This window comes from Leuciscus leuciscus (assembly GCF_965113295.1).
Source record: "Leuciscus leuciscus genome assembly, chromosome: 6".
Taxonomy (NCBI): domain Eukaryota; kingdom Metazoa; phylum Chordata; class Actinopteri; order Cypriniformes; family Leuciscidae; genus Leuciscus; species Leuciscus leuciscus.
This window is the reverse complement of record NC_138730.1, coordinates 9,433,047-9,554,942: the sequence shown is the minus strand read 5'-3', so window position 1 is coordinate 9,554,942 and position 121,896 is coordinate 9,433,047. Positions and strand designations below refer to the sequence as shown.

The window sequence follows — 121,896 nt, the reverse complement described above, 5'->3', positions numbered from 1 at the left end:
CACCACAGAAGTTAGCTCCTGCACCACAGAAGATGGCTCCTGCACTACAGATGATGGCTCCTGCACCACAGAAGTTAGCTCCTGCACCACAGATGATAGCTCCTGCACCACAGAAGATGGCTCCTGCACTACAGATGATGGCTCCTGCACCACAGAAGTTAGCTCCTGCACCACAGATGATAGCTCCTGCACCACAGAAGATGGCTCCTGCACTACAGATGATGGCTCCTGCACCACAGAAGATGGCTCCTGCACCACAGATGATAGCTCCTGCACCACCGATGATAGCTCCTGCACCACAGATGATGGCTCCTGCACCACTGCATTTGCCTCCAGATCCTACACCACTTAATTTGTCTGTTGCTGGACCATCACCTTCCTGTGCTCCAAAGTGGGCATCAGTGTCAGACCACCAACATGTGCCAAAAGGTACATAAAGTTCATTACTTGCACAACTTTTCCAATGATATATTGTCTGTGACTTATCTATTTAAATGTGGGCTTTAGATTCAAAGCCATGGACACACAATGCAACATTGCTTTTAATTTCTCTGGCAAAGCAAATGGCTGAAGATTTTCAATCTCCTGTATTAAAGAAAGTAGAAGTGTGGAAAAAGGTAGCTGCACAAATGCAGGCAAAAGGCTATGACTTTGGAGCAGAGGCATGTGACAATAAGTTCAGGCAGTTAAAACACAGGTTTGTTTTGATACTGGCATTTGCATTATTTTGGGAGTTTGGCCACTTGAAGACATTTGCTATGTCTGGGTTTCTCTTAATAGATACAAAACAATAGTGGACAGTAAGAAGAAGACTGGGAGTGGTGCCAGCAGCTGGGTCTTTTTTTTCTCATCAATGGAGGACCTTCTGGCTGATGATCCCAGTGTGGAGCCGGTCCTGGTCATGTCATCTTTTGCTGGTGATTATCTTTTCCATGTTAATTTTTTTTGTGCCACATTAACCAGAATTAGCACACCAGGGGCCTGTACCATGAAGCCGGTTTAGGTGGCTAGCCAGCTATGTTTCAGTTTAGTTTCCGCCAACCCTGGGTTTTAGGTACTATGAAAGTAGCTTGGCTTTAATCGGTGTTCGTTGCCATGGTATCTTACGCTGCACGGCTAGCCTGCTCCGGGGCAGGTTATGTTCTGGATTCAAGATCTCAGACTGAAGTTTGACCAATCAGCTGAGAGCAAAGAAACATATAGGTGACATAACTTATTCCCAGTGTCTGTTGCAATGACTTCACCTTTTCTTCCAAATCCTGTGACATCTCAGCGCAAATTGTTTGACGAGCACTTCGTAGAGAAAGAGTTTTTAGCCAGACAAAATCCCCTGGCCTTTCCTGATAGTTACTTGTATGAAAGATAGGCCTACAGATTTTCCGCGGAAGGAATGTCTTATCTTTGCGAACTTCTTGAGCCGCACATAAAGAATTTAACACGTCGAATTCATGCACTTACTGTACCGCAAATATTGCGTTGCGTTGCGTTTTTGTTGCAAGTGGTACATTCCTGCACGGTGGGTGACGCACAGAAGCTCGGGGAAAACACGGTTTGTCGAACCATTCGTAAGGTGGTCCTCGCTCTGCAGGAGTACATGAGTAGTTTCATTAATAGTGTTCCCCGGACATTTATCGGCCATGTCCATAAAAGAGGGCTTTTATAAAATTGCCGGTAAGATATATTGATAGGGTGACATCACATGAACACATTTTATTTAATTTTTTTCAAAAAGCAAATTGCACAAATGTACTATACAATATAATACATGTTAAGAATTATTTTAAATCTTTATTATTATTCTGTTAATCTTATGATAGGATTCCCTGGCTTTCTTAGTACTACAAATACGTTCTATATTTATGTAAAATTATGTATATGTATGTGTAGCCTATGTGTAATATAGCCTATTTTTATAATATATAAAAAATGTGCATGTATCATATTATAAAAAAAGGCTATAGGCTATATTACACATATAGGCTACACATACATAATTTTACATATAGAACGTATTTGTTTAACTTACACATTAACAATCAGCAATCTTTCTCCAACCCGTATTGTTTCGAGCTTGAAATACATATTTAAATTCATCGTAATTCTGAATGATTATCTTTTGCTCCTCCGCGGGAAAATATATCGCTCACGCTCTACCCGCGATTGGTTGTTCAGTGTCGACGTCACTCTTTTATGTGCACGCGCGCGTGGAGTAATCATAGCTTGAGGATCAAAGCCTGAGTTGACAGAGAAAGTTGATGAGCTGCATCATGGTACCAATAAAGCCTGATTGCATCGGTTTGGTTTTGTCAACTCAAAACTAATCCTGTAACCCCGAGTTTGTTCAGCTACCTTCATGGTAGAGGCCCCAGATTCAAAGAAAATCGTATTCATTATTTACTAAAAATAGTATTATGTAAACATTATTGGATGTTAATTGTAGGTTTTTAACTAAATCACTCTGTGATGGTCTCACATTAGCATCCATTTTGGATACATAGTAGCTCCAATGTTCTTGTACTTTTGTTAAAGTACTTTTACTCCATAACTTGGTAGGGTTGCTAACAACTTTTATTTAAAGGATGTCTATTGTGTGGCTCAGGTAATTAGAAGCTGGGTTAAATGGATGTTTAAAGAAGCTTTGTTGGTACATGACTCAAATTTAGAGGAGATGTCCATGTGAAAAGCAAAAAATTAATTTGTTAGAGGCAAGTGATGTTTGCTGCCTTCATTACCATTTTAAGCCCACCAAGTTGAATTTTTATTTATTTTTTTCACATAGAGGCTTCTTCAGGATCATCAACTTCACAATCATCAACTTCGCAATCATCAAATTCACAACCCAAGGCATCAGCAGAATGTAGCAAAAGGAGAAGGCGCAAGTCTGAAGCACCTGAGTGGTTTGAACAGTATGTCAGTGAGCAAAGACGGCAGATGTCAGAAGTCATTAGCCTGCAAAAACAAGCAGTGGAAGTGGCAAGTGAACGTAACAACATCTTAAAAGATTTTGTTTCTGCTTTGACGAAGAAATAGCAATTTATGTTTTCTCCTTTTGCTACATTCTGCTGATGGTTAGGTTCTATTTTGTTTAATTACATGATGTACAGTATACTGTATATGCTGAGAGAAATAAATGCAATATTGATCACCTCACCTTTGTGGCTTTTTATTAATTATTTGACTTCCATTCTGTTATGAAACAAAAACTTTGGAAAACTTAGGTGTACACAATAAGAATGAGTTTAACAGAAACTTTAATCATCCCCCACCAAAAATAAAGCAAGTTCATCCCTTTTTCTTTGACCTGAAGTATTTTCAGGGTATCCTGCTTCACAATCATTGTCATTGTTGCCATCCACTTCTTCACAATCCTCCATTTGGTGGCCTTCCTCCCCCAAGAGGAAATTGTGTAAAACACACGCAGCTGTGATGACCACTGGGACTTTTTTAAGGTCTCCCATGGGCAAGTATTTTAGTCGTCTCCATTTCCCCTTTAGAAGGCCAAATGCCCTTTCTATCACAACTCTGGTGGAGCTGTGAACCGTGTTAAAGTTTTTCTGTCTTTGGGACAAGTGCCCATTATCTCTGTATGGTGTAATGAGAGATGTGCTGAGTGGGTATGCAGAGTCTCCAAGCAGGTGGTAGTCACTTCTCATCACATCCTGGAGATAGTTATTTAATGGGCAGTTTCGAAACACTCTAGCATCGTGCACAGACCCTGGCCAACCAGTGTACACATCCAGGAACCTCATCTGTGATGTACACACTGCTTGGAGTTGAATACTTGCATGTCCTTTCCTGTTTATGTAACTGTTTCTATGGAATGTGGGTGCTAGGATGGGAATGTGTGTGCCATCGATTGCTCCAATGACTCCAGGAAAGCCAGTTTTGTTCTGAAAGCCATTTGCCAGGTTTGCAAACTCATCCTCTCTGGGCCATTGAATGTATTTGTTACTCAGTGTACAAAGGACCTTGCAAATATCTGAAAAAATATAATGAAGGGTTCCCTTTGACATATCAAACCGGTCTGCAACACCCCTGAAGCTCTCTTGGTTTGCCAACAACCAAATAGAGCACAGCAATTTTTTCGGGATGTCCAAGGTTCTGTTTACAAGGAAAGGACCAACTTTCTCACAGAGAGCCTGTAGAAAATTATATGCAACATTTATATTAGAAGTTTCTACATCCCTGATGCTGTAAATAAGCTGAGACCAATCTTGCTATGGCTGTTGTATACACACTGATGCACATATTGCTTTATACAGTGGAATTTGTAAGTAAATGTAATTAACATCAAAATAAATTCACTAAGAGCAAGTATATTGTTTGCACATGTTTACTTACATTACAGGCAAAATAACAGAAATAATGAAATCACAGGTATAGATCTGGAACTTTAAGTCTGTCACAATATTATGTAGTAATTGCAATGTCTTCTGGTCCTTTCCTTAGGAAGGTTTGCTAAACTGATGAAACGCTACACATCTCTATATATTTTGCTATTGAATTGTGAAGTGACAATTTCATATACTTTTCTATACTCCTCTGATTATATAATGGTAAATATTACAATAATATAGCAAAACAACAGTGATCAACAATAATGATAAGAAATAAGAAAATAGGGTCATACATATCATAACACAGTCTCGGAGGTAAGAAGTGGATTATCATTCACCTGAAATGTTTGTCTTTTCATCCTAAAATGCAAGGCAAATGTTGCATCACAATAATTAGGAACCACAGTTTCCACAAATCCCTTCACTCGATCGAGATGTTCTCTTTTGTTCTGGGCGGCAAGTGCAGTAACTGTAACATCGGGCATATTTTGTAGCATTGAACACATATTTATACCGACTTCATCAGGCTCCGAAAATTCTTCCCAAAGAACACAAAGAATAGCCTTCTCGGCTGCCATAGTTGCAACTCTTGCGTCATCACAACAGTGTGTTCAACGCATCACCGTTTCTGTTTAAAAAACGTTGTGCAACGTTTTGTCGGGGCTGAACGCAGCCCAGGTTTTTGCGTAGTTTAGTGTGACAAATCGTACCAGCGTACTTTGAAGTCAAAATGCGTATCCGCTACGCAAAATGCGTACAGGTTGGCAGGTCGGAGCAAGAAGTCCTCGCTGCAGCCTGTAGCACGATGACGTAGTTGGATGATCCAATACGTACTGGATGGGGAAGTTCGGATCATTTTGCTGACTCTCTTGTTCGATCTCGTTCATCAAAATGAGAGAATCTTTTTACGAGTCATTTCGTTCATTTAAGGGGCTTTAAATGTTATACTTTTAACTGGCAAATTCCCCGAACACATCCACCTACGCAATCTTGATCATATTCTGAATTAAGAAATCATTATAATGCAGTCAAAAATAATTTACAGGGAACATAAATAATTACTTTACCTTCCGAGTCTTTTGTTCATTTGTCACGTTCATGAACATAATTCGCATGCGCTGGTCTTAAGTGAGATGAATGTGATGCTTTCCTAGTTTCTCTCTACATACATGCAAAATAGTTAATTTTACAACATTTTAAATCACATGATTTTAAACCTAAATGTGATGGATTTAATGCGTGTATACAGAACATTTTAAAATAAAGCCATTTTATTTTATTCAGGTCATATTTGCTGTTGAGTGAAAGCAAAAATGAGTCAAGTAATTGTCTCTGTAATTTTAATCATAGAGGTAGGCCTACAATAGCCTACAATACGGTCTGTAAACAACTTAAAATACCAGTAGGCTACACATTCAAGGGAAAACGCAAAAATAATAACAGCATCAAGAAACTAAATCTTGTTAGAAAAAAAGTGCTTAATGATATTTTGCCTGGTAAGAGTTCCTTCTTTTATGGCTATACTAATTTTTCCACAGTGCTCTGTACATAAGGTCCCTTAAAATACGAAATCGTCCCGTATTAACAAGTAAGATGATGCGTCCCGACTCCCGTATCAAATCAATAAGGGACGGGATTTTTCCCTTATTTTTCATTAGGCCCACACATAGTTGAATAAAAACATAAGGATTTTACAGTATGGATAATACTAATAGCAAATATAAAAATATCATTTTCACAATAAGTAGTTGAGAAGCTCATTGTATGATTGCATTTTAGCGTCTTTGTTTCTATAGCGACGGAGTTTTATGTACCGGTACTTAGACCTACATGCCATGATGTACATACATAAAAAAATAATAATAATAACCACACCCCCTGAATTTAAGTTTAATATACAAACTGATCACAGCAGTCAGATCACGCAGTTGTCACTCAAGTGATCATTTATATTTAACTTCAATTCAGGTTTTTTTTATATATATATTTTTTATTTGTAGCCTACAGACCAAAACGCACCACCGCGCATGCGCGTCCAGTACGTATTGGATCATCCAACTACGTCATCGTGCTACAGGCTGCAGCGAGGGGTGTCTCGGTCGGAGACCTCAAAAATTGGCACCCTGTTTCATTGCTCGGAGTTGACTACAAGATATTTTCCAAAGCTTTGACTAATAGACTTAAACTTTGTATATCTTCAGTGATTAATTCAGATCAATCTTATTTTATTCTAAATCAATCAATTCGAGACTTGATTTTCTTTGCCAAGGCGTATAAACTCGATGTAGGTTTGGTTTCTTTGGACCAGGAGAAAGCCTTTGATCAAGTTGATCATTTCTTTTTTTTTAAATGTCTTAATGCTTTTGGTTTTGGTCCATCATTTATTTATTATGTCAAGCTGTTGTACACAGATGTATATAGTATATGAAAAATAAATGGCACCCTTTTAAGACCATTTTTAGTTGGCAGAGGTATACGACAAGGGTGCGGCCTCTCAGGTATTTTATATGCTATTGTTATTGAACCACTCTTGACAGTTCTGAGACGTCAGTTAAGTGGGATTTCTACAGTGTGTCCTTTTAGTACAGATTTTGTAACAGCTAGACTAAGTGCATATGCTGATGATGTCACAGTGGTAATAAGGTCAGATGAAGATGTTAAAGGGATAGTTCGCCCAAAAATGATATTTAAGCCATGATTTACTCACCCTCAAGCCGTTCGAGATGCATATGTCAATCTTTTTTCAGACGAACACATTTTCAGTTATTTTAGAAAATGTCTTAGATCTTTCAGTGGTTATAATGTGAGGCAATGGGGTCCAGCTGCTTCAAGTCCGAGAATGTGCATGCATCCTTCACAAAAATAATCCACCCGGCTCCAGGGGGATAAACGAAGGCCTTCCGAGGGTAATCCGTGCGGTTTTGTCGTAAAAATGTACATATTTAAAACTTTATAAACGAAAATAACTGGCTTCCGGTGGCGGTTGGTGCGCGTTCATGGAGATGGATGCTGGCGTATGACGTAGGACGTAGCGTAGGAAGCGTCGTGACGTAGAACGAACGTAGAGTTTTGTTTTGCTCTGCTCTCTGGCTGCGCTGTCACGTTCGTTCTACGTCACGACGCTTCCTACGCTACGTCCTACGTCATACGCCAGCATCCATCTCCATGAACGCGCACCAACCGCCACCGGAAGCCAGTTATTTTCGTTTATAAAGTTTTAAATATGTACATTTTTACGACAAAACCGCAAGGATTACCCTCGGAAGGCCTTCGTTTATCCCCCTGGAGCCGGGTGGATTATTTTTGTGAAGGATGCATGCACATTCTCGGACTTGAAGCAGCTGGACCCCATTGCCTCACATTATAACCACTGAAAGATCTAAGACATTTTCTAAAATAACTGAAAATGTGTTCGTCTGAAAAAAGATTGACATATGCATCTCGAACGGCTTGAGGGTGAGTAAATCATGGCTTAAATATCATTTTTGGGCGAACTATCCCTTTAAGAAATTGGTAGCATCTCTGGATGTCTATTAGAGAGCATCTTCCTCAAGAATAAATTGGCAGAAGAGTGTATATGTTTTGCTGGGCAAATGGGAGAACGGAGGCCCTCCAGTACTTCCTCAGCTCTGCTCTTGGAGCTTGGAAGGGTTTAAAGTGCTTGGGCTTTTTATGGAGGTAGATCAATATATGGAGAATAATTGGGAAGGTATATTTGATAAAGTGTCTGGCCGTTTACAAAGGTGGAGGTGGATTGTTGTATAGTACTTACTTATAATTAATAACTTGATGGATTAATGGATATATGCTGTGGCATCGTTTAAATGTACTTGATCCACCAAAATTTCTATTGCAACGTTTGCAGAAGATTGGTTAAATCGAATAGAATAGAATAGAATGAGGCATTTATATAGCGCTTTCATATGTACTACTGTACACCCAAAGCGCTTTACAATCATATCAGGGGATCTCTCCTCAACCACCACCAGTGTGCAGCATCCACTTGGATGATGCGACGGCAGCCACAGTACAACGGCGCCAGTGCGCTCACCACACACCAGCTATAGGTGGAGAGAGGAAGAGAGAGTGATAGAGCCAATTCAATGTAAGGGGATTATTAGGAGGCCATGATTGGTAAGGGCCAATGGGTGGAATGTGGCCAGGACACCGGGGTTACACCCCTACTCTTTACGAGAAATGCCATGGGATTTTTAATGACCACAGAGAGTCAGGACCTCGGTTTTACGTCTCATCCGAAGGACGGTGCTCTCTGACAGTATAGTGTCCCCGTCACTACACTCGGGCGTTAGGACCCACACAGACCACAGGGTGAGCGCCCCCTGCTGGTCTCACTAACACCTCTTCCAGCAGCAACCTGGTTTTCTCAGGAGGTCTCCCATCCAGGTACTAACCAGGCTCAGCCCTGCTTAGCTTCAGTGGGCAACCAGTCTTGGGCTACAGGATGATATAGCTGCTGGCAAAAATCGAGAATCAGAGTGGAACACAAATTCTATCAAATCACAACAAACTTACTTGAATTTGATATTAAATGGTGTGTGAATGGTGCTTTATTGTCAATATGTGAAGATGGAACTATAGTGTTTAATTGGTGATGTTTTATGGTAAATTTTATTTTTTATTACATTTTTTCTTATTTTTTTCTTATTTTGAGAGTTGTTTTTCACATGTGCACATTGTAGCACTGTGTCTGCATGGGTGAAATATATTGTATTTTAGTAGTTTTAGTACGTTTTAATAAAGAGTTGTAAAAAGTCTCTCTCTATAACACACACACACACACACACACACACACACACACACACACACACACACACACACACACACACACACACACACACACTTAATACAGTTCATCATGCTTCATGCTGCAAAGGCCAACTTTAACATGTGAATGTATTTAATATAGTGACTTTTTAGTGAATTACTACATTTACAGAAATTATTTCCATTTTTCATATTTTCAACCCATCGCTCATTTGTTTTTTGTTTGGCAGCTTTTACAGATTTTTTCATATCCTGCTTTTGTCCGCAGTGTTTGCAGATTTTGCAAGCCACAGAAATGTGGACATTACTGTGTGTGGTGAGTTTGTAAATAGAATTTAAATAGACAAAAAAAAATAAAGAATAAATGTACTGATTTTTATTTAGAAAAAAACTGAAAAATCACGAGCGGAAGAAACTTACACTTTAAGTTGAAAACTGTACTAAAATACATATATACAAGTCTTTTTTGTGACATTGGGTTGCACAGTTTTCATTTAGGACACTTTTTTTCATACACGCACACACATATACAAATGCATGCATTCATAGGCGCGCACACATACACATGCACACACCACATGCTAAGATATGTGAAAGAGTAACGGCCGATAACTGGCAAAACCAGCAATGTAGGTTTGAGAGGTGGCGCCCTGACAAATCTCGCGAGACTCACGACTTGCTTTACGGCACGTCACATACATCAACAACATATGAAGCAGCCTCTATGGAAGACACTAGCACGCATTTCAGAAGTGAATCATGGCAGAGTCGATGAAGAAAACGAAGAAAGCGCGGTCGGAAGAGTGCAGAGACGGCTCGGCGTGAGTGGTATTTACGACAGTAACGTTAAATACAAGTACTTTTGAGAAAAACGGAAACTGCATAGTGTGCCTTCAAAGAAGATTAAAGAAAATAGTCCAACACCATGATACGAGCACACTCGGGCCCTTAAGAGAGCAGCCAAAAAAATGGAGCGCAACTGGAAGAAAACAAAACTAGATGTTGAAAACAAAAAAAGCTGCTAGATCTGTTTATTTTTTGACTCTCTTAGATGAAAACAAACAGCACCCAAGGTATTTATTTGATACAGTGGCAAAATTAACAATAAATAAAGCTTCTACTTCTGAAGTTTCCAAAGACCATAGCAGTAATGACTTTATGAACTTCTTTACTTACAAGATTGATAATATTAGAGAGAAAATGATAACTATGCAGCCGTCTACTACAGTATCGCATCAGGCAGTGCATTGTAGTCTCCCTGAGGAAAACATCCATTCATTTGTTGCAGAGAGGAAGAATTGTCTAAACTTGTTAAATTATTTAAATCAACAACATGTATGTTAGACCATATACCGACTAAGCTACTGAAAGAGATGCTTCCAGAGGTCATAGATCCTCCTCTTAATATCATTAATTCATCTTTGTCATTAGGATACGTACCAAAAACATTTAAGATGGCTATGATTAAACCGCCTGTTAAAACTTGATTACAGGCCGATCTCGAATCTACCTTTTCTGTCAAAGATACTAGAAAAGGCGGTATCCTCACAACTATGTTCCTTTTTAGAAAGAAATGATATCTGCAAGGATTTCCAGTCAGGATTTAGACCGTACCATAGTACTGAGACTGCTCTCATTAGAGTTATCTTATATTATCATCCGATCGTGGTTGTTTCTCTCTATTAGTGTTACTTGATCTCAAATAGATACGTATTTTCATGAGATCACATTGCAACAAAACCACAAAATCCGTGCAATCCATGGTGCATGCTTGTATGCCACGGCTCATTTATGAATTGACAAATTTGAAATAACCCTATAGTCCTTTGTTCATATTTGGCCCCCTAATCTTCTGGACCAGGTCAAATATAACCCGGAGCATAAAGTAACTTTCTTCTTTCTTTTTCGTCCAAAAATATAATTCAAAGGATTGTTTATAACATGTAATCTTAATAAGATTTAAACATGATTTTAGTGCAGTGTTTTCAGAGATTTGTACGTATTTCTTATTTTCTACCTTTAAATGTAATAGTTTTTACCAATAATTGTAATGTAAAATAATACTTAACTTTTTTCCACCAAAAAAATTAAAAATAAAAATAAAATGCATGAAAAGACTATTCATTGCAGAGAATAGATAATGCATTTTGTGTACTTTATGCATGCAGGTATGTATTTAGACATTAAAAATAAAATAAAAACTTTTGTAAGACTTTGGGAACTGTTTTAGTTTTTGATTTTGTTTAGTATTTAGTATTGAAGTGCATATTTTGCTGATTGCACATTATGGAATTGCCAAAAAAAAAAAAAAAAAAAGGGAGAATTTTGTAATAAAGACCTTTTTTTCCATCGTAACCATTTCTCCTGTCGTACAACTTTTCATGGTGCATTATGTTGTATCCTCTGGATTTATCCTCACAAAGAAGCTTTAGGCAACAGAAAGTGAATGGGATAAAAAATAAGCAGCAAAAGAATGCATCTAGGCGTCTGCAAAACCCAACGGATGCTTGCTCACCATTGTCTTTGTTACAGATAGAGAAATGTATTCACTGAAAACAAGAAGTAGAATAGTTAAACCTCTCAAAATGAAATAGGTATGTCTTCTCTTACCAAGAGTTATGAGTCTCGGCAGGGCTGGAATGTCTTTGGCTTTGTTGCATTTGCTTTTAAAACTCACAAAAAAATGCAGTAAATCTCAAATTCCATAAAGAACAATTTAACAAACTAAGCATGCTAAAACTAGAAATGTGGCTAGCCATAAAAACTTTGTTTAACTTAGCAAACATACAATGCTCATTGGCTACTACTGGCCAATGCAACCTGAACAGAATTTCACATTCGTTAATGTAAGCTAGCATTGCTCATTAAAATGATTTTAATTCGTTAATTCAATAAGCTAACAAAGTCGTTTGTAAAATGAAACATTAGAGAGAACAAAAGAGAATTTGCACTATTATACTGGGTGATATATAGGCTAGTAAATAACTGTACACATTTCAGAAATGTCTTGCAGAAGTAAACAGAAAGCTACAGGTAAATTAAACTGTTTGATTCATGATGTTCTCGCTCATTATTATAAATGTTATACATTTTGAACAAAAAAAGTTATAGAGTACCTCTTAACACACACATTTAGCATCAAAAACAAGATCATTCTTACAGCCCAGTAGGCGGCGGCAGATACTCGGTGGCAGACACTCGGTAACGCGGACCGCCAATAAACCGAAGAAGAAGAAGATCAACAACAACAACACACGCTTTAAAGTTGTTTGTACAGCGTGTCACATATCTACCACATCTAACGGGTGTATTTGAAAGTTTAACTAGTTCGGTATAAGCACTTTTACTACGTTGAAGGAGTGTGCGAGTTGAGATTCATTGCGTATCATCTCATCATTATAATAATGTGGCGAAGATGCGTTTGAAAGCGAGCAGGAGTGAGTCCATGAAGCAACGGAGATCTGTGTAGTAAAGTGTGCAGTTCAGACACTGTTATAACGATGCAGTTTATTAAAGAGGAGAGTGAAGACATGAGTTATCCTGAGCCATGCAGAGTGAAAGATGAAGACACTGAGGAACAAATAGGTTAGTGTCCATTCATTCATTAATAACTGCTGTGGAACAATAAGGTAACAAAGTTGGCTGTAGTTACACATACACATTTAAGTGATCATATTGTATCAGGTCCCACTTTATATTAACATTTAAATGGATAAATTGATACAATGCACTAATTCTGTGTTCATGTTTTTTTTTGCATTGTAAATTTATAATGTATAATTTATTCTGAAGCAATATTCTCATCAGTGTTCAATCAGCTTTGATGTATTTAAATCTGCATATTGAAATAATGTTATGAGATGGTCTTAAATCCTATACAAATAAGAATCATTTGAAAGAATTATACTTTTAAACACAACCCTAAACCGCCAGTAGATGGCGACAGGCGACCGTTTTAATGAGTGAGTCATTGATTCATTGATTCAAACGATTCGTTCAAGCGACTGATTCATTCATGAATGAGACAGTTGTTTTTGAATGGGTCATTACATCTTTGACTCAACTGATGTTCAAATCGACTTCATTTTAACTGTTAATTGAACTGTTGTTTGAAGTCAATGTCACATTTTCAATCATGATGGTATTCAGGAAAACATTACTCGTCGTGTGAGGTTGCTTAACTGCAGTATGTTAAAAATATAAAAACTCTACAATATTATAATTTTTTTTTTTGCCATTATGTATTTAACTGAGTTTCTTTTGTGTGTGCTGCGCTCATTTGTTTCGATTTCTCCTCGAGAGTCAACAGCACAACATTGTTACCGCCAGTTATACATTTATTATCCACTGTCAAACGCAACTTACAATAAATGTAATAAAATCAGAATCAAGCTTTTTACTTTTATCTGGGCTTTCAACAAAAGGAAATGCTGTCGCCGCGCCGTATATTTTCCTGCTTTTTTGTCCTTTGCCAATCACACCTATGCTTAAAATGAATTCATTTCCTTAACATACATTTATTTTAAAATTGTTTACATGTTCTCAGTAATTAAAGTGTTTAAAACAAAGTATTTGCTTTTCTTTTGAGTTTTTGTATAATGATCTCATATTTTTGTTCTGCAATTTCAGTCGCCGCCTTATCTAGATAACAGACTTATTTTTCCCTGTAAATCACATAAAACTGATAAAAGTTTAAAAAATACCATTCACTGAAGCATAATGTACCAGTGATTTATAGTTCAGCCACAGATATTAGATATTTAATTTTTTTATTTAATACAGTTAGGCTATTGCTATTTTTGGTCACACCACATGATGAGTGGTCCCTCCAAATGATACGAAGACCTTATATTGTTAAAAATCTATATAAAGAGATCCGTAAACAATACATTTCATACATAGAATAGATTTAAACCAGATTTTATAAAAATTTCACCGAATTTTTATGAACAAACATTTTATAAACATTTATGAAAATCATTGCAAACATAACTTGACGATGACATTGGAATGAATACATTTTGATCAGAACCATGTGTGATTATGTAATCATGCCTCATCACAAACAGTTAGTGGCCTTGTGAACAAACATTTAGTTGAACTTGACCGTCATCATGCTCCTGTTGCTGATGAATGACTGTGAGAAAGTGCGGCACATGGTGTTAACTGCGGGCATTTTGTTTAACCCCAGTTATTTCTGAACTTTGCCCAATCTTGGCTGCTCACTTTAGAGTAGCGGGAGGTGGCTGGATCAGGTTCTGAGATGACAGCAGGAACATCTTTCTTACAGTAGAAAATGACATCTGGAATGTGTGGCCACATGAATTTAGTCATTTTCACCCGATGTAATATAGCATAATGTCATAAGTCTATGGTGTATAGTCTGCTTTTCTTTGGACCAATGATAGATGACAGCAGAAAAAAATTCATTTCTCTTCTCCTAGCACGGTACTTCTCTCTTGCTGCAGGGTCAGAATTGATACACTGCCTATGGCGAGTGGTTTTTATTTTGCTCGGCTGTGGCATCTGGTAAAATAGATTAAAATAGTTAGAAATAAATACAGAATAAATTACTAATAAATACATAATTACCAAACTGAAATGACATGCTCTAAATATTTTTTTTTGCATTTTTCTCATACTGTACAAAGATGACCCAAATAGCATAAAAATCTATTCCAAATTATACTAAAATAAAGTATTTTATGTATATAAACCATCAATTGAATATAAAAGCACAAAAACTGCCAATCTATTCTAGGACATATGTATCATGGAAAACACTCTGCATTGGTCGCACCACATGATCTTTTCAAATTCAGTCAAAATTTACAGGCACAGAATTGGCCACCTAAACAAAATAAGCTAGCTTCCCACAAAAGGTCACTATGAAATCTATAATAAAAATATATATTTTTGTGGAAATAACTTATTATAATTTTTTTTAAAAATTTTTTTTGGGTCATACCACATGATATCCAAATGTGGTAACTACATACCAGCCATTAAAAAGGTTATTTGTTTCCAAATTTAAGAGAGAGTTACAAACCTGTAACTTGCTGCTTCCATGGGTCCTTGGCAAATTGGTATATGATGCAACTTCCTGTCTTTGAATGGCTTTCAACATAAAAGTCCCAAAGTGGTAGTTTCTTGATGGTCGCATCGCATGATATTTCATAAAATGGACATCATCGGACAAAGTTTGTATAATATTATGATGGAAATATAAATACAAAAGTTTAGCAATTTTGTAAAGGATTACCAAACATTTAGAAAATCTTGCCAAATAGTGCAGAAAATAAATAAACAATTTCAAAGACGTTTAAAAAATGGCAGCTATGGCCGGGCGGTCGCACCACATGATATTTTGACACTTTACATTACAGAAAAATTACAAATAACTAATGATTTTTGAAAAGTTAAAGTGAGTACATGCATGGGAGAGGCACTAAATATATATGGTATCTTTTAAGCATTTAAACACGTTTTTAAGCATTACGTCATTGACCCATTTAGGACTTGGGAAGTTGTGTGTGCTTGTTTTTGGTAGAGCAAGACGGTGGTGCACCTTTTCGTAATTACCTAGACAAAATACAGCATGTTTTTTAAACTCCACTTCAAGAAATCTAAGAACGTGCATCAGGTGTATTTAGCTTTTTTATGTTTTTGTTTATTTTTTAAACTCACTGCGTATCTACCATTGTACGATGCATCATTGAAGAAATTAGCTAGTCGCAAATTTGTCGTTCAGCCATGCTGGTTAATGATGTCACGCAGGTGGTGGAGTAATAAAATCATGAGGTCAAATTAATGCCAGATATTTTGCTATAATTTACGGCCTTGGCATCTGAGGACTATCGATACTGCAGAAATGATATGTGCGCGTTCTCGGTCTCTTCTCTCTGATGGCGAATTGACACACACCCGCCTCCTCTCACTCACTCGTCTCATTCGCTCCGGTTAAATAGTGCTTGTGTTGCGCACAAGCCGCCTATCAGTCTCAAGCAGTTGCAAGTACCAAATACGCACAAAATTATGTGAAAATGTCAAGGTTTTTTTATGTATTTGTCCGTTTAAGAGCAATGAGCTATTAAAAAAGAAGACAATTCGGTGCTTCCGAGCTGTTTGAGAGGCGGCTTTATGAGAGCGCCACTTGTATAGATCAGTGGTGCGGGCGCTTTTGGTGCGAGTGCGAAACCTGCGGGAATGAGTAAAATTATTCGCAAACACAAGCACTATTTAACAGGAGCGAATGAGACGAGTGAGTGAGAGGAGGCGGGTCTGTGTCACTTCGCGGTCAGAGAGAAGAGAGAGAGAACGCGCAGCTGACGTTATTGCCTGTGCCACTGGCAACAAAGCAGACCGGCTCTGAATCAGAAAGACGTGAGGATGATCGGCCAGTCACTAGCCCGAAAAATCCGGTCCCTAGCCGTTCGATCGGTGCATCTCTGAACAGAAGATTTCCACTTTAAAGAAGGCGTAGCCTCAGACCACACCTACCTATGAGTCATTGCCACGGACCAATGGTAGTTTAAAGGTGTTTCCCAGCGTGAGTAAAAAGATGAACACACTGGAGAGCTGCTTTAGTAGAAATTTAAGTTTTAATTCTAATTGAAAGTGACACTGATTGTATATATAAAGCAGACGTCTTCAACCCTGCTCCTGGAGACCCACAGTCCTGCAAAGTTTATTTCCAACCTGTAATTTTTCAAGCGACCCTAAAGACCTCTGGTATAAATTGCTAAATAAACATGACCTGACTCGACTGGATAGATGAAGTGCAGAGCTGGCACACATTTACATATTCATCTTAACATCGCTTTTAGCAGCATTGGTGACTTGATAATGATTGAGTTTATTAAAGAGGAGTGTGAAGACATGAGTTATCCTGAGCCATGCAGAGTGAAAGATGAAGATACTATAGTATGCAAGGTATTTCCAACTTCTTAGCGGAGAATAGAAAAGAGCTTTGTCAATGAGTATATCAGGGCCTTAACCCACCTGTCCTTGTCTCTGAATGAATTTTGACTTTTTGTTTGTTCTCACTTTAGGTTTAGTGGAAGTGAAAGAAGAAAATGAAGAACTGAATGACCTTGACGACAAGCACCATTGCTTCAATCAGAATTTCAATACTGAAGACGAATCTTTGAGTTGCTTACAGACTGACACCGATTTGAACCAAGAAAAGGCCAAACGAAAAGCCAAAAAGTCTTTCACCTGTTCAGAGTGTGGAAGGGTTTTCACGCAAAAAAGGTTCCTGACGAGGCACTTAAGAGTTCACACCGGAGAGAAACCCTTCACGTGCGTTCAGTGTCGGAAAAGTTTCACCCGCAAAGAAAGGCTTCATATGCACATGAGAATTCACACCGGAGTGAAGCCGTTCACATGCCCTCAGTGCGGGAAGAGTTTCAGAGAGAAAAGAATCCTTCAAAATCACATCCGAATTCACACTGGAGAAAAGCCGTTCACGTGTCGTCAGTGCGGAAAGAGTTTCACGCAGAAAGTAAACCTGAAAACTCACATGAGAATTCACACCGGAGAGAAGCCTTTCGCGTGCCATCAGTGTGGAAGGAGCTTCGCAAGCAAAGGAAACCTTAATATGCACATGCGAATTCACTCCGGAGTGAAGCCTTTCAAATGTCAGCAGTGTGGAGTGAGTTTCACAGAGAGGAAAATCCTTAGGAATCACATACGAATTCACACCGGAGAGAAGCCCTTCACGTGCCTTCAGTGTGGGAAGGCTTGCACCCAGAAAGGTAACCTGAGGATTCACATGAGAGTTCACACGCGAGAGAAGCCTTTCGTGTGCCATGAGTGTGGAAACACCTTCAAATGTAAAGGGAGCTTTAATTTGCACATCCGAATTCACACTCAGGAGAAACCGTTCACGTGCCTTCAGTGTGGAAAATGTTTTTCGCAGAAATCGCACCTGAAGATTCACATGGTCGTTCACACCGGAGAGAAGCCCTTCACGTGCCAGCACTGCGGGAGAGGTTTTAAACGTAAAGAAAGCTTTAACGTGCACATGCGAATTCACACTGGAGAGCGGCCTTACAAGTGCGATCAGTGCGGGAAGAGTTTCATTCAGGAGGTCAGTCTCAAATCTCATCTGTGCTTTAAATCGCCATCAGTCCATAAAAAACACCCGAAGATGAATGCGAATGAGAAGCACCAGGAGACGCATGACGGTGTAAACGCTCACGAGTGCCCCGAGTGCGGAGAAGCTTTCACTAGAGCTCGTGAATTGAAAATGCACCAAAGAAATCACAAAGAAGAACAAGCCTACGAGTGTCCGGGATCCCTGGAAACACTCGAGCGGGAGAAGCCGTACCACTGCCTTTCATGTGGGAAGAGTTTCAGCTCATCCAGAAATCTGCGGACTCATAGCAAAATACTCTGCTCTCTAGGCAAAGAAATGGAAACGGTGTAAATGGTATGACATTTAAAAAAAACACCAAAGACCTAAAAATGAGTGGCAGTAATAAAGTAAGCAGATTATTGGTTCATAAAATGAAAATGCTACTATTTTCTACACTCAAAAAATATTTAGGACTAAATTTAAGATGTATTTGAATGTCACATAAAATTTCCATCCATTTTGATTTTATATAATGTATATTTGTCAGTCTTATATAAATAAATAAAAATAAAAATAAATGGCATAGTTTTATTAACTATTTGTATTCAAATTGCTTAGAATCAGCATAAATCTGCTTATTGTGAAAACAGTTAAATGTATTCAGTGGAAAAGTATGAACATGTTTAAAACTAGCAATATTCAATTAGTTAAAATGTTTGATATTGAAAGAAATTGGATTTATTGATGATGAATATATATAAGCTTGGTTACTGTGTATTTAAAGCACATTTAGTTTATTAGTACCATTACAGACATTGTACCGGTTTCGTTCGTTCATGTATGACTGACAAATATGCATCACATTAAGCTTATTAGTTTAAAACTAATGTTTTATGTGCAATTGAAATACATAAATCTTAAAATTAGGGCCTAAATTGTAATGTTTTTTTTTTATATGAATATGTTTGAGGAGCAATAGTACCAATTTAATTAACAATGGCATTGAAATCTTTTTGTTGTTATTTGCAATCCATACCATTTCGTAAGTCTTAGCTGTTGACAAGGGATATATTGAGAATTAAAGAGACTATACTTTCTGTTGATATATTTAGTATATTGCTTGATTAACTAATTACTCTTAAGCCCAGGACACACCTAGCCGACGTCAAAGAGCTAGCGGTGACGAAAGCTGACTGTGTTGTTGCCTCTCGTTGGCTGCGTTTCGATGAAAAGGCTGCGCTTGAACACACCAAAAGGACTAAAGGCGACTCAACTATCACGTGCGTTCTGCGCCTGCGTGTAAGGAAATAACTCTATATCAGCAGGTTTCAATAGTCTATTTTCGTCATTCAAAAAGGGAAACGGAAACTAAGACGCTTGCTTACCGTTTTGAATATCAAACGCGCTCATCACTTTCTTCATTCTAGTCGGCTCATGTTGTTATAAAAATATTCGTGCATTCGAATGCTCAGGTACGATGACATACAATTATAACAGTCTTCTGTCTGTACCGTCTTGACTTCTTTGCTTGCTTTCATCACTTTTGCTTTTATTCTCGAGTCGTTCGCTAAGCTGAACAGCCAATCAGAGTTCTCTCTCTCACCGACGGCAATTCAACATGCTGAATCAGCCCACAAAACAGACGAACGTAACACCGAACAGACTAAGGGTAGGTTTACACGACAACGACATGCTTAAAACAGAGAAGTTTTTCATTTGAGTTTCCCGCGTACAGACGACACCATTGTCAAAACGATCCCCATTCACACGGATCCGCGAAAACGACTAAAAACGCTGTATTCTGCTGCCAGGCCAGTAGATGGCGATGAAACACTATAGACATGTGCATGACGTCATGATCTTCAGAAATTCGCATTTTTGTTGTTCACACGGAAACCGGTTTCAAAAACTTGCACTTTGAACCCAGTTTTCAGGCACCCAAAACAACGTTAGCGTTTAAACGAACGGCCAAAACACATACGTTTTACGTTTTTAGTTGAAAACGGTGTCGTGTAAACCGCCCCTAAGCCAACCGACACTCAAAAACCGTCGCCTTGGTGTGTCCCGCCCTTAATGGAAGTGAAGAGGATGTTGCAGTATTCCTGCTGTGCAACAAGCAGTCTTGTTCAGGCATGTGCTAGTTATTATAGGTGCATTACATGTCAGTAATGTTTATTATCATCATCATTTTATATCCTCTAAGCTCACTAATGTAGTAGTGTATACTGTTCAGATTCAGATTGCCTTGGAAGGACGTGGAAACATGTTTGATAAAGACTTGTGTATTTGATGTATTTTTTCATGTTAAAGATGTACAAAATTGAAGGAATAAAGATATTAGGAACTAAGAACATTGTTTAAAGATATTCAAAAGTGTGAAATATACTTTTTTTTATATTTTAATGAGAAAATTGCACACATCCACAACAAAATGGGAACTTTGTAAACCACATGACTTCTAATAGCGTAATATTAGTTTATTTTGGTCACATGGTCAGGGAGGCCTGTATCCTCTTATAGTCTCTTAGATTCATATTTGACTAAAAATGATGAATGAATGTTCAAACTTCTACTGTTTCGGGAAAAAGATAGTTAACTGCAACTTGAGGATGAGGTGTGTGTGTTTCTTCTGTCTCTTTCTCTGTCCTTCAGGATAGGATCTGGACTGGCTTAAGCAAGGTGGGAGACGAAACCACTCTGGAGGGGTCAAAAGGCCCATACTGAACTACGAATATGCTGTTGCATAACATTCGAGACCGTCTTTACATCAATTATAATTCTGTATAAGACATAAAGGCCATGTTGGAGATTTTCCAAGTTTATCTATGTGTAAACCAATCAGAATCCTGTGTGCACTTGCGTCAAACACTGATAGCTGTTTACTTTATTCAATTGTAAAACAGAAGCCGCCAACAAGCCCCTTGATGAGTGAAGCTGATTCCTGAAACAACTTTCTTTTAAATAAAACATTCTTCGATTGATTGAAACCTTGATTTGTGGTCTTCATTCATCTACTGTACTTCCCATACTATATATAATTGACTAAATAAATTACCAAGACATCTGACAGTGATATAGACATAGGTATTAACAGAGAATGTCTAATAAGGGGAGAAGTTCCACTCTCAGTAAACTTCCAGCTTCTGAACTGGTTGCAGTTCCACTCTGCTCCACATGAGGGTGCTCACAGGACGAGTGCAGGATGAATGGAGGTCTATGGTGCTATACCCATCAAAATCCACTTTTCTCAGGATATAATTTTTTGTTTAGTAATTTGAATGTTGTATTCGAAAAGAAGATGCAAAGAAATTACACATTGCTGGGTGTTAGATTTTTTAGGGTCTCTAATTTGCTTTAAAAAGTCTTTTAAAATGTCAATGACGTCATACACATCTTACGACCAGAGATACTGCTTTACGGCAATCCTTCAGTCACTTTGGTGCTTTCGCGCTCTGCACTTTCTTTTCTCTCGAGGCATCGACAACACAGTCTACACAGGTAAACACACAACACAGGTAAACACACAACACAGCTGACACAGGTAACTACACAACACAGGTAAACACACAACACAGCTGACACGGGTAAATACACAACACAGCTGACACAGGTAAACACACAACACAGCTGACACAGGTAAATACACAACACAGCTGACACAGGTAAACACACAACACAGCTGACACAGGTAAACGCACAACACAGCTGACACAGGTAAACGCACAACACAGCTGACACAGGTAACTACACAACACAGCTGACACGGGTAAATACACAACACAGCTGACACAGGTAAACACACAACACAGCTGACACAGGTAACTACACAACACAGCTGACACGGGTAAATACACAACACAGCTGACAGGTAACTACACAACACAGCTGACACAGGTAAATACACAACACAGCTGACACAGGTAAACACACAACACAGCTGACACAGGTAAACACACAACACAGCTGACACAGGTAACTACACAACACAGCTGACACAGGTAACTACACAACACAGCTGACACAGGTAACTACACAACACAGCTGACACGGGTAAATACACAACACAGCTGACACAGGTAAACACACAACACAGCTGACACAGGTAAACACAACACAGCTGACACAGGTAACTACACAACACAGCTGACACAGGTAAACACACAACACAGCTGACACAGGTAACTACACAACACAGCTGACACAGGTAAACACACAACACAGCTGACACAGGTAACTACACAACACAGCTGACACGGGTAAACACAACACAGCTGACACAGGTAAACACACAACACAGCTGACACAGGTAAACACACAACACAGCTGACACAGGTAAACACACAACACAGCTGACACGGGTAAACACAACACAGCTGACACGGGTAAACACAACACAGCTGACACAGGTAAACACACAACACAGCTGACACAGGTAAACACACAACACAGCTGACACAGGTAAACACACAACACAGCTGACACAGGTAAATACACGTGCTAGAAGAGTTTTTGTTTTGTTTGTTTCTGGTCCCGCTTCGGATGCCACGATGCCATCAAGCGGTATCTCTGGTCGTAATCAGTCCTTCACTGACCAATCAGCGTTCATTAGCAGAATGCTAGCGTGTTATGGGCAACAACAACTCAACCTGTAAGAAATCGAAAGGACATAAGTACTCGTTCATTCAACTTTCGACCTATAACCCATGTTGAACTTGCAAAACCTACAATCAAATCTGAGATTTCTCAACGGCAATCAGGTGAAAGAGACAAATTTAGCCGTCTAGCTCCATTGACTCCCATTCATTTTGCACTCATGGGCGATCGCCCCCAGTGGAACTCTGGTGGAACTACAACCAAAATTCGGTACAATAGGACTTAATAGGGAGTTCTTTAAGGTCCACCTGGAAACAAAGATCCAGTGATGCCAAACCCCCTCATGGAAGAAGCAAGCCATCGTGTATTTACAACTGTGACAATGAGAGCTTATCAGGATCAACTAAACGCTGGATTTTCAAAAGAGTGAAGTATTTAAAGGTCCCATGACATGCTACTTTTTGTAGGCTTTAATATAGTCCTTAGTGGTCCTTAGTACTGTATCTGAAATCTCTTTCCAAAAATTCAGCCTCGGTGCAGAATTATAGCCACTACAAGCCAGTCCCAGAATGAGCTTCCTTCAGACGGGCCGTTTCGGTGTCTGTAGCTTTAAATACTAATGAGGAGGAGAAAGGCAGCGCAAGGTGGAGGGTGGGTGTGGCCTTGACCATCTTGCAATGTTTGTTTATGTTGGATATATTGCAATGGCACGAAGACACGCAGTCGTTCAAGCATTTCAGTTTGACCCAGAATCTGATCCAGATGGAGAAGCAACAGATGAAGAAGTTGCAACTCAGCGGCTCCAGCAGGATGTTTCCGAATGGTTAGTTTAAAATATTATGTCTGGATACGGTACTTTATTCGGATGGTTTACAGTTATCATCATGTAGCTAACGCTAACCTACTGTTGCCTTTTCTTGAGAGATCTGTAACGTCTGTAATTTATCTTATTACAATTACATCAAGCTCTGCGATCTTGAAATGCGGATATCGCGCGCGCCATATAACCAACAGGAAAACGGTTATCCAAATAACAAAGAAATGTACAACACTCGCGTTACAGTGTGTGTAACTTGATGCTGTCTACCTTTACATTAGCGCGAGTAACTGCATAGCTGCATAGCTAATGTGACAGCCACATTCTATGTGTAAGAAGCTAGGTAACCATAAACAGTAAAGCAACACACTTATACTTTGTTGACTTTCTTGTCCGACGTTCAGCAAGCCCAGCTCTGTATTGACCATTCGATGTTCATTTGTACATCCAATTATTTAGCAATTATTATGCTTCGCTCGCTCAAAAGCCATGATATCTCTCGTGGACAAACTAAAATCGCGCGCGCGTTCTACTTCCTAGCTCATTTTCTCATGGGCGAGAAATATTCTCTGGGCGGGCAAAGCAGAGAAAGGGGAGGTAACATTTCTCCTTATGACGTCATAAGGAGGAGATTCAAGATCAGCCCGGTTGAGCTTCCATTTTCTCAAAGGCAGAGAAAAATAGCAAAAGCTCGATTTACACCGATTACAATTTTTAGAAACTTGGGGACCATATACAGGCTAGGGGAACTCATATTAATGTTAAAAAACCTCAAAAAGTGGAAATTTCATGTCATGGGACCTTTAAAGTTTGTGGCATAGACTCTTTAAAGGAACACTCCACCGTTTTTTGAAATAGGGCTTATTCACCTTCTTTCCTACATTTAGATAGGTGGGCAAATGCATTTTTGTCTCAGTGCATGCATTGTTTTAGTTTGACAGGGTCGGCGCTAGCTTAGCTTAGCATAATGAATGGAATCCTTTGTTGCCAGCTAGCATGTCCTGAGTAAAAGTGATATAAAAATTTTTTAAAACCCACCTAATTACTTCTTGTGGCCTGCGTATTCACAACAAGTACAAATAGCGATGCAGATTAACACTAGACGATTTCCTATGCAGATATTGACTTGGGACTATATTAGGGGGAAGCACAGGCGAAGCACTGCTACTTGGGCGCAGAGATATCACGCCCAAGTAGCAGTGCTTCGCCTGTGCTTCTCCCTAATATAGTCCTTAATATATAAGTCAATATCTGCCTAGGAAATCGCCTAGTGTTAATCTGCATCACTATTTGTACTTGTTGTGAATACGCAGGCCACAAATAGTAATTAGGTGGGTTTTTAAAAAATTTAATATCACTTTTACTCAGGACATGCTAGCTGGCAACAAAGGATTCCATTCATTGTGCTAAGCTAAGCTAGCGCCGACCCTGTCAAACTAAAACAATGCATGCACTGAGACAAAAATGCATTTGCCCACCTATCTAAATGTGGGAAAGAAAGTGAATAAGCCCTATTTCAAAAAACGGTGGAGTGTTCCTTTAAAATACGGGAGTTTTACAAACCGGTCTGTTATTGTAGGGACATCGGTTACGTTTTCACGCCCCTAAACATGACGTGGCCTTGACCAATGAAAGCTGCTATGGAGTCCAGACCTTCTGCCGTCAGTCTGCAGCATCGTGCAAAAATAAGGTTTACAGAAACGAATGAGACGTTTATAGTGATTCATGATAGATGTATTCCATGTGTTTCCAAGATTAGGCAGTTTGTGTGATCAACAACATACAGTTGCACTGGTGTTACACAACATTTAGTAGCACATGCAGCTTATTAAACAGCCCCTTTAATAATCTTTTCAACTAAATTGAAAGAATATTACCTTCCATTAAGTAACCATAATTTTTGTATGTTAAATACAACAAATAGGCTATAACATATATGCAGAGATGGGCATAAATACATGGAAATGTATTTAAAATAAAAATACTGTGTGAACAATATGTATTTAAATACAAAAACAGTATTTTGAATTTTGAAAATACACTAAATACATGTGAAATTGTCCATCCAGTGCATGTATAGGTCACAGTGAATGAAGAAACATAGGCCTACTGACTTTTAATTCCTAACCTCATCTCTGCCACTGTGTCATTCTTTCATTCTTTCTTTCTTGCTGGCAATTACAAATAAACTTGTGCAAAATAGCAGCAATTGATATACTTATTTTCTTTAAAAATTCATACTATATGTAAAACTGTGGGAACCTTTTCTACTATATAGCAAAGAATATGGATGGGTGATATGACCAAAATTGTAATTTTACTTCACAGTAACAATATAGGCCTATATCATGGCTTCACAATTCTCAATATCAGTTTTGATGCCACAGCAAAATCTGAATTTCAAACTCTTTTGAGTCCAATGCTTTTTAAGTGTAGTAATTTTATATGTGTCTATGTAAAGTTTATTTGTTTCTATAGGTTTATTAAAATTAGAAAGTTTATCTAAAATTTAAAATTAGAATTCATTTAGATTCATTTGAAACTATTTACCCAAAGTTTTATTTTTATTTTTATGAACAATAAAACTAAAAGCTGAAGATTTTTGTGGTGTATCATTCATCAGTGCTTCTTTTTCCATTTTTCAATCAGTGCTTTTTCCACGTTCCAATAATTCCTGCCCACTAAAAGCTGCACGGATAAATGTGCTTACCCCACAAATAGGCCCATCTATGTAAACGATTTCTAAAAAGTTCCTTCGATTCAGACTTTATATCATCGCTATGATGTGTAGTGTCATATCACCCAGCCCTAACATGCAGTAATGCTTCAAACACATTTGACAAGCTAGTTGATAAAAATCAACAACCGATCAAGACTGATTGGCTAACGCTATTTTTCCCACTTGTCTGTGCTCTTTTATTCTTTCATGTTAACTGAAGGCAAATCTGAATAATGCCCTATTTTAACTTTAATCAACAAGTAGAATTGATCATGACATCCTCACCTTATTCCAGCTCACATGCATGAATGTTGGGGTTTGGAGGAGGCAGGAGGGGGCGTGTCTGAACTAGTTGATGCACGAAATCAGTACCCTGATAAAGAAGATGACTGGCAAAAAGTATTTTGTATTTTGAAAATTCAAAAATACTCTTCTTAAATGTATTTAAATACAAATTACATTTGATTTTTTCCAAAGGCTTTAAAATACAAAATAGTATTTTGTATTTCAAACACGTATTTTAAATACGTATCTGAAATACTGCCCATCCCTGCATATGTTTGGTTTACTGATCATGTAAACACTTATGGGGGAAATGGCACTAACACGCCATTTTGTGTTATAACTTTTATATTATAGGATATTTAACATATTTCCATAATCCCACAGTTATCGCCTCATCTCAAGCGTTTTTCACGATTCATCAGTCATCAATAACACTATTACTCGCCTGTTTCATCTGTTCAATATATAGGTTACCTGTTTGGGTTTGACAATATCCCTGTCTTTGAGTCTGCTGTGTTTCTGGTGGTTATTTCATCTTCATAAATCGAGGGGGAAAACCCATCAGGCGCAATATTGGTTTCAGTGATAGCCTTCGTTTCATAGTTGAGTAAATTCTGTGACTGTGAATCATGCCCTCCTGGGACCCAGGAATAGACTTTTGTCCACTGTAGTGAACATTATATTTGAGTGAATTTCTCTGACATCATACATGTCACATGACACAACCTGGGTGTCCTGTAAAGAGCACATTCAGGACTTTGCAGAGACACCAAATGTTTGGAGGTTTCACCATGAAAACAACTTCTCCTTGGTCTTTAAAAATGTCTGACATTAATTTATTGATCAAATGTAGGAAATATGATAATATATTGTAATTATAATTTAAATCGGACTACTTTTCAAATTGTATTTCATAAACCAACATCTCAGGAAAATGTTATTGGGTTTCAAATAAAAAAATGACTTTCTGTTACAGAGCAGGGCATTGATAGAGGACATCAGGACTTACATCATGTTTATCAGGCATTTTGGGAGACACAACAAGTGAATATGGAAATAAATTATACATCAATATTCCTATGAAATATTAGATATTATTATTAAAATGTTGCCAATTATTACTCCAATTATTACACTTCTTTTTTCATTAAATGTTGCTCCAAGAACACATTAATGTGCAAATTAGATACAGCGTATAGATACATTGCATTGAATGGGAATATTAATTTATGGCCATTTTATCCACATATTGCATAAAGTAAAATGGTGTATCAATTCATTCCGTTATATCGTTCATAACATAGTAGAGAATCATCTTTATACAAATTTTGGTTAAAAAAATCCTGAAACCCCCAAATTTATTGGTGATTGAAAAAAAAAATCCCATTGTTTTTGTCTATACATATCATTTAATGTCATTTTATTTTTTTAAACAATTTAGTCCTGGTGTCCACTACAGAGGACATAGCATAACGTATGAATAAAATATAATTTGTCAAAAATGTTTTTTTTTACCATTTGTTTCTTGTGCTAAACAATGTGTAAACAATGTGATGACATGAAAAAAACCTAAATTCAAAAAAAAAAAATTTTCTGGGTCTCAGGAGGTTAAAGGTTTATAAGATAAACGATTTACAAGAAGGTAATATTTAAACTATATCGGAACAATATACATTTGCATTTTTATAATGTGTTTATAGTAAATTATTGTGTGCACCTTAAATAGCTAGTCTACTAAAATTATTTTCAATCAAGCAGATGATCATGAATGTGACATTACACATGAAACACGCAGGAGAGCGGGGCACAACCTAACACTTTGACTTTCTCAGCTTGTGTAAATCCACTTAGCGTTCAGTGGATCCAGTTCACTATCCCCGCGTTAGGTGACCGCGCCTACTATATCAGTACACAAACATCATTAACGAAGATTGACACATGCTTTAAAATACAAGATGAATGAATGACATGCGGAGAAATAAACAAGCCTGTGCAGTGAGAAGAAGAAACCCGAAATAACGCGAGAGATGCGTCACGTGAGCTGGACGATTGATCACATGATTCAGTCACTACAAACGCGGACACTGGGAGGAGTTTACGCCAAAACAACAGTAATCTAGTGAAAGGCCATAAAAGAGGGTTTCCTTGCGGATACTTTGTTTGTTTTTATGTAATACACAATTATTATTATTTTTTTTTTTTTCAATTGCATTGGACTAAGTTGTCACGTAAAAACTGACGCCCCAGTAACAACTGTCGTAAGTAGCTGACGTGCGCGCGAGCTGTTACTGTATACTTTCGGTATAACCAGAAGCGCTTTATCTTGAATAAACGCATGATTTTGCTGCTGGAAATGTCAGGAGTAAATAAAGAGGTAATTCAGTAACCGTATGACCGTATCTGCTGAATACCAAGGGTCTCAGACTTACATTTGATATTAATAAACTGACAGTATCAGACAAAGTGCACAGTAATTCTCAAACAAACCAATAAAAAGAGCAAGTCCCTGAAGAAGACACATGTATGAGTTAAAAAGTAAGTTGTTAACAATTTAGGCTAAACAAAGAAGACTGCTCACACAAAATGTCAAAATTACATTGTGATGAGATGAGATTATGAATTTAATGTTGCATGAGAAATGTCTTTATACCGATTCTGTTTTATGAACAACATGTTTCTGTTCTTACATTTACTTACACATACTTTGGTTGCACTTTATTTTAAGGTGTCATTGTTACAGTGTAATTATACATTTAAGTAATATTAACTAACTACATGTACTTACTATACTAATTTATAGTAATTTGTATTGTAAATATGTAACGTGTGACAAGAACACATTGAAATAAAGTGTTACCCATATTTTTACTTAATATTTTTGTTTTGTATAAATATTTTGTTGTATCTGTGTCTCGTTTCATTTAGTAAAGTATGTTATTAACTGTGAAGGTAAAAGGTATTGTTACTCTGTTCGTTGCTCAGACTCGCTCTCCCAGTTTAAAACTAGATTAAAGTCGCATCTCTTCAGCCAGGCATTCATATAATCCTACAGTTCAAACTACAATCCGGCCTCTAGCTCATAAATGCCAGAGGAGAACTGGCCCCCGACTGAGCCTGGGTTCTCCCAAGGTTTTTTTTCTCCATTAGGTCACCTGATGGAGTTTTAGGACACCATTAGGTCACTTGATGAAGTTTTTCGGTTCCTTGCCACTGTTGCCTTTGGCTTGCTCAGTTGGGGATATTTTGGGGATATTTAATTTAATTTTATCAATCAATAAATTCCTCTTGAAACAAACTTTGTTGTATTATTTTAATTTAATACTGTGAAGCTGCTTTGATACAATCTGTATTGTGAAAAGCGCTATACAAATAAACTTGACTTGACTTGACTTGACTCTATCGAAATAAAACCAGGTAGTGTAAATAACGGTATGCTTGCCTATTAAATTCAATAACTTCTTTTTGTGTGTTTTCCTTAGATCTGGCACCTATAGTGCAATTCACCAGTAAATGCTGAATAGTTCTACCATCCAAATGAAGAAGTGTATCCAGTCAACCAGGAAAAACTCGGTGTAACAACGGAGATCTTCATAGCATAATACTGTAAAGTTTTTGTTTATTAAAGGAAGACATGAGCGATCCAGAGCCATCGCAAATAGAAAACAAAGATGACGATGAGGAACAAAAAGGTTTGTGTCCAATCTTGATTCATTTGTAGAGGAATGCAGATGTTGTGACAGGAAAAAAAGAAATCGGTAAGAATTTACAATAAGGTTCCATTAGTTAAGTTTAGTTAATGAACAATGAGTAATACATTCTTTACAGTACTTGTTAATCTTTTTAACATTAATTATTAAAAATACATTGTTAGTTTATGTCAGTTCAGGTTCATTAACTAATGTTACAACAGATACGACTAAATGTTGAGAATAACATTAACTGAGATTTATAAATGCTTTTAAAATATTTTTCATTTTTAGTTCATGTTAACTAATGTAGTTAAAGTCTCCCTGTGGTGAAAATCCAGCTTTTAATGATTTGTATATGTCTATGTGGTGTTTTTAATATGCTATAAGACAAACCATGTGTAAATTCATAAGTCGACACCATTGCTGAGTATTTTCTCCTTAAAACTGCAGTGAACCAAAGACAGTCTCAAAAACACGCTTTGAAATCGCTGGTGTTTCTGACGTCACAAACTACCTTGTAACCAATCAGATCAACGTGTGATCGTCAACCAGTGGATCTCTGAGCTGAGTGAGTGAGTGGAGGCGGGGCTTATTTGCATATTCATAGAACCGCGTATACTAAATGCGGCAAGGGTGTCGAGTTACATTCAAGATATTTTAAGGCATGACAAAAAAAAAATTCAAGGAATTTTTTTTTAAATTTGTCATTTTGGTGATCAAAGGTGAGTTTTAAGGGATAAAATGATTGACTACTGTGGGACTTTAACTAAAGTTAACTAATGATATCTTGTTGTAAAGTGTTGCCACGAAATCAAAATGCACGTATAATGAAAATTGCTTTAAGTTAGCGCTGATAAATGTGTTATTATTACCGTAAGTAGATTGAAATGCTTACCTAACATCTGTGCCTTACGGACAGTTTTTACCAACTGGAGTTTACTTTCTCTTCAAACGTATCCCTCTTGAATTGAATTTTGACAATATCACGTGTTCATTTTAGACTCGGCAGAAGTAACAGAGGAAAGTCAAGAACCCAATGAAGTGGCGTGTAACCATGAATCGGACCATCAGTATCAGAAACCTACGCACTTCATAGATGGAGAAAAATCATTCAGTCCGTCACAGGACGTTGACCAAGACAGAACTAAGGGAACCGAAGCCAGGCCGTTCACGTGCCTTCAGTGCGGGAAGACTTTCAAACGGGCCACGGATGTCAAAGGTCACCTGCGTTATCACTCTGGCGAACGGCCGTTCACCTGCGATCAGTGCGGGAAGAAATTCATCCTGGCGTCGCACTTAAAAACGCACCTGTCGATTCACTCGAACGAGAAGCCGTTCCTGTGCTCCATCTGCGGCAAGAGTTTCTCACGCCTCTGCACTTTCAAAGATCACGAGAACATACACACGGGTGTGAGAGATCACGTGTGCTCCGAGTGCGGCAGCGCCTTCGTCACGGCCAATGCGCTGAAGATGCACCAGCGGGTTCACACCGGAGAGAAGCCCTACAAGTGTTCCCACTGCGGCAGGAGCTTCAGTCACTCGGGAGCCCTGAAGAGACACGAGCGAGTGCACACCGGGGAGAGGCCGTACCACTGTCCGCTCTGTGGGAGGAAGTTCACACAGTCCAGCAATCTACTGACCCACGTCAAGAGACACTGTCCAAAGTCACGCTGATCACCCTGCAGACGAGGACCAACTGTAAATAGTAAAATTCAGAAAGACTTACAAGAATGGCGGACTGTAAAACTCCAGATATGCCATTAGTCAAGCCAATGAGGTGACATCGTTTTATATTTCTGATTACATGTTCTTGATTATTTCTGATTAAACTTGTGAAGGAATTAGCATGAGTAGCCTGATTAATTAAATCTAAATTTGATAAATGTTAATACTAGTCAACAGAAACATTGATGGATGAAACAACTTCATGATCAGTGGCAGTTCAAGCCCCTCTGTCTTGAAAATCCAGCTTTTAATGTTGTTTATATGTCTATGTGGTGTTTTTAATATGCTTTAAGACAAACCATGTGTAAATTCATAAGTCGACAGCATTGCTGAGTATTTTCTCCTTAAAACTGCAGTGAACCAAAGACAGTCTCAAAAACACGGTTTTAAATCGCTGGTGTTTCTGACGTCACAAACTACCTTGTAACCAATCAGATCAACGTGTGATCGCCAACCAGTGGATCTCTGAGCTGAGTGAGTGAGTGGAGGCGGGGCTCATTTGCATATTCATAGAACCACGAATACCAAATGAGGCAAGGGTGTAGAGTTACATTTAAGCTATTTTAAGGCATGAAGAATTTTTTTCAAGGAAAAACGTTTAAATATGTAATTTTGGTGATCAAAGATGAGTTTAAGGGATACAATTATTGACTACAGGGGGACTTTAACAAATTAGGACAGAAGTCAAGTCACTTTTATTTATATAGTGCTTTATACAATACAGATTGTTTCAAAACAGCTTTACAGAGATAACAGGAAAATTATGATTCAATAGCCATTTTACATCCACTTATTTTTTTAACGCATTTTGGGATATCGCTTACAAATTACGATGGATGGAAATACCAAGATGTGCATAAATAAAAAAATGTGCATAAAAACATAATACACTCAATTGAGGATGTTTTTTTGTTTTTGTTTTATCGATAAGGAGACATGCGCATAAACTATGATGATCCAAAACTCACATGTCTTTGCCTCAACAGAGGCTGTGATTGGATAACTGGACTATCCAGCGGACCAATCGCATCACTCAGCATCTCAAATGTTGGTTTGGTCATTTTGAAATGTCTGAGCCAAAGTCAGAATGATTTGGTTTATTTCCCTCCAGAAGTGTCTCACACGATTGTGTTCCCGAACACCAGCATCTGAACGCAAGAGAACACGACAGCATTTATTGCGTTTCATCTGCGCGCTCTGAGAAGCCACAGGCATTTATGACGGAGGGAAATAGAGTCAAAGATTCTTCCCTGATTGCAGAAACGTCCATTTTTATTGCTGATATTTTGTGCCGATTCCCCAGCAAATGACCATTTTGTTCTTTCAAACACATGGGTTGGAAACGGCTTTATTATGCAAATAATTTAAGGGAATTTCCAATTTTGCGCACAAGTTAAATTCGCAACTTTGAATGGAGACATGGATAATGATGCAAACAGAATTAAATTCTACTGTAAAAAGTTGGTATTCAGTTGAAATCAGTTCAGTGTTGATTCAGTTCGGTTCAATAACTGTAAAGTTAATCATTTATAATGTATCCTGTTTTTCAAGCAGAAGGAACTGGATGAAATATTCTGAATGATATATATCAATGCCTGGGATTAAACCACACTGGGGCTCCATGATGGTATTCCTCTGTAAACTCAGGCTTTGATCCTGAGGTCATGGAGCGCGTGCACATGAAAGTGTGACATCACTAGCGAACAGCCAATCACGTGCCTTGAAACAGAGAGAAACTGTGATTCAATTCTCGCTAGAGAGTCGGTGTGATTCAATTCTCTGTTCTGCCGAGATTGAAGAAAATGAAGTATATAAATGCATTTGCACATCAAGAAGAAAACATCTTGATACATAAGTGCAAGTGAAGTTAGTTTATAGTTGATAATAGGTATAAAGAGATTTTTAAAGCTTTATCTACTGATTTCAAATCTTATTTATATTACATATTATCTGTATACATTTGCATTCATTTAAAGTAAATGCTTTTAACTAGAATTGCTCAAGTGTAATGGATTATGGGTATAATGTAATTTTTACAATAAAAAAATCCTTAAAAATCTGTAATGTTACTTCTTTAATTTGGATTAAGAGAAACTGGGGGAGTGGCTTTATTGCATCAGTCATGTGTCACTTTGGTCACAGCTGATTGGTCCAGTTCTGGTTTGAGATCTAGAACAGTCGTAGAGCACAAGATACGATGAACAACGCTAAAAGCCAAGCCACTTCCATGGTGCCTTAAACTCACTGATGGAGTTTGGGTTCCTTGCCACTGTCTCCTCTGGCTTGTTTAGTTGGAGACACTTAATATTCAACATTATTAGTGATTTAGGAGAGGACCCCAAACTTCACTGCTATATAATGCAAGCGAGGTGTGAGTAGCTTGTGATATGATCAATTTTGGTCATACAAAGGGTGAAATTGTGTCTCTTTCCCTGACATCTGGGTCTTTTCTGAAACGTTAGTACTTTTGTTTTAGTTGGGTTAATGGGCCCAGGTCTGACAGAACTGATGCAGGGTGTCCAGGTTCTGCTGTTGGAGACAGCAGGACCAGATCATCTGCACACAGCAGGAACCTTATAGTGGAGTCATGTAGTGTAAGGCCAGGAGCCGCTGATTCTTCTAGGAGTTATGCCAATTCATTAAAGGGATACATCACCTCTGGAAAGATGAATGTGTATTTAAAATAGGTCATTCATTTATGTAGAAGAAATGTGAAATTATTTTTGAATTTGGAGCTTCCTAGACTGAGAAAAGCCAGAAAATTTATTTTTGGCTTATGTGGATGAAAGACAACAACTCCCAGAATGCACTTGCTTCGCTGCCCTAGGAGGCCACTCCCAAGCCACGCTTACCAGTAAGAGAGCGCAGTTGAAAACAACAAGGCTAGGTTACTAGTGAGTCTCCGTGATGAGTTTGCCCGGGATTTCGAGATCGCCCAAAATGTCCGGGATTCGGCTTTTGCGTTCTACAGTCGCCATTCATTCATTATGTTTACTGTGGCGAGCAGGACGAGGCTGAGGGGCGCGGGAGAACGGCGCGAGGCCGGTGGCGAGATTACTGAGACGCGCCGATCTCATATCTCTCACGGAGGAGCGGGAATTTTCTTAGCAATGTTAAAACGCATATCAACCGATCACTTGTTTAGCGTTCATGTAAACACTACATTCAGATTCACCAATCGGAATGAATTCAGTTAGATTGAAACAAAAGGTGTGCATGTAAACAAAGCGACTGCAGAAAGCAAAAGCCAAAACCCCCGGACATTTTGGACGATCTCGACGGCCGGACATGTCCGGGAATAAGAGGATGGTAACCCCTACTACTCAGCTTTCTCCTACTACTCGGCTTTCTCCACAGAATAAGAACCCAATAGCTTAGCTTCCAAAGAAAGACGGCTGACACTGTGTACATTCTGTGAGTGAGATCCCACCCTCTATGGGCGGGTTGAGAACATGCGGGACAGCCCCTCCTACTGGCTGTAGTCTTTAGCCTCTGGCCAAAAAATCCTCCGATGACGCAAAATTACGTTTTTTGCGTCATCGGAGGATTTTTTCCAGACAAAAAATACATAAATCTCTCGTCTCAGGGGGATATGAGGGTGGAAAGCACAGTAATTTGAAAATACTACAGGTTTTCTACTAATACAAAGCTTAATGCTAAATCCTGAAGTATCCCTTTAATGTAAATATTGAAGAGAGTCAGTGATAGTGGGCAGCCCTGTCTCACACCCCGCCCTTGAGTGAAGATCTCTGTTTGTTTATCGCCAATTTTAATAGTGCATTGATTGTTTGAGTACATTGTTTTTATAATGTTGTATGTTTTGCCCCCGATACCTGACTCTAGAAGTTCAGAAAGAAGGCCTTCATGCCAAATCGAATCAGAGGCCTTCTGGAAATCTACAAAGCAAGCGAATATTTTTGTTTTGTTTTGGTTGATGTATTTATCAATCAGGGTATGAAGGGTGAAGATATGATCTGATGTTCTAAAATTTGGTAAGAATCCAATCTGACTTTTGCTCAGGACATTGTGCTCTGTAAGGAAGTGAACGAGTCTTGTGTTGATGATGCTGCAGAACATCTTCCCCAGATTACTGCTCACACTGATGCCTCTGTAATTGTTCCGGGTCTGATTTGTCTCCACTCTTGAATATGGGCGTTATAAGTTCTCTTTTCCAGGTGTCAGGGAAATGACCAACACTCAGACCAAGTTGAACAGTTTCATTATGGCCGATTTGAATTTGGGGTTTATATTTTTAAGCATTTCGTTAAGGATGCCGTCTGGTCCACTTGCCTTTTTTGTTGGCAGAGCCTGTATTTTCCACTCATACTCTTTCACACGGACACTTAGCCACTCTCTTTCTCTCTCTCGGACACTTAGCCACTCTCTTTCTCTCTCTCTCTCTCTCTCTCTCTCTCTCACACACACACACACACACACACACTCGCACACACTTACTCACACATACACTCGCACACACTCACTCACACACAATGTTGTTTAGCACAACCATTAATTTCCTAGTCTTGAACAGACATGTGTGTGTCACTACCTACTACCTTTTCAGTGTAAAGTTATATTCACCATGACAGTGTAACAACAGCCTACAGTAAACTGAATATCTAAATGATTATTTAATAGCTTTACAGCTTAAACAGTTTAACACAATTTAATAAAATAATTACTTTTATATAATAATAAGTGTCACATTTCTTGTTTTTTAATCCCCCACTGGCTCGATTCACTTCCATTGTAAATGCCTTAATTTTTTTTTTTTTTTTTTTTTTAATTTGTATTGAACCTGGAATAAATTATCACATCACAAACTTGTATAACATATTTCATTGCATAATGAACAACAAAATTACCATTAGCACATCAAAGATACATTTATTTTATTTTATTTTTTTAAGAAAGGATATATTCATTTGAACATGTTTCACTTTTATAACTTTTCACCTTTGATACAAATATTGATAAACTTGTCCAGATGTGAACAGAACATCAGGTGAGTTGTTTTACGCCACATTCACCAGTTCAATCTGTATGGACCTTTTTTCCATCTTCCTCTTTTGGAAAGTGAAAACAAAATATTGGGTTTTCTCTATTGGAGAAAATGGGAATGCAAAAATATATAATATTTCCCATTCCCCCACATTCAGAATTAAACAGTTAAGAAGAAGCATTTTAAAGTCCTCCTGTAGTCAGTAATTTTGTTAGTATACGCAGTTCTATGAATATGCAAATGAGCCCCGCCTCCACTCACTCAGCTCAGAGATCCACTCGCTGACGATCACACGTTGATCTGATTGGTTACAAGGTAGTTTGTGACGTCAGTAACACCAGCGATTGCAGCGACTTTGGCCTAGTCCACAAGTACACGGGTATTTTTATAAACTGAATTTTTCCTCCTTCATTTTGAAACATTTTCGCGTCCACATGAAAACGCAAAAACACACTATGAAGCGTTGAGCATTCCAAACCAACAGGTGGCGATATAACCCTAACCGTAAAGCCATGTTGGCCGGTTTTACCGGTTCCGGTTCTGACGCCACATGCCAAAATCTCCGGTTTCATTGTCCACATGACAACACTGACGGAGTCTCTGAAAATCTTCACCCTGGCAGGAGTTTTCAAAAAAGTGCGGTTTCAGTGACCGGATACTGCGTTTGCGTGTGGACGAACGGCCAAACCGCATAGAAAAACCGGCGGTTTTGAAAATATCCGTGTTCGTGTGGACAGGGCGTTTTGTTCACTGCAGTTTTAAGGAGAAAATACTCAACAATGGTGTCGACTTATGAATTTACACACAGTTTTCTTAAAGCATTTTAAAAACACCACATAGACATATAAACAACATTAAAAGCTTGATTTTCACCACAGGGGGACTTTAACAACAAGAAATGTCAATTTATGCTGTTTTTACTTTTATCTAAATGGGTGAAAAGCACCGTAAATAAAAGAAAGTTGTTAATTTATGCAAAAGACCACAAAACAATGAACCTGAACACAAGATTAACTAAAGCTCATCACATGCATTGAAGAGAGTCCAGCAGAGATCAGCTGTTTCACAGGCTTGGTTTTGTGTCTTCACAGATTTAGATTAGACTCTCAGCTTTACACTGCGTGTTCATCAGCGCCAGCTCATGAGCTTCCAGATACACTGGCATAGAGACGGCTGATGGCGTCACAAACTCATTCTGCATCGTGCACTGCCTCGCCAGGCATTTTACATGTAAATGATAGTTTATTTATATTTATTTGTTTGTGTTTATTTTTTATTTAATAATTAACAAAAAGTAAAGGATTGTTGTCTGAGATGGGTTTGGTGCACACAGGGATAAAGAGTACCACATGTCGTGTGTATGATTAAATATACTGCTGGATCTTTAATGTTGTGGGTGTGTTTTCTTGTTCAGATTCATGGCATCATGGAAATACTAGCAGATATAAAAATCTAAACTTGACAGCCTCTGCTAGAAATCATATAATGGGACGTGGTTGGATCTTCCACCTGGACAATGATAGGACACCCTGATCCAACTGTGGCCAACGTGCATTAGAGAAATATATAATATATAATATAATATAATATATATATATATATATATATATATATATATATATATATATGGTAACACTATTCTTCAGTTCAGTGATAATCCTAACCAATGCCTAAACAACTACTACCTATTGATAAGCAGTAATTAGGAGTTTATTAAGGGGAAAGTTGTAGTTAATATTTAATTAATATTGAGAGCCTAATCTAAATATATATCACTGAATTAGGGCACTTAGTCTTGTACTCTGTATATATTCCCTATATTGTGAACTCTAGCTATACTGATGAATGGAAGAAGGGCACTTTTCATATGTAGAACTAGAAAGATAACAGACAGAAAATGATTTCATCATAGGAAAAGAAAAATCTTTTTAATAAAACAGTTTGGATTGATATCATTTCAAAAACATTTAGATATACAGATGGGTGACAAATCTGAAGAGAATCCGGTGGCTGTAATGCATTTAGCTGGCATGGTTTGGGTCACGGCAAACCAATACAACACTGATCAGCTTTATCCCATGATGAAGCATTTCTATCCAGATGGAAGATTTGTCTTCCAGTCACCAGGGGCCAGTTGTTCAACAGTAATCTGATCGGATTTCATCTGATCGGATTTCAGATGATCGGATTGGATCAAATCTTAAAAATTAGATGTTCAAAATAAAAAATAAAATGATTATTACATCAGATTAGTTTTAAAAAAAGAAATCCAGTCTTGGTTTTGATCTGGATCAAATCATCAGTTTGTGTTCAAAACGTTTTAGTAAAAAAAAATACAAATTATCCTGACCCAAGCATATTATATTTCATATAAAGATTGAAAATAGTATTTTTGTGCATTTTTCATTACAATAAACTTAGTTTTGAAGTTTTTTTCACTTCAGCAATAATCTGCCAAGTGTCGTCTTTGAAAAGAGATCAAACTTAAGTCTGCGCTCTAAAGCATTCAAGATTTACAACAGTTTAAGTTACATTTTTCAGGTCTATGCTCAAAAAGTTAATAAATGGATTATAAATACAGCGTAAATTTAACTTAGTGCCATAAAATCCCCTAAAAATACAAAATATTAAATAAAAAACATTATCAAACTAAAACATAGTACATTAATTTAATTGAAATAAAAGATAAATTCGGTAATTAGAGTGCCACGTGAAGAGCACCAGAGGGTTGACCCACACCGGCTCCTCTACCTGTTGTTCTTTATACACTAGTAGCGTGAAGAAGTGTGTATCTGGATCAGGCTGATCCAAACCTATCCTGGATAGCAAAACATGGGATTTCTAAATCTTGATAATTCCAGATTCAAATTTTTGAACAACTGGGCCCTGGATAATGATTTATTGTAATTTGAGAGTGGCATATTTAACATAAATGTATATCAAAAGGAAAAGAGAGTTGAAAATCATTTATCAGTAGGCCTACGCTCGTATCAGTTAACGAGTGCATTTGATTAATCTAGTGTGCGGACAGTGCGCACATACTTGTGCTAAGTTTATTTTTTATAAATCCCCATATGTTTCAATACCCATTTTGAGCGTACACAACGATTACACACCAGGCCCCAGATCTCCATCCGAACACAGACATGCTCCCCATCAAAACTAGCCTAGAAATCTAGACGCACCCTAGCGGCAGCAAAATGTATTTTTATTTAGTATGTACAACATATTTAGTATGTACATACCAAGTGAGGGAATATCGTTTTGAAGGAAGGCGTTTCAGCTAAAGGTCTTCTGGCGACACGTGCAAGCCCAACACTACACTACACCACCTGTGTGTTGGCTTTTCATGTCATTTGTCACCTGTCTGTATACCAGCATTTCATTTAAAACAAATCACTAAACAGAAAATCATACATACAACACAAAAAAAAGGTTGATTCAACGGAAATGGAAAATGGCAGTGGTCAAAAATGGTCAATAATGAACTCAAGACTAGAGATGGGCATTCGATTAAATTAAGAATTAACGATCGACATATTTTTATATTAAAATTCATTCATATTTATATTTTATATAGGTCTATATTTTTTTTTATAAATTAAAAATGCAATGTAAATACAAAAATACAGCGCGTTTTTCCTCAATGAGATCTTTATTACAAGAAGATCAACGTGTGGCAGTTAAACTGGACGTTCGGTTAGGCTAAACGCGAAGATATACGCGCTGCGGCTGCGAGCCGGCGTTCTCAAACAGAGACCCTCGTTTGTTCCAAAATAAAAAAAATTTATAAAAAAAGATTCATGTTAAACAATAACTTAACCAAAAACATAATAATACTTAGATCTGACAGGTTTTGTCAAAATGTAACTCAAATCTATCCAAGGCACGGAGTCGAGAAAGAGGGTGAGAGAGATTAGCCTACGTAACAATTAATTAGGCTACTTAACAAAGCCTCATAAAAAATAACTAGTAACTCGTACAACTTCTGCACCAGTCTACTGATTTTTGTTGAGAAAGCTAAGCATGTTGACATGACTGACGGTCATCAGGCGCGACCGCAACCCTGACATTGCCAGGATGCACAGGTACCTCCACGCTAACTTGGCCAGCCCGGGGAACCTCGTCCTCCGTGCTAACGCCAACTTGATGCTAGGGTGAGACTGAGAGCAGGACGCACCGCCACCGATATTAACCAGGGTCGGGTGCACTTTGTTTAAGTGGTACATCATTTGAGTCGTGGCCGTGTTGTACTTATACAAGGCATCGCAGTGTTTGCAGTGAACTAAGTCTTTTTTTAAATCAAAATGGTCCCACGCCACACTTCGCCGTGACCTCTTCATGATTCTTCTTTTGAAATCAAAACGGAAACTTGCAGGTAATGGAGTATGGAGTCAAATACTGCCCTCAGGTGGTAAAATGTTTAATTGCTGCCACACAGTGAAATTCATTTCATTGCTTCAAGACTAACACTAATGGCGCTTTTCCATTACCAGTACCAGCTCAACTCGATTCGACTCGCCTCGCTTTTCGCTCCGTTTTCCATTGCTGATAGTACCTCCGCAATAGTACCTGGTCGTCATAGCGACGCCGCAGGAAACTGCCGTGACTTCTTCTACGCGACACACACCCACTACCCACACACACAGGACAATGGAGGAAATCGAGTGTATGCTGTTTTTGGATGTTTTTATTTTTTATTCAGGATACTCCGTCTGGCGCGTGCAATGATGACGCAGTGAATAGTGACGATTCTCTCTGACCAATCAGCAGTCTGCCGTGTTTTCACATCACATTTTAGTATCGCCTCAGCTCGCTCAGAACCTCGCCGGAGGTGATACGAAAAAAAAGTACCTGGAAGCAGGTACAGGTACAACTTTTACACAGCGGAAAACCAAACAAAGGCGAGTCGAGGCGAGGCGAGCTGGTACTGTGTAGTGGAAAAGCACCATATGCAACGCAACCTGCATTAGTTTAATCAATAACAAATTAAAGTGATCAACGAAATTCTTAATGATCAATTATCGATTGTCGATTACTCATGCCCATCCCAACTCAAGACATGCTAGGATGTGTTTACAGTATTATAAAGAATTGTAATCATTATGCTGAAGCGTTCAACACGCGTCCAATCCAGTAAAAAATACACTGTGTAACAGTGATGGATGTTCGTCTGCCAGCCTTGTGAAGGTTCACCTTTAGATGAAGGTAGAGAGAGTTGTACAGACAGCCGGTTTCACCCCGTCACCCTCCAGAGAAGACCGTGATCATGACACTAGCATACGGTGGTGTTTCAGGACTCCAGCAGCTGTAGGAGGACGCTGGATTTGATGCAGCCTTCCAGCGCACGGCACAGTTTACCCACGGTGATGCCCAGCAGACCCTCCTTCATCTTCCAGCGCTCCAGCATCTGGTGCACCTTCTCCGCCAGGCCGTCACGGTCATAGTCGTGCTCGATGGTGTCCACGTCGATGTCGGTCAGACCCAGTTTACGAGCCACTTGCTTCCAGTTTCCACCGACGTTCTGCCGCACAAGCTCCAGGTGAACCTCGGTGACGGTCTGGTCCTCTGTTCACGACAACACAATCACATGACAGAGACACTCATCAGATGTGGCACAGTTATCTCTTTTATTTGTTTCCCAAAATCTGTGTTTTCCGTTTGAATTTTTCTGGAATGTGTTTTTGATGATGGTTTTAATCATCAAAAACTATTTCTAGTTAATTGAATTCACAAAAGTTTAATAAAATAATTTATTAAAATTGTAACAAAAGACATATAAAGCAATAGGATTCAGGCATGTAAATTTGAAAAAAAGAAGAAAAACCTGACCCCCAATTATTAAAGATATCTGTATTTTCTTATATTAATAAAGAAACATCTTACTATTGAAATAATACACTGTTGTACTTCAAATTTAAAAGTGTTTAATAATCATAATAACAATACTATATTTTAATATTACATGTTATAATAAAAATATTAATATAATTGTTACAGGGTTCGTACACGGTCCTTAAAGGTGCATTGTGTAATATTTAAGAGGATCTGTTGACAGAAATGCAATATCATATACATAACTGTTTTCAGTGGTGTATAAAGACCTTACATAATGAACCATTATGTTTTTATTACCTTAGAATAAACCAATAAGCCCCTTGAAGCCGTGTTTTACAGTGGATTTACAGTGGACGCCCCTTAGCTGTTCTAAATCCACTGTAAAACACGGCTTCAAGGGGCTTATTGCTTTTATAAAACGGTTACTCCATAAAACTATTCATTTTAATATTTATTTTTATTCATAAACTAAAAAAAGATATAACGTTATAACACATTTATTCCTGCACCAAGCAATGTAGTTCCGAAGAGGTTGCCAAGCAACACATGCAGCAACAAAGCATCACAAACGGCAGTTGCGCAGTAACTTTAATGCAATGCGGTCACAGGTGTGTGTTTGCTGAGTCATTTACACTAATGTAATGCGGTCACAGGTGTGTGTTTGCTGAGTCATTTACACTAATGTAATGCGGTCACAGGTGTGTGTTTGTTGAGTCATTTACAACGGCTTCGAACGCGGCTCAACCAATCAGAATCAAGGACTGGAACTATCCGTTTTATAATGAGCCATTTCTATCTACACACACCCCGGGTCCCCTTACATTGAAATGTGCCGACATGTTTCAACAGGAGCCCTAAACAGACAAAAACGCATTTCGTCACTATGTGCAAAGAAGCTAGCTAAAGTCAGCGAATAAAACACTGATACAATGATGAACAAGTAACAATAAAATTTGCAATAACATCGTTTTACTGAATAGTAAAGTAAATATAATTTCCTACTTAATCTTTGTGAAAACAAAACTCATTGCTTAACTGGCTACTCTCTGCTGTCTCAGATAACGACATCACTTCCTGTCGACCACCGTAACTTCTGTTGAAAAATGGCTTCTGTCTGAACTAAAAAAAAAAAAAATCACACACTGCACCTTTAAAGTGCTTGAAACACTTGAATTTGACTTTTTGAAACCCTTGAAAACAGCCATATTTATGAAAGGTACTTGAAAAGTGCTTGAATTATTGAAAGACAATATATGTGAAATTAGTGTTTAATTTTATTGATAAAACAATCTTTTCACGCAAAATCAACGCTGCAGCCCGTCTTATATAGATATAGAGCCATTTCGCATCCTATACTGAAGGGCTGTGCTTAGTGCCCGTGTATTCCCTGCATCTATGTCAATGCACAAACCAAAGAGTAAGACATTTGACCAAAAACCATAAAACAAGATAAACTTACTTGAGAAGCAACACTAGACAATTTTCTTCAATTGTTTATACTTATTAAACAAACAAGAACAAAATCTACCAGTTTTTGAGATGTATTTCAAAGTACCGGTATTTATAATATGTTACTCAAGTAATCTACTGAAATATGTTACAGATTACATTTTATAGCAGTTATTGTGTAATTTGTAGTGGAATATATTACTAGTTACTTCTCATAAATAATAACTGAGTTAGTAACTGAGTTACATCATTAAAAAGTAACTAATTACCAGAGAAAGTAACTATTGCGTTACTTTTAAAAAATAATTATGTGTTATTTATGTTAAATGAATGAAATGGACACTAATTAGAATAAATTATTTTTATAAAACATTGTACATTGTAATCTACACTATTTTAATGTTGCTGTGGGACAATGTGAGAGATGCCTATCAATTCAATATATTATTGTAAATATTATCATTAGTGGAACAATAAAACACAATAGATTGTTTAGAACTTTTAATATTTATTGCACAGACCACAACTGGCCAACAAATAAGTCTAAAAAATAAATTATGTTTCTTAAGAAATGTACCAAAAATTTATAAATAATAATAATAAAAAAATACACTCTTTGTAGTGCAAACTAAAATTATAAAACTGTCACACAACTGGTAGACTGTAGCCTACTTCAAGTATTTTCTTCCTCACACAGTAAACTGTTTAATAAGAAGTGCTCTCAATATAATACTGAACAATGTACCAAAAATAAATAATAATAATAAAATATAATATTTTGGGGTTTTATTTTTATAACCTACAGAGAATGTCATCATCAGAAGTTATTTAAGCCAAATTATAGTCGTGTTTGCCGCACGTGTCAAACAAAGATGTTTTCTAGGAACGTTCCCTGCAGGTTATATTTGGGGGTTTATTTTATAACTTAAAGAGAACGTTGCCAGAACGTTCCCTGTTATTTTTAGGTTTTATTTTTATAACCATAGCCGCGTTTCCACCGCAGGAACTTTCCCCAGGAACAAGGAACTTGTGGGTGGTATCAGGGGTATCAGGAATCAGGGGCTAAATGAAGCTCCGGGTAAATATTTCCCCCTACAAAAGTCCCTGCTCGTGAGGTAGTACTTTTTCAAAGTTCAGGAACTGTCTGGGGTGGGACTTGGGCGCAGAACATGCTGATTGGTTGAGTTAATTCCGCATTTTGATTGGCTGACTCCACGCAGCATTTTATTCAAACACCTTCTGTTGCGGTGCGTGCAGTAACAGTCGTCTGCTATTCGAATCAACAATGGAGTTTAAAAAATACGACCGATGGACTGACGACGAGGTTCAGGCTTTATTCAGCTTATATTCATGATGAAATCCAGTGGGAACTGTAAAGTCGCGCGCAGTCCTACGTCACTGGACTATTTGCCTAATCTTCACGGTACTCTAGACTGCGATGGAAACGTGGCTAGCAACAGGTCTGGGGGAAAAAAAGTTCCTGGGACAAATTGTTCCGGGTAATTTCGGTGGAAACGCGGCTCATGTAAACTAATTAAAACGTTGCAGATGATACCAATAGGCTACGGAGATTATTCTAATGCTGAAATGTGTAATTTATTTATAAACACATACTATATAAAGCTTGGAGACCTTTGGTCTCTCTCACGCACTGTCGACCGCGCTCTCGGCATTCGCTTCGCTTTTGTCCAGTCCGGCGTCTCATAAACACACACACACACCAGAGAAGAAACTTTGCAGGTCCTATGGCTGAGAGAGAGCCAACTCAGATGAAAACCGCTTCAGTGAGCTCAATTATAGTAACGCTGCATTTTATTATCAGTAACGGTAACGGCGTTGTAACGGGGGAAACAGTAATTCGTTTGATTACTCGTTACTGAAAAAGATAACGTTTATTTATAACGCCGTTATTCCCATCACTGTTTAAAAGTAACCCTGAACTTTCCACAGCAACTCACTAGGTATGAAGCAGCGTGAGAACGTCTTACCGTACTTCGATATAAGCTCATTATATCTGGTTCTGTTGACAGATCCAGTGGATAATGAGCTGAATGGGCTGCTATCAGACAATCGCAAATTCATCGTGTTGCAATTCCCGATTTGAATTGCTTTGGCATTCGAGATGTTCACAGGCCACCCTAAAGAAAAAGCAAACAAAGAAGGAGAAAAGTTAAAAGTACGGTCCCAGTACGGCACGCAATTCCAAGAAAAAACAACTCAGTAGCTTCTCATGCCTGCAAACTCAGAACCAGCGGGAAAGGTGATGATGTAAACAACATTACAGTTCTAATAATTAAAATAAAATGATAAACCGCAGATTTCAACCAAATAAATGGTTATGTATGTGACATATAACTGGTCTGAACAAAAATGCCAGAAGTGTTAAATGAAAATTCACTCTCTGACAGTAGATAGCGTTTATGGACAAGCATAAATAAAGCGATTACCCGTTAAAAAAAGCAGTGCTGTGCTTATAAACTCTACTTTATTAGGCATCATATGGATGTAAGATAAAAGAAAATGCAATCAAAACTTTTCTGAAGACAGACTTTTCTTTTTATTCAAATTACTAAAACTTGAACTAAAATTAAAGTGAAATAAAATATAAAATAATTATTAACAAAATCTATAATATTATATCACTGATACTAAAATAGCATTGTCTTTGATTTGCACGAATTTGATGTCAGAACGGTGAATTTCACCGCAAGCTGCCGAGTTTGCATGTATGAGCTGTTCACTGTTCACTGTTTACTGTACCCGAGTCAGACGGAGGACATATGAATTGTGAGTTCAAACGCTGGCCAGGGTTTGAATCCGATATGAGAGACTCTGCTGCAGATCCACTATCTGGGCAGGACTTGAAACGATTGTATGTTGGAGGATGAGGATGATTAAGTCTGTCCACCTCAGAATACGGCATCGAGAGGTGACTAGCCAAGTCTTGCCTGTGAGAACCGTCAAATGAACTCGCAGCAGCCGGTCTCAGATAGAGATTGTCCTGTGAGGTTGGGTAAGTGGTGGGTTTCACAGAAGACATCTGAGAAGACACATCTCCGGCCCACCTGCTATTGGCCGGTTGTTGTGGGAGCAGATTATAGATGCTGTGCGATGCCAAGTCCGGCTGATCAACTATTCGACTACCATATTTGTGATAGTTGTACTCTTGTGCCAGTTTCAGCTCCAGATGTGGAGAGTTGGCAGGAGCTGCGTCGACCTCCAGAGACTCTTCAGCCGTCCTGAAGCTGAGGTCTTCAATGCTGGCCTCCACCGGCCCGATGTCTGAGCTCCTCAAGGGCGCTGGAGAGTCTCTGGAAGATGGCGAAGGGTCTGCGGAAACACATGAAACGTTGCATATATGAGCATCTGATGTATAATGAACATTGTTGCAAATAATAAAAAATTCACAGACTTAATCAAATTCAGTCAGTGTTGTCACTCTAAGCCACATTTACACTTAAGGGCCCGATCATACACACGGTGCAATGCGGCACCAGGCGCAATGCAAGTGTTTTTTGCTAGTTTCAGCCCGACGCAGTTATCGTTTTCACGTCCTGCAACACGTTGTTTAAATAGCAAATGTATTTGGCGGCTGGTCTGAAAATGAGGTGTGTTCAGGCGCATTGTTGGCCTGTTGCTACTTTGAGGCAACTGAAAAATATTCCGCCATTGACCAACAAAAACCAGGTCTAAAGTCAATGGCGCATTAGTAATGTGCGCCTATAGGCGGGTGACAAACGCATGACACCTTGTCCCGTAGATGATCTGGTTGCACACTTTAAATTCACGCACAAGCAGATCCATTTCCTCTCTGGAGACACGTTCAGTCTTTCGGCTTGCAAATTCCGTCATGTAAATAGCAAATCCGCCATGGCGTGAGCGCAACTGGCTTTTAAAGGGAATGGGAGATGAGACTCTGGTTGGTTTATTGCACGTTACGCCCAAAACACACCCATTACTCAAGAGAATAGGGACAACCCTTTTAGACCATGCGCCGGGCGCGCCGACCATTTGTCCCGTCGTTAAACTAGCAAAAGTGGATTCGGACACGCCCTAAGTGCACTTACGCCGTGCGCTTTAGACCATACGCTTAGATCCTTAAAATAGAGCCCAAGGTCTTGATGCCCAATTCCGATATGTTGACTATATCCGTTTTTTTACGACCAGCTTACATCTGCTTTTAAAAGTGACCCACATCCCATACAGTATCTGCATTCATATTACTCACTAGCCGATACAACCCAAGGTAGAAGTACTGACCTAGAAAAGCTTAGGCCAAAAAGGAAGTAAAAACAGCATAATTTGCAATGGACAAATTGAAAAGAGTCATGTGATCACGGTTGGTGTCCACCTGAGTTGACGTCATTTGCCGCCGATTTTTGCACGAATCAGATTTATTTCCACATATGAATGAGATCTAAAAACGATCTGAGAATATCGGAATCCATTAGCTTTTTTCCTGCTTATACGTCCGTGGGTCAGATCCGATCTTGTGGCACATGAACCATGTAATGTAAATACGTCTCCAGTCGACACTTAATAATATTTATACTCTAGCACTGCGTCTACAATCGACAAATGGCTTCGAGTCAGGCGACGTCTCGTCCCTTTTTTACACTAGTACTCGGTAATAAGATCTCTAGAGTCCTATAACTTGCTGCGCTGCATTAACTAGACAGACTCCAGACAATGCCTTAGAATATGCTTTAATCACGGCCAGAGGATCTCAGACAAATTACAGAGAGAATCCCACCAGCAAAAAGAGTACAACAGTTTTATAGAATAGGAGCATGGCAAAGGGGACAGGGTTCATTAAATCATTTTTCTCCAATATTATTGGTTCTTCATATGCATAATTCAGCAAACCCTTCTGTTACTAGGTAGAAGCTTTACTTTGTTACTCAAAATCATGAGTTTATAAATTTAGTTTCATTTCCCCGTTTGTTATATTTGGAGTTGATTCGGACACACACTGACTGACTTTGACCAAAGTTTTTGGAAACATTTAGGTTTCAAAAGCATACATGTTATTCCTGCAAGGAAAATAAATGTTAGTTATGATTAAAGGTTGTATCAGCGATTTCAGGCCCAAAAAAGGCCCAAACATAAATGATCACATTCATCTAATCTTTCCTAACGATCCGCTAGCTGCCCGCCCCATAAGCAGGCCGTCAAAAGCCCGCGTCTCTGTAGGCAGCCTAGGCTCTGAGATCTGCACACAAAAACAATTGGTTTCACCAACCACTCAAAACCAAAATAAATAGTGTTCCAACCAATCACCGACAGGGGGAGGGTGTTGAGGTTTTGCGCTCGTGCACGGCTGCACGCGAAGTCGGAGCTGAAGAAGAAGCCAGCGTCTATCAACGAACAAGAGAAATTGAACATGGCTGAGTCAATCCCCAAGAGGAGGAGGAGGATTAGGGCGAGGGAATACCATTGTGTTTATTCCAAGACACGAATAGTTATCGGGAAGGCTTTTGAAATGTCGCCGAGCCTGCACTGTTTCTTTTGGACAGGTGAGTAGCTGCTAGTGCTGACTTGTTTGGATGTGAACTGTGTGTGAAAATATCCTTCCTGAAAAAATATGAGCGAAGCTAGACTAAACTTGGGTAGCTCTAGCTAACGTAGGCGACATTATGCTGAACAGAGTGAATATCAGATTGTAGGGATTTAGTATGTGAGTTGCGTTTGTTAGTAACGGCTATTATATTTACTTGGTTATAAAATTGTGTTACAAAACAACTATAATGACTTAACCAGCAGAATGAGCCATCATTGAGGTGACTGACGTCAGAGGGTACTAGCTAACCACGCCCTTGCCTACAGAGAGACGTGTCTCAGATGCACGCCCCCCCTCCGCTGGGCTCTGCCTACTTTGCAAGCATTTTTCAAATATTGCCAGAGGGTGGAGTCAGGCCCTTTACCCTTCAAGTGTTTCTAATACAGCGGCTGAGGGAGTGAAGGCAAATTTGACATGTCTCTCTCTCTCTTCTGACCAGCGTAATCAATCTCTTGACATTTGTTTCCTCTTTTTAATATCATAGAAATGCTATTGTGGATTTTTTTCTTTTATAATTGGAGCAAATGGGAACGAAAAAAAAATCCTTTAAAATCCTCTAAATTTAACAGTATTGAGGTGTGATCCACGGGAGAGGATTTCTCTCATTCAGTGTGCCTTATATATATATATATATATATATATTAGTGCTGTCAAACGATAAAAAAAAAAGTACTCAATTAATTTAAAAAAATGCAATTAATCGCGATTAAAAACATTTATGTTTTTCTAGGTTTATATTAGTTTAGATATTTTATAAAGTAATAATTTTTAAGACAACATAAAGACATGATTATATTAATTACTTGTTTAATGGCATCTTTTTATGAATGAAGGTCAGTATCATTGATACAAATACAGCTATTGATGTCTGGATAAAAATGATTCCATCCCCCATTATTTAAACATTATTTATAGCCATCCAACGCCATATCACGCTTGAATGGTTTAAAAGCATTTGCATGAATAAGAGCGGGATCATATAATGTAACGCTATCCAAAGGATCACAAAAATTAATGGATGCTGCGTTAATTGCGTTAAATATTTTAACGCAAAAAATAAATAAAAAATGTATCGCACCTTTTAATTAAGTGACAGCCCTAATATATATATATGTATGTATGGGTGTCACAATGATAAACAATAAAAATGGCACTTGATGTCAAATGGTTGCTGATCAGCGAAGTAAAACAGCAAATCCACAACATGAATGTCATTTTATGAATACATTTGCTTACCTTCAGGAGTGAGTGAGTCTGTTGTGAGGGATTTCATTTTTTCTACAAGCTCCTCAGGGCCCTGATACAATCTCTGTGCAAAACAAAGCAATGTAATGAAATAAATAACACTAGCACGACTGTCCTATGTTTCACTTCCTGACTGCATCTCTACCACAGATGCAGTCATTATTATGTGACTGGTTTCAAAACGTGCACAACATGAGTTCAAGTAGACGTGTGAATGCAAGAAATATGGTCTGGTAACGACCAATTCACCACTGAATCATACGGAGTCTGTTCTTTTCAATAGCTGTGTTTACACAGACCCTAATACTCCAGTTGTAATCAGAATTTAAAAAAAATTGTAACCATGTCAATTGGAATGAATTGGCCAAATCCATAAAAAAATTCATTTTTAAAGGGTCGTTTGAACCTTTTCCAATCAGAACAAGAGGACATGTAAACACTCGATCGGATTGAAAACCGAAACAGGAAAGTACTACGCATGGGCAATGAAGTAGAAATGGCGTAACAACGTATAACGCACAGAACGAGCTATTGTTGTTGAATGAAGTGTCATAAATAACCGTCAAGTGTTGCCAACTGAGCGACTTTGTCTCTCTGTGTCTACTCTGTTAAGAGAGAGCAGCAGCGCATGCAGTTAAAATAGATATTCTGTTGCTTCTAACCTGAACACAGCCATTCTCTTTATCTTATGTGTATGGGGATGTTATCAGACGACGTCTCGATTATAAATCAGGATTTTTGTGCAGATTAACAGTTTGGAAGGGAGAGCTCGTTAACAAATACAACGCAATTGCGTTATAAATATGCTAATTAGTGTATGACACCATCTAGCAACTTTTCGAGTAGGCTTTAGCTACTTTCCATTGAAAGAAGTTCGCAACAAATTCTCCTTCCACTCATCTGTGCGTCTGTGAAGTGGAGCAGGACAACATCGTCCCATCAGCCCTTGCTTCGGACTCTCATCCACTGCTTGTTTTGGGCGTTTTTACTGCTTGATAAATATAAGCAGCACGGCACAAAGCTTTATGTGCTCGTCGTTTCCTAAATTAGCACCCGGAATAGATAAATATAAAGTCTGCTCTTTAAAACAAGGAAAATAAGAAATTTAGGAGAATGGTTAGTATGTGTTAACAGCGGGAAACTCTGTACATTTTTGCAGTGTGCACATGTTAAAAAAATCGATTCTGATTTAATCATCAACACGTTTTATCATATATATCATATGACAGTTTTGTCAGTGTACAAAAAAAATTAAAAGAAGTTTTAAATTAATAGACTTTAAATAAACGTCTTACATCAGAGAATATTGTATTTGTACAAAATAAATAAATAATAATGTCTAGATTAAATAATGGCTTATATGAAAAGATGAATTGCTTAAAATGAGCTTATTGTATTCTTATAATTTTGATTGTGTTTTGTTTTGCTCTATCCTCTGCGCTACCGCGTTCGTCATTACGTCATGCGTCAAGTTCAAGGGTCACTCTTTCGCACAGTCAGTACATTCACAGGCAGCGCGTTCTTTTTTGTCTTATCGCGCATGAATGGTTTAAAAGCATTTGCATGAATAAGAGCGGGATCATGATGTAACACTAGCCAAAGGATGCCAAAAATTAACAGATGCTGCGTTAATTGCGTTAACAGCACTAATTTGTTTATTTAATATAAAATCGCAGCATTTTGTGTCATATAATCGCGTAGGCTTGACATCGCGATTGCGATTGCGATATGATTAATCGTGCAGCACTAGTTTTAGATATGGATATTTTTCTTACACAGATGCATCGCTTCACTTCAGAAGGCCTTTATTAACCCCTGGAGTCGTGTGGAGCACTTTTATCATGGATGGATGCACTTTTTTGGGCTTCAAAATATCAACACCCATTCACTGCCATTGTAAATCTTTGGATGAGCCAGGATATTTTTAAATATAACTCTGATTGTATTCGTCTGAAAGAAGAAAGTCATATACACCTAGGATGGCTTGAGGGTGAGTAAATCATGGGGTAATTTTCATTTTTGGGTGAACTATCCCTTTAATACTTTTGCGTGGAGTTCTTTGTGAGCAAAAGCAAAGTTTCTCGGGGGAACGCAAAAGTTTTGAGAGAAAATACACAAGCATTGAAATATATTTTCCATATTTTTCCACCACCATGTCCCTTCAGGGGCTCCGTAGATTTCCTTTAACGATCATAAAACAAATCTTGCACAGGATAGAAAATAATAGTAAACTATTTAAATGTTTTATAATTTTGAAGTGTAAATACTCAGGGAATTTCTGTGCTCAGGCGATTATGTAATATTCTCAGCAGGCCTAGCAACCTTTAAAAGAATAAATGGAGATTTCTTTGGACATTCCAACACTGACAGATTCACCTGGCACACAAACTGAGAGATAACAAAACAGCAACAACAAAAACTTACCATCAGACTTTCCAAATCCACTTTTACATTTGGTTCCAGCCTTTCTTCGTAAAATGGTAAAAAGCTCTCATAGCTTTCTGTAAAAATAAAATAAATAAAAAATAAATAAATAAAACAAACAAACAAATTGATAATCAGTTCACTAGATTACATCTACTGAACTGAACTGGTTTTTGGATACAAAAGGATTGCGATCTAATCCATGCCCATAATGAACAGTCAACAGGTGCCAAATGCAATTACAAACCGGCTTTGGCAAGCAAATAAAACTTGTAAAACAAATAAAAGAATTTAGGCCCTTTACACCATGAACGGTAATTATAATCAGAACTATATTAGTATCCATACCCAGGAATGATCTGTCAACATCAGTGCAGCATGCACGTCTTTTAAGATATATTTTTTAGCCTTTATTTTTCCAGGACAGATGAAGCAGAGGAGAGAGGCACACAAGAGTTCCTGTACATGATGAGCTGTGCTGTTTGTCACGAATATACCAAAACTGCCAATCAATTAAAAATTTAAAATCTAATTAATTATATGCTACGGTATTTATTCCATAGCAATTAATCCCACGGATCAGCATTTGCTAAACCCCTCTAAATGACGATTCCCTAAGTGAGTGCTGCGTTTTTTAAGGATGCCGCATCAAGTTAAAACAAGTTAATCTGCATCCTGTTCCATTCACAAATCATGATACACTCTTGATTATTTTGCTTTTTTACATGTTCAACTTTCTTTTAATGTGTAATATTGCAGTTTGTTTCTGAACTCCCTGAAACACCTCCATTGTAGTCTTGATATTTCTTCCGGGAACGAAGACGTCACAATATTCCTCATTTAAATCATTCCCGCCCAAGGCATATGCAAAATAAAGAGAAGAAATTTTCAGAAGAAGGGACTTCAGGGAGACAGGAACTGAACAGAGCGTTACTGACAGACTGGGAAAAGAGGTCCTGCAATGTCAAATTTGTGAAAAATAATGTGTTTCTGAACATTCAAGCATGAAACTTGCGTATGCAACCAAGTTGCCTGAGAAAGTACACAAGACACTGCATCTGGTATTGACACTATAGGGAACGACACCATGTGTGTAAACAAAAGCCAATAATCATTGGCAGACGGCATAGATGACAGTAAAGTCTGTGAGTCTGCATTTGGTATTGATGCTATGGGAAAGTAATACCCACTACGCCATGCTGAGGGAATGCCGGCCTCACCCTAGTGAGTATGCATAAACATAGTGGGCAAAGCATAAATATGCTCTAGGAAATACCCAGCCGAAGTCAAAAGCATGTCAACCCCCATGTGACTCATATAGTGGTATTACTACTTAAGCCAATATACTAGGAAAGATCCACAAGCTTCTATGTTTTACAACAAGGGAAGTCCTGGCTGTTACACCTTTCTCCCTCCCTTACGGGACAGGCCTCATCCCTATATGGCCCAGAGAGCAGAGCTCAAAGAGGAAAATACCCAACAAAGCCTCAGCTATGTTAAGCATATCTCACCAGTATTTGACAAGGCTCTTAGGGAGCAGCCTACCGAAGGGAGTCTACTCTATTTTAAAGAGGAGAATAGCTCATCATTCCCTGACTTAACTAAAGTCAAATCTCCAGGACTCACAATAGTTAATGGCTAAACTATAGAATGCTACAATGAAAAGGGGGGGAAGCCATCGGCTCTACCAGTCAATTTGCAGCACTGATCATACCTATGGAAGCACCCAAACAAATAGGAGTACATATCCCTTTTTCCAGACCCAACAAAAGTTGGGGAGGGAGGTAAACAAAACAAAGGGACTATTGTGAATTGCCCATCATAGATCCATTTACCCCACTCTACCATAAGGTGTACGTGAGCAGCCTAGCATGCAAGGTGCTAAAAACCTCAATAATTAGCACCTCCCTTCGGCATTGCCACTCATCCAAGGTGGAGCATACATCCTTAGCCTTTACTCAGGAAAGGGAGGCAAACGAGAGCAGGACATAAGGCAGTTTGCCCAATAACTCTCATTATCAATGCTCTAGGACCTACAGATAATAAGGACGAACACCCCATAGGTGAACTTCCTATACTCATTAGCATTGTCGAACCAGAGCTATAGTGGAACACCCATCAAAGAACCCATCCAAAGAGGAGCATACATCCCTACTTCAGAACCCAACAGTAGTTTGGGAGGGAGGTAAACGAAGTAGAGTGAATCTATACTGCCCTACATAACTCCATTCACTCTTCACCAGCCCTCATGGACCCCCAGAGAGGGATATATCTCCTGAAAGCTGCTGTCTTAAGCCCTATTCGCACTGGATTAGTATTACCTGGTGACCTCTAGTCATTTGCAATAATTGCGGAGGTTGTCTGTGATCTTAATCCCGTGCGAATCGGCCATGTCTGTAATTTGTAAAGTAAAAATTCCCCCGCAAATGACCTACCATATTTCGCCGAACACTGAGGTCATTCGAATTGGCATTTCTGTGATTTGGCTGGGTTGTATATATGTTTTTGTTTTTGTTTCCTGTGCGCCTTTTTATCCATCTTTCACGAAGAATGGAGGCTGCGTTGGGGTGTTTTGATAGTATTTTGGGTGCTGGGTCATATCATTATACCCTCACCATACAACTATACAATTTGCAGAAAGAGAAAGCTGAAAATCATCAGAAGAGCAAAAACAAAAAGAATGATTAGATGGAGATGGATGACATGTATAGCAGCATACGGTAAAGAATATTATTCTGTTTATGATATATCATACAGCTACACCTATAATAACGACAAGCAATAGCCTATTGACATCATATCCGGGAGATAAGTCAGTAAATTCGAGTAAAATCAGAGGCTTCGCTTTTCCCGTGCGAATGCGGTAATTTCTAAATCACACAAGGGCCCCAGATAATACTAATCCAGTGCAAATGTTGTCTTAGACTCCAGCTATGTAAACTTCTCTACGTCTGCACCATCGGCAGACTGAAGAGGTCAGAGTGTGAGATCAAAGCAGAGGACAAACATTTTCTAAGCCTCTAAGAGGATACAGCACCAGGGGAGAGATAGCTAGCAAGCTTTTCTTCAACTGGGAGTATTCTCACATATCTATGCTCACACAGTCTCTTCACATGCGAATCATTCGAATGCATGGGAGAGACTATTCAAGCTAAATATAAATTCCTCCAATATGTTGACACCTTAATGTGGAGATATAGAAGGAATAAAAGGCTCACAAACGTGTATGCAGGGCACCGGAGGAGGCGGATTGTTAATAACACATGACTCAATTCTCTCTGCATCTCATTCCTTAGAATTAGAAACGTAACATTAATCAGTCAGGTCGGAAGCGACCAAAGAGCTTCTTCCTGAACCGACATGAAAACACCAGAGCAGGAGAAGCCCAAAAAGAGAAAACTCCCTTTAGGCTCCTCCCTACAATCCCAGTGACTCGTCCCGCCCTTCTGCCTTGGCAACCGCAGGAACAAAACCATGAGTCAAGCATGGGTGCAGCTTCCCAACACCAACACACCACAATGAATGCTTTCAGCTCCCTAAAGAGCCAAACATGCTCAGTGCAAGTGCTATATTCTTATCTTTCTAGAAAGAATCAAGCAATAACAGAGCCTCTTACTGCGAATGCATCGGCATGAGTGCCTTAAACTACCTTGAGAGCCGTACGCACTCAGTGCAAACGCTAGAGAAAATCAAGTAAGAACAGAGCTTCTTACTGCGAATGCAACGTAATGAGCGCATCCAGCCCCCTCACGAGTTGAATGCTACAACAGGCTCTTATATTACACGTGGCTATTGAAGACAAAAAAGTTGATGACGTGTAACTCAACGCCCTTTTATACTCACAGACGCTTCGTGTGTGACGTCATGAACCGCCATCTGCTAATGATTACTGGCTTTTGTTTACATGTGCCTCAGACACCAGTCACGCTGATAGCGTTCCCTCAATACCAGATGTAGCGTCGAGGTTCCAGTTCCAAATGGAACCTATTCTAATGGAACCTATTTTAAAAAAGGGCATTATAGATCCTGTTGGCTCCCCAGAGAACTGTTCACATTTGAATAATCTAAAGAACCCCTTTCCACAATTGAGAAACTTTTACGCAATGTAAAGGTTCTATGTATGTTTAAGGTTCTTGGAACCATTGATGCCAATACCTCTATTTTTAAGATTGTAAATGAACGTGCTAAATTGACAGAAATCATGCAAAACTTGTCTGGTGAGGAAGATTTGTGGTTGGTAAATATATTCAATTCACTCGCACTGCCACGTGTGACAAAACATTAATTTGAGGATAAAACTTCAGTGCTTCTACCTTTAAATGTGGGGCGGTCTGTACACTCCTTATTCCAGCATGTCTTCATGAGGTCTATGATCTCTTTAGGTGTGTCACTTGGGATTAGAGCTTCATCGGGCCGTTCCCCCTTACACACACAGTGGCAGATTTGATCCTCACTTCTGGCATCTGAAGTAACAGAAAAAACACTTTCTGGTTAAATACTGGTCTTGAGCTTGTTATAGGGCAAATATTAAAGTGGGTTTGCATGCATTTACATACCCTTAAAAGCACAATGGCAAATAATGACTATTTTATTGTAGGAAATTGTCATGTTGAACTATATTATGGCTGTTTTGGTTCAAATAAATTTACATGGGGTTAATAGACTTTTTTTCTAAGTGTTATATCAGGGACCCCCTTTTTTCCCACTGAGAATAAGGAACTGTGCAGTTTAAACTGACAGCAATAATGATTTTATTGTATTAAGACCTTTTCCTACCCAGAAAAAGACTTTCTTGCATAAATAAAAGAGCCGTGTTAACATTGTCCTTCCACAGACGGAAGTGTTTCTGAAACGAGACTCACTTTCATACGGCTCACGGCCCGTGAGGATGACCCAAACTACAATGGCAAAACTGTAGACGTCAGATTTTTCGGTGGAGCGGGTGTGGATGCTCCCGAGGTGCTCCGGGGCCATATAACACAGCGTGCCAGCGCCGCGCAAACACGACTTCTTTCCCAGACGACTTTGTCTGCGAGATTCCTCTTTCGTCAGCTTGCTCCACGCCTCAGATGTGGCCAGACCGAGATCTGCAATCTGATGCAAAACAAACAGAACCAGTGCAGAGGATGCATGAAATTTCCTCTGTCTTTGGGTAAAAGTCTTGCTCGAAGAAAAAAAATGTGCCTGTAGTGTCTTGCCTTAATATGAAACAGGTCTGAATATTTAACTATTGCAAAACTTTTACAAAAGGGTGTTTATTGGGGAATTAAGAGAGAAGTTATATACTTTTATATGGAAATGCTTGTCCACCAGGATGTTCTCGGGTTTTAGATCTTTGTGAATAACTTGGTTCTCCATGAGATAAACCATTCCCTCCAAGATTTCCAGAATGATCCTTCCTTTCACAGATATTGGAACCGTCACCTGGAACCAAAAATATGAGGAAATTATTAAGTGCACCACTTCAAAACTGAGGAAAACTTCAAATGAACTGCATTAACTGATGAACTGTTTATTTGCATGCACTGCCTTTGGTTTCCTAATTTCCCAGTAAACTATAGGAATTATGCAAATCAGGTAATGAAGCAAACAATATTTGACTCGACTAAAATACGAGGACAGAAACAGTCACGATGAAATCAAAAATGGACAAATCCTTTTTCTTTTTTTTTTTTATGAAATATTGCAGTATTTGTTATAAATGATTTATCCGTGCACATCATTATTTTTTTGTTGATCCATGTGCCTCGTAATCTTTAATCAAAATTACTTCCTTTTGAAAAAGCAAAACTTTTTCAGATTTGTGAAAAAAGCTTTCAAAACTTTCTGAAAGTTTTGAAAATAAAATCACGAACCACAGTGGGTATTCCATGCAGCTGTTAAAGTGACATTTATAGAATAATTATGAACTTTAATGAAACAAAAACGGAACATTTTTGAAAAAGTAATATTTGAATCCATTTTTACACTTTAATTCATCAAGTGTAGTGAAATTTGAGCCCTTATGCCTTTTCCTTTCCTCATTGAAGCAACGTACCTCTCGTTGCTTTTATATGGATTACATAATTAATTTCACATTTCAAGCTTTCTATAGATATAATTCTTATCGTGACTGAAGTTTTGGTTCATTTTTGTGACGCGCTCCAGTCTCGAGAGCTCAGTCTCCAGTCTCCTGTTTGTTTGTTTCTTTTTCCTTTATTTTACAAAAGCATAGAGATAATAAGATACAAATAAAAGAAGACTCTTTAGTTTCAAATGATGTATTCCTCTTATCTGTATGACCAAAAACAAAGAATACAAAAATGTAACATTTAAAAATTGAATTACAAAAAAAGTATTTAAAGTTATTTTCACTGTTATGAAAAAAAAATCCCAGCGCGTTCATCGAACGCTAATTTAACATGCAAGAATGAACCTGATTTTAGAACAACGCATAGCGCCACTCGTGCCAGGTGTGCCAACACACTTATTTATAAACTTCAATGAATGTTCAATGAATGGGATGAATGTGATCCCAACCGAGGCTAAAAATAATTAATCAGAGGCAGGGATATTTAGAGCAGAGGAGGGGAAGCAAATCCCACCCTGGATATACAGTCACAGTTAGGGAATGGGAAGTTGAGCTGGGGAACTTTGGAAATAGTCCAAGTTGGAAACTTAATGGGAATTTAAGGGAATTAATAGAGGGTATGCATTGACGTCACTTTCCCGCAGGAACACACTCCCTCAGCCGGAATGAGTGGCAGAAGAGCTGCTGCATGACTGGAGTTAATAGGGGAAACTGCGACAGGAATCGTGTTTCCTGACATTTATATGTTCGATGCCGGGGAAATACATAAAGCAAATTTGCCTGTGAATGCTTTATATAAATACAATATAGGTCTAAATCTATGTGATCCCTCATATCAATGTTATATCATCATATCGTCCAGCCCTAAAACTTGTGTAGTTTTTTGTCAGTGTTTATTTAAAAACATCCAATTATGCAGAATATACGATGGTAAATATTTAATTGACGAGTTGTCAATACAATAATATATATTTTACCCCTAAATTCAGCATATTGACACAAAACTGCAAATCCACCCTTCGCTCTCCAGTTGATTCTATGAATTGCAGCGATTCATTTATTTCTCTGTTCTGAGGTGTATATACCTCAGATTTCTTGTCAAATCTAGTTGTACAGTCAATCTCAACGCTCTTTCCCGTTTCAGATGTGTTTCAGATGTGTTTTGTGTGTTTTTCACGGCATTCACGCTGAAAACAAACGCTGGCGCTCAGTGTTTCTGCCACTCAGTGTTTCTGCCACTCAGTGTTTCTGCCACTCAGTGTTTCTGCCACTCAGTGTTTCTGCCACTCAGTGTTTCTGCCACTCAGTGTTTCTGCCACTCAGTGTGTGTAACCGCAGTCACTCCGGCCGACGGTGACGTCACACGCATACACTCAATTGGAAATTTGGGATCATTTAAACAAACATAAATAGAAACATTTTGTTTGGTCATAATAAGCAGTTATGCATGCACACTAATACAAATTTTAAAAATGATGTTTTTGAGTTTGATTTATTGGTGAGTAGAACTTTAATCAATTGTTTAATTGAACAAAAAAAAAAAACTAATATATATATATATATATATATATATATACACACACACACACACACACACACACATTCCCGTTAATTCCAGAAAGTTTCCAACTTTGGAAATTCCAGGAATTTTGCAACCCTAGTCAGGGAAGAAAACACTAGCGCAACTTTCATGCGACTTTAAAAGAATTCACCTCAGTTAGTAATAATGTTCATTTTGCAAGTTAAAGGAACATTAACTGATTCTGCATTTTAGATCAAGGTACCAATAACTTTACAGATGTTGAGCGTCCTTGAAATAGATTTCATTGTAAAATTACAAGTACATTCAGACTGTCTTTGGACACTCAATGCCACACTGGTCCCATTCGAATAAAAACGCTAAACTTGATGTACATTTTAGGGTAAAAGTGCTAAAGCAGAGTCTGCAAGTCTCACCGTCTCCAGCATGCTGAGCAGGTTTCCATTGGGAATGAGCTCCATTACTAAGGAATAGTCTCCGTCTTCCAGAATAACACCCAGCAGCTTGACCACTCGCTGATGGTTTAGTCTGCTCATCAGACTGCCTTCATCCAGCAGAGACTGCTTCTGCCGCCTGACACACAGTCATATTAAAGTGTGTTAGTTCACACAAAAAAATTATCCCATAATTTTAAATTGAAAGTTCACCCCAAAATGAAAATGCTATCATCGTTTACTCACCCTCAAGTTGTTCCAAACCTGTGTGAGTTTCTTTGTTCTGCTGAACAGAAAGGAAGATATTTGGAAGAATGTTTGTAACCAGACAGATCTCGGGCCCCATTGACTACCATAGTATTTTTTTCCTACTATGGAAGTCGATGAAGATCTGTTTGGTTACAAACGTTCTTCAAAATCTCTTCTTCTGTGTTCAGCAGAACAAAGAAACTCACACAGGTTTGGAACAACTTGAGGGTGAGTAAACGATGATAGCATTTTCATTTTTGGGTGAACTTCCCCTTTAAGCCATTCTAGGAGTATATGACAATGGCATACATTAGTAAATTATGGGATGGTTTTCATTTTCATTTCAAACTAAGCCTTTAAATGGATTTTTTTAAAGTCAGCAAAGCATAAAGAATCGAGGTCATGCTCAGACATGGCTGTCACTCACCCGTTGCGTGGAGGTCCTGTGTAGACTGTCTTTAACACCACCTGGCCTAGAGTTTTGTGGTAACACAGGTAAACCTCTCCAAAACCTCCATAATCCAGAGGCATTTTCTTGATCAGATCTGTTGGCTTCATGACACTCAGGCTCGATGCTGTAGCCATAGTTCCTCTATTCTTAAAGACCACTTCCCATAGAACAACAGAAATATAGGCTACTTTATAACTCTGTCTGGAGCATTGCGGAAGTGGCGAACATTAAGTCTAACAAATCGCTATTTCCCGACGCTAAAAAGTGAGAATTGAAATGAAAAGCCACAGAAAAAAAGTAGATCAGAGAAAAATATTAAATACAAAATAATAATAATAAATGTCACCACGCGAAATGTTGCATTTTTCTGCGCTGTACATTCCCCTTTGGCAAAACTTTTCCATTAGTTAGTTACAGTATAAGTCGGATCGACGCAACGTTTGCTCTGTTCCTTTGTTGACTTCAACCATTAGACTTCACCTAATACCGACAAAACACGTTTAACACTGACCAGTAAAACATACCGTGTGACATGACGCCAATTCTTTGCTCTTTTGCTTCCTGGATATTAGTTTACAAAGTGAAAGTAAAATTCAGGCAGACAAACATAATCAACAGCAGAAAAACAGATCACGAGACCGCTATAGTGATGTCAGCTTATTAAATTAACTGATGTTCACCAATTGAACATTTATTAGCTTATTGTTATAAGTAAATAAACAGCGAATGTTTGTAAACTTTAAAAAATTATGCATCAGTGTCAAAGTAAATGTTCAAATCAAAGGTTTTTGTAGGGGGATGGAGCAAATTGAATATAAATAAATAAATAAATAGCAATATTTGATGGGCTTACTTGTAGAGACAGTGGAGTGACATTTTCAGCACTGATTTACAATGGATTGACCCATCAGAATCACGCTTTCCAGAAAACTGTTATATGAAAATTGTCCTCTTTTTTTATCGTCCTCCAAGATGTGAAATATATTTAAATAAATGAATTTGAATTTTTTTATTGGCTTATAACGTATAAGCTTGCAGAAAACGGTTATAAAAAAAAAAAAATGTCCTCTTTGTCATCGTTCTCCATAATGTATTCATATATTTACCCATTTTGCAGAGAAGTCACATTGATGACACTTAGACTACAATAACCACATTTAAAAGACAACTGTGTTTTTAAACTTAATATTTACTAATTTAGTTGTGAAATAGAGTTATTTCACTTTAAAACAGTCCTGATAGCATCAAGAACATGGACAGAATTGGTGTCTGTTATTTGTGTACTGTGCCTTTAAGAGAGCCTCGTCCAGGAACTCGACACAGATTTGAGTGTATACACGACAAGTTGGTTGTTAGGCTTGTGTTGTGAGCGTTTATAGCGATTAAAAACTGTTGATAGTGATACAAGCCTCGTTCAAGCGGACTCCTGAAACACTAGCCACTGCAACAAACAGCGTGGCATGGGAAACGGAATAAATAAGGTATATGGACACGCTTCCCTCATCTCCTTCTTCTGTAGTGCTTTACGTCTGTGAGTTTGAGAGGGATTATCGATCGATGGATGTGAGATGAATTGATGCGCCTTCAACACGAACAAAACACGACGCTGCCTTTCAAGTGTTTGTGTTTATTAGTGGTGTTGGCTGAGGAAAGCGTCACTGTTGCTCATACTTTGGGCTAGAGATTTGAACAAACCAATAAGTATGAAACTTTGTGACGGTTGTGCCCCTTGAATGATTCCTCAAACCATGTGTTTTGTTGAGGAGATCTGCGGTTACTTTGTTTTGACTATTAAAAAGGATATATATATATATATATATAATATCACACAGATAATGGGCTATCACTTGAAGATGGACTCTTTTTTTTTTTTTTACTTAGGCCAGTAAGCAACTAGCTATAAACCAGCAACAACACGCTAAGTTAGCAACAACACGCTAGCAACCACCAACTGCTAGGAACCACTTGGAACACCTTAGCAACTGCATAGCAACGTGCTGGTAACCACCCAGAGCACCATAGCAACCACTTAGCAGTGTGCTAACAACTAGACCACCTTAGCAACCACATAGCAATGCTCTGGCAACAGCACACAACACCCAGACAGCGACTCGAAACATCTGCACAGCATTGTGCTAAAAATCGCTCATAGCAACCGCACATAAGCACCTTAGCAACATTCTGTCATCCTTGTGTGTTATCGCTGAATTGTAGAAAATGTTACCGTTTGCTAATTGTTGCCATGGTTTCATGTGAGCGACGGGTTGGGGGCGGGGCATGTTAATGTTTTCGGTTTCGTGGGGACTTTAAAGGCAACATGAAATGGAAGTTGAGAGTCTTTTCCCCCCTATTGAGTGAACAGAATAAATACTGAAATATTCCAAGTAAAAAACAAGAATATTCCATTTAGATTTTATGGTGACTTTAAAGGGATACTCCACTTTTTTTGGAAATAGGCTCATTTTACAACTCCCCCAGAGTTAAACAGTTGAGTTTTACCGTTTTCGAATCCATTCAGCCGATCTCCGGGTCTGGCGGTACCACTTTTAGCATAGCTTAGCATAATGAATTGAACCGGACAAGACCATTAGCATCTCTCAAAAAAAAAATGACCAAAGAGATTCGATATTTTTCCTATTTAAACCTTGACTCTTCTGTAGTTACACCGTGTACTAAGACCGACGGAAAATGAAAAGTTGCGATTTTCTAGGCTGATATGGCTAGGAACTATACTCTCATTCCTGCGTAATAATCAAGAAACTTTGCTGCCGTACCATGAGTCCAGCAGGCGTAATGATATGACGCAGCGCCTGAAAATAGGTCTAATAGGTTAGACAAACTTAGTCCCGGTCACGTTGGAAGTTACCGAGCTGGGGACTATTTTCAGGCGCTGCGTCATATCATTACGCCTGCTGGACTCCCTGCTGGAGTATCCCTTTAAACACATCAGTGATCTCTTTTTTTTTAGTGCTGTAAGATGTAGTTTTTGTTACTTTGGTCTGTCTGTGACTGAACTAACTATCCTGCTTGTGTTGTCCCAGGTTCTGTCAGACCTGTACTTGGGTAACTTCAAAGGTAAGAATGGACAACACCGGAAGCGAAAACACCATTTTCAATAAGGTGCATGTTTAGAAAAGATGATAAATGTGTTTATTTTTATATTTTTCTTTTTTACAGATGCCAGAGACAGGGAGCAATTAGCGAGAAACAACATCACGCACATCCTCTCCATCCATGACACCGCCGCTCCCATTCTACAGGTTGTTCGACTCATTACTTCATCTCTTCAAAATATAAAGAAGCTTTTGATGCACACATACGAGATCAGTGTCAAGCCAGCTGAATGACGACATACTACATTCTCAGTATCTTACCCTGTTTAGCAGCTGAATGTGTGTTGCAGCCTGTTTAAGTAAAGGAGTAGTTCACTTCAGAATTAAAATTTCCTGATAATTTGCTCACCTCCACGTCATCCAAGATGTCCATGTCTTTCTTTCTTCAGTGGAAAAGAAATGAAGGTTTTTGGTCAACATTTGTGGTTAAAAAGTATATAAATGTTTATTTATTTTTTATTAAATGGCAGATGGTTTGTCTAGATAAGACTCGTATTCCTCGGCTGGATCGTGTCGAGACTTTGAAGCTGCACTGAAACTCACATTTGGACCCCATTGAAGTCACTGTATGGAGAACAATCCTGGAATGTTTTCCTCAAAAACCTTCATTTCTTTTCCACTGAAGAAAGACATGATCATCTTGGATGACGTGGGGGAGAGTAAATTATAAGGAAATTTTCATTCTGAAGTGAACTACTCCTTTAAGTATCTGAGATACAAGATTTATAGTGAGATTATATGGGTTTGTTCTGTAGAAACGGCTCATTTCATTTGTGCAGGTCTTAAAAAGTCTTAAATTCTGCAGATACTCTTCCTCAGCGATGGACTTCTCTTACAGGAAAATAAGCCTGCTCCCGTTTACTAGTGCTAAAAGCATTTCTTTTTTGATTTTAGTAAACTAAACTCAATTCACTAAAAAAATGATATTTGGTCATAGTTATCTAAAGTTTGGGAGTAAGTAAAACAAAACAAAAAGCCATGCAAAAAAAGAACCAATATGAGTTGAGATTTGTTGACAGTGTACACACATATTTTGACATGCTCTTGCACAAAGGAAAATAAAACAATAAATGATGCTGCAGCATGTATGCATGTGCTATGAGAGTGCCGATGTTTTGGGTTTATTATTGAAAATGAACCTGTGAACCAAAAGGTCATTTGACATGAAACTCTCTCTGTTTCATACTTGTGTTTTGCTCCATCACATGTGATTTAGAGACATATTAAAGCACATCCATGTCTTTCCTCCATTTCTTTAGGAGATGACTTATCTTTGTATCCCAGCAGCAGATTCGCCCACACAAAACCTGTAAGTATAGCTTGGTGTATTTCTGACGGGCATGTTGGCTAATAGCTGGCCGCCAGTGGGCAGCGCGAGTAACTGTGGCAACCTGGAGATGTCAATGCTTTTCATAAGTTCTGCATTTACACATGCAGTTCCCTTCATTACACTCAGTCTGTGATGTTGGTTTTTACATGCCATATCAAACTAGTTTCACCCTTGAGCGCACATGTATTAACAGACACACACACACACACACACACACACACACACACACACACACACAAGCACGTAGAGACCCGCACATACGCACACTTCCTCTTGTGGCTCTCTTGGTTCAGGAAGGAAGTTATGAGCTGGGTTCTGCAGTGATGCCTTGGTCTCACTACGCCTTTATTTATATCACCCCTTTACCATCAGCCCTCTTGTCACCCTTTACGAGCCTGCGAAACCCGGCCATGCGTAATGTGAAACTGACCCTCTTTAACCAAACTGGACAAACCCAACCCTTTCTCATCCTGGTCCTGTCAAAAGGATGGATGTTCTGGAGGAAACGCTACCGTACCTGACCGTGTTGTTGATGCTTTAGAGAAACCACAGTCAGATTTCTGGATTTCTTGACAGACACTAACTGGACAGTTTCAAGCAGAACAATATCTGTGTTTTGTTGCTAGTAGGATATTCAAATAGGAAGACAATGCAAAAAAAGGTTTTATTATGTTAGGGACAATATGTTAAGTGTATTCTTAAACACACATAAGGTTTTAGGAAGAAGATACCCAACATGTCCTCCAAACCCATCGTACACTGAAAAAAGAACAATAAGTAAAATGTAGTTCATTTTTTAAGTAAATTTCACATATGGAGTAAGTTCAGAAAATTAACAAAGAAAATAACTTGGATACACTTTAAAATAAGGTTCATTAGTTAACGTTAATGTATTAACTAACACGAACTAACCATGAGCAATTCCTGTATTTATTAATTTTGTTAATATTAGTTTATGAAAATACAGCTGTTCATGTTAGTTCAATGCATTAACTAATGTTAACAAATACAACCTTTGATTTTAATAGAGTATTAGTAAATGTTGAAATCAATTTTAGTTAATGCTGTAGAAGTATTGTTCATTCTTAGTTCATGTTAACTAAGGTAGTTAACTAATGTTAACTAATGAACCTTATTGTAAAGTGTTACCAGTAACATTAACTTGTCCAGTTAAAGTTTGTGGAGTAATTTGTACTTACTTGAAGTTTACTTTGCAATACGAAACAATATCACACTGAATTAAGCCATGCTTTTAAAGTGTAAGCTTTACTTAGAACATCTTAATAAATAATGCAGTAGATATTGTGTAGACAAGAAGTAATGTGGTACCCACCCGAACACAGAGATCTCAATGCTTGGGACACAATAGACAATAACAGTAACGTTCGTTGGATCATTTTTGAGTATGAATGTGTCATTTTGAGGAGAAAATTTACTCCAGATGTTACTAAACTTAACAACAAATTATAAAACAGTGGAAAACAGCTGGAAAACAGGGAAAATGCAACCTTATTAATTATGCATGCCCCAGTGCATGATGGGAACACCAGTATCAGAAAGTTTAGTAGCTTTTACTTAATGTTATAATGTTGATAATTAGACTTTATACTACGGGGCTGTTGAATGCTTGATTCTGATTGGTTGACAAACGTTCTAAGGTGTGCACTTATTTTCAGGGAAACGCGCGGCTAAAGTAGTTCCAGCAGGTCTCGACCGCATTACAGGTCCATATCACTTCGCCAAATGATTTCAAGTTATTTCAAAGGTCTTTACAGCCCACAGAACCTAAACCCACAACAACGCTGACCAAGGACATAAATATAGTGAACAATAGGATAAAAAAAGACCAATTATTTCCATATTTTATTTTGCCAAAAAATCATGTTTTATTATGTATTTTGCAAGTTATTAGTTATTATGGAAAAGCACATCTCTCTTCATTGCTCTCTCTCTTCCAGTCAAACACACACACGTACAGTACATACACACACTCGTGTGTTGTCAGCGCTGCTCTGATGATTTTCTCATTAAAATACTTTAGCAACTTAAAAGACGTTTCTTTCTAGCGAGGTGCAGATAAACATAGTTTTGCTATTAATAGACGCTGGTGCCGAACACTGTTGAGAGACGCACAGACTAAGATAATTCACACGCTTAATCTCTCTCTCTCTCTCTAATAACTGCATTACACTGCTATCATTGGGTTACGAGCTCTAAGATGACGTTTTGGAATAAGGCTTGGGATGAGATGCGTAAGAAATGAGTCCCACACACAAGAGCATTTTAAGGACAAAAACCTCACAAACATCTTGAAATGCATCATCTGGACAATGTTTGAGATGTGGTGACCATAGTAGTATAAGCGGAGTAATGGACTCTGGGCCGTTGAATTATTGCAAAATTCTAACTAACTTAGAGAAATGACATTTGTGTTATCTGTAGTATTTACTTCACCACAGAATCCTCTTCAACAGTCATAGCATAATGTTGTGGAGACTTGACCAACCTGTCCAGATCATGGAAAACCTGTAAATATCAGGGAATTTTATAATTAAACAAGTTGTGAAAATATCTGTATTGGATCGGATTTTCCAGTTTTGCTCTGCTCTAAATTATCTTTGCGAGTGCTTGTGTAGAGCAGAACCTGTCCATCATTCTGTCCATCTGGCTCATTTTGTGCATTAAAAAGCATAATCACTTAAATATATCAAATCAAAAGATTGGTACCCTACATGTAAGTGGAAATACCAGTGTCTTAAAAAAATAAATTAAAAATATAGGAATTTCATTGGTCAAAAAGTGTGGGACCAAGAACAAGTAGAGCACAATAGGTGAAGGGTTAGTTCACCCAAAAATCAAAGACAGGGCTGAGATTAAGTCAGGATTCGTTCAATTAGGGCATTTAAGAATCTTAAATAAACATGCCTTAGAAAAAAAAAAAACACACAAAAAAAAACACATTACTAATGGGCACATTAATGATCTTGAGACAAAACAGTGGCACTGCCCTATTTTAAGATATGTCAGTGCAAATTGCTTTCAGTTTAAACAGCTCAAACTTGCATTTTAGTCTGAGACTAGACTTAAGCCTTGTCTGTGAAACTGGGGGTGAAAGTATCTGATTTTAATTGTACTTTACTCGTACTGAATGTAAGAGACATGCCAGTGAAAAACAAGAAATAGTTCATTTGTGAGGAGAGCAATCTGTTTATTTTCTAAAAATAAACTAAATCTGAACACCACAATATTGCAATATATAAAGGTCGACACAACAGCCTCTTAAACGTCTACAAACACTCAAGTCTCTGTTAAGCTCAAGTGCTCAAAGAGGCCATAAGTAAGCCATAACCTTCAAAAAGTTCTCTTCAATATAATGCATATATAATGTGAAGTAAAAGCAAGTAGTTGAAGTCTGCTTGCACTGGACATGCTGGTTTCTGCCTCATCACCGACTGCAGTCATGCTCTCATCTCATATATCAAACACCTGCGATTCACAACTACCTGCTAATGCACTCGCATCCACGTAACGTAGCCTTGTTGACACGTTTGGGTGAGTAAAGTAATGTAATATCACACATGCACTGGAGTAAAGACTACAAGGTAGACAAAAAGTACAGTAACTAATTACCTTTACTCAAATACTTCATTCCACTGAATATTTATTTGGTGTATGCTTGTAGAGTAGCCTAATTCACAGCGGCTTCGAATGCGACAACCAATCAGAATCAAGGACCGGAACGATACATTTGATCATTTCTAATTAAATGTTATATTTTGGCCAGTGTTTTAACGCTGTTTCACATACAATACTGACTCAGCTTGAACTCAGCACTGAAATGTTTTGAGCATTTCAATACATACTCATTTGAGTGTCAGTATCAAGCCTACATAAACTTTGACTGGAACTGTGAAGGGAGTAAAAATTGTATTGTAGACCGGCCAGCCGCTTTGAGCAATCTGGATCTGGAAAACATCATTTATACTGGATGTCTCGTAATTCTCTGTGTACTGTTACAACCCTTCTGCCACTGGAGGAACAGCGCTGTCAGCGACGTGTAGATGAACCAAAACTGACTAAATATAACCCAAACATTTATATAATTTACTCCCCCTCATGTTGTTCCAAACCTGTATGATTTTTCTTCTTCTGTCTAACACAAAAGAAGATATTTGGAAAAATGCATCAGTGTTACAGCAAAAGTTGTTTTGGACCCCATTGACTTTCATTATAAAAAAATAAATAAAAACAAACATTTCTTCTAAATAAGCCACACTTACTGCCTGAATGTCAATGCATTAGATAACAAAATGTCAAAACAAATCTTTGACATTCATACATTAAGTGTGTCTTCAGTGTCCAAATATGATATTACTGCATTAAAAGAGGTTATATTTCCTTTCAGCATCCTTCACATTTGTGTCACCTCTGTATAGACCTACATGTGGTTGAAAAAAATGGTCTCTTTCCCTTCCACAGCATTCAGCATTTTAAGAAGAGCATTATGTTCATGCACGAGTCCCGATTGAAGGGGGAGGGCTGTCTAGTTCACTGGTAAGTGAGAGGTTTGTATGTAGGGCTTGACATTGACATTTCACTCCTACTAGCCACTTTGGTGGGTTGAATTTTATATAAAATATATACATTTTTCAATTGTAGTCTTTTAAAAGGGCATCTGAAATTATTAAGTGCAATTTAGTGTTGTCAAAAATATCGTTTTTATCGGATACCGACATATCTGAAATGCTTCCAATACTCATTTTCCGCAGATTTTGGGCTCACAACTACAGGGCGCAAACATAAAGCCGCCTCTCAGTACTAAATTGAGTTCTTTTTTGCTGTTTATTGCACTTAAACAGTCAAATACGCACAAAATAATGGCAAAATGCCGGTCTTGGCGAGTATTCACGTAAACACAGTCTGTTATGTTTTAAGAGAACGTAAACGGTTGAGAAAGAAAATGCATGTGTAACAGTATAATGTATCCATGCTTCAGGTATTAAAGTGACAGCAGCCTAATAATCCTGCTGCCACATTACGAGATAATATTAAAGATATATATGGCAGTTTTTCCCCATGGTATCGATGCCAAATTGTTGGCCAGTGAAAATGCTGAGTGGCCACAGTGGCTGGTGAGCAAAAAAAGTTATGTCAAGCCCTGTTTGTACTGTATGTCCTCTAACAATTGATATCTACACTGTAAATTAACTGATGTTAGTAGACCCTTATGGTTGCATGCACCAAGACATAAGAGCCTACCTTAAGAGGAAGCAAAATGTGCACACAACCAAGATACCAGCCCTAATCGAGCCCAGTGTGATAATGTGAACAGCTGATAACTAGGTGTCAAGGGGGGACGGCTATTTTTGAACTTCCCAAAAACAACAGTAAACACGAGCCTCTCTGTTTGATATGAGAATATAATGCAGCATATGTGTAGAGTGCTTCATTCTGGAAAACATAATGAGGTTTGAACTTTGAAATGTGAACCTACGAAGTTGAACGCTTAGGGTTTGGGGCTCGTTCTAATCCCTAACCTAAACAAACCGCAGTAATCATTATGTCGTATCGTCCTGTAGTTATTTTATTGTCTAACATTTTGTGGAAATATAGAATCAAATCAGTAAAAGAAACTTAGGCTACGTCTATATTAATCCGGATACGTTTGAAAACAGCTTTTTCCTTTAAATACACTCTCGGTCCACACTAGCGTTTTCAGGCGTTTCAGTGTGGATGAGAAAAACGCTAAATCCACTTTACTGCGCATGCGTAAAACCTCACAGAAGCTCACGGAGATGATACAGACGGAAAAATAAATAACGAAGTTATCGCGCAAATTCTTCTGACAGGATCATTTTATTTAGCAAAATATCTCAGCGTTCACTGATGCGTCCAGGTCGCACTCACTCACCATTATATGTTTGGTCTAAAACGCTAAAACTGCTCATGTTTTGCCACAGGACAGCAAATGTGAGTAAATTCTCTCATGTTTGTAGGACAGTGATATGAAGAGTGTGCAAAGTAACATATTTTAGCAACAGTGTGAAAGTGAATAGCACATAACAGGCACAATACCAGTATAAACATGAATATCTATTGGTACAATATGCGTCACATGACTAAACTTACATCATCGTTTTTAAATACCTCCGTTTTGACAGTCCACACTACAACACGAAAACGGCGTTTCCAAATCTAAACACTTTGGAGAGCATTTTCAAAAAGCTTCGTTGATTATTATTTCACTTTTCTAACTTTATTTAGTGTGTAATGTTGCTGTTTGAGCATAAACAACATCTGCAAAGTTCCAACGCTCGAAGTTCAAAGCAAAGGGAGATATTTGCTTTTAAAGAAATCGCTTTTTAAAGGGTTAGTTCACCCAAAAATGAAAATTCTGTCAGTAATTACTCACCCTCATGTTGTTCCAACCGCGTAAGACCTTCGTTCATCTTCGGAACACAAATTAAGATATTTTTGATGAAATCTGAGTGCTGGATTCACTCCTCCATAGGCTGCTAGGTGGCCCAAACTTGCTGGCCCAGAAAAGTTATTAAAGAGATCGTTAATATAGTCCAAGTGACTACAGTGGCTCAATCTTAAGTATATCAAGCGACGAGAATACTTTTTGTGCGCAAAAACAAACAAAAATAACGATTTTATTCCACTATTCATTTCCTTCTCTCTGGGCCTCGTAGTGTTTTTGCGCAGCGCGTCTGTGTTACACGTCACCACGTAGGCTCACTATTGGCCGACGCTGGTCATGTGTGTGACGCGCAGCGCAAAAACACTACGAGGCCCAGAGAGAAGGAAATGAATAGTGGAATAAAATCGTTATTTTTGTTTGTTTTTGCGCACAAAAAGTATTCTCGTCGCTTGATATACTTAAGATTGAGCCACTGTAGTCACTTGGACTATATTAACGATCTCTTTAATAACTTTTCTGGGCCAGCAAGTTTGGGCCACCTAGCAGCCTATGGAGGAGTGAATCCAGCACTCAGATTTCATCAAAAATATCTTAATTTGTGTTCCGAAGATGAACGAAGGTCTTACGCGGTTGGAACAACATGAGGGTGAGTAATTACTGACAGAATTTTCATTTTTGGGTGAACTAACCCTTTAAGGACTACAACAAACAGCTGGTAGGGACTACATGACATTCCTCCGTTTATGTAAACCCCGCCCCCTGAACACGATTTATAGATGATCAAGACAGAATATGCTAATCAATGACTAGAAGATAACTACACATAAGCTACATAAATTCATCAATTAATCATTCAGAAATGTCCTGTTGCCTCTACATGTTGTCACTTCTTCTTGAGTCTCTCCATCATTGTCTGAATCCGGTTTGAACATAAAAGGCTAAACGTTTTTGAAATTCAGTGTATGTCTGTGTGAGTGCCAGCTCTTGAAGCTCCGCCCCCTGTGCCGGTAGCAGCAGCTCATTTGCATTTAAAGGAACAGACACAAAACGGTGCGTTTTTGCTCACCCTCAAAAAGTGACAACTTTAACATGTCATATAAAAATATCTGTGGTATTTTGAGCTAAAACTTCACATACACACTCTTGGGACATAAAATACGTATTTTACATCTTGTGAAAAGGGCATTATACCACCCCCTTTAATAAAAACGCAGTCTCAGTGTGGACGGAAGGCCAAAACGGAGAGAAAAAGATGTGTTTTCAAACGAAAACGTGTTAAGTGTGGATATGGGGTTAGTGAGTGGCTGATTTCTGATTTCCTGTGATCCAGTCTTGCTGGCGTGTCGCGCAGCGTGACGCTGGTGGTGGCGTACGTTATGACCGTCACTACTCTGGGATGGGAGGACGCTCTGGCCGCGGTGAAGCTGGCAAGACCCTGTGCTTCACCTAACGTGGGCTTCCAGACCCAGCTGAAGGAGTTTGAGAGCACTCAACTACAGCAGGTGATTCCTCCACATGTGATGAATGAAATGACATTGTCAGTGGCTAGCAGCACCAAAACAAAGATGTGAGTTCAACTTAAGCCAACAGTGCCTTTTGAACCTCATGAGTTCATGTTCGAAGGTGGATGATCCTAATCAAATAGGTTTGCTGTTATTGTGGCAGTATCTTTTACAAAGCTGACCACTTAAACATTGACCTGGAATTATGTCAATGACCATGTTTATGTGCCGGGTTATCGTCGTTCTACACCCTGCTTCTAACCCCAGGTTAAGGAACGTTTTACATGTGTAAAGTGGGTTAGTTTTGGGCTAGTTTTGGCCATGATTGGGTGGGTTTTGAACAGCAGTTGGGCTGGTTTTGCTTCACTTTGCACAGGCACAGAAACACAGTGCGCTGTATGAACAGTATTTTATATTTTTCCCCTCAAACACTGAAACTTGTGACACAAGAAGCGACAATTGGAGTGAAGAAGAAACCATTACATTCTTACCTTTTAGAGTCCGAAAAGTCCATTCAGGATAAACCTAACACTACAGTGAGTCGGCAATATGTAATATGAGGATTGCAATGCGAGAGCCTTTATGTAAACAGATTGCATGCGGCATTCGTCCAGTAAGGGTATTAAAGGATTAGTTCACTTCAGAATAAAGATTTACTGATAATTTACTCTCCCCACGTCATCCAAGATGTTTATGTCTTTCTTAACTATGTCTTTTGAAAAGAAATGAAGGTTTTTGAGGAAAACATTCCAGGATTTTTCTCCATATAGTGACTTCAATGGGGTCCAAATGTGAGTTTCAGTGCAGCTTCAAAGTCTCGACACGATCCCAGCCGAGGAATAAGAGTCTTATCTACACAAACCATCTGCCATTTTATAAAATAAAAAAACACATTTATATACTTTTTAACCACAAATGCTTGTCTTGCACATCCACGACTGAGTATACAAAGTATATTAATGTTTACCATTTTCTTATAAAATGAGCTATGGTTTCTCTAGATAAGACTCTTATTCCTCGACTGGGATCGTGTCGAGACTTTGAAAAATAAAGTCGAAGAATAAAGTATTTCAACTTTAATCTCGAAATGCTAGAATTCTTCTTTTTTTGGGGGATTTTGTTTTGTTTTTTACGTTGTGGTTCAGGGCTTCCGTAGTTAATAGAATTAACTTAATGTAGTAAAATTAATATTACAATCAATTAACCTGTTTATGCCGTGAACACTCAGTGTTTAGTGTTTATTAATTCTAAGAAATGTACTTTTCCTGGGTATGGGAAATGTCTTTCTTACTGTACGGTACTATTCAGAGCCTGTAATCTGCATGATTAGGGACTCCAGTATGAGCTTGAGACACGGACAACTTTACGTGTGATATGAACACGACTTTATTACTCTAACATACACATACATACATGCATACAGTTTACCAAGGGAAAGAGAGCTGAAGCAGAATACAGGAAAGCAAGAAGTTATAGCATTGTTTGGAATTCAGCAGATCGACAGCCTTGAGCAAACCATCAGTTTAGTTCCAACACGCCCTTCTTTAAAAGGGGTAAGGAGACTTAATGCATCAAATAATGAGACTAAGTACCATTTGAATTAAACTGTCCTGATGCAATTTGTTGAGGCTCCAGTTGATCTTTGCTGATGTGGTCTTGATGAGAGAGAACCAGTGGGATCTTTGGTGAATGGAAAGACAAGGCCGCAGCCTGGCACAAGCTTGGGGGTCCTTAGGAACTTGTAGTTCAGCATCATCTTCACGTCAGCATTTCAGAAAGACTAAGAGAGTAAGAGGCGTGATCTTGTGATCAGTGATTTGTAAAGTGTGAAGATGTCACACCTCTGGAGGTGTGTGAGCCAATAAGAAGTTGTTCCCTTTGGAGGGAATTTCGTTATGACCTTTTGTTCAAGCAGGCCTTTGAACATGCAATTTGATTGGATGTTTAACACAAGAATCTTCAAGATTCTTATAATACTAATGCATCACAAAGTTAGCAAAATGTAATGTAAATTAACAAATGGCGGACGAAGATTGGAGTTTATAGAGACTAAACATGCTACACATGATTTTGGTTATCCATAGTATGCAAGCCTGAAACATTAACCCAATAGAGTTTAAAAGAGAGAATGAAGACATAGGCCAAACCACATAAAAGGAAAATCATGAGATGGGAAAATTAGATGCATGTTTATACATTTCTCAAGTGGTTATATATAGAATACATAGGATTAAAAGGGTTTATTTCTTCTCAGCAAGAATTAAGTGAGAGTCACAACTCTCTGGAAATTCCTTTTGGGGTCGTAAAACTCTTATCAGTCTCAGTGTGTCCTGTAACAGGACACCGCGTTCTGCCAGTGTGTTCGCTTCACCTGTGATGTTAGTTTTGGGGGAAGTTTCATAGACCTTTGTTGGGAAAGTGAGTTTGCTGGATTATTCATTAAATATAATTAATAATTTGTGTGTGTCTGATTGGTCCAGACGCTACACCTGTAAAGCCAGACATTAAATAATAGTCTGAAAAATCTAAAATTGGCATATATATTTGATACATCAAGCTTTTATGGCTCAAATATAATATAGTGAGAGTGTGAAACTCATTCTTAGGGAGCTCAGTGGCCCAAACTGAGCAAAAATATGCAATTGGGTGAAAATGCTGATATGTATATGGAAAAAAAAGTCTGATAGTTTGTCATGTAAATCAATGAGATCTTTATAGGAGTATAGCGACTACTTGCATAAAATCATGTAAATATCAGTCGTCACTCGATATCTTCCAATAATATCTTAGTAAGTTGATATTTAAATGCTTAGTTTTATGATCAAAGCTCTGTAGTTTTAAAATCAAAGCTCTGTAGTTTTAAAAGTTATAACGCAATGATTGAGAGATGATTCCTCAAAAGCCTGATGGATCATATTTGAGACTCACATTTGAACATGATTTTTCTAAAACAAAATAATTTATGGATAGTCAAGTAAAGCTAAGTTGCTTCAGTCCCCAGTAAGTGTTCATCTTGAAATATTACTGAAATTATAAGTGATTCTTACGTTTACTTTATTAAAACTGTGAAGATTTCACTGCAAAAAGACACATGAAGCATAAGCTGAAGCTGTAAAAAGACCTTTTACATGCTAAAAAAGTCTAAACTCTCAGTCAGACGACAGAAGGACTGTAGAAGATTGTGTGCATTAGGGGTTTTTCAGCAAAGTCTTTACCGTGTTGAAAATTTAGAGACTAATTTGGGTAACACTTTATTTTACAGTGTCATTGTTGTATATGTTACATTATCATGCTAGCCAACATGTCTATTCTAAAAAATGCTAGTGACATTGCAATTCATGTTAGCAATATGTTAACATGTTAAATCATGCTAGCAACGTGCTAATTAATGTTAACAACATATTAAATGTTAATGACATGCTAATTCATGTTGCCAACATGTTAGCAAAATGCTAGTTTGTGCTAACAACATGTTAAAATCCTGCTATTTCATGCTAAAACATGTTAGCAACAGGGTTTTCAGCAAAGATTTCATTGTGTTAATCATTTAGAGGCCTTGGAAATTTGGGTAACACTTTATTTTACAATGTCATTGTTACATACATTACATGTAGTAACTATAGTTTTAACTATAAATTATGCATAATTGCATGCAACTAATTCTCAACCTAAACCTAATCCTAACCCTGTAAGTACATGTAGTTAATTATTATTACTTAAATATATAATTACACTAACAAAGACACCTTAAAATAAAGTGTAACCAAAATTTGCATATCAAATACAGTAGCGTTATAGGGTTAATATGTTTGTTTTAATGTAAATACGCGATTTCTATAAATATGAACACAGCTGGGATATGGTTGCATTAATCAGAATCACTCAACTTTCTGTGCATGTGTGAATGAAGTGCTGGATGATAGTTGTTCATGTGTGTGTGTGTGCAGTTCAGAGAGTGGCTGAAGGAGGAGTACAAGGAAAACCCCCTGAACGACGAGGAGGAGATCCGCACTCTTCTCGCCCAGACTCCCGAGGAGGACGAGCTTCAGGACGCCTGACCTCACTCCTCAAGACTCTCGTCTCAATGCCACAGCTCATGGTGTCTATTACGGCACAGCACTGTTTTACTTAAGGACTCTTTGTGTAAATATGCAAGGTTTTAATGATTACTACTGATGTTAAAGGCAAATAATTATTCACAGATTTATTATAAATTTTGATTCATACTATGGTCTCTTACTGAGTGTTTGTTTTTTTCCTCTACACTTGCTGGGAATGTGAGAAGCTGGATTACCAAAGCTGGCCGAGGCGCTGTTTTAATGCTGAAGTCATATAAGGACAGAGTAGAAATAGTAATTAAATAATAATATCTGCACATGTTGTTTAATATCAATGTACGGGTATTTTTGTAGTGGAAGGGTAACATGGGGTAAGATGAGCCGGGTTTTTTTTTTTTTCTTTGTCCTGACCGTAGATGAGACACAATCTCATCTCAGCACAATTAATGAATGGCTACTACGATATTTTTTAATTTTGTCATTTCATCTGAATATCTACATCGTTTGTGAGATCTAGTCAGTTGAAACAGTTTTATGGTGAATTGATCTCTGGAACATAATGATCTATGATGTTGAACGTCAAAGGTTTGTGTGTCTGTTAATGAGGGATTTGTGGACGCATCAAATTTTTGGGGGAATTTGTGGAGTAAAAGTTATAGTTTTTACGGTAAACCAAAAGTTTAGACTGTATCTCCTCCTACAGCTTTAAAGCTACAACCACCAGACTCGGGTCCAACCTTTATAACTCTAATAAAGCATTTAAGCTTTGTCCACTATGTATCTATCATTAACAAAGCCTAGCAACTAGCTTAGGACATGTTAGCAAACTTGTTAAATCATGCTAGCGACATGCTAATTCATGTTAACAGCATGTTTAATCATGTTAGCAAAATAGTAATTGATGTAAGCAATATGTTAAAATATGTTAAAACATGTTAGCAAAACATGTTAAATCATGTTAGCCAACATCCTAATCCTAAATAATGTTAGTGACATGTTAATTCATGCTAGCAAAATGCTAATTCATGTTAGCAGGATGGTAATTCATGTTAACCACATGTTAAATCATGCTAGCGACATGCTAATTAATGCTAGCGACATGCTAATTCATGTTAGCAGGATGGTAATTCATGTTAACCACATGTTAAATCATGCTAGCGACATGCTAATTAATGCTAGCGACATGCTAATTCATGTTAGCAGGATGGTAATTCATGTTAACCACATGTTAAATCATGCTAGCGACATGTTAATTAATGCTAGCGACATGTTAATTCATGTTAAAAGAGTGTTAAATAATGTAAGAAACATGTTAAGTAACTGACAGCTGTTTCTCAATTCCAAGAACACAAGGAACGGATTTGCGTTCTCGTTGAGACCGGTCTTGCCTGACGACCTTGAAAGAACGAACTTGGAAGGACGCGAGGACACAGAACCCATCTTTGTGAGAACTGAGATGTGCTGCGATCTTGCTGATTAACTGACCATCTCAGCATGACCACAAGCACAATAAATAAAACATAACATTACAAACAAATGTCAACCTATTAAACATTTCTTTCATATTATTATAGACATTGTTTTCATATCAATGTATATATATTTTTTATTTTACCGTGTGTGTTTATGAAAATGATTAGCCATGCATTGTCAATGTTACGATTTTTTTTAATATTCAAATAAAAATACTGCCACTTTCTTAAGGTCTTTATCACTTTATTCAAATTAAGCAAAACTGACAGACGAATGTTTACTTTCACGAGCCTACACGCATTGTGAGCTTGCAGCAGGAATCTCTTAAAGGGATACTCCACTTTTTTTGGAAATAGGCTCATTTTACAACTCCCCCAGAGTTCAACAGTTGAGTTTTACCGTTTTCGAATCCATTCAGCCGAACTCTGGGTCTGACGGTACCACTTTTAGCATAGCTTAGCATAGACCATTGAATCGGACAAGACCATTAGCATCTCTCTCAAAAAAATGACCAAAGAGTTTCAATATTTTTCCTATTTAAAACTTGACTCTTCTGTAGTTACACCGTGTACTAAGACCGACGGAAAATGTAAAGTTGCGATTTTCTAGGCTGATATGGCTAGGAACTATACTCTCATTCCTGCGTAATAATCAAGAAACTTTGCTTCCGTACCATGAGTCCAGCAGGCGTAATGATATGACGCAGCGCCTGAAAATAGTCCCCAGCTCCGTAACTTCCAACGTGACCGGGACTAGGTTTGTGTAGTTTCAGCCGGCAAATTAGGTAAAGTTAGTGGATTTTCCTGTGCAATTAACCATGGTTCTGTGCTTAGTAAAGGTTTCATAGAATACCAGTGAACAACGCTGCTTTCAGACGCTGCGTCATATCATTACGCCTGTAACTACAGAAGAGTCAAGTTTTAAATAGGAAAAATATCGAAACTTTTTGGTCATTTTTTTGATAGAGATGCTAATGGTCTTGTCCGATTCAATGATCTATGCTAAGCTATGCTAAAAGTGGTACCGCCAGACCCGGAGATCGGCTGAATGGATTCGAAAACGGTAAAACTCAACTGTTTAACTCTGGGGGAGATGTAAAATGAGCCTATTTCCAAAAAAAGTGGAGTATCCCTTTAAGTGAGAACCACAGTCTATGGTGAGAAATGAGAAGTTTGAAGCTTACAGGCTTCCGTATGTCGACCGCCCGCAGCGTCTTCTGGGATTTTTAATGGTTCGATTCTCTCTCTGCATTCGATGCATCATCGATACCAAGAACACATCCTGGCACTTTCATGCGTCCCCGGTACTTGCGTTCTTGAGTATTGGAATAGAACTTTGATGATTATGAAGTTCGAGAACACAAGGACGCGAGATCGCTGAAGAACGCATATTGAGAAACTGCCATGTTAAACAATGCTAGTGACATGCTAATTAATGCTAACAGCATGCTAAAACCTGTTAGCAACATGCTAATCCATGTTAGCAACGTGTTAATTAGCTAACAACTAACAATTAGTTGTTAGCTAATTAATGCTAACAACATGTTAAAACATGTTAGCAAAATGCTAATTAATGCTAACAACATGTCAAAACATGTTAACATCCTGTTAAATCATATTAGCAACATGATAAAACATGTTAAAACATGCTAACAATGTGGTATTTCCATAGACTGTAAAAACATATGGACTTATGGCGCTTTTCCATTACCAGCTCAACTCGACTCGGCTCGGCTCGCTTTTCGCTCCGTTTTCCATTGCAGATAGTACCTCCACAATAGTACCTGGTCGTCATAGCGACGCCGCAGGAAACTGCCGTGACTTAATCTTTTACGCGAGACAGACCCGCTACCCACCCACACACACAGGACAATGGAGGAAATCGAGTGTATGCTGTTTTTGGATGGTTTTGTTTTTGTTTTTGCTGTTTTTTATTCAGGATACTCCGTCTGGCGCGGGCAATGATGACGCAGTGAATAGTGACGATTCTCTCTGACCAATCAGCAGACTGCCGTGTTTTCACGTCACATTTTAGTATCGCCTCAGCTCGCTTAGAACCTCGCCGGAGGTGGTACGAAAAAAAGTACCTGGAAGCGGGTACAGGTACAACTTTTACACAGTGGAAAACCAAACAGAGCCGAGTCGAGGCGAGGCGAGCTGGTACTGTGTAGTGGAAAAGCGCCATTAGTGTCAGTGATGTCACCCGTATGTTTCTGAAGAGCATTTTTGAAGCCCAAAGTGGGCGGAGAGGCGGATTAGCTGACGTGACGTGACCCTAACAGACAGCAGACAAATGGCTAGTAGTGACAGCAGCGGCAATCCACCTGTCACTCAAGTGACCACGCCCTTAATTATGCCGCTTGGGTAATTCATGCTAGAAACAATGCTGTCCCAAACTTCAATTTCAACAATTCAATTCAAACTTTGACCCTATGAAAGTTATTTCAAACTTTCAAACAAGGCTTTTTCAAACCAAATTCAGAGTTTTTTTATGAACTTTGCTCATCTTAATGGGATTATTATTTAATATTTCCATGAATTATATGTAGCCTACATTTCAAACACTGCTTTCATTAAAACCTACATGTTGAGTGAAATCATTCAATTTGATTTCAGTGTTTCTATTATGACATATCTTCAATATGGGCAATTAAATATGTAAGTATTCATAAGCCTGTATATGTCACAGAATAATTTTACCTTACAAATGAATCTCTTTTACTGGTATTCTGCCTTGTCTGTCATCTGTTATTCAATTAGTATCAGCTAAATTATCAAAATAACATTTTAAATAGAGTAGTTGATTTAGTATTTTACATTGACACACACACACACACACACACACACACACACACACACACACACACACACACACACACACACACACACACACACACACACACACACACACACACACACACACACACACACTAAAGTGTCAAGAGTGTGTTTGTGTGTATGAATATTAATATGTATTTTATAAAAAGCCAGATACATTCATTCATATATCTTACCCGTTTTTTAATATTTAAAATGTTGTGCTATAACAACTAAATTGGCAAATGTTCCTATTTATTTTCTATAATTGGCTGATGCATAATCATCCAGAACCTGCTAAAACTATATCTAAATATGCTAGAGTTTAGAAGTAACATGCGGTTGTTGTTTCGCGGACAGACAGCAGGTGGCGGCATAGTCGCAACACGTTGATAGCAGATTTGAAATGACTTGATATGAAACGCTTGATGAACTTCATATAGCCTACATATCGTATGATTTGCTTTTATTATTTGGGGTTTTTAAAATGACCTAGTGCAGTGTACGACTCTGTGTCTTTCAATAAGTGTTTTGAAAAGTCACAATTACTTTGCCATTAGTCTCTTGACGGGACACACACTCTCTCAAAGATAACAGGTCTTGTTCCGTGACTGCGACGACTGTGAATTTCCTCAAAGAAACCTTCATAAACAAACATCAAACACCAGGATAATTCTGATGACGAGTGCTGGGAGATTTTCTGGCATATTTTATCGACATTATTTTTGTTCCATCGTGTGTGTGTGTATATGTGTGTGTCTCGGACGAGGGATTTCCCGTATGTTGGATGTTTATTGCGGTCGTGTTCTCTGAAGTCTTCAACTCTTAATGGTGCTGAGGGAGAAACACGCTTCCACGTAACGCTCCACCCCTCTCCACCTAGTGCTCTTTACATTATTTAAACACCTTCCTCTGACATGACTTGAGAAGTGTCGGCTGTGAAAGTGAAGTCAAGCTGTCTGCATTCACTAAGGTAAGACTTGTTGAGCCTTGATCAGCCTAAATGAGCTGAATGCGACTTGATTTTAAAAATACAATTATAAACATGTAGCCTGTGTATTTATTTATGATGCATGCTTCACACTTATTCTCTTATATATATATATACATACATGCATGTGTGAAGCCTATTGATTTGCATGAAGCTTCATTCTTTTTATACTTCTAGATGCTTATAGCCTACAACAGTGTCTGGTGGTTTCACCTGAACGCCTGCATTAGAGTAGTTATTATTTTGTTTGTTATTAAGGAATATGCATGCATGAACTCATCTGAAACACTCTTCTGCTCACTGCATGTGCACCTGCTCCCGGACAGACATGAACTTAGATGGGGACTGCAGCATGTCAGTCAGTTGTGGGAATGGCAAACTTAGACAGTGGCTCATCGATCAGATTGACAGCGGGGAGTATCCCGGCTTGGTTTGGGAAAATGACGAGAAAAGTATTTTCAGGATTCCCTGGAAACACGCGGGGAAGCAGGACTACAATCGCGATGAGGACGCGGCGCTCTTCAAGGTGATTGATGATGAAGATGATGAGGATGTCTCTGTAAAAAAATATATTATGACAACATATGTTTTGCATTGCTTTAACTCATCAAATTAAGATGAGTAATTTTCAACTTAAGTTATACAAGATTCAACTAATTTTTAGCCAAATTTAAGCTGTAATGACTTAAACATCCAAGTTGATTGTACTTAAAAATTGAAGGCAGCTTTATTCAGTTTTAGACCTTATTCAAGTCTGAGTAGTTATCAAACCAAGTTGTCTTTTAAACTCACTTTTTTTCCAAGCAAGACAATACCGACAGGTTAGCTTCTAAATGATACACAACAATAGATCTAGTGTTGAAAAATGAAGAGAGAAGTGTTTGCAAACATTAGATAATGCCTATAGTTAATGTGATGGGACACTTGTGTAAACATGAGAAGAACTGACTTCGTACGTCCACTAAAAACACCAACTGATCCAAAGTCAACATGCAAAAAATTATGAAGAAAAGTGCCGTTTGTTCTGAGAAAAACGCATTTGTTTGCAGCCACATGGTTTGATATTTTGTTATCTGATGCGATGCATCCATGCACCTCTAAGTGGCTTCAGTGTCCACATACGTTCTGGGGCAACTCTATAATGTATAGGCATTATTATACTAGTAAATACATAAAGGCACATTTTTGACACTGTCTGTAATACATTTTATTTTAGGCTGTTTTTATTTTATTTTACTTTTTTACAATCACATTCAGTCCAACTTTAATCCAAGGTCACATAGTTACACATTATTACATGTACTTGCTATAGTAATAACAGTAAATTATGCATAATTACAAGTAACTATAACTATAGTACATGTAGTTTATTAATATTACTCAGTACTTATGTAAGTACGTCAGCTTAAAAGAAAGTGTAACCTTCATGTTCTGTAGTTATGTTATGTCAGTCAGAGAAGATACTTTAGTTTTGCACTGAGCTGAAAAAGCCCATTGAATGGCTGGATTGGCACAGTGTTTTTTTTTAGAAACAACAGCATTGACAGTTCAATCAATCAAATATACTAAGTATACAGCATTTTATTAATTTCCTTATTATATTATTATCATTAATAAGAATCGTAATGACTATCCATTCTGACGTTCATCGTCTCTTATATACATTATATACGGGGTTCCTATCTGTTCATAATTGGTAGAAGTGAGCATTAAAGTTCTCCTTCTTCATGGCTTCTTCTCATCTCATCTTATCTTCATGGTTGTTGTAGGCTTGGGCTCTGTTCAAAGGCAAATACAGGGAAGGCTTGGACAAACCAGACCCTCCAACATGGAAGACGAGACTCCGCTGTGCCCTGAACAAAAGTAATGACTTCGATGAACTGGTGGAGCGAAGCCAGTTAGACATATCTGATCCTTACAAGGTCTACAGGATAATACCAGAAGGAGCAAAGAGAGGTAATTTCCATACTTGGATGATTGGTTTTCTCGTGTTTCAAGAATTGGAGGTCTTTTATTACCAATTTATTGGTTGCCTTCTAATGCACTTTTTGGTAATAGGAAGTCACCTATTTAAAGGGTGCAGTTTTTGGTCTTGGTTTGATGCATTGAAACTCACCAGCTCTTTCTGAAAAGTAAGCACAATTTTGAGCAGAGCTAATTTGCCACACGGATGCTCTGCATTCACATTCAATATTGCTTCTTGCCTTCAGTATGTGTAGCAGGAAGCTAAGAGGAAGCCGCTACATGTGCTAAAATCCCTCAAGCTTTTTATAGAGAGCTTCGGTTACCAAGTGCACAGCGCTAAGCAACAAAATCACCCCTCAGACCTTGCATAACTCAAGCTTGTGCTTTTGAGAGGTTGGGTCAAGACCACGAAGACATCTGGTTGGACCCTGAAATATCCAAGTATTTTGTGCAAGAACAAGAATTTCATAAAAGGTGACATAAAAAATAGATTCACACCTAGTTGCTATTCTTAGAGCTTGTGAACTACCTGTGAAGTGCAGGCAAGATTTGAACTGGAAGAGAACGTGCATCTTTGAGTAAATGCTTAAGTGGATATACACATTTAAAATGTACAGATCAATGTCCAGAAAAGCTTCTGTTCAAACGAGACATACACCAACACAGGAATGTGGTGATTCATAACTATTTTACATTTTGGCGAATTGGTTCAAATTCATACAAAATCGCTAACTTATAAAATAGCTTTCTCATGAGATCGGGTTGGCTGTTTGACAGCTTTCCGAAATCTATGCTTGCTTTCTGGTCGAGCAAATCAAAAATAAAACTCAACATGAAATCGAAGTTGTGATTAGTAGGACAGGGCTTGATTTTGTCCGTGGGGAATTGATTGGACGGTTGTGGTTTGCTATTGGCTGGTCTCATGTGAGTGACAGGTTTCCCCGCCCTCATCATCAGAGAAGAGAACGGGGGGGGGGGGGGGGGGGGGGGGGGAGTTATTCTTATTCAAGATCACAATGACAGATAAAGAAAAAATAACGTGCAGGTTTTGCAGCTTGAGATTGATAAACATTGTTGTGCAGTTATTCTCTGCGAAGGGTATGAAGAGCTGTTATTTTTGCATTTTAGGCTCTAAGGCCAGTAGTATGGAGGACAACACGGCACACGTGACTCCTATTAGTTATCCCATGCATTCTCCTTATCCAACTCTACAGCCTCAGGTAAGATGCCATGATGTCACACTTTTCTCAAATTATTAATATCCATGGCAGACGTCTCATGTTAAGAGATATTTCCTATCGTATTCAGTGTCCTATTAGCATTGCATCTACATCAACTACATTTACATCTACTTGTTTTTTCCAAGTGAAACAGTTATTTTAGTATCATTGAGATACTGTTTTCATGTTAATATTTAAAATTAGCTCTTTTTTATTGTTTTAGTTACAATTTTAGTATTTTTTTGTAAGTTTTGTTATTTTTTATTATTATTATGTTTTTATAATAAGTCTATTTTTATATCAGTAGTTTTAGTTAAATTAGTGCACCAAGTTTTTGTTATGTTTTTTTAATGGTCTTAGTTTTAGCTCTAGTTTTGTTTTACTATTATAACCCTGAAGTGAAAGTGCACAATCAACCCTGCTGAAAAGACCAGCTGGTTCAAGGCTGCGTTTCTCAAAAGAATCGTGAGTTGATCATAGAGACGCCATTGGTGGCAATGATTCTACGATATACTTAGGCTTACGATGCTTTTGGGAAACGCAGCCCAGACTGGTTATTGCTGGTGAACCAGCATAGCCATATGAAACATGACTGGTAAAGCTGGTTGTCCAAGTAAATCTCGTTAAGAACTCTAATAGCCATTCCTGCACACTGGCTTCCCAATGCTGGGTACCAGTATCCAAAACTAAACCTATGCTAGTGAACGTGTTGTTTTTCTAGTAGTCTAGTGATAAAGACTCAAAAACCTGCCCATTGTCTCCTGCAGATCCCAGGATATATGCTCCCCCAGGAGAGGCGTGATTGGAGGGAATATAGTGCAGATCAGCCTCATGCCCAGACGCCTCACGCGGAGTTACCATACGGCCAGTGTCCGTATCCCTCGACTCGCTCCTTATCCTGGCATGCATCGCCCTGTGACAACGGTAACGGCTTCTACAATACTACAAAATGAGTTGACGTTCACCAAAAATGAAAATTCTGTCATTCACTCACCCTCATGTCGTTCCAAACCCATAAGACTATCGTTCATCTTCGGAACACAAATTAATATATTTTTGATGAAATCTTAGAGCTCTCTGACCCTCCGTTGACAGTCTACGCAACTACCATTTTGATGCTTCAAAAAGTTAATAAAGATATTGTGAAAGTTATACATATAAATGAAGTGGTTTAGTCCAAAATTCTCCGAAAATTTTCTTCAACTTACACATCAGTTGTGGAAAACGGAAGCTCAAGCATGTTTGCTTGACGTGTGAGAACCAGTGAGGTTCATTCTCGTGTTACACAGCACGTTTGATCTTCCGCAAGAACCCGTTAGGTTCGTTCCCGCGCGTTAGTTGAGCTTCTGTTTAAGTTCGCTGATCAATGTTTATATGTGAATAAAAGCCTAAATTAAATCTGTTCATCATATAAAGTGACCTTCAGAAAATTTGGACTAAATCGCTCAATTCATATGGTAATCCATACGTTTACGATCTCTTTATTAACTTTTTGAAGCGTCAAAGTGGTAGTTGTGTAACTGTCAATGGAGGGACAGAAATCTCTCAGATTTCATCAAAAATGTCTTCATTTGTGTCCTGAAGATGAATGAAAGTCTTACAGGTTTGGAACGACATGAGGGAGAGTAATTAATGACAGAATTTTTGGGTGAACTTATTCTTGGTGCTAGAAGCTCTCTCTTGTTCGCTTGTTCCTGTAACTTTAAAAAGAAAGAGGAAATCCATATTTACGATACACTGTGTCTGTATTAAAGGTTATTTATTAATGTCTCTTCTCACTCTGCAAAATGGCAAACTCAAGGTGTACCAATAAATGTGCATCACAGACGGTCTTCTGACTGTCTGCAACTCATTTTGTATTGGGAGTGTTGGTCTTGAGGACTCTCGAGATGACAGAAACAGTGCCTTGATCAAATCTGAAAATGTAGAGTCTTTGTCCAGATCTGGCTTTTATCATTATTTGTTTCAGGGATAATTGTACTAAAGTTGATCATTGTAATCACCATTACAGAATTTACAAGAACTGCATGGTCCTGAAATGCTACTTAACCTCCATAAAAAAAAGGCTCTACATTTTAAAATGAAGGTTTGCCTGGTCCTTGGACTGACAAGTCTTGGTCTGGGTTTCTGGTTTAGGCCTTTGTCTAGTCTTCATCTGTGTTTAGCGGGTTCAGTCGTGGTCTGGGTCTGCTCTCCATCCCGACTCTGATTGTTGAAGGCTTACAATGAGAGAAAGTGGAAAGCTAAACATCCCAGATAACAGGGAATGTTCTTAGAATTTTGGCAAATATTCTATAAAAGTTGTCGTCTACGTTTTGTTTTAAATGTTTTAAAAGTAATGTTCCCATAATGTTTGCAAAATGATGAAATAGAATGCTTAACGTTTGCATAACCAAAACATAAAAAAAAATTGACATTCAGAGACCTTTTAGAAATAACGTTTTCATAACTTAATGGGAACTTTACAAAACGTTTTTTTTTGGTTCTTTTTGTTAGCTTTGATATTTTACATAATTAACGTTTTAGGCACTTTTGTCATCACAATGTATAATTATTTTTGATGGTGCTCTGATTAGTGTCAGCTGTGGTAAATTCAGTTATTAATGCTGGTACACTTTCCAGGATACCAGATATCTGGCTCCTTCTACACCTACTCACCGACAGAGACCCATCCAGTGGCAATGGATCCCAGTATGAGATCCGCTGAAGCCATGGCCATTTCAGGTAAATGAACATGACTCACACACACACACACACACACACACACACACACACACACACACACACACACACACACACACACACACACACACACACACACACACACACATACAGGGAGCATTATATGATGTTATTATAGGATTATATGTGATTTAAATGATAAAAAGGTTGGTATTGTGTATTGGGCCAATAAGCAACCACCTAGAAACCACATAAAACACTTAAATTGTGCATTGCAGCAAGTTTTGCTTAAAAAATGTAAAACCAGTCACCATGACTAAACTCTAAACCATTCTATGTTCTCACCTCCGTAGACTGTCGCCTGCACGTCTCGCTGTACTATCGGGAGTCACTTGTGAAGGAAGTGACCACCAGCAGCCCTGAAGGTTGTCGAATCTCGTCCTCCTCGTCCCCGGGATCCCCTTCGTCCCCTTCTTCTCCTTGCCCAGAGGAAAGGCTCTATGGTGGGGCAGAGCCCGTGCTCTTTCCCTTCCCATACCCTCAGTCCCAGCGGCGCGGGGCAGAGAAGCTGCCCAACATCTTGGAGCGTGGCGTTCTGCTGTGGCTGGCGCCGGACGGGCTGTACGCCAAGCGCCTGTGCCAAGGCAGGGTGTATTGGGAAGGTCCACTGGCACCGTATGCAGACAAGCCAAACAAGCTGGAGAAAGAGCAGACCTGCAAGCTGATGGACACGCAGCAGTTCCTGTCAGGTTAGAGGAGATTTCACTCTTCACTGCTACATTACTAGAGAAGTGCTTGGTTCTGACTTGAGTTCATGGTGTATTTTGAAGATCTCAGGCCAGTGGGGTTTTGTGTGTAGTCCAAGAATCAGTCCGGTTTGACTAAAGTCCCTTTAATTAAGATGCAGCTTGATTAGATCTTTTTGAACACAATTATCCGCTGTTAGATAAGCATTTGTGGGATTGTTTGTGCGATGTGGCGCACATGCTTCCATGCATATCTAATTTATGCAACGTGCAGAACGGATTTCTGTGTAATTCGTTTGCAAGACCATTCTTACACAAGCTATCACATTCAGTTTAATGCAACCATTTAAGGAATCACTACTGTGTGGATGATTCACAATGAATAAAATGTTGACACACTAGGGGAACAATTGTTTATTTTAAGAACTATACACTGAAAGGTTCTTTGTGGAATCCAAAATGGTTCTTCTTTGGCATCACTACAAAAGAAACAACCTTTATAGTGTTATATTGAACCTTTTTGGGATAAAGAGCTCTTTAAGGCCCTGTTTGCACTAGTGCATTTCCGTTTTAAAACGCGTAACTTTTGCTACGGTTATGCTTGGCGTCCACACTAGAGTTTTCGACTTTTGGAAACGCTGCAGACCCTGTTTTAGTTTAAAAACTCCGGGGTTGTGTTTCAGTGTAGACGGACCAAAATGGAGACTTATGAAAACGAAAGCTTGCCCACATTCGGATCATTGTGTATCCTTCCCTGATTCGTCAAGCCCCTATCATATGACCATTACGCTACCGCATCACGACAATAACAGACCAGCCTCGACGACCATGGAGACGGAACTGCAAGCTTTGCTGATTTTGTTGTCCTTTTTAGCAGCCATTGTGCAGTTAAACTCTGCATTTAATAATCCTGCAGCTGCCGACATGAGCAAGACTCTAGAGGCTAGCTATTATTAGAGCAATCGGCAACTGCTTACACTCGTTCAGTGTGCATTAATGCTCATGTGACATGCGTTTTCGGTCATGTAGTGTGGATGGAGATCTTTTCTGAACTGCAGTGTGGACGAGGATCGTTTTCATTTTAAAACGTCGTGTTAAAATGGAAAAAGTGTAAACGGGGCCTAAAATTGAGTCAAGATCCCCTTTTGAACCTTTTTTCTAAGAATGTAGCAATGCAATAGATCAAGGGTGTCCAATCGTGCTCCAGTAGGGCCACTGTCCTGCAGAGTTCAGAGCCATTTAAACACTCCTGAACCATCTAATCAAGGTCTTGCTAGGCAGACTAGAAACTTCCAGTCAGGTGTGTTGAAGTAAGTTGGAGCTAAACTCTGCAGGACCTCCAGAACCGAGTTTGGTTCCTCTAAGATCCTTTTCACGGTGTGGAGAATATTCTAATAATATGAAGAACCTTTTTCCAGTATAAAGAACCTTTTGTTCAGTGAAAAGGTTCTTCACGGAACCATCAATGCCAATAAAGAACCTTTATTTTAAGAGTGTGTGGGAAACAGTGCAACATAAATAATCTTTATCGGATGGCCCTCCTTTCAGAGATGTTTGCCTATCTGTAGATATGCTGAAGAAGTGTTTTGATGTGTAGCCCACATTCTTTTGTCATATCAGGGGAAAGGCCTGTCATTTAACTTGTGGCAGTTGAGCGGTGTGTTCATTAACCTACGGGTGCTCTGCCACATGTCACGATTAGGTCTGTCTCTAATGTCACACTTTTCACTCTGTGCTTTGACACTGTGGGATTTTCCAGCGAGTGCTCCTGACCACCACACGCATACATTCGGACTCCATCAGCACCTGCTAAAGTTCATTTGCATTTCAGCTTTATACTAGTCATCAGTTTATGTGAACATGAGGGTCTAGTGTGCACATTATTGCTCATCAGGAGTTTTTTAATCTTTGATGGGAAGAGTAATGACTGTAAAGATGTCAAATGGCATTAAAATTACCCTTCAGTAACTTCAAACACTTTTGTACCACTTCATATTTTGTAAGGCATATAAAATTACATTTTAAGCATTACAATTTTAATCAATTTGAAATCTTTTTAATCTGTCAGTACTATTATCGAAATCATATTAAACACATTCCACCCCATCACAATTGTTATTGCTGGATTAATATAAGACAAAACAAATCTCATTACTGCAATTTGAAAAATTATTTAAATGAAAAATGTATGCATCATGGTTGTTGCACTGCCTTTTATTTATGCAAAAATGAACGCTGACTTTTTTATGTAAAAACAATTTTCACTCAGAAATTGCTAGTAAATTTCACAATTATTACAAGGAAATGGCGAGTAACACATTGATTCAGTTGTGAAATCTTAAATAGTATTTTATTGTTGAAAATACTCCAATAATGTTTGTTTTATTTACAAAACTTCTAAAAATCATTTATTTACAGTGTATTATAGTAATATATAATGAGAATAAACTACCATTGATATATAATTACAATAGTCAAAACATGCATTTCAGTCTTGATAATTTAGTGGGGAAATGTTGACATAATTTTTTTTTCAAATGCAAAATAAGACACAAATCTCAATGATCCAGAATGGCTTCATGTTCTTAATGCTAATTTTTTTCTCTTCTTTTGATAGTGGGATGAGCTTTTTTGTGTGAGAATCACCCTTAAATATGTGAAATTCGACTTTATTATCTGTTTACTGATGATGTGATCTGTTGTTCTTCTCAATACAGAATTGCAGGGTTTCATTCACCACGGCCGCCCCATGCCGCGCTCTCAGGTGGTGCTGTGCTTTGGAGACGAGTTCCCGGACCCCCAGCGGCAGAGCAAAATGATCACAGCTCAGGTAAACCCAGCCACCTCTATACTAATCCTAGCCAGTCCGCAGCTTGATGTACCATGATTCATCACAGACAGCAACATAGTCTCTACCCAGATCCGGTCCACATCTGAAACACGTGGAATCCACATGTACTAGATGTGGGCTGGATCTGGGCCGACACTATGTTGTGGTCTGGGATTTTAGATGTATTAGTGTGAACACAGTAGATGAATATTCTACAAACACTGTATTCAGATGTGTTATAAATATCTAGTTCAGTCATGAAACTCTTGAGGGTACAGGCTGGTCCTTTGAATTAAATCTGCAAGCACATCATTACCTCAGATTGGCCTCTGCTGATCCTGCAGCCAATGAGATTGCTTGCTCAACATTTAAATAGACTGGTTCAGTGTTTGCTGTGAGCTGGTCCTGCGGCGCTCCATCACAGTTCCTCTGAACCCCTCCACCTCCCCCAGCTCCACCTGCCTAGATCTGCTACGGGATGTATGTATGTGTATTCATGCAGCAGCAGCAACATCATATCTTACATGCTCACAGCAGCGTGTCTCTGTATCTATTAATAATCAACAGCACAGCTGATCTAGTCTGCCAAGACCAAATACATCAACATTGCCATGCTAAAACTATTACGAGAGTTGTCGTGATTGAAATAATCATGATTCACCAACAGTGAGGAATACCTAGATGCGATGTTTAGAAAGAAATGTCAGCATCATCTTGGTAACTGTAGAGAACAAAATTGCTTTATGATGTATAAGATTTACAGGACGTCTCAATTTGATGAGAAGGAAGATCTGCAATAGAGTGCAACTTTAGAGTGCAACTTTTTATATATATATATATATATATATATAATCATGTTTAACAGCAGAATTTGTGGTGAAAACTGCATTAGCCATGATGCTGTATAGAAAATTCCATCAATCAGAGAGTCGTGACAAGCAAACCGGCCAAAAGAGCTCTTATGCTGTTCACCATACTCAGGGGATTGTAGTTCTTTACCTCACTAAAGCCAGTTCACAACAAGAGCGATAACAATAAAGATAACTATAACGATATCTGTATTAGTGTCCACATCAGCGGACGATAATAATCTGTTTATCCTAAGGCCCCGATCACACCGAACGCATTTTTCAGGTCCGAAAACGCGAGGTGCACAGCACTGCCCAATCACACAGAACGAGCTGAAACCGCTGTCCTGTCAGTCAAGTAAACGTCAGATCAGCCTTTTATTAACATTATTTACTTTCTGTTAACATTGGGGTAGTCACGGTTCGGGAAGTCGTTAAGCTCCTGGTAACCCGCGAGAGCACCACAAGTTTATCCTCCTTGACGTCGGGCGCTTTTTAGCTGCTTTTTTTTCAACTGCAAAAACGCGAGGCGCATAAACAGCACGCAGAACGCAGAACGCTCACTGCCATAGGAAACCAATGGAAAAAAGGTGACTTTCTACTGCCAACTCATTCACAGACATTGTGTAAGACATGCTTGCACATGTAACATACATGAAATAACCCCCGTAGCAGATCTATACAGTATATATGCAGTATATAGTTGTGGTGTGAAATCTGCTATTCTTTCCATCTGGTGTAGACAGAGTGTCACTCCAAACCAACGTGTCTGATGAGATCTGTTGAACATGTCTTGTCTTGTTTCACAGGTGGAGCCCATGTTTGCCAGGCAGCTCCTGTATTTTGCAGGCCAGACCAACGGGCACTACTTGCGCGGATACGAGCTTCAGAGTCAAGGTGCTTTACCTGTAGAAGAGTATCAGAGGAGCATCCAACACTTGCAAGAGTAACCGTCACATAAAAGAGCTCATGTTCCCGGAGCCAGCCAAATGGAGGATCATTAACATGGTAATGAAGACTTGAAATCGCATTGCAATTACCTGACCAAGTACCCACTTTCACATCCCCAAAGCTACCATGCGCATCTAAACAGCTCTTCGGACACAATGAACATATTGTAATTTTCATGATGATCGAAGTTGCTGGTAAATTATGTCTCAATATACTGTGCGGTCCAAAAGTCTGAGAACACATGGGAAATATGAGATTCTTGGTCAGATTTCATATGTTCAAAATATGATCATCAGGTTTTGTTCATGTCGGCTGTCATGAAAGCGAAACAACAAAATGCTATAAGACAAGTTCAACTTTTCACTCCAATCGTCATGCTTTAGTAGTGAAACGTGTTGTTTTAAATTAGAAAAGATGAAGCAGGTTTTAGTGGACTCAAGACTTTTGGACCCCACTGGACTTCTAAATGTTTCATTGTGGACATTTCAGAAAGAAGTTTACCAAAAGTAACAACTACAAATGTAACTATTTTTCTCTCAAAATATAGTAAGAATTGTTTGTTAGTGGGTCAAATATTTTTGATAAATTGCTGTATATTTGCATAGATTTTCTTTTTCCAGTCTGTATTACACTGCTTTCCTAACACAATTCTCTATTTTTCTCATTGTTTTTAACTCGGCAACATGTGAGTATTTATGCAATGCAAATGCAAAGCCGAATGTACTGTATAGGTGTATAGATATCTTGAATGTAATCAAAGTAATTATTTCTCTGAATGGCATCTGACAAGAAGTTATATAATGCTAAATACTAAGAAACAGTTTTGTGGTTGTGTGTGTGTGTGTGTGTGTGATTGTTATCTGCCTTCGAGTAAAGATCGAAGCTGCAAATGTTATCAATTCAGGATCTGCTTCTCCCCAGTGTGTATGCGTGTGTGTGTGAGAGAAAGAGAGAGAGTGTGTGTGTGGCACGAGAGAAGGTAACTGCCCACAAAACTGTGTGAATGAAAGAGGCGTGAAGAGAAAAACCTTTTAAATTTTCTTGTTTCCAGCTTTAATTGTTTTTATTGTCTTTTTGTTGTTGTTTTGTCTATTTGATTTCAAATCTGGATGTTTTTTTTTTAAGTCAAATAAAGATATTTTTCTTATTATCCTCCTGTATATTGTTTGCTTCTTCTTGGTGTAATTTTTTTTGGTGAATGTTGATTTTTTTTTTTTCACACTCATGGTTATCTATGAGCTCGCTAATAAGAATAAATCTTCTTGAGAATCCAGGGGCGGTTCTAGGGACAGTGGATATCTGGGTATTTAGCCCAAACTGAAAAGTATTCAAAGCGATTTAAGGGAATACAAAAAAAGGAAAGGTCTTACTGTATGTGTGAAGAAATCAATTTAAACTATTTGCAAATAATATTTTACTTTAAAGTGCACACATTCACTCTTGTATGTTTACACGACAACGATGTAGTAAACACGGAAAAGTATTTCCGAAAAACTACTGAAAACGCTGTATTATCAATGCCAGGCCCGTAGTTGGCGATGTCACTTTGTAAAGAAACACTTTGCGCCTATAGACTGAAAGTTTGCGTTTTCAGGCTCACAAAACGCCGTAAATGAACAGACAAAATGCATACAAAGTTTTTCTGTTTTAGTTGAAAAATGTTGCAAAATGTTTCTTGCGCAAAACGTTTCTCGCGTTGTCACATTCACATGAATGATAGCAAATTTATTATTCAAAAAGGGTGAAATTAAATTTTAAAAAGTCGAGTAATCTGCATTAGGACTAGGCAATAAACGAGATTGCATCGAGATTGCGAACAAATTTACGCCGATAACGATGATAAGCTCTGGAGATTTTTACTCAATATGGATTACTCGACACAATAAACATTGGACGTCGGATAGACGTGCAGATCATATCTATATTGGGTCCAACGGTCTATGACCAATTCTGGACATTTATTCAACGTCCAAACTAGGTCCACTATTTGGATGTCCAACCATGACCCAACTTGGATGTCATTTTGACGGTCAACATTTCACCTTTGAACTTTGAACTGGGTCATTTTTTTGGACGTCATTTGGACGTCTATGACAGGTGCAGGAAATTTACATGATTAATGTAATATTTTTTTATTTACAAATATCAACATTGTTGTTATCAACATTGTTGTTATCAACATGATTAATACATATGAATACGGGGGCCGGTTTCACAAAGCTATTTTAGACCGGTCTATAGTGTTGGTCAAGTCTAAAATGTGCTCATAGACTAGTCTTAATGCAAGTTTGACTGTTTCACAAAAATAAAGACTGACTTAATTTAGACAAAAAATGAGACACCTTCCCCCCAGGCTAACTTAGGTCTAAAAGACTCTATGTTACCTTGGCAACCACCAGTAACAATCAGTTACATTACAAACAGCTAAAAGAAAAGGGAAAATAGCTCATAATTTAAACATTTCTTCTTGTTACTACATTCTCCGCTACATTTCTCAAGTAAAATGTCCTTGTAACTGTTATACTCCTCCAACAAACACATATTTTCCGCTGGGGTAAACTGCACTGAGTGGTTGAATGTGCTTACTCAATCCGCCATGTTTTTTGTTTTGAAAAGTGTCTTAATTTACCCAGAATGCATTGCAGTGTAGTCCTACTTAAGATAGTCAGAGTCTTAAGTGCTTTGTGCAACGGTCTGATTTAGATGTCTATCTGAAGTCTGACTATCTACTATATATCTAAGCCATAGCCAAAGTCTATCTTTGTGAAACCGGCCCCAGGTGATAATTGGAGACGCAAACAAAGGTGTAATGCTGTAGCTCAAACAGTAGAGCGTTGGCGCTTACAACACCAAGATCATGGGTTTGATTCCCAGGGAAAGCAAGATCTGATAGGAATGTAAATGTGTAATGCAATGTAAGTCACTTTGGATAAAAGCGTCTGCCAAATGCATAAATGTAAATACATGGTACAGAAAACATGTCCTCCACCCTTTTGAAACATGGGACTACAGTTATAGAAGTTGTATAAAGATGTCTAAAATTAGTCTAAATTTGATGTTGAAAAGACGTCCACAAACGACCACATTTGGACTATAAATAGCCCTTACACGGAGGTCCCACGGACGTCAACATTAGACGTGCGTTAGACGTCGACAAAAGACGTCGTCTGGCGTTACAAAACAACCCCTACAGTGGACCGAAATTGGACGTCCAAAAATTACATAGAAAAGATGTCCCTCCGACGTCACATTGCGCAGTGGGTAACAGCTTATAAGTGATTTCTGCGTGTCTCTGTCTCTGAACAGCGCGGTTTCATCTGATACACAAACTCACACACATGTGAATCTCTCAGTGTTTTCAGCATCTGCCATCTCCTTATATGAGGATAATAACACACGAACTTTATCCCCAGAGCTGCTTTGAGAGTCACTTCACAAGCTTCATTTGAGGAAAACTACTGTCAAATACACACTGAAACTGAAACTAAAACTGAAAGATCTTCACGACAAACCGTCGCAATAAAAGTTTGGTTTAACTTCAAGAAATTATGACAGAAATGTTATTTTTTCATTTGTGCTTTCAACAGGGTTACCAGGTTTAGCTGCTACACTAATGACGCGTTCATTTATTTCCATGGGCATTGTTTTCATCAGCTATATGTTAATGTGTGCGGTTGATTTCAGGGGGGAAATGTCACTACAGGTCACTCCACTTCAATCTCATTTTGTCATATGTTCATTCATATGTACAAATATATGCATAAATGCCGATGCAGCAGCTTGTTTTGCTTAAAGAGCTTGACTTCATAAAGAGACCAGCGTCAGGAACAAGTTGATGGTTTATTTTTAATTGTGTCATGGTTCGCGTCGGAGGATTATATGTTTGTTCGGAGCATTTGACTGCAGATAGTTTTGTAAATGTGGCACAGTGTAATGGGGTGAAACTTTTGAAAGAGGAACTGTATTGGATCTGACAGCAGCTGCATCACAAACTGTAATTGTTTTCATAATGCTTTGTCTGTAAGTGACAGTTTTATACAGATAATGTTTTCAAAACACTTACTAACATGCAATAGCGAGTGGGTGTTGATACTGATTGAATTGTGACGAAAAAAAGTTGCAATTACCTTTTTTATTTTTCATTCCGGGGTGAAAACAAAGCTTCCATAATTTCTAATCCATCAGTGGAACCAAAAAGAATTGCAAAAATAACAGCTGTTTTCAAACCAGTTTCCCAAACACTTTCATTGGTCAGCCCAGCAGATGGCCCCGCCCCCAAACTCATGCTATTGGCTGAGTCAGTGTTGCTATGGTCGGGGTGCTCAAACACATAGGGCAATGTTTATAGCACCATACAAGTGTCACCTGCTTAATTTCATGGACAATATTCAGTTCCTGACACAAAATGCTGTATTAAAAAATGCAGTTACACTTCAATACATGCTGTACGTTCAAAGACAAAAACCAGTTGCAAAATTCGAATGCAACATAAGTTTTCACATAATTTTATGCATGAAATTGTAAACCATGAACTGATTTTGTGTATGAAATGAATTAATTTTGTGGACATAATGGTGAATGTACAGTAGCACAAAATTTTCATTCTGTAAATGTGATATTTATGTTATCCACAAAAGGGGATCACAAAATGCATTTTTTCATAACCCAACTTTATTATTTCAGTTGAGAAAATGTGACTGGCGTTTGTATTTCTGTGTGTAAAATGTATTAAAGCGTAGCATTTTGTCATGAAATACAGCATTTCGTGTCACAAATTAATTTTCGTCCATAAAATTATGCAGGTCACACTTGGCGCCCCATGCAAAACCATATTTGTACAGTTGTGTGTTGATATGAACTGTAGTGCTGCTGTCTGTGTTTTTACACTACTAGTTGGCTTTTAGTTACGCTTGAGCGATAGCAGTCGCGAGCAGAGTGGTTTTAGGGGACAGTGTGAGCACTGAGAGAAAGACACAGGAAGCTTGATTCACAGGTGCACAGGAAGACTAGCCCACAAGAAAAACAATGAGACGAAGAGAAGCGGGTGGGGGGCTGGAGGGAGGAGGGAGGAGGGTGGAGAGAGGAGTGAGGAGGGAGGGCAACAGTTCAACCTGAAGGGGACTATTTCACATTTTCAGATATCTGGATTATACACGAATGATCAAATTCATATTCACAATCCTGTTGTCTCCATTCACACCATTTTCTAATGTTTTCTGACATGGGCCGTGTATTGTAAAATGTCAAACCATTCAAATTTAAAAGCTACAATAAAATTTTTTTAGGGTTAACTTGAAACCCAAATTGTCCCTATTTTCTTTCCTAATGTACTTTCAAAATCACAGTCAACAGTCTCACCTCAATTCGTAGCTATATTGTTTTGTGCATACTTGTATGAATTCGTACAACCTCATTTGTATGTCTCCGTTTAAAAAATAAGAAAAAAGATCCGCGCATGAAAATTGGCCAAAAAGCTCACAAGATTTTACTGTCCAAAGGCCACAAATAAAGTGCAAAAGTGACCAAAACGTTTTTGGGTTCGACCCTTCATCAGTGCCATGTGTTTTTTTGGGGGGGGGGATCTACGCACCGCAAGAAGTTCGTTCATTCATGTGTTTGGGACTAGTACTTGGCGCTACACCTTTCCATTCTCTCTTTGTTTACGTTTTAGGCAAGAACTCAATACTTACATTTTTCACACTGTAAAAAAATATTGTTGGCTTAATTAAAAAAAGTAAGTTAGCTGGTTGCCTTAAAATTTTGAGTTCATTGAAATTAAGAAAAATTAGTTAATACAATAAAGGAGATTGGTTTAATAAATAGAAACTGAAATATTATGTTATCTGAGCCACATTAATGATCTAAGTTGATTTGAAAAAAAAGATTAAAAAGATGTGATAAAATCATGAAAATAATTTTTTTACAGTCTACAAATCATACATTTTTATATGAATCACAACATATGAAATTTTACTGAATTGCACACATTAAAACGGCTGTTAAAACTGCTGGTTCAAAGCAATTAATCAGTGCAAATTATATACATTTTGTTCATTTCTGAAACGATTTTCCTTTTCAGCTGACATCATCAAACCCCTCTTATTTCTCAAGAGATACTTTTTTTAAGATCAAAACAAATTCTTCATGGATAAATCATGAGTATAATTTAGAGAATGTATAGATCTTATATATATATATGTGTGTGTGTGTGTGTGTGTGTGTGTGTGTGTGTGTGTGTGTGTGTGTGTGTGTGTGTGTGTGTGTGTGTGTGTGTGTGTGTGTGTGTGTGTGTGTTTGTATTCTCTCTGAACTGTATGTGTTTAAAGTGCTTAAATATTACACCTCTGGGAAGTTTAAATACCCATAAAATATATTGAAAAGTGCAGAGGGGGAATCCTCATATAGTATCTGCCTTTTTCTCTCTGTTAAGGTTGACTAAACTGAATGGTTGCACAACACGCTCATGATCACTCTTCATGTCTGCAGCATCAACCCACAGCTCAGTAGAAATATTAATCAGGAAACAAATCATTTTTACAGAAACTTTCTGAGCACTACACAATATTGATTGTTTTTACTCAAAAAAAAAAAAAAAGGGGGCTTCCTCATAAGAAAGTCTTTGAAATGTGATACAAATATCAAAAAATACTTAAATGCTACACTACCAAATGCTAATGAGTAGATAAAAAATTGCATATTGTTGCATATGAGGGATTAACCCTATGGTAGTTATTGCTGCTTTTTTCATGTAGTTTTTTCCCCCCAATCTCAAGTCTTTGTAATTATATAATCCTCCTGGGACATCCCCATATTGTAAAGATGCGTGCAGGCGTTATCGATGGTAAGTCTTCCTACTCTCCTAATGTTTAACCTTTTGCATGCATGTCAATCCCAAGGGTCAAACATGCAAATGAGAGGTGACTGGTTTTTCAAATGAACAGGATTCTTACACGTTTTGTTCATCATGATACTCTTCACAAATAAACACAACTTTTATTCAAATTTTTTAAGCGTAAATACAATCGGCAAAAGTAAAAAACGAACTACACCTCGGTCTAATGACTTTGACGTCATCATCACTAAGCTTCCGACCACTTTTTGAGTCTTTATTAAAAACATTTTCCCTGAAAGTTTGAATTATAATAGTTAGCAAGAGCACAATTCTAACCACAACAAGGCGAAAGTGACTAGTGAGTAAATGAGATGATGTTTAATAACAACCTCTGTAGTCCCATTTAGCCACTTGTTAGCAACCGCCTTTTTCAGGACAAGTAAACCAGGCATTTAACCAAAAACCAAAGACTTCATGATGATGGGACCGGATGTGGCCTACAAAAATATGTCATCCCTGCAGCACTCTATTATTGGGAGATACGAAGGTCTTTGGCTCTAACATTGGAGAAAACGTTACGGCTAATTTGCATCAAGTTGTGTCATGATAACCAATCACAGGAGCCTTGACATCATTGAATTTCTGTCAGAGTTGTGTGTCAGTCAGACAGTGGCTGTTTGTGGATACCATAGAAATGAATGAGAAGTGCCGTAAAACTGAATTCTACCTGACGTGCAACTGTCTGTGACTTCCTGCTCTGTGCTTTTAAGCCCTCTGTTTCCTGTGTTTCATTGTCTGGTATCGTCTTAATTTGACATTTTGTCTGTATTTCTCCTGCGATCTCCTGAGTTTTCTTTTGTGGAGTTTTCTTTTGTGGATTTTGTGGAAAGGATAGACTCCTTTCTCTACACTCACGCATAAATACCAGACCCTCATATTGAGTAGAAATGGACTTACCGGCAGTCCAGCTGCTCTGCTATGAGCAGAGAGATCAAATACTTGGATCACATGAGGAAAATCCTAGACGTGGTCTGCCTCAACACCTTTCATGTCCGCTCACTGTGTGTTTTCTATCTCACCAGCCTAAACGAGCGGTCCAGGGCACGCCTGCCCTTGTTTAGTTCTCAGGGGAATTTTGCAGCATTTGTAGAGTGGGTACTGGTGAATAATGCATCTGCGTTCACCATCGGCCCAGTAGAGGACTTCACAAGCCCCACTCCCGACCCAGAGCCCAGCCAGCCATCACCCTTCTGCATGGATACGATGCCAGAGCCCACACCCCCACTACTGAGGGTGAGTTGCTGTTGATCTCTGGAGAATATGTATTAGAAGAGGATGTGTTGCTAATTCTCCTGTCCCTGCTGGCCCCGTCCAGAACGAAGTCTCCTGTGCCCCACTGGTTCCTTCCAGCTCAAAGTCTCCTGTGCCCCTGCTGGTTCTATCCAGATCAAAGTCTCCTGTGCCCCTGCTGGTTCTGTCCAGATCGAAGTCTCCTGTGCCCCTGCTGGTTCTGTCCAGATCGAAGTCTCCCGTGCCCCTGCTGGTTCTGTCCAGATCGAAGTTTCCTTTGCCCCTACTGGTTCTGTCCAGCTCGAAGTCTCCTGTGCCCCTACTGGTTCTGTCCAGCTCGAAGTCTCCTGTGCCCCTGCTGGTTCTGTCCAGCTCGAAGTCTCCTGTGCCCCTACTGGTTCTGTCCAGCTCGAAGTCTCATGTGCCCCTACTGGTTCTGTCCAGCTCGAAGTCTCCTGTGCCCCTACTGGTTCTGTCCAGCTCGAAGTCTCCTGTGCCCCTGCTGGTTCTATCCAGATCGAAGTCTCCTTTGTCCCTGCTGGTTCCGTCCAGATCGAAGTCTCCTGTGCCCCTCCTGGTTCTGTCCAAATCGAAGTCTCCTGTTCCCCCGCTGGTTCTGTCCAGATCAAAGTCTCCTGTTCCCCTCCTGTTTCTGTCCAGATCGAAGTCTCCTGTGCCCTTGCTGGTTCTTTTCAGATCAAAATCTTCTGTGCCCCTGCTGGTTCTGTCCAGATCGAAGTCTCCTGGGCCCCTGCTGGTTCTGTCCAAATCGAAGTCTCCTGTTCCCCCGCTGGTTCTGTCCAGATCAAAGTCTCCTGTTCCCCTCCTGGTTCTGTCCAGATCGAAGTCTCCTGTGCCCTTGCTGGTTTTTTCCAGATCAAAATCTTCTGTGCCCCTGCTGGTTCTATCCAGATCAAAGTCTCCGGTGCCCCTGGTGGTTCTATCCAGATCGAAGCCTCCTGTGCCCCTGCTGGTTCCGTCCAGATCAAAGTACCATGTGCCCCTGCTGGTTCCGTCCAGAACGAAGTCTCCTGTCCCCCTGCTGGTTCCATCCAGCTCAAAGTTTCCTGTGCCCCTCCGGGTTCCGTCCAGCTCAAAGTCTCCTTTTCCCTCCTGGTTCCGTTCTGCTCAAAATCTCCTGTGCCCCTCCTTGTTCTGTCCAGCTAGAAGTCTCATGTTCCCCCGCTGGTCCTGTCCAGCTCGAAGTCTCCTGTGCCCCTCCTGGTTCCGTCCAGCTCAAAGTCTCCAGTTCCCCTGCTGGTCCGATCCAGCTCGAATTCTCCTGTTCCCCCGCTGGTTCTATCCAGATCGAAGTCTCCTGTGCCCCTGCTGGTTCCGTCCAGCTTGAAGTCTCCTGTGCCCCCGCTGGTTCCGTCCAGAACGAAGTCTCCTGTGTCCCCGCTGGTTCTATCCAGCTTGAAGTATCCTGTCCCCCTGCTGGTTCCATACAGCTCAAAGTTTCCTTTGTCCCTCCTGATTCCGTCCAGCTCAAAGTCTCTTGTGCCCCTGCTGGTTTCATACAGCTCAAAGTCAGCCTGAGCGCCTCAATGTTTTGTCTGTCTCCAGAGTTCCCACCCAGCCTCCCTCTCCTGCCTCCTATTCCAATGACATCCAGTTCTAGTTCCTCAGCCCCACCTCCGCTTGTTACCTTCAGCCCCTCCGCTACTCCTCTAATGACACTCTATGGTGTGGAATTGCCTCTTTTCTTCCAGTCTTCAGCTCTGCCTAGTAAAGAGGATCCCCCGGCTCCACCTCCAGCCGCTAATCTGGTTTCTTCACCTTGGCATGTCGACATGTCTGCTCCAACTTGGCTCCTCCTTCCCTCGGCTCGACCTGGGACCATCATCCTTATGGTTTCACCGGGCTGACTTGTCCCTCCGGCTCAGCCTTGGTCAGACGTCACCCTGCCTGCACCATGGCTTTGACTCCGTCTGGCTCTACCTTCCCTCCGGCTCCACCTCAGTTCTCAGTCCCACCAGCTACACCAGCTACACCTCAGTCCTCTGGCATCCTGGCTCCACCTCGGATGCTCATCACAATCCAACCGTCTTCATTGAATTTGTATTGCGTGAAGCTGCCTCCTTGTCATTTCTGACTTATAACAAAAAACAAAACAATGTCTAAAAGCTGCTATGTGACAGGGTGTACATCAAACAAGCTAAAAAAAACAGAACTAAGTTTTTATAAGCTACTGAACCGTAAAAGCCAGACTTTGAGGAGACAAAACTGGATACAGGCAATAAGACGTAAAGCATCAGCTGGAAGAATGGAAGAATGGAAGAATCAGCTGGAAGACTTCACTTCTGAGTTTCCAAAAAATGGGTTTTGCAACACATTTCCAATGTGTTGCCTAAATATGGCTTGTTCATATCAGGATGTAGTAAAATAGCTGACCAAAATATTGGTTTCCAAATTATGGTTTCTTCCTCAGACAGGTATGTTATAACAGATTATGACAACATGTGACACCATCTGTACTGCAGGAGGATTTTGTGTGATCTTTAATACTCACTAACGGTAAAGCTTGTAAATGTGAAACTGCAAATCCGTGTTTGTTCTGGTGAACCTGATTTACCAGGTGTTTCACATCCACTTTCCCACAACCTCTTTCTGCATCTCCACAGAGACTCAATGCACCACAAACCTTCTTCCATTGGATGTCCTGATGACTCTTGTCATGTTATATTCAGCTTGTAAAAGGTTAAGGTGAGATCCTGTCTCTGAACAACAGAACAATACCTGTGTAGTGAGAGACACTGCCAGATCAACATCACAAAGGTTCAGTGCTACAGATGTGTGCATATCACTTATAGACTGTCTGTCTGCACACAGTCAGGGAAATAAATACATATGAATGTTGTTGATGTTGACTAAATGCAAGCATCAAAATAACTCAAAAGACAGTACAGCATTACAAGATGCCATGTTTTAAATTCGAACACATCATATTTCACCCTCAAAACAAACAATAATGTTTTGCGCAAAGTAAATCAAGACTATAGGTTTTGCTCTGATGACAATTTAGCTTTTTTTTTGTTTGTTTTGTTTTTTTAAATTTTAATGACAAACTCAACCTCTATTGTTCTTGGAACATTACTTACATAGTTGTTAGAGTATTTATTCATTATTTCTTTGTTTATGTAATTATAGTTTATCTTTTTTTTTCTTTTTTTTTTTTTTTGTGAAATATGACCTGGACATATTCCTGACAGATTCCCGAATAAATTAAACTAAAATAGAGATAAAGATATCAGCAGACCTGCAACATAAACGCTGCAGAATAGCAGTAATAGCGGTAAATAGCAGAAACGCCGGTCTGTTGCGGTCCATATTCAGAAGTATCTGTTTACTCAAAACACACTTCCTCAGACACAACAGAAACATGAAGCACTCATATGCCATCTTTAGAGCTTCTTACTGATTTACAGATTGTTGTGGGATACATAATGTCATGTATTCACTCAAGTCATCCTACAGTTCAGCTGTTTCTGTGCTGTTGTTCAGTGGCATCAAGAGGTCATTGGATGATGCCACAAGAGCAATGCATTGAGTTTCATTAAAAGTGCCAAACATTTTGAATTCATAGATTATGAAATAAATAATTAATATGGAATCAATCAAAAGTATCAATTATGTCTACAAACTGTGGTTTGAAAACTCTTTGGAATGTTAAAATTGGCCTTAATAAGGGAGAAGTGATTTTGCCAGGTTTCACTTCATTCACCGAAACATTGTTAAGTGTGTTGACCGGTTCTCTCTCTCTCTCTCTCTCTCTCTCTCTCTCTCTCTCTCTCTCTCTCTCTCTCTCTCTCTCTCTCTCTCTCTCTCACACACACACACACACACACACACACACACACGCGTTGGGTTCTCATTTTTTATGGGGACTTTCCATGGACATAATGGTTTTTATGCTGTACAAAATATATATTTTATCCCCATCACAGCAAACTTTCTGCATTTTTACATAAAAATGAAAATCATTCTGTATGATTTATATGCTGTTTTCCTTATGGGAACTAAAAAAAATTTCCCCAAAAAGACAAGAATTTTAGATATTGCCATCTTTGTGGGGACATTTTGTCACCATAACAAAGGGTTTACAAACTCACACATTTCTCATTTCTTAATTTTTGTTTTTGTTAACCCTTTCACACAGACATTTCAAATATTGCAGCTGAGCACCCAGTGTGAGTTTCTTTTTAGAGGGATACTCCACTCATTTTACAAGAGTTAAACAGTTGAGTGTTACCGTTTTCGAATCCATTCAGCCGAGTTTCTGATATTTAGAAGAATATCAGTAACCAGACAGTTTCTGGTCTCATTGACTTCCATAGTATATTTTTTTTCCTACTATGGAAGTCAATGAGACCAGAAACTGTCTGGTTACTGATATTCTTCTAAATATCAGAAACTCGGCTGAATGGATTCGAAAACGGTAACACTCAACTGTTTAACTCTGAGGGAGTTGTAAAATGAACCTATTTCCAAAAAAAAGTGGAGTATCCCTTTAAGGGGACCGTTATTTTAGAATGTATTACCTTATTATTTCCATGGTGACGCCTAATGTTTGTCACCTGACACACTGCAGTGCAACAGTGCCCGCCCACTTTTTCATCACTGCTGGTTTCAGAAGTATTTAAAAAAGTCTTCATTATAAGCCATGAACCAAGCCAACCAGCTACGAAGTGAATCACAACATACAAACTTTGATTTTAGGGCAAAAATGTTTTAAAAATAGGACAAAAATACAAAGGTAAGCCTGTCAACGGCTTTAATGATGGAAGGAAGTGGGCGGAGCTAAATAGCTATTTTGGCACGTTTTGCTTGTCGCGACTCTCTGATTGGTGTAATTTTCTATACAGTATCATAGGCAATGTAGATTTTCACCACAAATTCTGCTGTTAAACACAATTATAAAAAAAAAAAAGTTGAAATAGTGCGGGCTGACGTCTTCAACAGAAGCAAATATCATCAATTAACTTACTTATCACCAATAGAGTGATATGTACTAAAAATGTACAAGAAGTTGAAAATTGCTTAACTTGTTTTGATGAGTTAAAGCAATGTAGAAATATATGTTGGCATAACTTATTGGTCATATCATTTTTTTCAGTGTACAGCCAATCAGTTCAACAGATGGGTTTTAACTTAACAGGTTCATTTGAAGTAATGCTCAGATATAATTCTGAAGAAAATAAAACAGATTCCCAGTTAACTAAACTATGTCATTTGTTTTATCACTTTGCAAACATTATGGGAACGCTCTGAAACACATGGTAACAGTTACAAATTATCAAAAGTTCCATAAATGATGTCAGAATAATATTGTTGTGTTATTGTTTTGAGAACATTATTAAAGACCGCAGGTAACTCTGAATGAACGTTCTTAATGTTACTGGAAGAATGTTTGTTCATAATTAACCTTGCCTGAACTTTAGCTGAAGTTTGAACATGTAATAACTTATCTTTGCAACAAATGACTGTTGCCGATGAATACTTGCTGAATGAAGTCAGGAATTAAAGTCAGTTTTTTCTTCTGTCTAGACACAATGAGAGAAGATATCAGGTAAAGATATATTTACTGTGGCCTGAACTCTACATCTCACTTTCATTCTTTACCATTTAAAGAAGTACATCTCTGTCCACAGCATTGTTTAAATGTTTAAACCACAAAACTTTCACTCTGACCTCCAACAAAACCAAGTGCTGTGTGTGTGTGTGTGTGTGTGTGTGTGTGTGTGTGTGTGTGTGTGTGTGTGTGTGTGTGTGTGTGTGTGCGCGTGTTTACAAGCTCAACACTCTCTCGCTCTACAGCCTGACTAAGAAACACGGTCCTGATTTACTGTTAGAGTAAAGACTTTGAGTCATCGCCTCAGATGTGTGTGTGTGTGTGTGTACGTTCATGTGAGGCTCTCTCTCTCTCTCTCTCTCTCACACACACACACACACACACACACACACACACACACACACACACACACACACACACACACACACACACACACACACACACACACACACACACACACACACACACACACACACACACACACACACACACACACACACACAGAGAGAGAGAGGAGAAGAGAATGCAGTGTTATATCTGTTGACTGGGCTTTATTGACATTTGAGAAGACATGTGCCTCCCCCACCCACACGCCTGATAACCCGGTTACATGTCTGACTAATGAGCTGTCTCTCAAATGCACACACACACATTTACTGAAAATGATTCATCACTCACCAATTGGTATCTTTTACTTTTTCTGTAACAACTGCTACTTATCAACAACAAGATACCACAGAATATCCTAGTGCATGATGACAAGATAATTCACATCTGTGTGCCTGATCCTTGTGTAGAACGTTTCAACTGACACGGACTTACTGCACTCATTAGAACTAGAATAGAAAAACAACAGAATAGAATAGAATAGAAAAACAACAGAATAGAATAGAATAGAAAAACAACAGAACAGAATAGAATAGAAAAACAACAGAACAGAATAGAATAGAAAAACAACAGAATAGAATAGAATAGAAAAACAACAGAATAGAATAGATCAGAACAGAATACAATAGAATAGAATAGAAATAGAATAGAATAGAAAAACAACAGAATAGCATAGAAGAGAACAGAATAGAATAGAATAGAAAAACAACAGAACAGAATAGAATAGAAAAACAACAGAATAGCATAGAAGAGAATAGAATAGAATACAATAGAATAGAATAGAAAAACAACAGAATAGCATAGAAGAGAATAGAATACAACAGAATAGCATAGAAGAGAAAAGAATAGAATACAATAGAATAGAATAGAAAAAAACAGAATAGCATAGAAGAGAAAAGAATAGAACACAATAGAATAGAATAGAAAAACAACAGAATAGCATAGAAGAGAATAGAATACAATAGAATAGAATAGAAAAACAACAGAATAGAATAGAATAGAATAGAATAGAATAGAATAGAATAGAATATGAAAAGGTATTTATGTAACCAAAACGTGTTTCATGTGGTAACATCTAAATTCTACAACTCACAAAAAGTTAACATGACTAAACCAGACATGTTACATTGAAGGGTAAGTTCACCCATAAATGAAAACTCTGTCATTAATTACTCAGCCTCATGTCGTTACAAACCTGTAAGACTTTCGTTCGTCTTCAGAACACAAATAAAGATCTTTTTCTGTCCCTCCATTGACAGTCTACGCAACTACCACTTTCCCAGAGTCCCAGAAAGGCAGTCATTAAACTAGAGTAATCCACGCGACTCCAGTGGTTTAACCTCCGTTTTATGAATATTAATCTCCACATGCATTGTGTGCTCCCATGAACACACGTTGGAGATTAATATTTTGAGAATAAAGTGGTTTTACCCTTTACACTATAATCCTGAAGACAAATTCACCATTCACATTTATACTCTTGATAGACTCTTATCCAAAGCGACTCTGTGTTATTCCCAGGGCACAGTTCAGGACCCAAAGCTATTCTAGATCAGAATGATCCAATTCATCCTACAATTGTGCTTGTTTTTAAACATAATATTGTATCGAATCACCCGAATCCAAATACAAATTTTTCCAGATTACCAAATCTGGATTAGCAGTGCACTCAATGGGACTACTGTACATCAAATTGTATAGGTTATGTAAAAACAAGAAAAACATCCCCTTTCAGTTTCAATGCAGTGCTAAATAACAGTTATATTATTTTAAACAATAAATAAATAAATAATAAATCTATTAAAATAATATAAATAACAATAAATCTAGTGTTTTTGTTTGACACTGACAGCTGTTTGGGGGGTTATTTTATGGTGACAAAAAAAAATAAAAATAAAATATAAATTTACTTTACTGTACCGAAAGGCAGATGGTGAACTTCTTTACTTTATCACTGTAACATTTAAACAAAGCAAGCGAAAAATGTTAATGTGTATACTCTATACTGCATGAAAGAAATGTTTTAATATTTGACATTAAAGGTATCCCAAAAGTTATGAACAACAGATGCTGAAGATTTCATCCAGATCAATAACTTTTGGACAACTGGGTCCAAGAGATCCATGAGCATTTTATATTCTTCAGTTTGTTCAGACACAAATCAGAGTCAACGTCAAGCTTATATATAACCTATATATTTAGGTATGTTTGACTATTTGCCATAAACTTTACATACACTACCACTCAAAGTCTCTTGGACTGCATTCATTGGATCAAAAATACAGTAATTAAAAAACAGAAATATTGTGCAATTTTCTTTCAAATCATAAAACACATGTTAAATGTAATTCATTCCTGCGATCAAACCTACATTTTCATCATCTCGTCAATCATTTTAACACACCGATTAGCTGCTCAAGATCTTATTATTATCAATGTAGAATAGAAAGTTCAAAAGAACAGCATTTATTTAAAATATAAATATTTTGTAACATTACAAATGTCTTTACTGATCAATTTAATGCATTAAATATATATATAAATTTCACATTGGCGCTATTCTCTAATTACTCTCTGAGTGTGAATCACTGTATTTATATTTGCACTGTGGTTAATGACTGATGCAGTGCTTCATGGGTATAGTCACATTGAGAAGCATGTTATGAATGAAGTTATAACATGCAATTTCATGTGTTATACAGATGTAATAATAACAAAGGCCAAGTGAGGTCCAGTCATTCCAGCAGAAGAGCTTGATCTGCTCACCACGCATACCTATAGACTAAACACGTGATACACGAGAACGTCAGCGTTCTCACAGGTTTGCGTTTTCAAGCCACCAGACACTGTTGTTGTGTGAATGAGCGGCCGGAGCGCGTTAAGGGTTTTCTGTTAGAACGGTGTCGAGTTAATAACTAATGATCTTTGCAATGGAAGTGAATCGATCAAAACTAACTTTAGCTGGACAATAACTTTATCCTAGAGCTGCTGTAAAGCCAAAACAATCTCTGTCACTTTAATTTCCTATAATCACTGTAAAGCTGCTTTGAAACAGTCCATATTGTTAAAAGCGCTATATAAATGAATGTGACTTGACTTGACTTTCCAAAACAGGGTGCACCATTCTCTAACTGACTTGCAATTTCTGATAAGTCTATTTATAGGCATGAATGAAGCTCCAGTGTCAGGTTATTCCCCGCACGGCCTCCCTGAGACTGGCACATCACAGAGCAACCGAAGACCAGAGAGCCGACCGCAGATCTACAGTCTCTTCCTTTCATTCAGCCAAGTCAAGCGATTGATAAACTGGGCCGGAGCTCTTTGAAATGGTAAGACTGTGAGCGGGAACCTGTGCGCTGGTGCTTTCCCCCAACAGGAAGCCGAGGTGACGGGTAAACTCTTTCCGTGAGCGCGCACTGCACTCACTCACTGTGTCGTGTTTTGGGTAGACATGGAGGGAAAGTGTCATCCGTCTCTGCCAATGTAAACAAACGATGTTATCGTCGCTTCAAAGAAACGAAAGCTTGAAGAACGCGTGGGCAGAATTGGGATATTGAGTTCCACTCCATTATTAATACTACTTAGTCATTTTCCAGTTTTTCAACCACGAGTGCTATGACAGGATGTAAACATGACACTAGCGCTTATATTTGTGTAGCGTAGCGCTGGAGGAAAACTAGCGAGGCCTTAGAAGAAACATCCACTGAATCATTATTGTGTGAAATATGCTGAGAGTTCATTGATGAGCGAAGACCTTTATTTATATCTGTGACGTAAACTATATTCTTTTCACTTGTTCGTTCTGCATATGAAATCCACAGTCAATGTGTATTCTAGCACTTAAAAAAAAAAAAAATTCATACATTTCCCAAAGTCTTTTCATCTTTATCCATATTGTGCCAAACATCTGACATATTTCCCCCTAACTCGTGATCAGTGATTGATGCATTTTCTGTCAAAATTTGTATGTATTAGTATGTTCTCATAATGTTCAGCAACACCATAAAAAGTGTTTTCATAACTCAAAATTATGTTCAGTTTTATGCAAGTTATCGAGTTATAAATCCTCAATTCTAGATGGAAATGTGGCTTTGGTAAGTGACTCATTCTGGACAGAACCCAGGGATAAAATCTCTCTTAAGGTCATGACCTACAGATGAAATGTATTGAATCATCATTATCGAAACAGAGAATGTTTTCTCTCAAATGAACCGGCTCAATTTAATGTAGTAGTGACATGACTGCTGCACACAGGATGCTTCTGCTCACTGACAAGAAATTCTGTAAATTAGTTAGAATTTTTGCTCCAAAATAACTATTTTCCATGTGTAATAGAAATTCATTGGCACCATGTAAAATGTGTCTAACGGCATAATATATGTAAAACATATATGGGTTTGTATGTGTATGGTACAGGCTAAACTTTTTTGGGTTGTTTTAACCCCAATTTGGGTTAATTATGGACAAAAATTATGGACAAAAATGTAACCCAATGGCTGGGCTTGTAGAATTGAGAGTGATATGTCACATTTTGATATTTGTAGATTCATGTTTCATGAAGTGTATTATATTTAAATATGCAAGGTGCCAACAAGGTTATTTCTAAGGGTTGATATTTTCTTTGTATGAAAGAGCAATACAAGAAAGGTAACGTAAAAGAAAAAAATCAAACCATCATTTTAGCCAATTATTTTATAGCCTTTTAAAATGTTTTCAATTATTTAATATAGATTTACAAACCATGAGACAACTTGCCCCAACCTTTGATTTATGAAGATGCTCTTGTCCTTAAAAAACTGGTTAAAATTAACAAAACTCAACTTTTTCCTGAATGTATACTTGTGTGAACAGATATTACAAGAATACGTTAATATTCAAACTTTAGTTTGAAAGACAGAATTGACTAAATAACTGATTTCAAACAAATTTGTGAAGAAGAACTCAACATACAAAACCACTGTTAGAGAAAACAAAGCATTTATGCAATTGAACTTTAACTCAAAACCTTCCAGTTTTTAATACAGTTTTAAACGTGACAACGAGCCCCAGATTCCCCGGTTAAGTTATTGTCTTTGTTTAAGAGTATGGCAGTGGTGTAATATTGTAATAAGCGACGTCAACATTTTTCTGAGCAAAACACTTGAGGTACATGTTTTCTGACCATGCATTGTATCGCCCATCCAGAATGAACGTTTGCAGATTTGCGTCTACAAGCCGTTTCGTGGAGCTTTGTTACAGTTACTGTTCAAAACTTCTGCTTTTGTTTCAAACACACGAGCCGTGGGCACAGACACAGTATAAATCACTTCAGTCGAGGAGGGGGGGGGGGGGGGGGGGGGGCACTGTTCTTTTAAATCATGCACATGTACAGTAAATTCTTGTGTCACAAAGGTAATATACACCCTCAGATGCTGTGCTAAAATTAATATGACTATTGTGCACACTGTCTCTGGGAAATCTTGAAGAAAATTTCCCCCTGGTTAATATAGACCAGCGCTGGTTTGGTGGTGAGACAGGGGACTGAAGTTATGTGTTATTGTGAGCTTATTGAGTTGTGGGGGTGTTTGAGTAGTGGGCAGACTGGAGAAAGACGAGGTGTGTGTACCGTATGAGTCTTCATTGTACCTTGATGAAACCAGAGGTATCGGTCTAAAGACTCAAAGAGCCAGAATAAAGGCTCGCGTCCCTCAGTCCCAGTCGTGATGAAGATCTGAAAGTCCCCCTGTAGTCAATAATTGTAGCCCTTAAACTCATCTTTGATCACCAAAATTACATATTTAAACTTGTTTCCTTGAGAATTTTTTTATTCGTGTCTTAAAATAGCCTGAATGTAACTCTACACCCTTGCTTCATTTAGTATACGTGGTTCTATGAATATGCAAATGAGCCCCGCCTCCACTCACTCACTCAGCTCAGAGATCCACTGGTTGACGATCACACGTTGATCTGATTGGTTACAAGGTAGTTTGTGACGTCAGAAACACCAGCGATTTCAAAGCGTGTTTTTGAGACTGTCTTTGGTTCACTGCAGTTTTAAGGAGAAAATACTCAGCAATGGAGTTGACTTATGAATTTACACATGGTTTTTCTTAAAGCATATTAAAAACACCACATAGACATATAAACAGCATTAAAAGCTGGATTTTCAAGACAGGGGGACTTTAAAATAGGACTAACTCTGTACTTTATTCGGTTGAAACATTTGTTCTTACCGTAGCTAGTAGGTCGTAAGCTCTCCGTAAAGTAATGTGTAGTCGCATAATATGACGTTTACTCTCAATGATCCAATAGCAGCCTTCAAATACATGAGCAGACGTTTTGTTGAAATGCCTTAAATTTTTGTTTATCCTTCCATAAATACAGTAGTCAACATTTGAAGTGGATCAAAGTTGTCCTTAGACAAGAACGTGTATTGTTCAAAATCCTTATAACTTTGATGAAAGGTTTTTATCCACTTCAAATGTTGACTACTGCATTTAGGTTTTTTCTGTTTTTTTAAGTTGCCGGCCACCGGCAGCATTTTTTTATCATTTTCAACAAAAAAAATCATGGCCCCCAAAATATTTTGTTGTATGAATATCTGAACATGCAATTCTAACCCTAACCCTAATATATCAAAAAAGAAAAAAAAACCAAAACGTTTTATTCTAGCTTCATGCATTCTTTTTTATCAACACTAGAATGTGGGCAAGTTTCATACAAAAAAGCAAACTTTTGAATACAAATTTTTTTTGGTTCATGAACTTTTTGCTCATGCTCGCACTCTTGTATGCAGTACAAGACTGAACATGATTCAATGGCCCGATATACACACGGCGAAGTTCTTTTTCGTGGAAAAACCTTTGCAGCGATACTGTTAACAAACATCTAGACGCCGTCCACACTGCTGAGAGCGACGGTTAGATAAATATGATCATATATGTTGCACGCTTTAGAATGTATGCAAAACTGCTATTTAAAAGACGTTCATCAGATGTTTGTACACAACTGATGTTGTCCAGATGAAGCGCTCTTTAAAAGACATCTTGGAGACGTACCTGTGCTATGTGAGACTAGTTTAGTTTGAATGAAGTTTTTAGTTTTTAGTTTTTTTTAAATCCACAGACTAGCTTTTTGGCTTTATCCTGAACATTGTATAAGCATTAGTTTCATGTGTCATAGGAATAGAGGCTCTCAGGAGCACGCCTAAACCTCACATCCTTTTGATTTTCCCAGCAAAAAAAAAAAAGCATAATAATCACAGGCTTTCCTAGACAACAGGTAAGGTCTCATTATTAAGTTCTGTTACAAGCTGTTCACACATTAGCAATTAAAAAAGACCCCATAGAAACAAACTTACAAACACCCAGAACTTATTAACAACAGCATGTAAACATGCTCCGAACACCTTAGCAACCGAATAATGATGCCCTGGCAACCAACCAAAAACACCCCAGCACTGTGGCCACGACTTTTGCACCGACGCGCTCTTTCTTCAGACAGTGTAAATGTCCAGTTGAGTTATTTGACACTTCAGTGCCTGTCTTGATTTTACTTTTACATTCCCTCGACAGCAGCATAGCGTCGGCCCAGATTCGGCCCACATCTGGTACACGTGGATTCCACACGGCCCAGACGTGGGCCGGATCTGGGCCGACACTGTCTGGGTCTGGAGTTGGGAAAGCGAAGGGTTTTAAAAATAGACTTGACAGAAAGCGTGAAGAGACGCAGGGCCGCATGTTGTGCTAAGCTTGGATGACCTGCGAGTGGAGGCGTTTGGACTGAGTTCCACTGGGTTTTGTTTCCCATAGAAGAGGACCCACAAACTGTCCTGCTTCTTATTTTTGGAGGTAAAAATAGCAGGAGGCAGAAGTGCGGACAGGAACCTCCTGAAAGGAGTGTCACTTTCGCTTGGGTTAGAGCTGCGATCACGTCTCACCTGGTAAGCAGAAGTGCTACCTGAGGAGAACGAAGACAGTTTGAACACTTATTTTACTTTCAGCTGATCAAACATTATGATCAGGAACAGATGTAGCTTGCAAAAATGCAGAATATCTGTGCAAGAAATGTCCTAAAATAAGGTCAGCATCAATACTGTCAATACTTGTTTGCAGAAAACAGGTTTCAGTTCCAAGCGACACTGATAGAACCTGATTTTAACTTCAAATCCACTTTATTAAATATAAACAAGCATTGACGGCTGATAGACTTTCAAGCCTGATGGTCAAATTCAGATCAGCCTAAAAAAAATATTTCACCTATATTGTGAAAGTACTCTTAAAATAAGAATAAAACCTTGATGTAACTGTGCTAGTCTTGAATCTGATTGAATATTTAAATCTGACCTGCTTTTAAAAAATGGTTCTATGAGGTTCTATAGAAGATTGAAGGATTCTGACCTTTTAGGGGTTCCCATGGGATAATTTTATGGATTTAGATGAATATTTTACGAATTAAGCAGCTCGTTAACATTATTACTAGAAAAACACTGAAATAACCCATTAAATATGAACAAATCATGGAACCTTTTTGGCATTAAAATTGAGACAAGAACCGTATTGAATCATTTTTTTCTAAGAGTGTTAGTATTCAGTAGGCCTAAGTATACTTGCTTACAGGGATAGTTCACCCAAAATGTTTAATTTTGTCATCATTTACTCAGCATCATGTTGTTCCAAACCCGTATGAGTTTCTCTCTTTTGTTGAACACAAAAGAAGATATTTTTGAAGAATGTTGGTAGCAAGACAGCTGTTGGCATTGACTTCCATAGTATTTATTTTCCCTACCATGGAAGTCAATGGGGTCCGTCAACTGTTCGATAACCAACATTCTTCAAAATATCTTCCTTTGTGTTTAGCAGGAAAAAAACGAAAAAAAATAACTCATACAGGTTTGGAACAACATGAGTAAAGTATGACAAAATAAAAAACAATTGGGTGAACTATCCCTTTAAGTAGACTACATAGATCTATAAAAGATTAAATGAGATTCTCAACTATGTTTTAACAATACTCACATCTCAATGTAACTTTAAAAGAGAAACAAACATCATTTGTGACCAGCACGTGCTGTATGATATCGATATGAGCATCAGAAGTCGTGCTGAAGATGAAGAGATGTCTGTGAGAAGAAGAAGAAGAAGTGTTTCTGCTGCCCTCCTCTGGTCGCTCACATGAAGAGCCCAAACACAGGCCAACGCGATCTTTTCTTTTATATCTTCAGCAATGTTTTGACACAACATAAATATCCCAACACTATTACATTGTTAATGTTGTGCTTGAGCATCATTAATCACATTCACCTTCATTTATACAGCGCTTTTTACAAAACCGATTGTTTCAAAGCAACTTTACAGTAGGCTTTTTTGTTTTAAAGTAGGCCTACATTACACAATACTTTAAGGATTTATAATACACAAGAGTGTATCGGTTACTGATACAGTATCATCTTTTTAAATGCTTTATTTATCACTAATCTGACAGCTAACAGGACAATATTTGCTTTATCTGTCGCTGGAGTCATTGAATGGCCAAGTCAGAATTACTGTTTCATTGATAACACCCTAAAATAGCCTAAACACCAACAAAAAGAAATAAATGAAGTGAAACAGACTACACTGTAAAAAGAAAAAAGAAAAAATGGTAACCTGCAATTGTTACCTCAAAGGGCTATTTCTATTCTACCTGTAAAAATGAGTTTTGTTTGTATAAATCGATGTTGTTCACTGATGTTAAATAATACTTTTGACTTGAATATAACCGGTTATTTTAGATGCTATCATTTTATTCAGTGTAACATTTAAACTAATCAGTTCAGACAATGCACTTATTGTGTACATACATTGTACTAGTATAAAACATTTAAAAATCCTGCATGTATTTGCATCTGTAATTAATTTAATTTAAACCCACAAACCGATACCACATATACCACGTACAGTAATCTGTCCTAAACTTACCCGTATCCACATAGCAGCACAAGTGTTTTACAGTACACAATAGCACTGTCCCTAACAATTAATATTGTGGTTACACTTCATTTTACAGTACATGTACTTACAGTGCTTACCTAAGAAAGTACTGGGTAATATAAAGTAACTACATGGGCTAAGGTCAGGTTCAGGGTTAGTACCTGGTTATTACCCAGTTATTACCCAATTACTAAAATAAGTACATATTATGTACATGGGGAACAGGACTGTAAAATAAAGTGCTAGCATTATTGTTTTTAGTAGTTAAAGACACTTGATATGAAATGGGACCAATTAAGCTATTCATCTTGCCGAGCAAACATATTTCTCTGCCAATAACTCTTTCTAAATAAACACAACTCTTCTTTTTCATTGTAGAGCGAGCTTTTCAAATCAAAATGTGATTATACGGTTGTTTATACGTTTGCTCAGTGTTGTAGAACTCGAGACTGGTCCTTTGGTCTCAGACTAAGACTGTATGTCAAGACCGGTCGACTGCTGAGATATCACTGAATTACTGTGATTTAGTTCTTCACGTCATCATTGCTGTGTTTGGATGCAAATGCAATCCATAACCTATTTCTAATCTGAGTTCTTTTGTTACTGTAGTCTTGGGTCAGAAATCAATGAGGGATTGTGTCAAAAAAAATATTCAAGATATGATTGCAAAAAAGTATTGTATGAGATCTTGTTTTTTAAAAATATTTTAACATGTGATATAATTAGGCATTATCACAAGAGAAAGAAAGCTTTTATTCACAAATACAAGCATGACTGCGAACGTGATATTGATTTTATACAACATTTTATTTTTTTAAACATTCATCTCAACATTATTTATGCAGTTGTAATTATAAGAATTCAGATCCTGCTTCTGTTCCACCTCAACAATGCAACGATGAATTGGTTACACTTTATTTTAAGGTTTCATTGTTACACTGTAATTATACATTAAGTACTGAGTATTAATAATTACATAACATTAGGGTTTGTTTTAGGTTTAGCTACATGTTACTATGCACAATTTACTGATATTACTACAGCAATATAACAAGTGTAACAAGGATACTGTATATCCTATATAAATAAAGTGTTACCGATTCATTTTATTGTTAGTGAATTCATTCGAATGGTACCAGCTCTATATAGTGTCTTATTATTAATTGTGTAAGATTTCTCAGGCAGTAAATGTGGATCTTAGATGATTTTGAGGAGTTCTGGTCTTGGTCTCGGGTTATAAGCTCTTGACTACAATACTACATTTACTTAATAGGAATGTTTTGATCGTTTCACTGTAAAAAAACAAAAGAAAGCCTCCACAAGTTATTGTTCATTTCTTATATTACCATTAAAAATGACCTTTGCCTGATGTATTCATGTAGATTCAGTCTGATTATATCAGATTTTTGAACAGAATGAAACAAGTTCATTTAGATGCTGACTCGAGGCACATATTTACATTACCTGGAAAAAATATATTTGTTTTAAGCTGCATTGAAAAAATTGGTAACATAAAAATGTGCTTCATGTGGTAACATCGAAATATTTGGCATTCAATTGCAGTTTACCACTTTTTACAATTCTCTGGGACGGTTCGTTTAGGTAAATCAATGCATGCAAATAAAATCCAACATAAAACAGGCAAAAACACAATGTAGGGATGCAGATGTTTGTTTGGTAGAGTCAGGATACCTGGCGTTTGGGTTGAAGTGTGTGATTTTGTGCGTTTGGTTGGCATTGGCCTTGCTGGGTGGTTTGTGTGTGATTTTCAGATGACAGCTCAATGGGTGGTCCCAGCGGTGCTAAAGCCCCCGCCAAATTAAGGAACATTGTACACTCTCTTCTCTCCTAAAACCCGACAGCTGCCCGTGCGTCTCACATGTTTAACTTTTAGGTTAAGTAAATCAAACACCAAGATCAAGGCGGATGAATACATCATCTATAAAAGTGCTCAGACTCTCAATGAGGGAAAAGCCCCAGAGATCGGAGACAGTGTTGGGGGTCACTCATTACAAGTAACTTGAGTTACGTAATCAGATTACTTTTTCAAGTAACTTGGAAAGTAACGCATTACTTTTTCAATTTACGACAAAATATCTAATTTACTTTTTCAAATAAGTTACGCAAGTTACTTTTTCACATTTATTGACTGAAAGCTCTCCTGTCCTCATGTTGAGAGAAATAAAGTGAGGAGGTGTGTGTGTGTGTGTGTGTGCGCTGTGTAAACATGATGGTTATTTTAGTTGTAGAAGTGAACATCTCACTTGCACGAAAACATTCAGTATTCCTCAAAATGAATAGAAACAGTAAAATGAAAACTTTTATAATTAACTATATTAAATTACACAAATATACTTTATGTATTTAATCTCACTTTATCAACCAATGATGTCTTTGCTGCTGACCTTCAATGATCTAATTCAACCATACTAATAAGCAAAAATGACTTTAGATTAGATTTAGTATCCTATTGTTCTTTAATCCAGAACGGCAGCACAGCTGAAAGGTTTGTGTGAGTGGCGCCCTCTACTGTACAGGAGTAAATCTGCATTTCCTTCAGCCTGAGGCTTATTCATTTCACTTTTGGTGTGAAAGGGCCTTAAAATTTGGCAAAAATACAACTTT

At 38.3% G+C, this 121,896-nt stretch overlaps 5 protein-coding genes and 1 long non-coding RNA gene across 11 annotated transcripts; 5 read left to right on the top strand and 1 right to left on the bottom strand.

Annotated features, from left to right (window-relative positions):
- The first annotated feature begins 213 nt into the window (after positions 1-213).
- Positions 214-3,915, top strand: LOC309501871. The gene is made up of 4 exons (XR_014207019.1): positions 214-429; positions 508-697; positions 781-917; positions 2,780-3,915. It is a non-coding gene; the product is annotated as an uncharacterized lncRNA (long non-coding RNA).
- Positions 3,916-12,351: 8,436 nt separating this feature from the next.
- On the top strand, positions 12,352-21,182 carry LOC309501777 (uncharacterized protein). Of its 2 annotated transcripts, none has more exons than XM_082174036.1 (2): positions 12,352-12,707; positions 17,174-21,182. In XM_082174036.1, exons 1-2 carry the CDS (start codon positions 12,623-12,625, stop codon positions 18,550-18,552), a joined length of 1,464 nt encoding a protein of 487 aa, XP_082030162.1. In that variant the 5' UTR covers positions 12,352-12,622; the 3' UTR covers positions 18,553-21,182. The 2 variants fall into 2 exon arrangements, with proteins under 2 accessions (XP_082030162.1, XP_082030163.1); XM_082174037.1 differs by lacking the exon at positions 12,352-12,707 and adding an exon at positions 16,964-17,054.
- A 7,493-nt stretch (positions 21,183-28,675) lies between these two features.
- LOC309501826 (uncharacterized protein) lies at positions 28,676-39,285 on the top strand. 2 transcript variants are annotated; one of them, XM_082174117.1, is made up of 3 exons: positions 28,676-28,989; positions 30,095-30,304; positions 31,305-39,285. In XM_082174117.1, the coding sequence occupies exons 2-3, from the start codon at positions 30,247-30,249 to the stop codon at positions 31,976-31,978; spliced, it is 732 nt and encodes a 243-aa protein (XP_082030243.1). In that variant the 5' UTR covers positions 28,676-28,989; positions 30,095-30,246; the 3' UTR covers positions 31,979-39,285. The 2 variants fall into 2 exon arrangements, with proteins under 2 accessions (XP_082030243.1, XP_082030242.1); XM_082174116.1 differs by having other exon boundaries at positions 28,676-29,150.
- ripk1l (receptor (TNFRSF)-interacting serine-threonine kinase 1, like) lies at positions 38,941-62,861 on the bottom strand. 2 transcript variants are annotated; one of them, XM_082174001.1, is made up of 10 exons: positions 62,268-62,860; positions 61,574-61,730; positions 58,834-58,971; positions 58,410-58,641; positions 57,861-58,010; positions 53,548-53,624; positions 51,115-51,187; positions 47,079-47,648; positions 46,307-46,456; positions 38,941-42,599 (listed from the first exon to the last, which is right to left on the bottom strand). In XM_082174001.1, exons 1-10 carry the CDS (start codon positions 62,423-62,425, stop codon positions 42,325-42,327), a joined length of 1,980 nt encoding a protein of 659 aa, XP_082030127.1. In that variant the 5' UTR covers positions 62,426-62,860; the 3' UTR covers positions 38,941-42,324. The 2 variants fall into 2 exon arrangements, with proteins under 2 accessions (XP_082030127.1, XP_082030128.1); XM_082174002.1 differs by having other exon boundaries at positions 42,381-42,599; positions 46,312-46,456; positions 62,268-62,861.
- A 729-nt stretch (positions 62,862-63,590) lies between these two features.
- dusp22b (dual specificity phosphatase 22b) lies at positions 63,591-80,417 on the top strand. Of its 2 annotated transcripts, none has more exons than XM_082174128.1 (7): positions 63,591-63,772; positions 65,333-65,366; positions 65,469-65,551; positions 66,664-66,713; positions 71,214-71,288; positions 74,489-74,660; positions 78,571-80,417. In XM_082174128.1, exons 1-7 carry the CDS (start codon positions 63,752-63,754, stop codon positions 78,790-78,792), a joined length of 657 nt encoding a protein of 218 aa, XP_082030254.1. In that variant the 5' UTR covers positions 63,591-63,751; the 3' UTR covers positions 78,793-80,417. The 2 variants fall into 2 exon arrangements, with proteins under 2 accessions (XP_082030254.1, XP_082030255.1); XM_082174129.1 differs by having other exon boundaries at positions 63,594-63,772; positions 78,608-78,886.
- Positions 80,418-83,538: 3,121 nt separating this feature from the next.
- irf4a (interferon regulatory factor 4a) lies at positions 83,539-96,392 on the top strand. Of its 2 annotated transcripts, none has more exons than XM_082172570.1 (9): positions 83,539-83,980; positions 84,257-84,524; positions 85,768-85,954; positions 87,092-87,183; positions 87,951-88,107; positions 89,806-89,907; positions 90,219-90,614; positions 93,329-93,441; positions 95,099-96,392. In XM_082172570.1, the coding sequence occupies exons 2-9, from the start codon at positions 84,303-84,305 to the stop codon at positions 95,237-95,239; spliced, it is 1,410 nt and encodes a 469-aa protein (XP_082028696.1). In that variant the 5' UTR covers positions 83,539-83,980; positions 84,257-84,302; the 3' UTR covers positions 95,240-96,392. The 2 variants fall into 2 exon arrangements, with proteins under 2 accessions (XP_082028696.1, XP_082028697.1); XM_082172571.1 differs by having other exon boundaries at positions 83,556-83,980; positions 84,325-84,524.
- The last annotated feature ends 25,504 nt before the right edge of the window (positions 96,393-121,896 follow it).

What these genes read in the sequence shown, in the direction of transcription:
- LOC309501777 (XM_082174036.1), top strand. Translation starts at nt 12,623, where the DNA reads ATGCAGTTTATTAAAGAGGAGAGTGAAGACATGAGTTATCCTGAGCCA. An exon ending in AGACACTGAGGAACAAATAG is followed by an intron (nt 12,708 to 17,173) that starts GTTAGTGTCCAT and finishes TTCTCACTTTAG; the next exon opens with GTTTAGTGGAAGTGAAAGAA.
- LOC309501826 (XM_082174117.1), top strand. Translation starts at nt 30,247, where the DNA reads ATGAGCGATCCAGAGCCATCGCAAATAGAAAACAAAGATGACGATGAG. An exon ending in TGACGATGAGGAACAAAAAG is followed by an intron (nt 30,305 to 31,304) that starts GTTTGTGTCCAA and finishes TGTTCATTTTAG; the next exon opens with ACTCGGCAGAAGTAACAGAG.
- ripk1l (XM_082174001.1), bottom strand. Translation starts at nt 62,425, where the DNA reads ATGGCTACAGCATCGAGCCTGAGTGTCATGAAGCCAACAGATCTGATC. An exon ending in ACAGGACCTCCACGCAACGG is followed by an intron (nt 61,731 to 62,267) that starts GTGAGTGACAGC and finishes ACTGTGTGTCAG; the next exon opens with GCGGCAGAAGCAGTCTCTGC. An exon ending in TGGATTTGGAAAGTCTGATG is followed by an intron (nt 51,188 to 53,547) that starts GTAAGTTTTTGT and finishes TGTTTTGCACAG; the next exon opens with AGATTGTATCAGGGCCCTGA.
- dusp22b (XM_082174128.1), top strand. Translation starts at nt 63,752, where the DNA reads ATGGGAAACGGAATAAATAAG. An exon ending in TGGGAAACGGAATAAATAAG is followed by an intron (nt 63,773 to 65,332) that starts GTATATGGACAC and finishes GTGTTGTCCCAG; the next exon opens with GTTCTGTCAGACCTGTACTT. An exon ending in GTACTTGGGTAACTTCAAAG is followed by an intron (nt 65,367 to 65,468) that starts GTAAGAATGGAC and finishes TCTTTTTTACAG; the next exon opens with ATGCCAGAGACAGGGAGCAA.
- irf4a (XM_082172570.1), top strand. Translation starts at nt 84,303, where the DNA reads ATGTGCACCTGCTCCCGGACAGACATGAACTTAGATGGGGACTGCAGC. An exon ending in TGAAGCCATGGCCATTTCAG is followed by an intron (nt 89,908 to 90,218) that starts GTAAATGAACAT and finishes TCACCTCCGTAG; the next exon opens with ACTGTCGCCTGCACGTCTCG. An exon ending in GCAAAATGATCACAGCTCAG is followed by an intron (nt 93,442 to 95,098) that starts GTAAACCCAGCC and finishes CTTGTTTCACAG; the next exon opens with GTGGAGCCCATGTTTGCCAG.